Source organism: Sceloporus occidentalis, unplaced genomic scaffold, assembly GCF_023333645.1.
Source record: "Sceloporus occidentalis isolate IW3139 unplaced genomic scaffold, rSceOcc1.0.p SCAF_1, whole genome shotgun sequence".
NCBI classification, from domain to species: domain Eukaryota; kingdom Metazoa; phylum Chordata; class Lepidosauria; order Squamata; family Phrynosomatidae; genus Sceloporus; species Sceloporus occidentalis.
The window spans coordinates 6,419,394-6,563,572 of record NW_028316981.1 but is presented as its reverse complement, the minus strand read 5'-3'; the positions used below and the strand labels follow the sequence as shown (position 1 = coordinate 6,563,572).

The 144,179-nt window shown below is 42.6% G+C and overlaps 3 protein-coding genes and 2 pseudogenes across 5 annotated transcripts; all 5 read right to left on the bottom strand.

The window, feature by feature from the left end:
- Positions 1-3,250: 3,250 nt before the first annotated feature.
- LOC149320521 (zinc finger protein 202-like) lies at positions 3,251-16,807 on the bottom strand (annotated as a pseudogene). The gene is made up of 5 exons (XR_016278582.1): positions 16,646-16,807; positions 11,430-12,010; positions 8,661-8,743; positions 7,528-7,648; positions 3,251-6,716 (listed from the first exon to the last, which is right to left on the bottom strand). The product of XR_016278582.1 is annotated as a zinc finger protein 202-like (transcript).
- A 1,467-nt stretch (positions 16,808-18,274) lies between these two features.
- LOC149320520 (zinc finger protein 202-like) lies at positions 18,275-29,437 on the bottom strand. Its single transcript, XM_089501182.1, has 5 exons — positions 29,316-29,437; positions 26,205-26,799; positions 24,357-24,433; positions 23,556-23,676; positions 18,275-21,355 (listed from the first exon to the last, which is right to left on the bottom strand). Exons 2-5 carry the CDS (start codon positions 26,752-26,754, stop codon positions 20,307-20,309), a joined length of 1,797 nt encoding a protein of 598 aa, XP_089357308.1. The 5' UTR covers positions 26,755-26,799; positions 29,316-29,437; the 3' UTR covers positions 18,275-20,306.
- A 22,886-nt stretch (positions 29,438-52,323) lies between these two features.
- Positions 52,324-73,446, bottom strand: LOC149320519 (uncharacterized). Its single transcript, XM_089501558.1, has 8 exons — positions 73,348-73,446; positions 68,934-69,041; positions 65,344-65,418; positions 63,971-64,057; positions 62,758-62,850; positions 61,833-61,916; positions 60,941-61,030; positions 52,324-58,857 (listed from the first exon to the last, which is right to left on the bottom strand). Exons 2-8 carry the CDS (start codon positions 68,965-68,967, stop codon positions 57,929-57,931), a joined length of 1,392 nt encoding a protein of 463 aa, XP_089357684.1. The 5' UTR covers positions 68,968-69,041; positions 73,348-73,446; the 3' UTR covers positions 52,324-57,928.
- A 13,605-nt stretch (positions 73,447-87,051) lies between these two features.
- On the bottom strand, positions 87,052-118,235 carry LOC149320518 (uncharacterized; annotated as a pseudogene). The gene is made up of 9 exons (XR_016278807.1): positions 118,020-118,235; positions 109,393-109,869; positions 109,073-109,199; positions 104,933-105,007; positions 104,104-104,186; positions 103,696-103,849; positions 102,231-102,988; positions 93,264-93,265; positions 87,052-88,862 (listed from the first exon to the last, which is right to left on the bottom strand). The product of XR_016278807.1 is annotated as an uncharacterized LOC149320518 (transcript).
- A 7,749-nt stretch (positions 118,236-125,984) lies between these two features.
- Positions 125,985-138,410, bottom strand: LOC149320517 (uncharacterized). The gene is made up of 4 exons (XM_089501776.1): positions 138,339-138,410; positions 136,536-136,603; positions 130,162-130,280; positions 125,985-127,887 (listed from the first exon to the last, which is right to left on the bottom strand). The coding sequence occupies exons 3-4, from the start codon at positions 130,193-130,195 to the stop codon at positions 126,695-126,697; spliced, it is 1,227 nt and encodes a 408-aa protein (XP_089357902.1). The 5' UTR covers positions 130,196-130,280; positions 136,536-136,603; positions 138,339-138,410; the 3' UTR covers positions 125,985-126,694.
- Positions 138,411-144,179: the final 5,769 nt, after the last annotated feature.

Genomic DNA, 144,179 nt, shown 5'->3' with positions numbered 1-144,179 from the left:
AAGAGTTAAAATTGCCAAATAGTCCAAAAAAACCCACAAAAAACTATGGATGCCAGCCATGAAAGCCTTTGACTTCAGATCTTCCTCCTTTTTGTTGCTTCTTCCTTCCCTTCAGTTTTGGCCAGGGGTAGGCAACCTGCGGCCCGCGGGCCGGATGCGGCCCGGCAAGGCCTTGGGACCGGCCCCAGCCCAGTCCTGCCGCCGATTGCCGCCGGGGCCTTTGGGGGACAATTGTCTATAGAAGCCTCAGAAACATGCATTTATATTAACATTTTTTTTTAAATCAGCAAATTTTTTTGCGTGTCCTCCATTTTTTTTTAAAAAGTGTCTTCCATTTGAAAATTTTGTCCTACATTTGTCCTGGTTTATTTATATATTTAATTTAAAAAAAAATAAATTTAATGATTTATTTTTTGGCTTCGGCCCCCCAGTTGTCTGAGGGACAGCAACCCGGCCCCCGGCTCAAAAAGGTTGCCTACCCCTGGTTTTGGCCTTGGTTGTTGTCTTCATTTCTTGGTAAGGTTTGGCTTGGCACATCAGATCCTCCCTGAAAAGGAGAAGGTGAATCCACACCGCTAAACATTTACAGAATTCAAATATTGCTGACTGATTTAAGGGTGATTTAGTCCAGGCCTGGGTTTCACTACAGATTAATGAAATGGAACAGCCATCAATAAAGCATCTACTTTAAGATCTTTCTGCATGGCAGGGGGTTGGACTTGATGACCCTTGGGATCTCTTACAAGTACGACTCTATGGTTCTATGACTCTAAACCAGTGTTTTCCACACTTTAGTCCTCCAGATGTTTTGGACCTCAGCTCCCAAAAGCCCCAGACAGCTTGGTCAATGGTTTGGAATTCTGGGAGCTGAAGTTCAAAACACCTGGAGGACCAAAGTTTGGGAAACACTGCTCTAAACAATGCAATTTGCAGCAAGCACCTGATCTCCCAAATAAGCTGGAGTTCACACACAGCCCTTTTCTCTTGCCTTGAGCAGATCCCACCAACCCAGAGAATCTGGATCCTCATCACCTACCTTTTTTGTCCATAATCACAAAAAGTCAACATGGGTTTCAGAGAAACAAGTCATACCAAACTAATCTGATCTCTCTCTCTCTCTCTCTCTCTCTCTCTCTCTCTCTCTTTTTTTATAAAATTACGAACTTGGTAGATGAAGGGAATGCTGTGGATATAGTATATCTTGATTTCAGCAAGGCCTTTGACAAAGTTCCCCATGATATTCTTGCAAACAAGCTTGTAAAAGGTGGGCTAGACAAGGCAACTGTTAAGTGGATTTGTAATTGGTTGACTGGCTGAACCCAAAAGGTGCTCAACAATGGCTCCTTTTCATCCTGGAGAGAAGTGACCAGTGGGGTCCCACAGGGCTCTGTCCTGGGCCCAGTGCTATTCAACATCTTTATCAATGACTTGGAGGACAAAATTGGGGGCATACTTATCAAATTTGCAGATGACACCAAATTAGGGGGAGTAGCTAATACCCCAGACGACAGGATCAAAATTCAAGATGACCTGAATAGACTAGAAAGCTGGGCCAAAGCTAACAAAATGAAATTCAACACAGAGAAATGTAAGGTACTGCACTTAGGGCGGAAAAATGAAATGCACATATATAGGATGGGGGACACCTGGCTGAATGAAACTACGTGTGAAGGGGATCTGGGAGTCCAAGTAGACCACAAGTTGAACATGAGTCAACAGTGCGATGCAGCAGCTAAAAAGGCCAATGCGATTTTAGGCTGCATCAATAGAGTAATAGTGCCACTATATGCTGCTTTGGTCAGGCCCCACCTGGAATATTGTTTCCAGTTCTGGGCACTACAGTTCAAAAAGGATGTTGAGAAACTGGAGTGTGTCCAAAGGAGGATGACCAAAATGGTGAAGGGTCTGGAAACCATGTCCTATGAGGAACACCTTAGAGAGGTGGGGATGTTTAGCCTGGAGAAGAGAAGGTTAAGAGGTGATATGATAGCCCTGTTTAAATATTTGAAGGGATGTCATATTTTGAGGAAGGAGCAAGCTTGTTTTCTGCTGCTCCAGAGACTAGGACCCAGAGCAATGGATGCAAACTGCTGGAAAAGAGATTCCACCTCAACATTAGGAAGAACTTCCTGACAGGAAGGGCTGTTCAATAGTGGAACACACTCAGAGAGTGATGGAGTCTCCCTCCTTGGAAGTCTTTAAACAGAGGCTGGATGGCCATCTGTCAGGAATGCTTTGATTAAGAGTTCCTGCATGGCAGGGGGTTGGACTGCATGGTCCTTGCAGTCTCTTCCAACTCTAGGATTCTATGATTCTATGCTCCCTTCAAGTGTGAAGGAATCCCCTTCTTTGCAAGTTTTGCATGACAAAGGGTTTGGACTGGATGGCCATTGTGGTTTCTCCCTACTTTGTGAATCTACGATTCTATGATATCAGGTCATCTCTGACTTATGGTGACCCTAAAGCAAACCTATCACTGGCTCTTCTTGGCAGGTTTCATAAGAGGGGATTTACCATTGCCATCCTCTGAGGCTGAGAGAGTGTGACTTGTCCAGGGTGATCCTGTGGGTTTGGAATATGCTGCGTTGGAGTGTGGTCTTTGGAGGTCTTTAAACAGATGCTTTTATTGTGAGTTCTGCATGGCAAGAGGTTGGACTGGATGGCCCTTCTGGTTTCTTCATTCATATTTTAACAGAATAGCTTTCCTCCCCCTGCCTCAGTCAGGGGCACCTTGCTTTTCTCCCGCCAGGACAGAAAATGTTTGGGAAACGGAGGTGGGATCATGGCCTCCCAAGTCTCATGCCCATCCTTGAACAACTCTTATGACACCTCTGCGGGACACCATTTGAGGATCACTGGCCTAAAACTTGGGTGTCCCTGCTTAGCTTCCAAGAGCACAGAGGGTCTGGTGCCTTTATGGTATTTAGGCTCCTACATGCAAGCTATGAGACTACTGTAGTTATTATAAAATAAGCTCTGAGGATAGGGGGGGAAAGGAAAGAATTTCAAATCAATTATACAAACATGGGATTTCCTAGAAGCAAAAAAATTAAAAAAAAGGAAAAAAGGGGGAACAGCACCAAATCTTGGCAGTAAATCACTTTTAAAAGAGCTAGAAAAAGGCATTAAGTTACTGAGGTTACAAAGAGATGGGAAAATGGAAGAGGGCTGACTGAGGTATTGCTAGGAGGCTTCCAAAGGGAATGAGATGAGAGAAGGAAAACAGGATGCAACACAGACTGTCAAAAAACTATCCTTTAATGCAATGAAAACTAACATATACAAATTACATGTAAAAAATAACACTTGGGCAGCACCAAGAAGTGTTTGGCTAGTGAGTCCTATGTCACAATATCGGCAAGAGATTAGAAAACCAACAGGCTATGAGTTTTGAATAATGTCGTATCCAGATAGCTAGGGAAGTGAATAAGCAAAGCAGGAATACAGAATTAAAATGTATAGGGTACCATCAGCAAAATTGGGTGGCGGGATGGGAGAAATTTGCAGGTAGAGGTAAGGTCAGCTTGCCAAACTAGAGAAAAACAGTCCCTCAGAAAAGGCAGATAGAAATACTACATGATCATCATCTCCAGAGGTGGGCTTAAAAATCCTGCCATTCAGTTAATACGGACTGTCTCTCTGAGACCTTGGAAATTCAAGTGCTTGTCCCAATAAGACCAGACATGGGATCAGTAGGATTTATATATATGTTGACTTTCTGTTCAACAATTGATTCAACAGCCCTTTTCCAGTTGGGACTAGCAACTGGATTTAGGCCATATGGGCTTCCAAGCACTGCTTATTGCTTACAACTGCTTAAAGTACAGTGCACCTGCATTATATATGGGCACTCCATAAGAGGCTTCCAGCATGTGCTGGAAGCCTGCACCAGAAGAAACCTTGGCATGCCCGGAAAAAGTAATGGGGCGCGCCGTGGGCACAAGTCCCATTACTTCTAATGGGGCTCCAGCAAACGTGTATTTTTCCTTACGCGGGGGGTCTGGAACGGATTCCCCACGTAAGGAAAGAGCGCACCGTATCAGGATGTGAGAGTAATATATTTGGATCTCTTTCTCTCCCCCCATATATTTCCTTTATTAATTTCTAAATTAACTCTACGGCATTGAAGTGAATCCTCTGTCCTTTGGATGGCCTGTGTTTACGGCTTGAAGTCCAGCAATCTGAAAAGTATTCAAACTCCTTCCACTTGGTCAACTAAAGAACAGTCATTTATTTATTATTTTATTGCCTTCAAGACGTTTCCAACTTATGGCAACCCTAAGGTGATGCTATTATCAGGATTTCTTGGCAAGATTTCTTAAGAGGAGTTTCCCTTCACCTTCCTCTGAGGCTGAGAGCATGTGACTTGCCCATGGACATCCAGTGGTTTTTCAAGGCCAAGCAGGGATCTGAACCCTGGTCTCTAGAGTCATAGTCCAACACTCAAACCATTAAACCATGCTAGCTCTATTTACCATTTTACACAGGTATATTTCCCCTTGTAGGGTATCTTTCATGAGAGTGAAGGCTTTCTGTCACCCTAAAAGTCTTTCCAACTTTGGTCACAAAAGTGACCAAAGAAGGCAGTTTTGGAATGTGACGGAAAAGGCAAAAGTGCTGTCAAAAAATGGCTGTCACAGGACACCATACACAAAATCGCTGCCATCGTAAGTGCAGCCACTCACAAAATGGCCATGTTGCAAGATGGCAAATTGGTGACAAAGAATTTGCCCAAGGCTTTGAATATGAGAGAGGAATAAGGACAGAAGGCTTTGATCCATAGCGTGCCCACTCTTTCAGCATCATCCCTCTCTTCCTCTAAGATACATATGTGCATACACTCTCCAACTGCAACCATCACATTCCTCTGTCATTCTAGCCCATGAGCCTCATCTCTTAGTAGTTCTTCCTTGCCACCCAAATTTGTCTTTGCTTCCTTACAAATTCTACCATGCAATGATATGTGTAGGTTGAATATTTAAATACGGGGTGGTGGTGACAGGTAAAGTCATTGTATACAGTCAGCCCTCTGTATCCACAGATTCTACATCCACTGATTAAACCATCCAGAACTTGAAAATATTTTTTAAAAATAATAATCCAAAACAAACCTTGATTTTGCAATTTTATATATGGAGCACCATTTTACTATGCCATTGTATCTAATGGACTTGAGCATCTACGGATTTTGGTATCTACAAGGGGTCTTGGAACCCCAGTGGATAGGAAAGGCCCACGGTATTTCACTTTCCAAATGTGGAGGGCATCTCTCTTCAAACTTGAGACCCTGAAGGATCTGTGGGTCATCTATTAATGTCTACATTAGTAGTGGACTGGCTGCCAGTCACTGGCAAGGTTCCAGGAACAAATTAAACAGTTATAGACTATGGGGACATATATGTTGCCCATTCTTGACATATTGGGGCAGAGGGGAATGTCAGCCTCTCACATCAGTTACCTTAGGATGCGTTGGTCTACATTGTTGGTATAGAAAGAAGTTTGCAAATGTCACTGAATTTTCTAGAAGAACAACACAACAGATAAGGAGTAAGCCAGCAAGAAGAATAATAAAATAAAGGGGGGGGGGGGGGAGAGCACAGCTACATCACATGAGCAGATAAATTATTCTTCACTTAGCACAACTTGTTATGTTTGTCATAAAAACAAGAACTATGTGTTATTTCTCCTCTGCGTGAATTATTATGATGTCTGTTCAGCTTTGATCTCTGATTGAAGCTGATCTAATATTGAAGGCATTTCTGTGGCTGTTCTTAATGTGTGAATCATTTGGTGCCGTCTGAGGACTGATTTGTGAGTATAGCTCTTTCCACACTCCAGACAGATATATGGTCTCTCTCCGGTGTGATTCATTTGATGGGTAATAAGGTTTCTCTTCTCAATAAAGCCTTTCCCACACTCCAGGCATTCATAGGGCTTCTCTTCTGTGTGAACAAGTTGGTGTCTGTTAAGCTGTGATAGCCAGTAGAAGCATTTTCCACACTTGGGACATTTATAGGGTTTCTCTCCAATATGAAGCTTTTTATGTTCTGTGAGGTATCTCTTCTGATTGAAGCATTTCCCACATTCCAGGCATGGGTATGGTTTCTCACCTGTGTGGATAAATTGGTGTCTTTTCAAATGCGGTCCCCAACGAAAGCTTTTTCCACACTCCAGACACTGATACGGTTTCTCCAGTGTATGAATCACGTAATGTTTTTTGAAAGCCGATTTGTAACGGAAAGTAATCCCACATTCCAGGCACTGATACGGTTTTTCTCCTGTCTGATCTATTTGATGTGCAACAAAGTTTGTCTTCCCAGTCAAGGTTCTTCCAAGGTTCTCCTGGCAAATATATGTGTTCTCCTCTGTAGGCATCCTTTGATGGTTAGCAAGGGGTACATTCCATCTTAAGCTCTCTCCCCACTCAGGACATTGATGGGAATATTCCTCTGCTTCATTTGTAGCATGAACATTCATCCTGGAAGTCCAATGGAAGTCATTCTCATAAATAAGACACTTACTGCTCTCTTTGTCTTTTTCTCTTTCCTCATTGATTGGCATTTCCCTGATGTCAGCACTGTGAGAAGGAAGCAACTGATTACCCTTCTCTTTTGCATCTTTTCTTTCATTCCACTCTTCCTCCTCTGCATCTCTATCTCTTTCCAATGGCACTTGGCATGGTACTTCTCCATTCTCACTCTCCCATCCACCATTATCTGCAAAGAAGAGAGACAACTGGTACGAGGGCAAGAAAGAAGGGAAGGAATACATAAACAAACAAGCACAAGTGACACAATTGTAATGAAAAGAAGACCCAGGAAAAAGGAAGAGATCTTGCCATGGAGTTGGAAGGAGTCCACATTTGTTCAACATCTTTATAAATTCACAAAACTGCAACACCTTTATGGGTCCACCCAAAATGCACAAAATATATGATGCAAGCTTTCAAAGCAATACCAACCTCTTCATCAGGCAAAGGTGTTAAAAATCAAACAGGAGAAAAAAATAAGGGGAAAAAAGTGACGATGTTGGAATCACAGGCCTACATTTTGTGAAAATATTGTTACAGTTGTTCTCAGTTAAGCTGGTATAAAGAAATATCTATGTAGGCAGAGACCATTCCTTTAAAGTCATAAAGGTTCAGAACCCATGTGACCAAAAAAGAGGAATGGCCATTGGCTACATGGATATTCCTCCGTACCAGCTTAACTGAGAAACAAATGTAACAAAATGTAGGCCTGTGACTTCAAACTACAAAACCAGGATTCTGTAGGATGGATTCATGTAGTTAAAGTGGTATCAAACTGCCTTATTTCTACAGGGTAGATGCACCCCAAGTTACAAGCTCCACTTTCAAAGGCAGTATCCTTGTAAAAAGGTGGTCAAAAAACTCATCTTTCCACCCTGCCCAGAAATCAGCAAGGCTGGACAATGACAATCCAGTGCCCTAAAGTATATACCAAGACTGCAAAAAGATATGGGAATGACAAAACTGATTTCATCAACCAAGAGCCAGAGAATCCTTACCGAGAGAGGCCACCATCCCGTAATTCTTCTCCATGACCTCTGTGTGCAAAGCCCTTTGGCTGGGATCCAGTAGGGCCCACTCCTCCTCACTAAAATGTACAGACACCTCCTCAAAGGCCACCTGAAAGAAGATAAGAATTCTTGATATATAGATGTTCCTGCCACAGGTACACAGACATGCAATGTACCCTTAAGCTGACCCAGCAAAGGTTCAAACAGAAGACCCGGATTTTTGGAAATATACCCAACCTGTTTATGCAGCATTTAAAAGAACCATTAAACAGAAGCAAGTGCAGGTCTTAATAAAATATCTGGCCCTTCAAGAGTGGCACTCTGCAGATGGGTCTACACTGGCCAGAATACTCCAGACTGCCCCTGGAATAGTCTGGTCCTCAAGCCGCCCTGATTCCCCCCCCCCTCAACCATTCCTTGCATGTTCCAGAATGACAGATTAGGAGGAACCTCCTGACAGTAAGAGCTGTTTGACAGTGGAGCACACTCCCTCAGAATGTAATGGGGTCTCCTTCCTTGGAGGTCTTTAAACAGAGGCTGGATGGCCATCTGTCGGGAATGCTTTGACTGTGAGTTCCTGCATGGCAGGGGGTTGCACTGGATGGCCCTTTTGGTTTCTTCCAACGCTCTGATTCTATGATTCTATGACTACATAGCATCCTGCTGTGCCAGCTGCCACAACAGGTCACTCCCTCTGAGAGCAGAAACAAGGCATGCAGCAATGACCACATGGCTGCCTCGTTCTGACCTCAGAGAAACGACTCACACTGTTTGTGGCAGGATAGCACAGTGGGACACACATGTAAACAAATGCGCCGGATCCTATAGAAAGATCTATAGCAAATGGTGAGTCTTTTACATTCACATCAAAGTAAAAATAGCCTGGACTCGCTGCAGGACTGCCCTTTTCACAATTAGACAGCGGGACAGGGTAACATTGGCGGGGGGGAGAGGAAACTACTTCAAATGGCCCACGTAAACATACCACCAGTCATTTTAGTAGGAAACTTGGGCAAAAGTAAAAGACAAAAGAAAGATGCTGTTTGGCTGTGTGAAGTGTGCAACCAATAGCAAAGAACCCCTGGCCTGTTCCCAGCTCATCACAATTTCAATCATTTTACCTGATCTGTTTCCACAGTAACCGACTCCACTTCATCAAGAAGAAGAGATGAATTACTGCATTGTTCTGGCATCCTTGGGTCATCTGTAAGATTGAGGGGGGGGGGGCAGAGAACAATTAATTTCATTATTATTTTTGCAAGTTCATTTTTTAACCAAAGTACAAGCATATCTAAGAGGGTCAGTTTTCGACCAAGACTCTGGAAACCAGGGATTGATTTCCAGCTCACCTATAAACCCAATGAATGACCCTGGACAAGTCACATGCTCTCAGCCTAAGGGGAAAGCAATGGCAAACCTCATCTGAACAAATCTTGCCAAGAAAACTCAATGATAGGTTTGCCTTAGGGTAGTCATAAGTTGAAAACGACTTGAAAGCACACAACAACAAGTATATCTTGGTTATCAAAGCCTCAGACAAAGAAACTCCTTTTAACAAAGTCTTTTTATGCCTGCTCAGTGCTCATCCCTCCTTGTCCTCCTTGTTCACTGTCTACCTGGATGTTTTTTAGCAGCATCAGCATTTGGACAATGGTGAAAGAAGGATGAGAAAAACAGGCCCTTGCAGCAAAATTTCTGCAGTAAACAGTCCCTTAAAGCCTCAGCTGGCAAAGTGGGATTCTACTCTAGCCACTTCTACTGTAGCTTTGTGTGCATACCTACAAAAGGCAAGTAAACAGTGGCTGCCCTCTCAATCCTGTACTGAGCATGTGTGATCAAAAAACCAGAGAGAAAAGGGGGAAAGCCGCTAAGCCTCCCTCACCAGCTATCCCCAACAAGTTCAAAAAGCACAGATCTATAGGTTTGTCCACCAAAATGGAAACCATACAAAAAGCAAAGTCTGGTGAAAGGAAAAGGATGCGTTTTGGACCAATGCTTCAAACAAGTTTTAGAAAATGCTGAAAATGTTTTTGTTATACAAGACTTCTCTGACCTGGTTGTTTCATTTCACATGTGCATATTGTTAGTGTTGAACAAAAAGTTTGTTGGAACATGTGTAGCTGTTCCCCTTTTATATGGTGGTAGAAAAGTATCCCTTATTCTTTCCATGCTATTTCTACCTCTGCTACTAAATTTTCTTTAAAAAAAAAAAATCTTTAAATTAAAAAAAAGGGCACCATAGCTGCTGCCACAGCTGTCACTGCGGCAGAGATGCACATGACACTGCCCACCATACGGTGGGCTGCACAGCATGATGCTGGCATAATGCCAGCATGGGGGTGGGTAGCATGCGGTCACCACGCCCCCACTCTGCCCTCACGCCAATGTTTCTTGCCAGTCTGTTAAGGGCCTTAAATAGGATTAAAACATATTAAACAGATGACCAAGTTAACACAAGAGACTGGACCAAAATAGTTTATCAAAACATTTAGACCACAAAAGCTTCACTAAAATTATGTTTTAACTTGGCACCTCACAGAAACCAATGCTAATTCAGACTTCAAGGGACTTCTATAAATTGGGTGCCATAGAAAAGAAAACACACTGCGTGATGAATCTCTCCCATTAGTGGTGATGGTGATGGTGGTGGTGGTGTGTGTGTATATATATAGGTGCTTCTTAACTAATCAAACTAGGGCGGGATACAGACGGGCAGGGGAAGACGTCTTGGAGGTGTATTCTGCTGAATACGGAGCCTCCAGACCGCCCGCCCCCGGGGCGTGGCTCAGGAGATGGGGCTTCCACATGGGGGGCAGTGAAGACGCCTCACCTGGGGCCATTTCAGACCCGGAGTTTCCAAACCGCCGCCTCGGAGGACGCTGCAAAGAGAGAGGCAGCTTGCTCACGGGCGGCCAAAAACGGGGCTTTTTTTTTCTTTTGCCGGCTGGCGGATGCGCCTTTAAAACTTTTCCCCCCGCTCTGCCCAAGAACAATGGTGGTCTCCTGCCAGCTGGTGATCAGCTGGTGTTGGCATCCTTGTCCGCTTGCACTTTGCCAGTGTCACCAGCATCATAGATGCCTCCTCTCCTTTGGTCCCCGCGCTCCTGCTGAATCTGCAATGCACAGCCACAGCTGTCTCCGCTGCCACCGCTGTCCCCCTGCCATCCCCCATCACCTCCCTTGTATATATGTAAATATTTACAGTTTTAGTGTTTTTTATTGTTAGGTGAAAATGGCACAGGAATGTGTGTAGGGGTTCACTTTAAAGTCCAAACTTTCCAAGCAGCGCATGCGTACATGTTGCTCTAGGGTTAGGGTTAGGGTTAGGGTTAGGGTTACGAGTCTTAAAATGCGCTGCAGCTGTGCTGCAGCTTCCACACCTGCATGGCAGCTGACGCTGCAATTAAAGCCTGACTGCAAACTGCGCATGTTCCAGGACCCCGACTCATTATGCGACGCAGCAGACACGGAGCTTTTAAATGGGCAACTTAAATTAGCGGCGTAGCAATTCTGGCGTACCGGTGCAGCAGCTTACAGACGGAGCTGCGCAGCTGCGCATCAAACGGAAAAGAAGCGGAGAAAAGCAGCACCTTTTTAATGCCGCTTCTTCCCGCTTGGGGCGTGCGGGGGGCGTGTTCATGGCGGCATTCAGGTAAGGCCCGTCTGAAGGCTCTACCTTCATGACGTCATGAATACACCCCTTTTTGCCCATCTGTATCCCGCCTAGGTTTTGTTTGGCACAAACTTTGATGGAGTCTGGGATGTACAAATTTTAAACCTACTGAATAAAACAACAACCACTATGACAAGCATTCAGGGGACCATACACGCAGACCACGTTATTTTAGGGATATTCAAGGCCAAGCTAAAAATGCATAATGAATCCTTACCCAGTGAAGCAGTCCCATCACTGTCCTCCACCTTGATCCATTTGAACAGCAACCTATGACTGGTGTCTGATGGGACCTCTTGGGCCTTAAGAATAACACTGTCCTGCTGCTCTTCCTCTTTTTTCTCTGCCTCCTGGCTCAGGAGGAAACCTTCAGCCAGGGCCACTGCTTGGGAACTGGTCTCTGCCCCACATTCCCGGACCCAGCTGGCCATCTCTGGGGGAAGGACGGCCAGGAACTGGTCCAGGATCACCAGGTCTAGGATCTGAATTCTTGTATGTTGCTCTGGCTTCAGCCACTGATGACAGAGAGCATGGAGTCTGTGGCAAACCTCTCGGGGACCCTCAGCCTCGTGATAACAGAACGTCCGAAAGCGTTGGCACTGAGCATCTGAGCTGAACATCTTTTCATCCAGGACATTCTGCATTTTCTTTTCCCAGGATTCCTCACTTCTTCCAGCCCAGATTGTATTGGCCCCTCTTTCTCCTTCAGGACTGGATGTGTTTAGGTCTTCAATCTGGACTCCAACAGGGCTGAAGAACCTCTTCCTTTCTCCATCGGATTATGTCATGAAGCAAAGGCTACAAAACACAGTGAGAGATAAAGCCCTGGTTATTGGGTAAAATCTTTAAATGAACAGTTTTTTTAACATTCCTAAGAAAGATTGTGCTAATTTACAGTTCACTTCCAAGTTCTTTTCTCTGGAAATAAGACAAAGGCCACTTATCATAAAGGTCCTCAGGAAACCAGTCTCCTTCACTGTTCCACTCTGCTTTCTGCCTCCATGCGTATGTATGTGTGTTGTGTGCCTTCAAGTCATTTCCGACTTATGGCGACCCTAATGTAAGCCTATATAATCTTTCTTGGCAAGATTTGTTCAGATGAGGTTTGCCATTGCCTTCCCCTGCGGCTGAGAACATGTGACTTGTCTAAGGTCATCCAGTGGGTTTCTTGATTAAGTGGGGAATCAAAGCCTGGTCTCCGGGTCATAGTCCAACACTCAAACCACTACACCATGCTGGCTCTCTGCCTCCATGCACCCTACTCCATAAATGTAAACTACACTTGTCCCTCCTTATTCTCTAGGGTTAGGGGCACAAGATCTCTATTAATATGGAAAAAACGTAAACAAAACCAGCATGTTTTACCAGAGAGGACACCTCTCTAAGAATCTCTAGGTCCTCCAAGGCAACTCTGTGGTCAACGTCTGACAGGCACTGACCATAGAAGTGCTGGAAGAGCTATAAATGCCTAGTTGAATATTCTCTCTAGGAATCTCTAGGTCTTTCAGTGCAACTTTTAGTTAAAGTTGACCATAGAGTTGCACTGAGTACCTAGATATTCCTAGAGATAACATATTAAACAAATCCGTGAATAATCAAATCCACATATCAAAACCACAAATATGGAGGGATGAGTGTAGTTTGAAATGGCTTTGAATTAATTAGGAATCAACTGAGACGCTGCTGAATCTGGTTGTTTTATAGAAAACGTGGAGCACAACTAAGAATTCTGGGGTCCCTCCCAGTTTTCTCTTCCCTTCCCATTCTTCTTTGTTTATTCAGTAGTGAAACCCAAAAGCAGAGGGAAATTGCTTTCTTTTCATTTAAGGGTGTGAGAGTTCTCAAGAAAAATACTGTACTTATGTATGTCTGGATATTTTTTTAAAGGGGGAACTCCATTGTAGCCCTACTCTCTTAACAATATTTGGATGCATTTGGGGAGTCACTGTAGTCTTGTTGTTCTGTATCAACTTCCAACTTATGCGATCCCAACATGGGATTTTCTTGCCAAGATTTGTTCAGAGGTGGGGTTTGCCTTTGCCTATTACTGAACGTGTGACTTGCCCAAGCTCACAGAGTTGGTTTCCATGGCAGAGCGGAAGACACAAACCCTGGTCTCCAGGTTCATAGTACAGCACTCAAACCACTACACCATGCTGGCTCTCTTAGTAAGACTGTGGCCTTACGGTGATAAAGATGCCCAATCCATTTGTGGGGGTTCGGTTCCAGAGCCCTCTCAGATGAGAAAAAATATGTAGGTTCAAGCCCTATTAGAGTCACTGGGCAGCGATGTGCATGCCTGTAGTAGCAGGCATACACCGGCATTGACAATAATGGGGTGAAGCAATTTGCAGATGCTTGAGTCCACTGAAAGCTTCCCCTCTGATACAGTGGGTCTGCTGTAATACAGAAATTTGATTTTGCATTTTTTGCAGCAGCAGTTAGCTTTGAAATCGCTCAGTGATAGCACCACTTGAAAGGTCTCTCTTTTCAAGGATGGTGACAAATGTCTGGAGAGCTACATTATCTGAAAACCTGACTCACAACCTGAAAATGTACAAAGACACTGGAACCATGGACAGATGCATATTAGTATGACATCTTTTTAACCTGGCTGTCTGCAGAGATTCATTGTTCTACAAATTTCCTCCACACCTATTGAGTTTTTGGACAACATAAATGAAACATGAAATGAAGAAATTACAACCAGTGGTACCCAAACTTTTGCCCTCCAAATGTTGCAGACTTCCACTTCCAGAAGCTCCAGTCCACTTGACCAACATTCAGGAATTCTGCGAGCTGTAATCCAAAACATCGAGAGAAGCCAAGTTTCACGAACCACTGAACTGTACACCACTACAGGAATTGACTTGCCTCAAGATGAGAGGAAATGTAATTTCAAGCCAAAAACAAACTGTTCAATAAGGCCACCACTACGATATTTCATTGTGCTGTTGTTTATTTCCATTTGAATATTTGTTGCTCTAGTTAATTACAAATTGTAACTGTTTTGTGTATTCAGCCAGTGTGGTTCAATTCCCAGCTTGGTCTTGAAAACCTATCGGGTGACCCTGGGCAAGTCACACTCTCTCAGCCTCAGAGGAAGGCAGTAACAAAGCCCCTTTGAACAAATCTTGCCAAGAAAACCCAATGATAGGCTCATCTTTGGGTCGTCGTAAGTTGCAACCATAATATTTTGGTTACAACATTTAGGTTACCACCAGGCTACTTTGAGCGATTCCCACTTTCACAGCTTTAGAAGAAGGCAACAGCACCTCACCCCCAACAAATCTTGCCAGAGAAACCCCAAGTCAGGTTCATCTTAAGGTTGCCATAAGCTGGAAATATCCTAAAGGCATACAATGAAAACATCAATTTTATTGGGAACATGGCTGAGCATATGTGGAAGCCATTGGCAGTTTTGCAGATGAACCACTTCATAGATCTTGTATTTCCCAATATAAACCTACCTGAATTTTAAGATCTTGAGGGGAAGGCTTTCTCTTGGTCCCACATCACTGTACATACAGTGGGTGAAAATACAAGAGAGAGCCTTCCTGGTGCCTGCCGCCAGATTATGAAATTCCCTTCCATGGGAGGTTAGGTTGGCCCTATCCTCTTTCTTTCAGACCTTCATATTTCCCCAGGCTTTTGCCAGGCCCTTGCAGAAGGCATTCCAGTTGGTGGTGTGCTATGCTTTTATTGCTACTTATTACATTTTAACTCTTCTTTTCCCAGTTTTAAATCAATGTATTTAATGTGGTAGTTTTACTTAATTTGCTTTTAACCCATTGTTTTAAGAGCATTTGGTTTTAACTCAAAGATGTTAGTCTGTAGAATCAGCATGTAGAGAGCTCTTGTAGCACCTTTGAGACTAACTGAAACGAAGAAGTTGGCAGCAGAAGCTTTTCACAGCCTTAAGTCTACTTCTCCAGACTTGAGTCTGTGAAAGTTCATGCTGCCAACTTCTTTCTTTCAGTTAGTCTCAAAGGTGCTACAAGATCTCTCTAAACACTGGTTTTAAACTCATTTTGTGAGTTGCTTTGGATCCCACATTGGGAGAAAATGAAATGCTACCTATTTATAGTTGTTGTTGCTGCTGTGTGACTTTAAGTCATTTCCAGCTTATGACCAACCTAGCAAGGGGTTTTCATGGCAAGATTGTTCAAGTAGGTTTGCCATTGCTTTCCCCTGAAGCTGAGAGAGTGTGATTTGACCAAGGTCACCCAATGGGTTTTATAGCCAAGCTGGGAATCGAACCCTGTCTACAGAGTTGTGATCCAATATTCAAACACATTGGAGAAAGACCCCCAAAATTTCTTCCCCTGATCAATCTTGCTTTGGGTCCTTCTTGGCCTCTTTTTGAATTTTGATCTTGAGTCCAGGAAACCACAGTTTTCCTCCAGTTATTCATATGTGTACACACAGTTCTACATGACACAACCTTCCACCACAATATGGAGACTCTTTCCACATACTAACTGGCAATTTCCCTAACAAAAGCAGCTTTGAGCACAGCTGGCTGGTCTCTGCCCTTGACCTCAGTGCAATCCCTAGTGGCCCTTCATCTTTTCCTGTCCAGAGTCCAGTATTGTTTTTGTATTTTAAATAGCACCAGTCAAGAATTTATAATCAGCAACAAAAGCAAGGATTGATCAGATACATGAACCTTGTCCTTCCCTGACAAATGGCCACCCAGCCTCAGTTTTAAAACCTCCAAAGAAGAGGACTCTTTCACCCTCCAAGGGAACTTTCTTTCCAGGAGGGATTCCCCAAAATGTCCTCCATTTTGAGCAAGACCACGAAGCATGGAATTACATTTATATGAGTGGAGCTTCTTTTATATTTCCTATGTCCATGTCCTTAATTTTTCCTTTAATGTCCTCCATTTTATGTCGCCTTGTCCTCTTCTGTGGTTATGGGGACACCTGGTCACCCAGGTTCTAGCTCATCATTATCATCATCATCCCCATGACCACCTTGAATGGTCCCCAGAAAGGGAGAGGCAACCAGGGGAGTTATTCTGTGGCTCCCCTAAACTGGGACATACTAAAACAAGTACTTGCCCACAGAGAACCATACTTGCCCATAGAAGATCATTAGAAAATACTTGCCTACAGCAAGTATTCTCCAATGATTGGGCAAATATTCCCCAATATTGCCCTATAGGCAAGTATTCCCCAATGTATCCCTATGGGCAAGTATTCCCCTATGGTTCCCTATAGGCAAGTATTCTCCAGTATATCCCTATGTGCATATATTCTCCTATGTTTCTCTATAGGCAAATGTTCCCCAATGTATCCCTATAGGCAAGTATTCTCCAGTGTTTCCCTATAGCCTGGTATTCACCAATGTTTCCCTATGGGCAAGTATTCCCCTATGGTTCCCCCTGAGCCCCAATGCCCAGGAGGGGGGAAAGGAGGGCCAACTCACCAGACTCTGCCCACTCCCAGGAACCAGGAGGGTGCCAACTTCTGCTCCTCCTTGGGGCTCCTCTGCCTTTAAGTCTCCCCTGGGCTCCTCCACTCCTTCGCCCCTCCCTCCAGGGATCATAGAGAGGAGACACTCACATGGCCATAGAGAGGGAGGGAGGGAGAGGAGGACCCCCAGGAGCCTTTGGACCGGAAGTCCCGCCCCCTTTCAGCCCCACTTCCTCCTTCTCTAGGAATCCTCCCCTCCTGTTCTCGTCTCTCCCTCTGGAGGACTCCAGAGCTCTCCTGGCTTGAAGTCACTCAGCCTCAGAGGATGAGATATATAGGGATATAGGACACCTCCTCTGAAGAATCTTGCCAATAAAACCTTCCTGAGAGGGTCCCCATAAGTCAGAAATGACATGAAGACATACCAAGGGCAAAGTCACACTCTCTCAGCCTCAGGATGGCAATAGGAAAGCCCCTCTGAAGAATCCTGCCAAGAAAACCCTGTGGCCCTAGGGTCGCCACAAGGAATTGAAGGCACACAACAACAACCCTCTTTCAGCCTGGCATAGTGGTTTGAGTGCTGGATATAACTCTACTTACTCGTTTCCCAAATCGGCCATGAAACCCACTGGGTGGCCTTGGGCAAGTCACACCCTCTCAGCCTCAGGGGCTGGCAACGGTGAAACTCTTCTGAACACATCCATAGCTTCACCTTGGGGCCGCCATAAGTCAGAAATCACTTGAAGGCACACAACAACAACTACAAACTGCAGCTAAAGGTGGAGTCTCCCCTTTTCAAAATACTTGGCAACCATATCGTGGGATTTTCTTGGCAAGACTTGTCCTGGAAAAGGAGGACATTTGGTCACCCTCCCACAGGATGGCAGAAGTTGACAACAGAGTCACACTAGAGGACCTAGAGATTTCTAGAGAGAACGCATCAATCAAATCTGTGAATAATCAAAGCTGCAAATGTTGAAGGCCAACTGTAGTGATTTGAGCGCTGGACTACAACTCTGGGGATCAGGGTTCGATTCCCCACTTGGCCATGGAAACCCACTGGGTGATCGTGGGCAAGTCACACTCTCAGCCCCAGAAAACCACATGACAGGTTTGCCTTAAGGTCACCATAAGGTGAAAATACCTTGAAGGCACACAACAACAAACCCTGCATCTGTGTAGTCTTTTCCCCCCACATTTTGAGACTAGGTGATTGAAAACATTTGGGAATGTTTAATTCAACAGGGGCAAAGACATGTCGATCCCATTGCAGGTATTTGATTCAATCAAAAAGCCACAGCCCCGAGTTTGTAAGACCTGAGCAGGGCAGTTGATGGCTGGTGCCTATGGAGATCTCCCATTCATAGGGTTGCTGTAAGTTGACTTGATGGCACATAAGAGATGTATGATTGAATGTTATAAGCATTAATGATTATTTAAAAAGCTCTGTGTGTTGTCAAAAGAGAAGATGTTCACGTCAAAATTCCAAATATGGGGCTTCCAAAAAACACAAAATAGGGGCCCACCATATTTTGTCAGGAAATCGTTTTTAAAAGGGATAGAAAAAGGCACAGTGGTTAAGACTCATGGAATTAGAAACAGGAAAATGGAAGAAGGCTGTCCGAGATATTCCTGTCTCAAAGGAGCAGAGATTACAAAGAGACAAGACACCATGGACTGTCAAAAACTATCTTTAGTGCAATTAAAATGGTGGCTATACAATCTACACTTTAAAATAACAGTCAGGAAGCCCTAGGAACATTTCAGCTAGTTAGTCAAATGTCACAAAATAGGCAAGAGATTAGAAACAGAAACCAAGGGGATACTCATCTTAAAAATATTAGTCTTGGGTAGAATGGGCAGTGACAAAACATCAATAATGCAGAAATTCAGAAATAAAAAAGGATTTTTTGGGATTTGAGGGTTGACCAAACCCTCAAATCAGTTGATCAAACTAGAGAAAAACAAGTATTCCTTCAGAGAATGAGCCCCCTTTCGTACAAAAAGGCAGATATAAATACTGTATGACCATCATCCCTGGAGGTGGGGTTAGAAATCCCATTGTTCAGAAAATAAGGACAGTCTCCCTGAGATCTCTGAAACACAGGGTCTGAAATTCAAGGGCTCATGCCTATGAGAATACACACACTGAATCAGAAGGATTTATGTACATGTTGACTAACTGTGTTTTCTAGCTGTTTACTGTATCTGGATGTGAGGTTGACATTTTTGGATCTCTCTTTTCATCCTTCTCTTGTTCTTTTCTCAGTCAAAGTACTAAAGTGAATCTAGCATGTACCACACACTTATACCTTACCAGTCATTGTTCTCTGCCATTCCAGCCCATGAGCTCCATCTCTCAGGCATGCTCTCTTGCCTCTCTCTTAGAATCACAGAATCTTAAGAGTTGGAAGGAGTCATAAAAGCCATCAAGTTACCCCTGCCATACAGGAATAGTGGTCCCTTGGTATTTGCTGGGGTTTGGTTCCAGGCCCCACATGGATACCCAAATCTACGGATGTTCATCCTGTTATATACAACAGAGTAATAAAATGTTGTCCCTTATCTAAAATGCCAAAATCAAGGTTTGCTTTTTGGATTAATCCCCCCCCCCCCCCGAGTCATGGATGGTTGAATCTGTGGATGAAGAGGGACGACTGTACACAGCTAAAGAGCTCCTGGAAGAGGCCCATCCAACCTGTTTAAAAGGTAGAGTCAACCATCCTCCAAGGCAGTCTATTCCACTCTCAGAACAGGTTTTCTAGCAGCTGTACATTACTTCCTAATGTTTAGGTGGATGTACTTCCTAATGTTAAATGGAATATTTCTCATTTGCGATTTCAGTCCAGTGCTCTCTCCTGTTTTCTTCAGTTCTGCAATCCTTACTGGGCACTAACTATTTAATCCATTGCTAAAGGGCTTGCCACTCTGAAAACATTTCAAGTGCATTGCACAGTGAGCAGGTTGTCTGTCATCTGGCTGTTTTCTTCCCTCTACATTGCAGGCAATAGTTCACTCTCTCACTGTTGTTTTTTTTATTTTAAAAACATCCAACCTCAGAACAAACAAAGGTGAGGATATGGGAATATAGGAGAATTATGGGACACAAGCAACATAAAAGAATGAGAAATTTAGTCAGTTCATAATGGAAGAACAAGGCTAATCAAGGCTTTGGCTTGGAGATCAGTGTATGAAGGCCAAGTTTCAGAAGATAGAAGGATGCAACCAGAAAAAGAGAAAGGGATCTAGTACTTTGTCTACAAAATAAAAGATATCTATCCTTGAAAACAAAGGAGACATGTCTCCTCATACACAAAGCCTTGAGGGACTCTTGTCTGAGTATACCACAGGTGTAAAAGGGCATTTTCAAATGTTGATGACAATTTTAGAACAAATGGAATACAAATAAATTACAAACCAAAAAGAAGACATCACAGAGCATGGCTGTATCACATGAACCAGTGAAGCATTCAGCAATGAACTGAACCAACCACATTCTTCCCCCAAATATGTGTAAAATATATATATTTAAAAATAGGTCTATACTGGAGGCAGTCCATGTGGACATTACACTGGTTTCCTATTCATTAATAGTTTCTCGTATGTTTATTTCATAATAATAACAACCACCACTTGTAATGGAGTTTACTACTGAGCTCTGACTGAAGCTCTTCTCAGACTCCAGGCATTTCTATGATTACTCTTGGTGTATGTGTCATTTGGTGTGTTTTCAGGACTGATTTGTGAGTAAAGCCCTTTCCACACTCCGGGCAAGTATATGGTCTCTCTCCAGTGTGATTCATTTGATGTGTAGTGAGGCCTCTCTTATCAATGAAGCCTTTCCCACACTCCAGGCACTGATATGGTTTCTCTCCAGTATGAATACGCTGGTGTCTATCTAGGTGTGATCTCCAGTGGAAGGATTTTCCACACTCCAGGCATTTATGAGGTTTTTCTAATGTATGAACAACCTGGTGTGTTTTGAATGATTTGTAACTGAAGCTTTTCCCACACTCCAGACACTGATACGGTTTCTCTCCCATGTGATTCATCTGATGTGCTTTGAGGTATCTCCTCTGATTAAAGCATTTTCCACATTCCAAGCATGTATATGGTTTCTCTCCTGTATGAATAAGCTGGTGTCTGTTGAGGTGTGGTCTTGAATGGAAGCTTTTTCCACACTCCAGGCATTTATAAGGTTTCTCTAATGTGTGGACAACCTTATGTGTTTTGAAAGATGATTTGTAACTGAAGCTCATCCCACATTCCAAGCATTTATAGGGCTTCTCTCCTTTATGATTCATTTCATACTCAGTAAGGATTGCCTTCGCAGTCAAGGTTCTTCCTGTTTCCTGGCATGTATATACCTTCTCTCCTGTCTCCATTCTTTCATTGTTAGGAAGGTGCATGTTCCACTTGAAGCTCTCTCCCCGCTGATTTGGGTTTTCTTCTGTGTTGTCTGTGATGTGAACGTTAAGGCCAGAAGTCCAAAAGAAGCCATCCCCAGAGATAAGACACTTACTGTTGTCTTTGCTTTTGTCTGTTCCTTCTTGGATTGGAATTTCCCAGACGTCAGCACCACAAAAAGTAGGCAATTGGTTCCTCTTCTGTTCATCTTTTATTTCTGTTCCTGTGTTCCTCTCTTCCTCCTCTGTATATTTGGCCCTTTCCAATTGTGCTCTGCATGGTGCTTCTCCATCCTCAGTCTCCCACCTATTATGATCTGTCAAGAAAGGAGGGATGCACAAAATGAACAAACAAGCACAATTAATTCTTCTTGTAGATGACATTAAAAAAGGAAAGGACCTAATGAAAAAGAAACAGAAGAGAGAATGAAGCATCAGATAGGAAAGAGAGGAAGGAAATTGCACCAGCTGAGGGTGGGAAAGTTGTGCCCTCCGTATATTGTTGGATGATGCCACCCCCAGCAACCCTTGTCAGGAAAGCCAATAGTAAGTGGTGATAGTAGTTCCAGTCCAAAAACATATAGAAGGCAAGAATTTTCCCTTTTCTACAGTAAATGGCATATTTGTTGTTTTGCACCTTCAAGTCATTTCTGACTTATGTCAACCCCTATGATGAATCTATCATGGGGTTTTCTTGGCAGGTTTCTTCAGAGGAGGTTTGCCATTACCTTCCCCTGGGGCTGAGAAAGAGTGACTTGCCCAAAGTCACACAGTGTTTGGTCGAGTCAGGATTCAAACCATGGTCTCCCAGAGTACCAACAGGAATTTATGGAATGCCAGTATTGGGTTAACTCTTGCATTAAGACCTGGAAACAGGAGCTCCATTTTTTATGTTACTATTTTATTTTTAAACTTATGATCAGCAAAATTTCTATGAACAATTTAGAACAGGGGTAGGCAACCTTTTTGAGCCGGGGACCAGGTTGCTGTCCCTCAGACAACTGAGCCAAAGCCAAAAAATAAATAATTAAATAATTAAATAATATAGGACAACATTTTCAAATGTAGGACATGCGAAAAAAATTGATGATTTTTAAAAAATGTTAATATAAATGCATGTTTCTTAGGCATGATCAAAATGGAGGACATTTGGGCATTATTCCTAGACAGATGACAGAAAGGTTCACATGGCTATGCATATTGAACATGTCAAGGTGGTCTCACAAGAAGTGATTTGCCCTCGGATTCAACTGTTCTTCTCAGAAGTGTGTACTTGGTCAAGGGACTGTGATTTTTCTTCACTGCGCATGAGTTTGTAAAAATCAAAGCAATTTACATTGGCTGTGAGGCTTGCTGCTATCACTATCATCATCATCACTATAATTGTCCAAGAAAGGCAGATTGTTAGCATTCAAAGCACCATAAATACACAGAAAATGCACTTGTATATATTTAATAATAAAAAAATAATGAAAAATAAAATAAAAAACAAGGCAGGGGTGTATATATTTAATAATAAAATTAATGTAATAAAATAAAAAGCAATAATAAAAATTAATTTAATAAAATAAAAAGCAATAATAAAAATAATGAAATAAAATAAAAAAGCAATAATAAAAATAATGAAATAAAATAAAAAGCAATAATAAAAACAATGAAGTAAAATAAAAAGCAATAATGAAAAATAATGAAGTAAAATAAAAAAGCAATAATGAAAATAATGAAATAAAAAAACAAAAATAAGTATTTTATATTTTTAAAAATTAATTTAAAAAACCCCAAGGCAGACCTGAAATGACTCACCATTCCACTTCCTCCTCCTCCTCCTCCTCCTTATCCTCATCCTCCGTGCAAAGGCTCCTTGGGAAGCTCTGCGTGCGGGTGCGGAAGTGGGGCCTGCGCGTGCACGTGTGCACAAGGAAAGAGGATCCCATCCCCTTTGGCCAGCTGGCCAATGGGGACGAGCTCCTCCATCCTAGCCCCGCGCGCAGGCGGGAAAGCCTTGTTGCAGGCAGCAGCGGCAGCAGCGCTGCCCAGGAGGAGGAAGGCAGCGCTGCCCAGGTGGAGGAGGGCAGCGCTGGGGAGGAGGAGGAGGGCAGCACTGCCCAGGAGGAGGAGGAGGTTGGTTGGCGGCCAGCCGCCCGCATTAGCCTAAGCGGTGGCGGCCTTAATGGCGGCGGCGGCAGGACCAGTCCTGCCGCCTTGCTGGGCCAGATCTGGCCCACGGGCCGGGGGTTGCCAACCCTTGATTTAGAAAAATGGTCTCTTTCTGTGATTTTTGAGTATTTAGGGTTTTAAACATTTTTATTATTATATATTGCCAGTGGGGCCTGGGGCCTGGTGGGTTGAGAGACAATATATTAATATTTTAAATAAACAGATATCCATATTCATAGGCATTATTCTAGTAAATCATGGCTTCCTACCAAAGCTGGAAGAAGACAGCTCAGGGCCCTAAACTACATGGCAAGATTGAAAGCAAAAAAAGTTACAATCAAGAGCCAAAGAGATCCTTACCGACAGAGGCTATCACCTCATAATTCTCCTCCATGACTTCCCTGTGGAGGGCCCTTTGGTCTGGATCCAGCAGGGTCCACTCCTCCTCCGTGAAACACACAAAAACATCCTCAAAAGCCACCTGAAAGAAGAAAACATTTTTCTGCTCATAAATAATGCTTCATCCACTCCTAAGCAAAATCCCAATGTACATTTAAGCTACCCAAGGGAAGGTTCAGACATGTCCAGCTTTTTCAGGCAGCATCTAAAACCAGGATGGGGGATTGTAGAAGATGAGGGGGCCACATTAGCTTTCCAGGAGCCCTTTGATGCCCACACAACTCTACTAAACCTGCACCCATAAAAATAAAATAAAAAATAAATCATTTTTGGGGCCCCAAATGCCTTCTAGGGGATATGGGAGCATGTTTTGCAGGCATTTTGAGGCAAAAATGGGAGTGGATGTGCAAAATTGTTTTGATCCCTGGGGCAGCAGAGAGGCTCCAAACATGGTGGAAATGTCCTCCAAACCCCTAAGAGGTCATTTCAAAGCAAAACAAATTCTTTTGACCCTCTAGGAGACTCTGGGAAGTCACACAAATGATCCTAGGGGGCTGCATGTAGCCCACAGACTGTATTTTGCCCACCCTTATCTAACCCTTGTGGAAGCAAGTAGGGACTTTCTTTGGACAATCCAGGCCTTCCAAGACTTCATAGTAGCAAACATAGGCTGAAGCAGAGGACAAGAGGAAGGTGCTTTCAGAAGAAGTGAAGCACACACTGGACAGTAGAGATCCCCTGCCTATCCCCAATCCAGCTTACCTGATCCAGCTGCACAGAAGCTGTTTCCATTGCATCAAGGAGAGATGAACGACACCCTTCCAGCATTCTTGGTCCATCTCCCATGAGATACCAAAAAACAAAACAAAACAAAAATTAAATTAAAAAAAATCAAAGGAGGATTCATTTCTTAATCTCCTCTCCCCCAGATTTCTAAATTACAGTTGTCCCAAAGTGATTTAGAGTTTATACACACACAATAGGCACTATCACTAGGGATTCTCAAGGGAAGGGAGAGAAAATACTGCAGAATACAGAAGCTAAGAAGGTGGGTCACTAGCAGGGGTGTTTGATGATTTTGGTTATGATTTTAATGAGATAGTGTCTGTCCTGGAGATCTTTGGCATGTGTAACCATGTGCAATGTAGTCAATGCAAATACTTGCAAGGAGTCTACAAACATGGACATCACCAGATGGTCAGTACAAAAATCAGATACACTGTATCATTGGAAACAGAGGATGGAGAAGCTCTGTTCTTGCAGCCCAAACTAGACCATGTGTGTGGTACATATCCAGAATTAGAGTACAGCTGAAGAAGAAAGCAAAGACAATAATCATACCAAAATACGATCTGAACAATATATCAACAGAATGTACACACAATGCAAGAAACAGATTTGTGCTATTAAGCATAATTGGCTGGGAACCAGAAGAACTATGATCAGAAACCAGGAATGTAAACAAGGAGGAATGCAAGAAGACACTTTTGGTGATCAAAAATAAAGAGAAGACATAATGAATAACTGAGGAAATGTTTCGGAAAGCAGAGAAGCAAAACAACGACTAGTGTGCTATGCCACTAAGCCACATCTTTTTCTAGACAAAATTTGGATATCACAAGGGACTGCGATGCTGATCCACAAAAGCATTCCTTCAATGATATTGCAGCCTTCATCTATATTTTATACAGTGATTCTCGTTCATGGTATAAAACCCCACACATCTGACCAAAGAGTCACTATCTCATTAAAATCATAACCAAAATCATCAACACCAACCTAGCAAAGCTGGGTTAATTCCTTACGGGTTTTTTTTTTTTTTTGTTATCTTTTGTTTTTTTATTGTAACCAAAAAGTTCTAAGAAACAGTTTAAGGTCATTTAGCTCAACTTATTGCTAATGTTGTTGTTGTTATGTGCCTCGAAGTCATTTTTTCACTCAGGATGACTCTAAGGCAACATTTTTACTGGCACCTTAAAGACAAATAGATTATGAACTCTTCTAGAAATGAAAATCTCTTTCATTTAAAAAAATAATTAAAGACCAGCATTCAGGGAAAGAGAGCCAACATGGACTATGAACTATGACTTTGGGGACCAGGGTTCAATTCCTTGCTCAGCCATGTAAACCTGCTGTGTAACCTTGGTCAAGTCACACTCTCTCAGCCTTAGACAAAGGCAAAGGCGACCCCCTATGAACAAACCTTGCCAAGAAAATCCCATGACAGGTTTGCCTTAGGCTTGCCATAAGTCAGAAACAACTTAGAGGCACACAATACAGCGCGTCCGCGTTATACGTGGCCGCACTATACGCGGCTTTGAGCACATGCACTCAAGCTGCAGGGAGCACGCAGGGCACAAAGGGCAGCATCTCCCATTCAGATGAATGGGGCATGCGCATGTCACCGCACCGCACATGAGCTCCATTCAAATGAATGGGGCTTGAGCATAGACGAAATTTGCCTTATGCGGGGTGTGTGTGTGTCCGGAACAGATCCCCCCACGTAAGGCAAGGGTCCACTGTAACAACAACAACTTTCAGAGGATAATAAAATCAGATCACTTGTTTTAGGAGAACTTCAAGAGAATTTTTGCTATCATGAATCTTTACCCAGCCTGGTGGCCTCTCCGCTGGCCTCCTGCTTGATCTTTTGACTGATGTCTGATGGGACCTCCTGGGTCTTAAGATCATCAATGTCCTGCTTCTTCTCCTCTGACTGATTCAGCAAAAAACCTTCTGCCATGGCCAATGCCTGGGAACTGGTCTCTGGCTCACATTCCCTGACCCAGCTCTCCATCTCTGGGGGAAGGACAGCCAGGAACTGCTCCAAGATCACCAGGTCCAGGATCTGAGCTTTTGTGTGTACTTCTGGCTTCAGCCACCGGCAACACAGATCACGGAGTTGGCTCCAAACCTCTCGTGGCCTCTCAGCCTCCTGGTAGTGGAGCTGCCTGAAGTGTTGTCGGTGAACCTCTGAGCTGAATGTCTCCTTACCCAGGACATTCTGCACTGTTTTCCCCCAGAATTCCTCACTTCCATCACAACACATGACATCTGGGTCATCTCCTTTTTGAATGCCATATGGGTTTAACTCTTCCATCTTCACTCTGGGCTCAAAAGCAGCCTCCAATACAGCCAAAGGTGATTGTGCCTTCTCCATCAGATTATTTCATGAAGCAAAACCCATCCAACATAGTGAGGAGGCCTGGATTGGAAACAAGGGTCAATGTCAGCAACACTTTCAAAGAAGTCAGAGGCATACCTGTGCTAGTCTGGAAGATCAACATGCAAAGGGATCTTGTAGCACCTTTGGGACTAACTGTGCAAAAGAAGTTGTACGAAAGCTCATGCGACAACTTATTTCGCACAGTCTCAAAGGTGCTACAAGATCCCTGTGCATTCTCTCAAAGAAGGGCTTTTAAATCAACATGTAGGTTGTTTTGCGATGTCCAGAACATCCAGAAACAGGAGATTCAAACCAGCCCCTTCCACTGCTGTCTCCCCCTCCTCTAGCAAAGGTACCTCAGTGATTTCAGTTTTAGTGAATAACTGAGACACGTCTCCCTAATATGAAGACATCCTTATAAAGTACCACTGCTGGCATTTACTATTTATTTCCCCCTCCCTCTCACCTTCTTCTTCTTTTTCCTTTTTAAACTTTCTATTTGGTTCTATTATGGCTGTAAATGTTTTGGCTTGGTTCTTTCCCCTACAAATCCTACAAATTAATAACAACAACAACAACAACAACAACAATGTTGTGTTATTATGTGTCTTCAAGTCATTTCTGATTTGTAGCATCCCTAAGGCTAACTTATTCTGGCGTTTTCTTGGCAAGATTTGTTGAGTGGAGGTTTTGCCATTGCCTTACCCTGAGGCTGAGAGGGAGTGACTTGCCCAAGGTCACCCAGTGGGTTTCATGGCTGAGCTGGGAATTGAACCCTGGTCTCCAGATTTGTAATCCAACACTTAAACCACTACACCACACTGGCAATAATAATAATAATAATAATAATAATAATAATAATATGCACCCCTTACTCATCAATGGTATGAGATGTCTGAGGGACATTTATCAAGGAGTGGATTCTTTTGAAATAGAATATCCATGGAGTCTTATTCCTGTAGCATCGGGATGAATTTTCAGAGGCAATGTGTTGCTATGGACAAAATACTGGACTGGTAACTGGCAGTTCAAGATTAAGGTCTCTACCAAGCCATGGAACTCGCATACAGACCCTCAGCCAGTTAGTATCTTTTACTCTGTGGTACCTTAAAAGGTGGCCCTGGAAATAAAATAGGAAAAAGCATGGATATGCTACTGAACACACTAGAGAAAAGGCATTTTTAAGGATTGATTGATTGATAATTTGGATGGATGGATGGATGGGAAAACTGCTTCCACACTGCAGAAATAAAGCTGTCTGACACCACTTCAACGCCCATGGCTCAATGCTACAGAACTCTGGGATTTGTAATTTGGTGAGGGCACCAGAGCTCTGGCAGGGAATGCTAAATATCTCACCAAACTACAAATCCCAGAATTCCATAGCATTGGATCATGGCAGCTAAAGTGGTGTCAAGCAGTATTATTGCTGCAGTGCGGCAGCAGCCAGATATAGATATAGAATTGCCTGCATCAGATCTCAGATCTCATCCAACCACAGACTTTTAAACCTATTCCCCAGACTTCAACACTAGCTCTAAAGTTTCAGCTCTTTTTCAGTCCTTCTTTCTTTACTAACTTGTTCTGTCTCTATCCTATCTGTGTTGAATGTGAGTGTGAGTGCATGTGCCTTCAAACAGCCTGTCGACATATTGCAACCTATACATTTCCTAGGGTTTTCTTAGGTAAGGAATCCTCAAAGGTGGTTTCGCCAGGTCCTTCCTCTGAAATATAGGACCCTTTTCTCCCCCCCCCCCCTTCCCTTAATACCACCCTGTGAAACAGGTCAGGCCAAAGGCCTCATGGCATGAGAGGAGTTTCATAGTTCATTAGGATCTGGAATCTGGATCTCCCATGTCCCACGCTAGCACTCTAACCAGGCTGCTTTCCAAAACCCTTCCCCAGCTTATCCCCGCTATTGCTTTTGCACTTTGCAGCTTTCCCCACACCCTGATCCACAAGGGTACCATTCCTGAGACATAGGAGTTTATCACATGAAGGAGATCGGGAGTTTATTCCATGAATATCCTGGAAAAATCGTGCAATTGCACAAAACGATTTCACAGAATGTTGCACAAAACCTGCCATTAAAGTGGTCACAAAGAAGCATTAACGTGCATCTTTTTTACTTTCGGGATTTCAGCAACAATGCACTTTATTTGCACAATCGCATGTGATAATCATTTGCGCAATTACTCGCCATTTCCGCTTTATTTGTGAGATGCTTTAAATGCGCCTTAATCTCTCTTTAATGCTGAAATTAGCTCCAATTCCCATGCTCCCCAACCCCAGTGGCCCATGCATGGCCAGGGATGCTGGGAGCTGCAGTCCATGATCAACCTTGAACTATAGCTAGTGGGGAGGCTCTCCAGCTTGCCCTTTGCTAGCTCCTTTACCCAAACCCTTCCTCCCTTTCCTTCTCTTGTCCCTGCCTTGGAGGGCAGGGGGGGGGGGCCTAGCCTCCACTTGGGGAGGGGCTTCCCAAAGTGTCCCCTGGGTTTGGATCCATGGGGAGCTCATTCTTGTTGCTGCATGCCTTCTGGAGGGAGACTCACCCAGTTTCAATGAGAAGGGAAGAGAGGCAGAGCAGAGGGAAGCCACAAAGGGGGCTCTTAGCAAAGGAAGCCCCTCCAGGGACCAAGCCCCAAAGAAGAAGAAGGCTCAAGTGTCAAGAAGGGGATGGGGAACCCCCGGAAGGCACACCCCTTTGCCCCACCCCTCCACTTCCGTCCTCTCTAGGAATGCACCCCTCCGCCTCTTTGTCTGTCCTCTGGAGGACTAAAGGCTTCCTTCAGGCCCCCTTCCTTCCCCCTCCCCAGTTTTTGCATTAAACCACACACTCTCAGCCTCAGGGGAAGGCAATGGCAAAAAAACCCTCTGAAGAAACTTGCCAGTGATAGGGTTGCCATAAGTTGGAAATTACTCTAAGGCACAACAACAACAACAATTTAAGATCTTGTCACTCTGCAAGCATTTAAATGATTTGTACTCTGGGCTAGTTCTTGGATGTGTCCCTTGAGTCAATCATTTCTCTCATTTCAGACAACAATATGATTTTTCACTGTTATTATTTTTAATAAAAAATAAATTTCCAACATACACTGCAAACAAGAATATGGACATGTATGAGAATATGAGGATATGGACATGTATGAGAATATGAGGATATGGACATGTATGAGAATATGAGGATATGGACATGTATGAGAATATGAGGATATGGACATGTATGAGAATATGAGGATATGGACATGTATGAGAGAAATTACAAACTTTCAGCAACCAGAAAGAATGGGAAATGATGTCAGTTCACAATGGCAGTTGTTACACTTATAGATTAGCACAGATATCCAGACAGAGTCACAACAATTACTGATGGAGGTAGGATGCAATTATTAAAATTTACAGTCATCTTAATGAACAACATATGTACAATTAAGTTCTTTCATTACTTACTGCCTTCAAGGAAAGAGTGTTAAGTTATTCTGGCTTCCTTTTCCATTATAGCATTTAAACCTCCACCTCTATAAAAAATCTCTGATCTACCAAAGTATGCCTCCTATTAATACTTCCATTATTTATCAATAATTCTATTGCAATCATAACAAAAATTGTAATACTTCAACAATTTGCTGAATCCTAATTCCTATTATCAATACAGATTTCCTAATATTGTCTATTAAGCTTTTGTCATTGGTTTTGCAATATCTTAAATGTAGGATGCATATTGAAATACAAGGAAACGGTCACATTTTTTTTGGTCTCCTGAATGACAGAAGATGAAATACTTTCAGCACTCTTCCAAACCTCTAAGAAGAGGGCCTTGCAGAACCTCAATTGTCTTTTTAACATTTACACCACTGTTCAGGAAAACATTTGCAAATTTCAGTGAACTTTCTAGAACACATACAGGAGATAACTTGAGGCAACCTCCACAAAAAAGTCATATCAAATGAACCAGTGAAGTGTTTACGCTGAGTTTTTCTTTAAAATATTCTGAAATAAACAAAACAGAAAAAGTTGTTGAATCAGTCTGCAAGTCAAACGTGGAGATTGTGCTTTTGGAAGCTAAGAGTATTTTCTATTTGCATATGGCTTCTGCTCTGCGAATTGTTTTGGTGTCTACCAAGGTTTGATGATCTCTGACTGAAGTTCTTGCACTCCAGGAATTTCCATGAGTATTCTCAATGTATCAATTACTTGGTACATTTTGAGAACTGATTTGTTACCAAAGGTCTTCCCACACTCCAGGTATATCTATAGTCTTTCCTCAGTGTGATTCATCAGATGTACAGTGAAGTTTATCTTCTCCATAAAAACTCTTCTCTACACCAGGCATTGCTATTGTTTCTCTTCTCCAATAATAATTTGGTGTCTTTTGAGTTTTCCTCTCTGATGGAAGCTTTTTCTACACTCTAGTCCTTTAGATGGTTTTCCAAATGCATGACTATCCTGGTGTGTGTTTTGTTTTTTTTACGTTGTTTGGGAAACAAAGGACATCCTACATCCTGGGAATTTATAGTTTTTCTCCCATGTGATTCATTTCATGTGCAGTAAGGTATTTGTTCTCAGTAAAGCCTTTCCCGCCCTCCAGTCATTGATATGGTTTCTCTCTGTGTGGATAATCTGATGTCTCTTGAAGTTTGAAGTCTGACGGAAGCTCTTTGTACACTCAAGTTTCTCTTCTCAGTAAAGCTCTTCAATACATTTATAGTGTTTCTCTTTTCCATTTGATCTTTTCCTGTCTCATGAATTTTCCTCTCCAGTGGATGCTACTTCGACACTCCAGGCATTTATAAGGTTTCTCTCCAGTGTGATTCATCTGATGGTACAGTGAGGCTTCTTTTGTTCTCAAAGCCTTTTTCACAATTGAGCACATTCCTATGGTTTTTCTGCATGAAGAATTAGGCGTCTCTGAAGCTTCTTCCACACTCCAAACAATTATAGGGTTTCTGTAATGTATGAATGACTTGGTGCTGTTGAGATTTATTTATTTATTTATTTATTTTGGGTAACTGAAGGCCAGCTCACACTCAATGCATTTATATGTTTTTTCTCTCATATGATTCATCTGAGGTACATTAAGGGTTGTTTTCAAGGTAAAGTCTTTTCCACACTCCAGGCATTTATAGAGTTTCTTATCTGATGAACAATTAGTTTTTTCTTGTCAAAATAATGTTTCCCATGTAACTGGTTTTTCGCTTCCTTTTGTGTCCATGCCTGTGCTCCAGTCTTTCTCCTTTGTACCTCCAGTTTCTTCCAAGTACATTCTGTATTGTGCTTCTCCATCTTCAGTCTCCCATCCCTCACCACCTGGAAAAAAAGAGAAACAACTGATAAGAGGGCAAGAAAGATGGGAAGCATGTAAGAAGCAGTGAGCTTGTCTTCTGCTGTTCTAGATATTGGAGCAGTGATTCCCAAACTCTGGCCTTCCAGGTGTTATGAACTTCAGCTCCCAGAATCCAAGACCAAGATGCTCTGAGGGTGGTAGATTCTCTCTCTGTGATGGACTTTAAAGAGAAGTTGGATGGGTATCTTTCAGGGATGCTTTAGGTAGGTCTTTCTGCATGCTAGGGGTTAGATCAGTGGTTCCCAAACTCTGCTCCTCCAAGTGTTTTGGACTTCAGCCCCCTGAAGCCTCAGCCATCTTTGTCAATGGTCTGGGATTTGGGAACTAAAGTCCAAAACACCTGGAAGGCCAGAGTTTGGGAATCACTGGATTAGATGGTCCCTGCGGTCCCTTCCAACTCTTAAGATTCTGATTCCATTATTATATGATCATACTAAACATTGTACATGTACAGGGAAGTCTTTCCATGCTCAGACACTTTGTAGGCTGCATTGACAGCAACATCTGAATATTCATTCTCAAGTTTGACACTCAGGCGGACTCCACCCAGGCATTCAGTACTTCATCAGAGAAAAGCAAATTGAGTAATCTTGGCTTTGGAAAGTAACATGCTTGAAGGCATTTCAAGTGGATAATTTCTTAGCAAGTTTGGAGAGACTATTAACAGGTTAGACTATTAACAGGCCAAGTCAATACAGTAGGATTAATTGCATTATATGCAATATTACTTCTTAGTCCCTGTTATTTAGTTTACACAACTATTTTGTCTGCGGAAATAAACTGATTTGTTTTGGGAAGCTTTACAATATGCTTTCTAATTTAAATGCATTAATTGGTTGTTTTGGGGTTTTTTTTGGGGGGGGGGTTGTCATTACCTATAGAAACTTTTTTTAAAAATGAAAATTACAGTAGTCCCACCACATTTGCTGGGGTTAAGGGTGAAGTACCCTTGTGAATGTATAAAAGCTGCAAAAAAACACACACAACACTATTCTTTTTACCTGAGGGAACACCTCTCTAGGAATCTCCATGTCATCCAGTGCAACTCTGTGGTCAAATCTGTGGACGCTGATCATAGAATCATGCTGGAGCACCTACAAATGCCTAAATCAGCGTTTTCTCTAGGAACTTGTAGGTTTTCCAGCACAACTCTATAGTCAAGTTATGGCAGAGTTATGCTGGAGGACCTAGAGATTCCTAGAGAAAACATATTGATGAAAACTGCAAATAATCAAATTTGCAAAAGTCAAAGCTGCAAACGTGGAGGGCCAACTGTATTCTAAAGTGACCAAACTTCTGTCTTCCCTCATGGGAAAATCACCCCTCTCTGGCTGGGAAGGAGGCAAAGAGGGAGGCCATTAGCATAAGAGGGTGGAGGGATTCAAAAGATGAGAAGAAAATGGAGCTCGTGGAGATTGGCTTGCTAAATCCCAGCCATGGCTGAGTCGGGTTTACTGGGGTTGTTTCAAACGAGTTTGTACAGTGAAGCCCAGCTCCTGAGATGCAGCAGGCATAAGGGAACTGTGGCTCCCTACCCTCCCAAGAAACTACCAAGGCTGGAAACTGAGGGTGCAGGACCCTGGATACACAGAAAGATGGCAAAAAAGAGGACACCATTAAAATTGATTTATAATTAATTAAAAAGAGACAGGGAGATCCTTACAGAGAGAGGCCACCAGTTGATAATTCTCCTCCATTACTTCCCTGTGGAAGGCCTTTTGGTCTGGATCCAGCCATGCCCACTCCTCCTCCGTGAAACACACAGTCACATCCTCAAAGGTCACCTGAAAGAAAAAGAAAAAGAAAAATCTGCTCAGAAATACAATCAGGTTTTCTCTACCACTAAACAAAATCCAAGTGCTACCTCAGGATGCTGCCACCCTGAAGGATTAATGCACTTCAATACAGCTTTAGCTGCCATGGGTCCATTCTGTGGAATCCTGGGATTTGTAGTTTGTCATGGCATCAAAACTCTCTTGACAGAGAAGGATAACTACTTTACAAAACTACAAATCCCAGAATTCCATAGCGTGGAGCCATGGCAGTTAAAGTGGCATCAAACTCCATTAATACTGAAGTGCAGTTTGACACTGCTTTAATTGTCATGGTTCCATCTTATAGAATCCTGGGATTTGTCGCTTTTCTGTGGCACCAGATAAAGGTAAAGGTAGTCCCTTAATATGAATATCTAGTAGTAACCGACTGGAGGGGGCAGTACTCAGAAACAGAGATGAGTTGAAGAACCAGCGTTGTCTGAAGATGAATCCAGTGGTCATGTGGCCAGCATGACTACACCAAACGCTTTTACCATCCCACCAAAGTGGTACCTATTTATCTACCTGCGTTTGCATGCTTTCGAACTGCTAGGTTGGCAGATAGTGATGGGAGCTCACCCATCATGCAGCACTTGGGCCTCGAACTGCCAACCTTCTGATCTTCCGATTGTCAGAACTGGTGTCTTAACCACTTGAGCCACAGTATTAAATATCTCAAGACTACAAATCCCAGAATTTCATAGCATTGAGCCACATGGGCGTTAAAGCAGTGTCAAACTGCATTATTTCTGAAATGTAGGTGCAGCCCAAGCATGGGTTTGCACACCCTCCAATATTTCACAGATGAAAACTGGGACACCTACAAACAAGCAACATCAGAATATGGTCAAGATAGCAAAAGGTATTCACAAGGAAGAACAAACAAACTAGGGGGAAGTGGAGTAGGAGAGAGAAACTGGGACATTTTAAAAAGCAGCTGAAAATGTGGGACCACAGAGTTGTGCTGGAGAACCTCGATATTCCTAGAGGAAACACCTCTTTATTATAAAGAAGTGTAGGTCCTTCTGCATTATTCTATGGCCAATGTCTGGCAGATGTTGACCACAGAGTTGAACTGGAGGACTAGAGATTCCTAGAGACATATCCTCTTAGGTAAAAAGAAGTGTTTTTTTATTTGCGGTTTTTCCACATTCACAGGGGTCCTTCACCCCTAACCCCAGCAAATATGGAGGGATCATTGTATTTTGATTGATTTATAATTGAATTATGATTGATTTATGCATATATAATGACTGATTTATGATGGCAATATGATTAATTTATTACCCATTTGATGAGCCCTGGTGGCGCAGTGGTCAAATGCCTGTACTGCAGCCAGTCACAAACCATAAGGTTGCGATTTCAATACCAGCAAAAGGGCTCAAGCTCTATTCAGGCTTGCATCCTTCTGAGGTCGCTAAAATGAGTACTCAGATTGTTGGGGGCAATTAGTTTACACTTTGTAAACTGCTTAGGGAGTGCTTAAGCACACCGATAAGCATATAGAAATGTACTTGCTATTGCTATTTATGCATGCATTGTGATTAATTTATGATGGCGTTTATGACTGCTTTAATGACCCCTGTATAAACATTAAAGTTATGGCTATCTTTTGACCCATTACACAGTGTCTGGCCCCTAATCTGATCCAGCACAACTGCCAGACAAGACAGGATGACTGCAAAACAGGTCTTTTCACAACTGATTGTTTTCACAAGTATGGTCTTCTCACCAGTGCTTACTACAGTTCGATTACTAGGCATATCAAAAGCCATTAGAGTCGCATCTCTGTTACCAATGTTAGGCATATTGATTTCATTCTCTTATCTCTGCTTTATAATAAATTTATGGGGAAAAATTACCTTGTTATCCAACTCTATAGGCAGCTTCTGCAAGATCTTTGGTCTCTGATGACGGCACAATCCATAACGATTCATGAACCGTGAACACCAACCAGCCGATGCTTTAAACTGTGCAATGCCTTCGGTCGCTGAATATTTTTCTTCTTTTGCCATCAGAAGTGCCATTATTCGAATGTTTGAGCGAGTCACGATGTAGCCATTTCTTCTGCATTCTATTACCCAGTCACTCAGATCCTTTTCCATTGCTTTGAAAAGTATAGGGCCGCCACGCTGTGCTTTCTTTGACTTTGGCATTTCTTGTAGTTCAGCCTCCTTTTTTATCCAGTCTCTAACAAGTTTTTCATTAATGCCAAATTCTCTCGCAGCTACACAATTATTGGATCCTTTTGCACGCTCAATAACTTTCAGTTTGAACAACGCTGTGTAAGAAGCTCTCGTTTTCTTTTCAGAACTCATTTTGCACAGGGTAAGATGTTATACTTCTATTTTATACGTATAGCAACCATGGGTATGCTTATCGTAGGAAATATTTATTGAAAGACATTTCATTGACTGTCTTAGTTCCATAAGTAAGGCCTTCCTTCCTGGTGGTGATTAACATCTGGTTTCAAGTAATGGAAGTAATGCATACAGACAAAATAGCTACTGGTGCATCATGACTTGTATTGCAGAAAAATTAATATGTCTTTTTTGCCACCTCGGTAGCTGAATGTGATGGTTCAGACGTGACTGTCAGTCTCCCAAGGTGTTATGTTGTCTTAACAGACTGCCGTTAATTTGACTCCTATGGAACAGCAATAAGATTTACATTTCTATACCGTTTCATAGTGAACTAAACACCCTCTAAGTGGTTTACAATCTGTAAGCCAATTGCCCCCAGCAAGTTGGGTACTCATTTTACCAACCTAGGAAAGGAAGGAAGGCTGAGTCAACCTGGAGCCCTGCAGGATTGAACTCACAATCTTGTGGCTGCAGTAGCAGCTGCATTACCAGGGCTCTATTGGAAACCAGCATTGATAAGTTGACCCTGGTTTTCATGGTTAATTTTTGACTAAAATTTCTCAAGTTACACATGAGCATATATGGTAGGAACATCTGTTGGGAGGGTTTTTCTTTTGAGCCAGCATGGTGCAGTAGTTTAAGTATGGGACTAGGGTTCAAATCCCTGCTCTTTCAGCTCAAGAACATGATCTCCAAACGTCTCTCTCTGTTCAATGACTAGCATGCAAAGATAAAGAGAATTATTACAATGATCATTGCAGAGAAATAAAACAACAACAAAAAAGGAAGAATGAGAGACCTCTTCTACAAGATCCGTGAACATAAAGGGAAATTCAAACCAAGGGTGAAGATGAGCTACCATCAGAAGAAGAGCATATTAATTACATGATGACGACTAAATAAAAAGACAATGGAAGCAATATACAGAAGAGCTGTATAAAAGAGATGAGAGTACTAGTGACACATGGAAAGAAGAATTATATGAAGATGAACCCCACATTTTAGAAAGTAAAGAAAAAGCTGCACTCAAAAAAATTGGAAGAATAAATCACCAGGAACAGAAAATATTCTGACTGAATTGCTACAATCCACACAGACAGAATCAACTCTAGTGCTAACTAAAAGCTTCCAACAAATATGGAAAACAAAACGGTGGCCAACAGATTGGAAACAATCTGTATACCGTCAGCCCTCCGTATCCACGGAAAACCTGCTGCCTAACAGACTCCCTAGCCAAGCTGACAAAGCTGGTCTTGGAGCTGGTGCTGGAGTCTGCCAGGCTTCTGGTCCTGGGGGACCTCAACATCCCCTTCGAGGCTGGCTTGTCAGATCTGACAGGTGCAGCTCGGGAGTTCATGGCTTCCATGACAGCCATGGGCTTGTCCCAATTAGTCTCAGGACCAACACATTGTGCAGGTAATACACTTGATGTGGTCTTTAGTATGGATCAGAGATGTCCATGGGCAGAGGTGATTTGCATCTCTGCTCTGTCATGGATGGACCATTTCTTGGTCAAAGTGGAGCTGAAGGCTATCACCCACATCCCTCTCGGAGGTGGAGGGCCTATTAGAATGGTCCGCCCTCAAAGGCTGATGGAACCGGTTAAGTTCCAGGAAGCCCTAGAAGGTTTATGTTGGGAACTATGGCGATTCTGTTGAAGCCTTGGTTGATACCTGGAATGATGACCTTACCAAGGCCATAGACCAGTGATAGCGAAACATTTACAGTTTGTGTGCCAGGGGCAGGGTTTCTGCCCCCTTTTTCCTGGCGACCAACTGTCCAGAGGGCAGGGAACATCTGTCCCCGAGGAGACACCTCAGGACCAGCAAAGGCTCATGAGGGAGCCCAGGACATGGCACGCAGCCATTCCTGAGCCCCTCTGGCTTTCTTCACCCAGAGCTCTCTGTTGGGAGGGAGCCCAGGAGCCGGCATGCCGCTGTTGCTCCTCCCCATGGGCTTTCCTTGCCCCCAGCTGTCTTTCCAGAGACAGTTGGAGGCTAAAAAGGTCTCTGGGGAGAAGGAACTGGCACACGTGGTTGCTCCTTCTCCCTCCACCCTTTTCCCAGCCTCTAGTTGTCTCCAATAGGCAGCTGAAGGCCAGGAGAGGGCTCAGAGGAGGAGCCAGAGGCACGCGCCTCTGGCTCCTGCCAGTCGCTGGCATCATTTTATGGCTTGCCGCTGTAGGCCCAAAAATGCAGGGAGGAGGAGGAACGGGCACACACGTGCCTGTTCCACCTTCTCCCTCTCGCCCACGCCTAGCGAAATGACGTTGCTTGCCACTTTTGGCATGTGTGCCATAGGTTCAGCATCATGGTGTTAGAATATCAATCAACAAGGCTCATATCAACTTCTCAGAGAGCCTTCACAGCAGCTGCTCCGAAATTGTGGAACAATCATCCGGAAGAGATCTGTCTTATTACCTCCTTGGAGGCATTTAAGAGGGCACTTAAGATGGATCTCTTCTGGTGAGTTTACCCTCCTTTCCTTATGTAAGAGACACCTTCAGACCATTCTATGAATCTACTGCATTACCACTTGACGATGAGTTAGTTTTTAAGATTAATTGTATTTTTATTGATGTATTTTTATATGTATTTTATTACTGATTTATGTGATTTAGTGGACTATAATCCTGCCTCGATCCATCTGGGAGAGGCGAGAAAATATAAATAAACTGTTATTATTATATTATTATATTTATCCATGGATTCAAGCATCCATTGCTTGAAAATATTAATATAGATATATATAGATATATAAATTCCCAAAAGCAAACCTTGCTTTTGCAATTTATATAATGGGCACCATTATCCTATCCATTGTATTTAATGGGACTTGAACATCCATGGATTTTGGTAGCCACAGGGAGTCCTGGAACCAAACCCTAGTGGATGCCAAGGGCCCACTGTACATTCCCATCCATAAAAAAGACACAAAAAGACTGCAGCAACTACAGGACCAATGCATTAATTTCCAACACAAGTAAAGTTATGCTCAAAATTCTGCAGCAGAAACTCCAAGCGAGAAATCTTAGAGATGCAAGTAGGATTCAGGAAAGGAAGAGGCACTAGGGACCACATTGAAAACATACAATGGATAATGGAGCACAACAGGGAATTCTAGAAAGAAATCAATAGATTACAGCAAAACCTTTGACTGCATAGGTCATAAAAAGCTACACAATGTTCTTAAAGCAATGGGAGTGCCACTGCATTTGATGAAAAGCCTGTACTCAGGACAAGAGGTCACTGTTAGAACAGAAACATGGAGAAACAAAATGGATCCCAACTGGCAAAGGGGGTCAAGAAAGGTTGCATCTGATTACCCTATTTGTTCAACTTGTGCGCATAAAATTTCATACGCAGGGCAGGATTAGACATGGAGGAGTGAAGATATGAGGAAGGAACATCAACAATCTAAGACAGGAGTGGGGAACCTACGGCCCTCCAGGAATTGGTTGTACTGCTCCCCTTACAATGGTACTACATGCAACATATATTTATCATAAGGGGAAGAGCTACAACCAAGTCCTCTTAAGCCTAGCTAAAACTTCCCTCGGCTTGGCAGGTGGTGAGCCATGATGGGAATGGTTGTTTGTCAGTTCCCCGTCCCTGATCTATTCAGACACTAATGTAATAGAAAGCATTACAGATTTGAAACAATTACTAAGAAAACATAATTAAAACAAAAAATAATAACCATGGAGGATTTACATAAATTTACCAACCTAGATGGTAAATAATTAATTCAATAGAAATAGAAACAGTTAAAAATTTCCAAACCTTGGACCAGAAATTGCAGTCAAGAGATCACAAGAAGACAAAAACTGAGAAGCGCAGCTATGAAAAAACTAGACAAGAGACTAAAATGTAAGATATATAACTGAACACTAAAGTTGGGATCATCCCAGCCAACTTGGATGACTATGTAGGGATGTGACAGCTGCACAGTGACAAAAAGCAAATAAAAAGAAAATCAACTCATTTGAGATGTGGAGGAGATGCTGGAGGAGAATGGCCAAAAAGACAGACAATTGAGTCCTTGAACAGATCAAACATGAAATCTCCCTGGAAGCCAAGATGATAAAGTTGAGGCTGTTGTACTTTGGCCACATCATGAGAAGGCTCATGAGGAATGACCTAGGGAGGTGGCTATGTTTAGCCTGGAGAAGAGAAGGTTAAGAGATGATAAGACAGCCCTATGTAAATATCATATAAGCAAGCTTGTTTTCTGCTGCTTCAGAGAATAGGCCCTGGAGCAATGGATGCAATCTACAGGGACAGAGATTCCACCTCAACATTAGGACAATAAGAGCTGTTTGACAGTGGAACACACTCCCTTGGAGAGTGGTGGATTCTCCTTCTTTGGAGGTCTTTAAATAGAGGCTGGATGGCCATCTTCATGGGAGTGCTTTGATTGTGTATTCCTGCATGACCCTTGGGGCCTTTCCAGTTCTATAATTCTATGACTCTCTTTTTAAAATTATTATTTTATTTATGTATTATCACTAGAAAAGGCAATGCAGCAATGCTGGAGGGGAGCAGAAAGCAAGGAAGACCACACACCAGAAGGATGGACTCCAGGAGCTCACAGGACTGAGCAGTAGACAGGAGGGGCTAAGTTGGAGATGTCGCATCCACAGGATCCCCATGAATACATAGAGAGATGCATGAAATGGGCAGGATCCCCATGAGTAAAGGTCAACTTGGTTGTTGTGTGCCTTCAAGTCATTTCTGACTTATGACCGTGGGGTTTTCTTGGCAAATTTCTTCAGAGGGGGTTCACCACTGCCATCCCGTGGCTGAGAGAGTGAGACTTGTCCAAGTGGGTTTCCATGGCCCTGGATTCGAACCCTGCTCTCCCAGAGTCATAGGCCAAACCCCAACCCACTACACCATGCTGGACCTCACCTACAACTGCAAGGCAGTTAAGAACAAAAGCTTGGCCTGCCTGTGAGTAACTGAAAGTATATAGTCTTCTGTGGCTGTAGATATGCAGAGCCAGCTCTAATCTTTCTCTGAGTGCCAGGCTATTAGAAGCCACTGAGCAGCTCTTTTCATGACAAAAAGGAGCATCTGCACTCCTCAAAGGTCTTCAGAGTTCACATCTGGCAACCTCTCCATGGCTGGAAATTTAACAGGAAACCCATTTGCCTCCTCAGGATTTTATTTTTTACATTTGTATAAATCAGAAAAGGGGACCATCACCCCCATACTCTTTCCTTCTACTTAACAGTTTTATATGTATTAATTTGCTGAATGTCACTGCATGGTGTAGTGAACATCTAGGGGTAGCCATGTTGGCCATATAGCAAATCTAATAACATGTCATTGGATTTGAATGGTGTAGTGGTAGTTTGAGCCTTGGCCTCAAACTGCAACTCTGGAGACTAGGATTCAAATCCCTGCCCAGCCATGGAAACCCACTGGACAAGCCACACTCTCTCAGCCTCAGAGGAAGGCAAGGGCAAACCTCCTCTAACACTCCTGGCCAAGAAAACCCCATGACAGAGTTGCGTGGTGTAGGGGTTTGAGTTTCAGACTCTGGAGACCGGTGTTTGTGAGGTCGTAAAGAGATCTTGTGGCACATTTGAGGCTCACTGAGAGGAAGAAGTTGGCAGCAGGAGCTTTCGTAGGCTTATGTCTGCTTCCTCAGGTGCCTCTGCAAATGCATCTGAGGACTGAAGTCTAGGCAAGCTCCTGCTGCCAACTTTTTTCTCTCAGTGAGTCTCAAAGGTGCCACAAGATCTTTTTACAATCTGAGTTTACAGACTCACAAGGCTGTATCTTTGGATTCTTCCACTTGTGAGGTAGGTCAGGCTGAAGGAGAAGAGATGATGATGTTGATGATGGTTTATATCCCACCTTCCTCCCAGTACTGGGACTCATGTTGGCCTAATGTCAGCCATAGCATTTCATAGCTCTATAAGGACTCCAGATCTCCTTATCCACCCAATATCCCATGCTGCTTTCTCCCCTTCTTTCTCCCCCTGGCCTGTCTCACCCACCTCCCTTTGCAATCTTGCAGGTGAGCAACACCCAAAATCCATCCAATGGATCCTCCTAAGTCAGGAAGGCAGGGCTTACTCTCCATCTCAGCGATGTGGTGCTTCCCAGCTTGTACACAACATTGCTCCTTAGAGTGAGGTGAGGCATTGCTGGTCTTCCTAGGGCTCCAGCTCCCAGGATGATGGTACAGGATGATGGGAGCTGCAATCCCAAAGCATCTGGTTCTTTAACCCTGATTTATGGATGGTGAGGGATCTTGCCCATCTTCTGCCCCTCTTCCCAGAGACTCCCTTGCTTTCCTCCTCCAGCCCTTGGATGGGCTCTGAGAAGGGTTTTAGCTGGACTTGGGGGGCTTGCCTCCCTTTCTCCCTCCAATAACTCTCTCCCACTTTCCCTTGCACCCAAATATGTCAAATTGGAGGGGAGTTAAGACTCACCAGATTCCCCAAACTGAGAAACACCAAGAGGGCCTCCCTTTGCAAAAGAGAGGCTCACCAAAGATGGGTAGCTTTGGCTCCTTTTTTTGCAAGCTGATCCCAATCCAGCTCCTCTGCAACCTCTGGTTTCTCTCCAAACTGGAGCTGTAGCAAGAGTGGGAGGGGCTTTGAGCTCAGAGGACATGCCCCTTTCTCTAGACCACGCCTCCTCAAATTCCCTTCCTTTTTGAGCCCCCTTGCAGTCATGATCAACCCTCTGCAGCAAAGGCTCCCAACATATATGACCATATATATGTCTATGTTTAGGTATATATGGCTTCTAACATGTCCAAAGGCATCTAAGGAAGTAGACTTGAGTCTAGGTTAAAGCTCATCCTGCCAGCTTCTTTCTTTAGTTAGTCTCAAACGTGCAACAAGATCTCTCTCTCTACATATATGGAGTGAGATCCCAGAAGCACAAGCTGGGTTCAGGTAAGGAAGAGGCACTAGGGATCATATTGCAAACAGACTCTGGATAATGGAGCGCACCAGAAGAAAATCCACACATGCTTTGTTGACTACGGCAAAGCCTTTGGCTACATAGATCACAAAAAGCAATGCCTTGCGCTTCTGGGAGTGCCACAACACTGGACTGTCCTGCTGTTTTAGCCATCTGTGGTTGTACTTGGAAACCTATGGTTGGAAGAGACCCCAAGGCTCTGTCATGCAGGAATACACAGTCAAAGCACTCCCAACAGATCAGAAATGTAGAGTTGGAAAAGACCCCAAGGGTCATCCAGTCCAACCCCGTTCTGCAATGCAGGAATACACAAAGCACTCCTGACAAATATTAAATATGAAACCTTTTACACCTGGCATTTAGTTTTAAACTTATGCTCCATCCTGTGGAATCCTGTGATCTGTAGTTTAGTGAGGTCTATCGTCCTGGTCTGTCAGGAAGCTCTGGTGCATCGCCAAACTATAAATCTCAGTATTTTGTAAGATAAAGTCATGACAGTTAAAGTGATATCAAGCTGCTTTAACACGGCTGTGTGGATACACACCCAGTGTTTCTCTCCTCCCCCCACTAAAGTGGTGTTAAACTGCTTTAATTCCACAGCCTGGACCATTTCATAAGCAGCTGAAAAAGCAGGACAATCATTGTGAGGATTAAAAGGTGGAAGAAGAAAGTAATGTGTGTTGTCTTGACCTCTTTGGAAGACAGGGAGGATGGAAATGGAAATTCCAGCATCCCTTGCCACTGGTGATGCCAATAAGGGCTGTTGAGAATTGCAATCCAACAACATTGGGAGAACCATGGGATTCCCACATTGCTAAAACACATACAAAAATGTTCAGCTTCTCTGAAGAAATCTTGCCAAGAAAACCCCACTATAGGTTTAGCATAAGTTGGAAACAACTTGAAGGCACACAACAACAATCTGGAGGCAGCAGATCTCTGTATATCAGGTTCTGGAAATTGGAAACAACAGTGAAATACTGAAAATGGTATCAAGGAAACAATTTTTATGAAACAACACAAACCTCTCTTACTCAAAGCCATGTTCATTCACGGTAAGCAGGATTCGCAGCTAGTGGACATTTGGTAAGATTTCCGTTTTGGTGGTGAAATGTTTGTTGTTGTGCTCCTTCGAGTCATTTCTGATTTTTTCAGGTTTGTATTTTTAATACATTACATTTAATTCATAACAGTTTTAACTTTTAAAATTGCTTCATTTTTAAATTTTTTTATATTTATACATTTTAATGTGGTTGCACTGTTTTTAAATTGTATTGTTTTGAATTTGCTGTTAGCCGCCTTGGGTCCCTATGTTGGGAGAAAGGCGGCATATAAGAAAATAATAATAATAGAATCATAGATATTATATAGAGCAAGTTTGTTTTCTGCAGCACTGGACACTAGAACATAGAATCATTGATCAAAAGATGCAAACTAAAGAAAAAGAGATTCCATCTCAACATTAGGAAGAACTTCCTGACATTAAGGGCTGTTCTACAGTGGAAGACTCTCCCTCAGAGACTGATGGAATCTCCTTCTTTGGAGGTCTTTGAACAGAAGCTGGGTGGCCATCAGTTGGGGGTGCTTAGATTGTGTCTTCCTCCAAGGCAGAATGAGGTGGACGGCCCTTGAGGTCTCTTTCAGCTCTATGATTCTATGAAAATGGTAACAAATTTTTGTCCACTGCTCGAAAAGAGCTGGTTGTTCAAGTCTTTCTGTAGACTATTCATGTGACATTTGACACATCTCATCCCACGGACATGTGAACACAGCTCATAGAACCCTAAATTTGTACAAACCCTTCAACATTTCACAGATGAGAAGTAGGGCACGTGTAGCTGAGCAAACCCAGAGTGTGGCCAAAAGGGTGTCACCAGAAAACAGAAGAGCAGATCTGGTTGCAATGGCAGATCAAACAGACGTCCTTTGAGGTAGCTCCCAAAGGAGCGGTTCACAGGACACGGTGACGGGGCTGGCATAAGTCGGCTGAATCTTTCCTGGGCATAGGAAAGTCGGAAGGTGCTCTACACAGACCTTTGGTGCCCTACATCTGAGTGTGAGACGCAGAACATCTAGACTCCCCTCCTTACAGGCACTGGTCCGAGAGCTACCGCGACCGCATCTATGTTGTGCTTCGTGCACGAAGAAACACCTGCAATTTTTTAAAACTGTCTTTTTGGAAAAGTGATAATTAAAATTGAATTATGGAGAACAGCAGGATTTGATATTGTTTAATACCATCAAACCGCTGCTTGCTGCGGAGGAACATACAGGTTTGCTGTAGAAAAGAGGTACTTTGGGACAATCATATTTTTTCATTTTCTTTTGATGATATTTTGCATGAAGACTTGGAATGACTAACGGGACGTTAATTGCTGTTCAAATGAGAATGCTTGGACTTGAGAAACAGATTATATACTAGGATTTATTATTATTTTGAATCAAAGCTACTGACCGAGATAAAGCTAAGAGGGAAAAGTTGAGCAGCTGTTTTTCGTTAAGAAACTGAAGAGCCAAATCAGGTGCAGCACCCTGCTGTGAGATTAACAGCTGTGATAATTACAAATTCCAATTGAGAAGTGAAAGAGGGAAATTAGGCTTGCTGAGAGGAGTTATCCTGTGGAAATATGGATGTTAGGAAGAAAAACCAAGCTGGGAAACCCTCAGTTGTACAGTAGCCAAGAAGACCCTCTTTTGATCAACCTCAATCATTAGGTGAGCAAAATTCAAATATGCTAGAAGACATTAAAAGGATTACGTTGGAATTGAGTGAGAAGATGATGGGCTTATCCAGAGAAATGGATACTTTTAAAGTGGATATTAGAGCAGAAATAAGATCAGATCTGAGAGAGATCAGGAAGTCAGTGGATAAGACTGTATCCAAATTATCTAAAATTAAGGGGGAAATGGACAACATGGAAGGGAAGTTCAAGAGCTATGATGGGAAACTTGAGGAGATTACTCATACCCAAAAAATGCAGATGAAGGATAACCTAAAATGGGAATGTAAAGCCAGGGAAACGTCAGTCAAAGTCTGCGGTCTGAAGGAGGTAGAAGGAGAGGATCTAATGGAGACGTTTACCCCAAAATTAGCTGATTTCCTGCAATGCGATTTACAGATGTTTATGTTGGGTATTGACCATACCTTTAGACTGAACTCTGTAGTAGCTAAGCAGAAGAAAGTTCTGAGGGATGTTGTAATTTTTTTGAGAAACAACAATTCCCCGGACCAATTGCTAAGAAAGCATAACGAGGCTCCTTTAATAATTGACAACCAGACTTAGCAGATCTTTAAAGATGTGCCCTCCAAAATTTTGAGACGGCAGAAGGAATATCAATTCATGACTCTTTTTCTCAGGAAGGCAAATATCCCATACCGATGGCTCTTCCCCGAAGGATTATTATTTTGGTTCAAGAAAAAACGCTATGAAATTAGATCGGTGGAAGAAGCTAAAAGGACCATGAATTTACTGTTGAAAAATCAAAGCAAAGCTCCCAATTCGGATCCGAAGGGTCTTATAGATATGGGAGATGGGAAAAAAGAAATGGGTAGTTATAATCTCCATTTTCCAAGAAGAAAGGATGATAAAGATGGGACAAATCTGAATCCTATGCTGAATCAAAATAAAGAGTTGGCCACTTTAGCCCCCTGGACACTCCTGGATGAAGATAGTCAGAATTTTGAATCTGACTCAGAACTTGGAGGTGATAACCATCCAAAGGAGAAGGGACCCATAGATGGAAATGACGAAGAGAATAATGGGAAAATAGATCCTGAAAGAGAGGCTGAAGAGGAGTAAAACCTGAACTTGGATCCGACGAGTTTGGGGACAGAGGGGACTATTGTAATTTCCCATGAATAACAGCCTGAGATGATTGTCATGGAATGTAAAAGGTATTAACAGAGTTGTTAAGCGAAAAAGAATATTTCTTTATTTAGAAAGGTTAAAATGTGATATTTTATGTTTGCAAGAGACCCACGTGAAAAAGTGTGAAACCCAATATTTAAAGAATTTTAAGTTGGGACAGTATTTTACTTCTGCAGCTGTGAGTCGGAAAAAAGGGGTTGCTTTATATATTAATAATAGATTGGAGGCAGAGGAAATATTGAATGACACAAATGGTCATTATGTCGGTGTTATAATTAATGTAAGAGATCAGAAGACCTTGATCTTGGGAGTATATGCCCCAACAGACAACAAGGAAGGCTTTTATCAGAAACTGTATAATAAACTTAAAGATATAACATTTGACACAGCTATCTTGTTAGGAGATTGGAATGGGGTTTGGGATCCCCAAGTTGATAGACACTCTGCTCGAGGAATTAAACCTAAACAAGGGAAGCTTCCTCATAGTTTTTGAGTTAGTGAATTTCTGCGGTTTAATAGATATTTGGAGATTAAGAAATCCCAGTGCTAGAGACTTCTCTTTCTTTTCTTGTGCTCATAACTCATGGGCAAGACTTGATATGTTCCTAATCTCTTCCAAATTATGGACTAATGTAACAGAGGCCGATATGTTGACTAATTTTACATCGGATCATAAACCCATAACTATGGAAGTACACAATACAATTGGAGGCTTAATGAAATTCTGTTAAATGATGAAAATATAATAAAAGAAGCCAAAATTGAAATTAGTAATTATTTTAAAGATAATCTAGATGGAGAGGCTAAAATTGAGAACGTTTGGGACGCTTCTAAGGCGGTATTAAGAGGTTTTTTTTGTTAAATAGGGGGCTGAGAGAAAGAAAAGGAATAATAAGTTACTAGATGATCTTCACATGCAGCTTAAAAGTAAGGAAAAAGATCTGTTAAGGAATTGCGGCGATAAGAAGCTTTTAGAGGAGCTGAAAGTTATACAGAAACAAATCTCTCACTGTTACTAACAGAACAGATGAATAAGAAAATGAGATTTATTAAACAGAAATTTTTCTATTCAGCCAACAAACCAGGCAAATTTTTGGCTCATAAATTGAGGATGGAGCAACGAAAGAGACAAATCCTGAAAATAAAACATAATGGGGCAATATACAGTAAGCAAAGAGAAATTGAAAAAAGTCTTGTTTCATATTACTCAAAGCTATTTAGCCAAGATTTTACAGCAGAAAACATATAGAAATTATTTAGATCGAAAGGAAATCAGGAAGATAAGCCCGACATACATTGAGAAGCTAAATATGGAGTCCAATACAAAAGAAATACTAACTGCAATTATGGATTCTAAATCCGGAAAAGCCGCGGGTCCGGAAGGATTCCCGGCACAGTATTACAAAGTGTTCTCCAATGAGCTAGTAGACCCTCTTAAACGGGTATTGAATAATATTCTGAAAGGAAAAGTACCTAACACATGGCTTGAATCTAATACAGCACTCATCCCCAAAAGTGAAGATGATATTCTTGAACCCAAAAACTTTCGCCCTATAGCTCTGTTTAATGCAGATTACAAGATCTTCGCGGCTATTTTAGCAAAAAGACTTAAAGTAATTCTAAAAGACTACATTAGCCCTGATCAGTCTGGTTTTTTTACCTGGAAGAAGAATTAAAAATAATATTCGTCATATGATAAATTTAATTGAATTTCATGAGAAGTGTAATGATAGGCAGTTATCGCTTATCTTTTTGGACTTCGAGAAAGCATTTGACAGGGTGAATTGGGTTTTTCTAAAGGAAACATGTAAGAGAATAGGTGTCGGTCCCAACTTTGAGCACTGGATTGATCAAATTTATCAAAAACAATATATGAAATTAATTATAAACAGAGAAAGGACGAAACCTGCAGAAATGTGTAAAGGCACCAGACAAGGGTGTCCCCTGTCCCCATTGTTATTTATTTCGATCTTGGAGGTCTTTAATGACGATATTTGAAGCAATGTCGATATAAGGGGAGTTAAATATAAAGGCAAGGAAATGAAGCTTAAGGCGTACGCTGACGACTTGGTGTTGTCGTTAGCAAATCCAATAGAGGATATTTCGATAGTTAACAGGGAGTTGAGTCAATCTGGAAATGTGTCTTTTTTGATTGTAAATAAAGATAAAACTGCGTTATTGACTATGAATTTGAATAAGGAGGGAAAAGAACAAATCCAGAAATGCTCTGGTTATCGAATTGTAGATAAGGTGAAGTACCTAGGAATTTGGATATCTACAAAGAACTCTGAAATATTCAAAAATAATTATCGTAAAGTGTGGCAATAGATTAAAACAGATTTACGTCGCTGGGATAACATTGGTCTTTCCTGGATGGGGAAGATAGTAACTGTGAAGATGAACATTCTCCCCAGGATTATGTTTTTGTTTCAAAATATCCCAATATTAGTAAATGAGACTCCATTTGTACAATGGAATAGGGACCTTTCTAGATTTCTATGGGGGGGGGGGGGGAAGAAACCAAGGGTGCATCTTAAAATCATACAAGACGATGTACAACGAGGTGGCATGGGACTCCCGAATTTAAAGACCTATTTCTATGCTTGTTGTTTTGAATGGATGGTTGATTGGTTTAAGTTAGAAAATCATGATGCTTTAAATTTGGAAATGGCTGGAGTTGTATTTGGGACACATGCCTATTTGTTTTACGACAAGCTTAGAGCTAATAATGTGTTTATGCAACATTATATTAGGAAAACCCTTATTAAGGTCTGGAACAAATTTAAACCATTAATACATAAGAAGCTTCCTATGTGTGCTTCTGTTAATGAGGCATTTCATAGAAATGATGAAATTCACCTGGAGAGATGGGTTACATATAAAGATCTTTTAAAAATAAATAAAAATACTAATGCTTTGACTATGAAATCACGGGAAGAATTAGAAGAAGATGGGCTAAATGTAAATTGGTTTTTATATCGCCAGATTAAAGAAAGATTCATGTTTGAAAACAATCAATATTGAGCCAACAACTCAGGATTTTGATAAGATAATCTTTGCAAATAACGTTGGGAAAATCTCTAAATTTTATAATTTTTTGTTAAAATTGGAAATGTATGAAGAAACTGTTAAAGTGTCAATGCTTAAATGGGCACAGGACCTGGGAGAACCCCTCGCCCTAGACAAATGGGAAAGAACTTGGTGCCATCGATTACAGTATACGGCTTGTATTGCTATAAAAGAAAATTATTATAAAATGCAGTATCGCTGGCATTTAACTCCCCTGAAGATTTCTAAAATATATAAAAACGTAAGCCCAAAATGTTGGAAATGTGGGAAGGAACAGGGATCATTCATACATATGTGGTGGTATTGTGACTTCGCCAGAAAATATTGGATACAAGTACATGGAAAGATGCAATTGATATTAAACTGTAAATTTAAATTTGAACCCAAACTGCTCTTATTGAATATGATTTTAGATGTTAATTTGGAGAATGCTCATGGGAAATTATTATTTTATATGATTTCTGCAGCCAGAATGGTTTATGCAACTCACTGGAAGGGTGCTGCTCAACCCACATGGGAAGATTGGATGATAAAGCTTCTTGGTTTCATAGAAATGGACAGACTTCCCAGTTATGTCAAAAATCTCAATTGGGAAAAGACCAAGAAAATATGGAACCCATTAGTGTCTTATTTGTGTTGAAAATATAGCCTCTAATTTTGAATGGTAATATGGTTGATTCAGTAATTGTGATATATAATATTGTGAGGCTAAAAAATAAGTTCGAAGTATATACATAAGATAGTAAGTGAGTCTAATCAAGATTTTGGTTCTTTATTTACCTCCTTTTGAAGGGATTGTAGAGAACCTAATTAAGCAAGGAGTGAAGGTAAAGAAAATCTGATTTCAATGTATTAATGGTTAAAGCCTGACAATTTTGTGTCTCACTGTTTCTCTTTCTCTTGGAAGTCAATTTTTGTTATATGTTAGTTCGTAATAGGTTAAATTGTCAGTAACTAATGATGTGTTTGTTACATTTTTTTTTGATATTGTATTTTTGTTGTTATGTGTTTTTTATTCTTATCTATAAAATACTTGAATAAAGATTAATTTAAAAAAAAGAAAGAAAACAGAAGAGCAAATGTTAGTAATAAGGAAATACACACAAAACCACAATTTTAAGCAGGGAAACTCTGGGATTTATATACTGAATTAAGGAAAGTCTGAAAACGACGACAAATGATCCTAATCATAAGGACAAGAGTTTGCCTCCTCCTCTCCTCTTCCTCCTGCTGAGATGAGTACACACTACATTTGCAGGCCTGATTCCTACTACCTTTTAAACCAGATCGCAAATCGGTTTGAACCGGTTCAAATGACCTTGGTTCCCACTTGAACCAAATCTCTGAAGCGATTCGGAGAGGAGGGTCATGCGTTAGATCCATTTAACCTGCGTCTTTTTGGATAAATTGATTCCACGCAAGTGTGAACTAAATGCAGACTGGAATCAATTTAAATTTGCCCTTCAACTGGCTGGAGTGGGTCCATTCTGAATCAATTCATCTATGAATGTGAACCACAATGGGTTATTTTACAGGGAAAAAATTCAATTGGGGCAAATGTGAACCACACTCTGCTGTCGAATCAATCCATCGATTCGAATCACAAACCAATTTATTTGTAAGTGGGAATGAGGCTCTGAACTCAATCTGCAGCAACTGTAGTAAGCTGAGGATGAAGAGGGAGGAGGAGTAAGAAACTGGGACATTTGAAAAACATCTGAAAAAGGGGGATGACACAGGATTAACTGGAGCTGTCCCTGCTAAACCAGGATAATTGAGGGCATGCTTGTACAATCATTTACATGTAACATTCGGCCAGCATACCCTATACACAAAGTACTATCTACACACACTTATCCAATTAATTCACATATAATGAGGTATACATTTTTTACAAAGGTTTCTGTTTGGCAGCACAATAAACTTTTGCCATCAAAGGGCATGCCTTCATTTGGAAGAGCAGGCAACAACATATATTAACTCTTGTATTGCTTTCATAATATTAAATCTTAAAACATGTTAAGGCATTTTTGGATTGTGAGTAAATTGATTTGATTTTCTTTTTTTCAAAAACCAAGCAATGCCTGCATCTACCCATCCAAAAATACCACCATGAAATGCTGGAAAACGGAATTAAAATGTGAAAGGCAGGCATACTAATTAGCAGGAATTTATTTGAAATGGAAGGGGAGAAAGGAAAGAATGCAAACGAAACTACTATACAATTTAAAGTAATTTTCAAAACAAAGTAATAGGAAAGAGGAATTCACTAACCAGTTACCCACCAAGGCCTATCTACCCAGCCTTGGGGTCAGATTGTTATTTCTTGGCAAATCCCTAGAATAGTTTTTAAGGTGGAAGAGCTAAAGGCTGGCAGGCACATCATTTTGAATTTTTACAAAACTGTGAAAACACAGAATAGGCGGTATTAAAAATAATAAATCAACTGAAGGAGTTAACAAAGAGACTACCACCAAGGCAATGACAAAATAAGAAACAATATATTACAAAATCAATTGAAAGTATAAAAATTAACATATCAGTACAGGGTAAAAAATAAGCAAGATCCTATTAAGTGAATGCAATGATAGTTATACAAACTCCTCTAATTCGTTTTCTCCTCCAGCACACTACATACTTGTGAGAACAAAAGCTGTGGAGAGGCATTAGTATGAACAGGATTAATATAACAAACCAAATACTCTGAAGAAAATTTTTAGCTATCCAGCCTGAGGTGTAAAGAATTTCCTGATCTACGACCTGGAGTTATGAATGAGCAGCAAAGGGAATAAGTCATCTGCTGATGCCCCTTAGGGTTGGGGGGATAAAAAAGACATTTATGATGTGAAAGAATGGGAACTCAGTTTAAATTACAAAGCAACACAGGCTGGGGCAAAAAGTATTATATCCTATCTTCATAATGGAATCTGAGCTTGGAGTAATAACCTACAATTTGGAATACTATGTACAGTGGTCCCTCCACATTCGCTGGGGTTAGATGTGGGTGCGTGACCCTCACTGGAGTGGAAAAACTGCAAATAATAATAAAAAAACCACTCTTCTTTTTACCTAAGGGAACATCTCACTAGGAATCTCCAGGTCCTTCAGTGTAACTCTTTGGACAATATGTGGTTTATACCCTTGTTGTAACCCGCTTTGATCTCTTTTGGAAAAGTGGGCTATAAATAAACAGTATTATTATTATTATATTTATCAAATCTGCAAATGTGGAGAGGCAACTGTACTATGCAGTTTAGATCAGTAATATCCAATTGCTACTGATATGGAAAAGGGAATGCAAGGGGTAACCAAAATTATCAACCAGGGCTAGCAATAGGGGTGGGTGAGCTGGGCGGCCACCTAGGTGTCCAGCCAAGCTGTATTGCTTTGGATAGAATTGCCTTATAAACCACTACATATATACAATAGGCTCTTGGTATCTGCTGCGTTTAGTTCTAGGACACCACTGGGGCCATCAAAATCCATGGATGCTCATGTCCCATTATATTCAATGGTATAATCCAATGGTATCCTTTACATAAAATGGTAAAATCAAGATTTGCTTTTTTGAAATATATGTATGTTTTTAAATATTGTCACTCCATTGATACAGAGGGCTGGCTGTACATCCCTGTGACAGGTGGAATTAGCTGTCCAGAGCTAGGAAACTAGCTGGCAAACAAGGCAGTTGCTTGATGGGGTGGTTATTTTTATTTATTATTACCGATGGTGTAATTACTACAGCTCTGTATTTTGGAGGAATGGTAATTTCCAAAGTTTAAAGAAATAGTCCAGGAAATGGTAGCCCATGGAAGTGACAGGATTCCTTTAAGACTACTTACATCTAATTAACAATTTGTAAGCCGCTCCGATAGCCTTTTGGCTGAAGAGTGGGGTATACATAAATTTTTGCTGTTGTTGTTGTTACACCAGAGTAAGAATGGTCTTGGAGTACTGGACTAGGATTCTGGGAGACCAAGGTTCAAATTTCCACTTAAAAACGTTTTGTGACCTTAGGCAAGGCGTACTCTCTCAGCCCAAAAAACAGGCAAGGGGAAACTGCCCCTGAAGAAAGCTTGCCAAGAAAACTCTAGGTTGCCATTAACTCAGGAGTCAATTTGAAGGTGCAAAGCAGTAAAGTTTATACAGGTTGAGTCTCCCTTATCTGAAACATTTGGATTCAGAAGTTTTGGATTTTGGAATATTGGCATATATACACACACCAAGATATCTTGGCGATGGGACCCAAGTCTAAACATAATTGTTTATATTTCTTATACCCATTATACACATAGCCTGAAAGTAATTTTATGCACAGTATTTTAAATCATGTTGTGCAGAAAATAAAGTTGATGTACACTGAACCATCAGAAAGCAAAGGTGTCTCAGCCACAGATGTGGAGTTTTGGAATACTTTAGAATTGCAGATATGGGAGACTCAACCTGAATTTTCAGACCTGGTAGTATAGGTCATTTAGCTTTCGAGACCTGGTTCAGTAGTTTGAAGCCCAGTATTTTAAGACCCAAGAGCCAGTGTGGTGTAGTGGTTTGAGTATTGGACTATGACTCTGGAGATCAGGATTCAATGCTCAGCTTAAGCATAAAAAACCCACTGAGTGACTTTGGGCAAGTCCACTCTTTCAGCCTCAGATAAGGCAATGGCAAACCCCTCTGAACAAATCTTGTCAAGGAAACCCTATGGTACATTCACTTTAGGGTCACCATAAGTCAAAAATGACTTGGGAGGCCCACATAAACAAATGTTAAGGCCTGGTATCTTGTAGTGTACAAGGAACTGGCGTGATCAAATCTCCTCAGCCACAGAAACCCACTTGGGGGGAGGGGTCTTGAGTGAGTCCCCATGCTCTCAGCCTAAGAGGAAACAACTTCTGAATAAATCTTGTCAAGAAAACTGTGGGGTTCACTGTACAGAGAAAGAGTTGACCTGGAGGCATATAACGTTGCTAAAGAGATTTCAGAAAGGGCAGTCTGCAGCTGGAGCCATTGTGGCTCAGTGGTTAAATGCCTGTATTGCAGCCACTCACTCAAAACCATAAGGTTGCAAGTTCAATACTAGCAAAAGGGCTGAAGCATCGCTAAAATGAGTTACCAGATTGTTGGGAGCAATTAGCTTACACTTTCTCAACCACTTAGGGAGTGCTTAAGTGCACTGATAAGTGGTATAGAAATGTACTTGCAGTTGTATATACTAAACAAAGTTAAGCACTAAACACAGGAAATGAGATTCCATCTCAACATTAGGAGAAATTTCCTGACAGTAAGGGCTGTTCGCCAGTGGAACACACTCCCTTAGAGCCTCCTTCCTTGGAGGTCTTTAAACAGAGTCTGGATGGCCATCTGTCAGGGATGCTTCGATTTGGATTTCCTGCATGGCAGAAGGGGGTTGGACTGGATGGCCCTTGCGGTCTCTTCAAACTCTACGATTCTAAAGCACATAAACCTATAGCACCACAACAGTTATCCTGTGAGAGCCATCCCCAAAATAGGATCTAGTACTAGAGCTGGAGCAAAATAAGAAATCACTCATACTGACCCCAGTTAGGACACTGCTGGGGACAAACAGGGCCAGGTATGCTGCTGTTTGGCATTTCCATGCTATATTGGATTAAGATGACAATGAATCTCAGCACTTAATTGGGGTATAACAGGATAATTTCTCTGACATGAAATAAATATTTTACAGAGCTCTCTGTTCAACAGAACAGGTGTTGGAGGATAGTAAAACGGTATCCCTTATATAAAATAGCAAAATCAAGGTTTGCTTGATGGAGTTTCTGAAAAATATTTTCAAGCCATGGATGCTTCAAGCCATAGATACAGAGGGCCGACTGTATATGCATGTTGTGGGCGCATATTATTTGCTCCTTGACTCAAAATTCAGCAGGCTATAAAATGTTTTAATTGGGAGACTGCTGCCCAACTGTAAGTGTCGACTGCCAAAACGAAAAACCTTTCTATAATAGGAGCACCAGAGGTAAGTCTGGCCAGGCATGCTTATGTAGCCCAGGCCAAGGAATCCTGGTTACAGAGCTAGCTATAAAGCACTTCATAAAGCTTTATGAAGTGACTCTCTTGTCCGAGCAGATAGCCTGTTCCTGTCAGAGGAAGAATCCCAAGCCTGACACCAAAAAGAGACCAAGAGGTAACTGAGTGCAGCTTGAGATGCAACTGGAGTAATCTTGCATAGTAGTTACCACATAAAAAGGCATTAAGAATGGTGTGAGGCTGCACAACAGGGGAGTGAGAAGTGGAAAAGACTAGCACCAGGTAACAACCAGAAGACAAGCAAGACTGAGCTCCAGGGAGCAGAAACGCACATGGAGAGAAGCAGTTTGGAAATCGAAGGAAGTACTTAGGGGAAGAGGAGCTGCAAGCCAGAATTCTGGATTAGTCCACATATGTTGACATTCCTGCCCCAAATGGATCAGCAGGACCACCGTACTACCTACCCCAGAGTCCACAAATCTGCCAAGTAGCCCTGCAAGCTATAAAGGGCCACTCAAAGACACTCCTTGTCCAGTGCACCATATTCTAAGTTCATCCCCAGAAGCAACTCACCTAATGAGGAGAGGTTGCAACGTCTGTAGCTGTTTATCTCGGGAAAATGGCAAATAAAGGAAGATATGAGATGTGTAAAATTAGGCATCCCTTACAATACAAGACTATTACAACCTTTTCTTCAATCCCTCTGGATCCTCCTTACTAGTGCTAAGTAGTTTATCCCACTAAAAGACTGGTTCTGTGATGCTCATGTTGTGATCAACTATATACTGAACAAAAGCGAGGCTTCAATATGCACTGGTAGACTGCACTTGGGCAGCAGTTCCCCTGTTCCCCGTTATCGCTAGCTAGTGCTTTTATTCAGATTTTCTGGTTCCTTTCCTCTTTCAAATCTCCCTCAGACCAGCTCCACCAACAACACAAAATGTGCCACAGAATCTCCTCTGGGACAGCATCAATGAGAAAATGAGTTGCATTCTGGGCAAACTCTAGGGGACTCAGCTAACCCAGACTCATCCCACAGAGAGCCATTTGCAAATCTGAATGAATTTTCTAGAACAGAAATATACAAACTAACTCCCCCCAAAATACATGAAATAACGTGGTCATTGGTTATTTGCTGTACTTCAGGTGTAGGTGGATGTCTGCAAACTTCAATGACGTTTTTAGAACAAGGGAAGGGGCCACTAACAGATATAACTTGAGAGCCTGCATGGTGTAGTGGTTTGAATGTTAGACTATGACTCTGGAGACCTGGGTTCGAATACCTGCTGGGCCATAAAACCTACTGGGTGACCTTGGGCAAGTCACATGTTCTCAGTCTCAAAAGAAGCCAATGGCAAACCTCCTCTGAACAAATCTTGCCAACATTATGGTAGGGTCATCTTAAGGTTGCCATTCAGTCAGAAATGACCCGAAGGCACACAACAACAAACGAAAGATACTGTATAACTTGCAGCCCAGAAGAAAAACAACACAGGACACAGCCGTATCATTGGAATGAATGAAGCACAGGAGGTTCCACAACATCAGCACAGACCTAAAGATATGCTAAAGGGTCCAGTGGATGCTAAGCACCCATTTGGAGGTATCAATTGTACTCTTTTACAGCAGGCAGTACATATGGAACCTGGGATGGCCAATTACTGGTGCGTGAGTCTCTCCTGCGTGTATAACTGGATGATTACTGGGGTTCGATATCCAGCTGAAGTTCTTTACACATTCCAGGTCTTGGCAGTTAACCAATATGTTTCCTTTGATGCAAAATTAGGAGTCTCTTCTCAGCATAGCCCTTTCCACACACAAAACATACATATGATTTTTCCCCTGAATGAATCATTTGGTGTCTACTGAGGTTTGACCTCTGAGTGAATTTCTTCCCACACTCCAGGCACTGATAGGGCTTCGCTCCTGTATGAATCAATATGTGTGCGTTAAGGGTTGATTTTTGACTGAAGGTCTTTCCACACTCCAAACAGATATAGGGTTTATTTCCTGTGTGATTGAGTTGATGGGTAATGAGGCTTTTTTCCTCAACAAAGCTTTTCCCACACTCTTGACATTTATATGGATTCTCCCATGCATGAATAGTTTGGTGTCTCTTAAGATTTGACTGATGACTGAAGGATTTCCCACAGTCTAAACATCTATATGGTCTCTCTCCTGTGTGTTTCACTTGATGTAAAATGAGTCCTGAACTGTAACTAAAACCTTTCCCACATTCCTGGCATTTATACGGCTTCTCTCCTGTATGAATTGTTAGGTGTGAATTGAAGATTGACTTCCGAGTGAAGCTCTTTCCACATTCCCCACATTTAAAAGGTTTCTCTCCTGTGTGATTCATTTGATGTCCAACGAGGTCTCTCTTCTCAGAAAAACCTTTTCCACATTCAGGGCATTTATGTGGTTTCTCGCCTGTGTGAACAATTTCATGTCTCTTTAAATGTGACTGCTGACTGAAGCTCTTGCCACACTCTTCACACTTATATGGTTTATCACCAGTGTGATTCATCAAATGTGCTGTGAGGTTTCTCTTCTCAGTAAAGGCTTTTCCACACACGTGGCATTTATAAGGTTTCTCGCCTGTGTGAACAATTTGGTGTCTCTTGAGGTGCGATCGCTGATTGAACCGTTTCTCACACACCTGACATTTAAATGGTTTCTCTCCTGTATGAACAAAGAAATAATAAACATTAACATAAAAAGAATAAGTGGAGACAGCACACAATACAAATGGAAACAAAAGTAAAAGCACAACATCATAAACACTACGGGTGGGAACCATGTGGCCATCCAAATGTGGGACTGCAAGTCCCAACAGCGCAGCCAACATATCTAGTGGCAATAAATGAGGGGTGATTTAGTCCAACAACATCTGGAGAGCCACATGATTACCATCTTGATATAAATATTAGGTAATATTTTAAAATAAGCATTTTCAGTTACTAATTGTTTTTCAAATTTCTCCTGCACAGGGGAATGAAATGTTCAACAAGGCTCTCTTGAGTCATGATTTACAAGATACTACTTTTTAAGACTTGTAAGGTTTTGCCATGATTATAGGAGAGCTAGAGATGTTGCATATGACACCAAACCATTCCAAACGCATTTAAGGGGGAAGAAACATACCTTTGCTGTCAAAAGAGAAATGAAAAGGAGTTTGTTCAAAAACTCCATTCCAAATTCCAACATTAGCCCTAGCCCCTTGGAAAAAGCAGGGTATAAATAATGGGAATGGAACAGAAAGTTCTCTACATTCTCCATAAGTCTAATACAGCTTCCAAAATACAGTTGTGGATTTAAGTATAAAGCAGAATTGGAAGATACAAGATTTGTAAAACTTTTCAGATAATCTTCTTAGTGAAATGGGGAAATCCTGAAAATAGGGGTAGACTATTTAACCTGGGCTGCAGGGCAAAGGTTCCCTGAAGGGGACAGAGACTTTGGCCTGTTACAGACAGCCAAAATAAAGCTGCTTCGAGTCACAGTGGAGGTATGGTGTTTCAATGATGCATGCGTCCTAAGAGTCCAGAAGTCGCACCAAAGGCACGCTACAGCCCTAAGGACTGGAGCATGGCTTTGGTGTGGCTTCTGGACTCTTAGGACGCATGCATCATTGAAACACCATACCTCCACTGTGATTCGAAGCAGCTTTATTTTGGCTGTCTGTAACAGGCCATAGTTACAGAAAAATATAATGGTTGTATGTCCCAGTATCACAGGCAGAAAGCTTCTGTTGCTGAGAAGCATTTCCTGATGCCAGGCTTCCCCTAGGCAAGTGATAGACCACTGTGTGAACAGAATGTTAAAACTAGAGAGGACTTTGGTCTGACCTAACATGGTGCAACACTTCTTAGGTGTTCATGACTAAATTACCTCTACCCAGTTCTCCACATTTACAGTGAGGACTCTACAAGAGCTCACAGAGCCATAGCACTCTAGTTGCAAAAAGTGCAAGAAGCAGTGGATAATATCCGTTACTTAAATACCCCAAGAAAATGCAAGTCTAATGGGCTCTGAGTAGTCTGATGGAGATTTATTATACAGACTCTACTCAAAGGATGTTTTAGGATTTTTCCCTTGAAAACTCTCCAAATATTGGAGAGCAGCATTTACAGATGCTGTGGGCAACTGTAGAAAGCTAGGGGGCCACATTAACTGCTTGGGAGACTCTGGAGGGCTGCACCTTTCCACTGCACCTGCAAAAAAATATTCAAAATTATTTTGTTCCCAAATGCTATCCAGGGGCATTGAGATATTTCATCATGTTTTGGGGCCTTCCTGGGCCATTTTAGACACAGGAGAGACTGATTTTTAACAATAGGAAGCGAGTACAAGTAAAAAAGTTTCAGAAAAAGGCCTTTCCTGAGATATAAGGACTGGGAGTGCAAAATGTGGTGGAAATGCACTTTATGCTTCTAGAGGGCAAAACAATTCTTTTAAAGTTTTGAAGGTCTTTTTGCAAAAATTATTTTTAACTTCTGGGAAGTAGAGCACATCTGGAGCATTCTGTAGGAAATTTTCTTTCTCCTTGTGGAGATCCTGGGGCCACAAAAACAGCCCAGGGGTCACATGTAGCCCTATGGGCTGCATGTTGCCCACCTCTGATTTACAGATAAGTCAAAGAAAATGGGAATCTGTATCAACAGGGGCTCCCACTAGATGTGATGTATGGCAAAAAAAAAAAAAAATCTACTCACAGCAGCCACTCCAGCCCAAGCAGGAGTGATCTGCAAAGATCCTAACCAACCTGTTTCCAGGAAATTCGAAATTGACTCTTCTGTGGTTGAGGAAGTTGGCTCCAGCTCTTGAGTCCCTGATTCAATGCAATTGCTGCTATCTGCAAACAAGATGTGATTGTGATTGTTTTGCTTTTTATCTGAATCCTGGTGTTCATTCCGGGAGCGGAACACATAGGGAGCAAAATAACAAACTGCACAAAATAAATCAGTGGCTGACTCTGCAATTTCAAACTGTCTGCATTTTCCAAACTCTCTTTTGCACCAGTCATGACTTCAGCATCCACTTAAGAAAGCCATCCTGTTAGCTTTGCTTCATTGTCTTTAGTCACAGTTTATGCTTTTGAAAAGGATAGGGAAGAAGAAGCTATTCAGGAGAAATTACCATTAACCGCTGTAATTCTCCTGTAAGTGCAAGCCTGAAGAGGCTGTAAGGAAGATCCTAGGACCCACACCTCATAATAGAGTGTTTAATGTTGTGGTTATTGACTCTCTTCTCTATTAAAGCTGTTGGAACAGTGTTTTACACAACAAGTATAAAAACTGAAAGGGATTTTGGTTTATACAACTGGTAGGTTAAGACCAAAAAGGGCAATTACAAAGCTCTTTCAAAGCTATACTAAAGAAAAAAAATCATTTCTGGATAGCCTAGGGTATATTTAGGAAGTTCTGGTGGCTCAGTAGTTAAATGCCATGAAGAATTATTATATTTATTTATATTGAGCCTTTTCACCAATGAGGAAGCTTCAGATTGGAACCTTTCAGGGAAGAGTTGTTTCAGTTACCTACTGACTGCTATGTTAAGCTGTTAAACCTATCTTTTTACAACCCAATGATTTTTAAATGGCAGGCTGCTCTGTGGTATGAGGCGAGCTGCAGGAGGACAGTTAGATCTCAACTCACCAAGTTCATCATCACCTAAACTGTCACAGGATGACTGAGCTGCCAGTGAATTGAGGGAGCTGTCTGACATGGTGATCACCTCACCTAAAGGACAAAAAGACGCAAAGGGAAACTTGTGTGATAGAAATCAATGGCTTTACGAGTGTATGCTACGAGACGTGTGCAGACACATTAACTCCACGCCTTCAAATCACTTAATGACATTTTGAACAATGGTAAAAAACCCAACCACCATCACAAAACAGATATTGGAGATGTGGTTTAGACAGTTTCAAGAATCAATGTAAGTTGATTCTATGTAGAGAGATCTTGTAGCACCTTTGAGACTAACTGAAAGAAAGTTGCCAGCATGAGCTTTTATAGACTTCAGTCTACTTTTCAGATGCATTTGTAAGAGTGGAAAGCCAGGGTCAGACGTATATATACCATTAGTTCTCACACAGATTCTCACACACTAATGACATATATAGGTCTGTCCCTGACTTTCCACTCCACCAAATGCATCTGAGGAAATAGGCTTAAGTCTACAAAAGCACATGCTGCCATCCTACTTGTCTGTATATTTGAATTCTACTGAATTCTATGTTGTTATTGTGTGCCTTCAAGTTGTTTCCAACATATAGTGAACCTATCATGGGGTTTTCTTGTCAAGATTTGTTCAGAGGGTTTGTTATTGCCTTCCTCTGAGACTGAGAGAATGAGACCTGCCCAAAGCCACAAAGTGGGTTTCCATGGCCACTTTGAACCCCAGTCTCCAGAGTCATAGTCCAACACTCAAACCACTACACCATGCTGGATCCTTTCAGATTCTAAGACAAGCGTTTAAACTTTACTTTTTACAGCCTAATTCCTTTCTACATGGATCAAAGTGGAGTCCTTTAGATTATGAAACAAGTTGAAGAATCCTGTTCAGATCTTGACTTACCTGGTCCTTCATCACCAAAACTGTCACAGGAAGACTGAGCTGCTGGCGAAGTGGGAAAGCTATCAGACACAGCACCGAACACATCTGAAGGACCTAAAGGGGCAAAGGTAAACCTAACATAACCAACAAACAATATCATTATAGCAATGCTGCATCAATAACTGGCTGATGTGCATGGGACTGGACCAAAATTGTGGAAACAAATTGTTCCAGAGTTTTTTGTGGGTTTTTCTTTCTGACGTTTCACCAGCATCTGTGGCTGGCATCTTCAGAGAACTATGGATGCCGGCCATGAAAGCCTTCGACTTTAAACTGTTCCAGTTTTTCCAGATCTTAATGTACAGCAGGAACATTAAGATCCAGGTGTTATAGAAGACTATATATCATCCAAGCTGGAGGATCTAGAAAACAGTAGTTAGGTGCTGTACACATCGGTCATTAAGGCTGGCATGGGGGGGTGGAGTCGGGGCATAGCATCCTTACAATGCACGCCCCAAATCAGCCCCCCAGGGTGCTGCGATGCCATGTGTCACTCCACATGGTGCATGGCGTCATTGTGCTGCGTCCATACGGTGCAGTGCCAAAGGAGCGCCATATAGCATGGCACCATGGCTATCACAACCTTTCCAGGGCACAGAAAGAAGCTGCTTTTGCAGTTCCCTTTCGTGCTCTGGAAAAGACGAATTGCGGCCAAGGCGTGCAGTTGCCACGGCCTTGATCTGGCTGAAGAAGGGCGGCCTCAGGGCTGTTTGTGCAGCCCCTTAATTTATGCTTTGGGGTCCTGGAGGGAGAGGAGGTGGCACCTTAATCCCGTTGTTTTCCTCAATTGCTGAAACATGCTATGATTCAAAATAATCAGCTCATCTTGATTTCAACCATAATGAATTTGGTTCCCATTTGCAAGTCTTGAATCAGGTTAGGAACACTGTAATACATTTTGCTGGATATAGAAGAAAAGTTCAATGGGGGGGGGGGGGGGTCAATAAAATCCCTAGCACTGTATTGTATAACTGCAAATCCTGTAGGATGTTTATTATGAAATTCTGAAGAAGTGTAGGGGCATAACATTCCTTTCACTGAAAGATTGTGAGATAAGAATACATTACCAATGAGTTTTCTTGATTAAATTGCTGGTTTTTCATGCCCCCCCCCAAAAAAAAAGTTTATTGCATCTAATATGTTGCAAACAAAAGAAGTGAAGTGTTTAATATACCATTTTTAAAAACTCGAGAACCAGCTCTTTCATTTGGAACTTCCCAAACTGGGTTTCTGAACTTAGAGCCATGGCGGATGACAGTTCCTGTCAAAAAGAAAAAGTAAATAAAAATTAGGCTGTCATGTTTAGGTGCAGCTAATAAACTGGCAGTTGTTCTCTCAATGCAGCTCCTAGTAGCTGTTCTACATTATGGATCTGCTAAGAGATTTTTGATTAATGTAATCAAGTCAAGACAAAGACTTCATCTTTGTTCTGAGGCACGGACCGTAGACAGTTTGCAATTTTCCTATAAGATCTTGTTCTTTCTCACCTTCTAATACATGGGAGGTAAGCAAGAAGCCCCTATACAAGTAAGTCCCATTGAGTGAGGACTTCTCTATTCAGAGGTAGTATCGTGAGTTTTCCAGGAAAACTAAAACTGGAAAATCTTCCAGTGATCTCAACTATATTATCTCATGTATCACTTTTGGTTATTATATTCGAACACATTGAGAATTCTATATGGCAATTATTTTACTGGAATATTTATAAGAATGTAAAGAGAACAGCATATACTCCCTTTACATTTAACAAGGAATTAGTATATCTGAAAGAACATTTCTAAAGGTCACATACTTAAAAAGAGCTGTACCTGATAGATCTTATATCAACAGTTTAACTTTCTTTTGCTGAGGTATAACTGTAGTACCTTTAGTGTCGTTCAGTCAGTCTTTGCACTACATATCAGTCCCATTTCAAGGGGAGAAAAACCGATTTAAATTCAATTGCTTGAATGTTTTCCTTATATCAGTAAGCACAGTTAACGTATCACATTTGTATTGACTACTTGCACATGTGACAGACTGAGATTTTGTAAAACTGAAGCAAGCTTAGTAGTGTAGTCATTTGTCAGTGTACTCCTTTGCAAAGCTTGTCTCTAGAATATTAACTAAAATGTCTTATCTTTTAATTAGAGTAAATAACATGATTGAGTAAAGTAGAACAGCCCAGACAACTATGGATTTTCCATGAAGAAATATAGCATTGGAAAATCTGCCACTGCTCAGAGCAAGTATGTCCATGAAACTAGCTCCTCAGGAACATCAACGACAGATGAATCATGGGATGATGGAACCATAGTTTGCCAACTGACAACATAGCTCAGCTCAGCCAATTTTAAAATTATCTTTTTTTGACTGCACATCACTTCCCAAGTTTCACCTGACTAAGGAAATGAAATGGTCAGTAATGGATTACTTCAGTAGTGGATTTAGTACCAAAGGGATTTGCCTTTCAGATTAACTGTGATACCCAACACACACAAACACACACCCCACTTATAGCAACTATTCTGGCACAAGCAGTTGCTATATTCAGCGCCTTTGACCTACTTGTATTCAGAGAGTTAGAACATGGCTTCTCTGCTGTTGAAGCTAGTGCCACCTCTCGGATTGGATAGCCAGCACCTGGAAAGAAGAACAGATTAATAAAATGTATTTAAAAAAAAGAAAGAAGAACAGATCAATTCACCATACTTTGTCTATTATTATTATTAACCTTTATTTATAAAGCGCTGTAAATTTACACAGCGCTGTACATACAATCTTTTTAAATGGACGGTTCCCTGCCCTCAGGCTTACAATCTAAAAAAAGACACAACACAAAGGGAGTGGTGGTGGGGAAGGGGCCTTTCTAGTAGGATAATACATATACCTGAGTCTTTGGCAGTTATGGAAAAGGAAAGCTAGAAGAACAGGAATATGGTATGTGGCAAGTTAAGAAAATCAACAGCCATCTTTGTGCTTTTAGATAGTCTTTCTGTGCTAGTGAATATTTCAGCAACCACTTCACAAGTCTTCTCCAATGGATCTACTGTAGTGGGTTTGCATCCGTTCACTTGAGTCAAGGCAGGCTGGATTTACTATTAGGGGGAAATCAGTCTTATTAATTTCAGTTCCCCTATGGGTTGGAAGGCCTAAGTTGGGTATCACACAGAATGGCTATCACACAGAATGAACACCTTACATTCACCCTCTTATATTGGTATTTTTAGTTTTGGCTACTAATTTTTCAGTTTGTTAAATATGTTTGGTTATCAAGTTACAGGATTTGGAGATCAGCATATACTGAGATATATACAAAAGTTGGAAGTTACCATAATTTATTCAGTTGGCAGGTTGAACTAATGTTATATTTTCTTTCAAAATTATACTAAAAAAATTACACACACACACACAGAGAGAGAGAGAGAGAGAGAGAGGTGAACATTAATACCTGGACAGAGATGTCAGATAGATACAGAATTCTAATTATTATTAGTGCTCTAGCTTGCAAGAAAAATATGGGATAAAAGTGATGCCTTCTCCTCTAATACTAGGGTATTGACTCACTCATGTATCATTCAAATTAAATTAATCCGTTTATGAGTAGGTGAGAAAGACATGACAGGGAGAGTGTGTGACATTTCATAGGGGATCGCCTATGATGGTGGAGACCCAGAAAGTCAAACTGGAGGACCTGGAGGTTTCCCAGCTTCAGAAAATGAAAGGACTGACTCTGAAAGGGATTCATCACAGAGAAAAGGAATATTTACATCACTGACCCCCTCAATTATTGTGTATCAGATATCAATATTATTGAGGGATTAAATGTCAGCTGGCTGGCTGGCTACAGGTGTATTTGGAATATTTGTCAGGGTGAAGTTTCTCTGGGAGATCAACTTGGGAGCTGAATTCATTAAGCCAAAGTAGAATAAATTGAGTTAATTGTCCCTTTCAGATAAGTCCTTGTACATGTCCTACAGAATGATTTGAAACAATTTTTAAAACAAGTTTCTCCTGCCTGTTGGAGAAATTGTGGAGACCTTGTACACCATGTACTGTACACCTTGCTGTACATGTGGCCTCTGTAACTTAAAGTAATTTGTTTTGGAATCCAACAGTAAACTTAATTGGGAAATTCTGATGGCAAAGTACTAAATTTATAAAGCTTTGCTCCTCCTATCAATCTTTCTAGGGATAGTGCTTTTGGTAGCAGTTCATTTCAAAATCACTACTGAATATTGCAAACAGATAGAGGAAATAAAAACCCAGAACAGTGCCAATGGTGTGAATTGTAGTAGCAGGCAAATTAACTACACTTCCAGTATAACCAGGGAAACAAAACATAAATCAGAGGGTGTCCACATAATGTGGTGGTTCAAGGTTTGCACAAGGCATCTCAAATACAGTGGACCCTTGTTATACGCTGGGGTTTGGTTCCAAGATCCCCCGTGTATAACAAAATCCGTGTATGCTCAAGTCCCATTACATATAATGACATAGCAAAATGGTGTCCCTTATAAAAAATGGAAAATCAAGGTAAATTTATACTTTTTTGGAACATTTTCAAACCGTGTATGCTTGAATCCGTGTATAAAAAATCAGTGTATAAGAAGGGCCGACTGTATCACTTTCTGAAATATTAAAAAACACGAGATGAACCAAAATCCAACCGCGTAAACTGTAGACTCATTTGCAATCATATTACCAACAGTTTGCAAGGTTTCATCAAAAAGCACTGGCACACAATTCACCATACACCAAGTTGTCAAGAAAAGCCCCAGGTTTCATTTAGGACATCCAAAAACATTACAGGTATTTTGGTGAGTAGCAATTTCAGGAAACAGAAACAAAGGGCTCGTAAAGACAGGCCAAAATAAAGCTGCTTCGGGTCACTTTGGAGGTTTGCTGTTTAAATGACACACACATCTTAAGAGACCAGAAGCCAGCTTTGGCACGGCTTCTGGCCTCTTAGGACATATACATCATTCAAACAGTAAACCTACAAAGTGAACCAAATCAGCTTTATTTTGGCTTGTCTTTATGGGCTCAAACTTCCAGAACACTCTGATGGGTGCTACTAGATACACTGGACATCACCCCCCGTGGCCACTGTGCCTGTTGCATGTACCTGTATACAGTGGCCCCTCCACATTTGCTGGGGTTAGGGGTGAAGGACCCCTGTAAATGTGGAAATACCGCAAATAAAAAATGCTATTCTTTTCACCGAAGAGAACACCTCTTTAGGAATATCTCTAGGCCCTCCAGTGCAACTCTATGGTCAACATCTGCTGGAAATTGATCAAAAAATCATGTTGGAGGACCTACAAATGTCAAGGGAAGTGTTTTCTCTAAGAACCTCTAGAATCTAGAGTCTAGATTCTCCAGCATTACTTGATAGTCAACTTATGCAAGTGTCTGAAAACATACATAATACCTTTCAAACATAAGAAGCAATAAAACAGGTGCTCCCTTAGTAAGTCATTCCCTAAAATTCTATCATCCTGAAATAGGCTTCAGATTTTACACTATAGAAGAAGTGACTAATATTCATGAGAAGACTGTATTAAAGATATCGGTAGGGTGGATTTTAAATTAAAATATTTGGCTCCTAAAGGACTAAATGAGGATATTGATCTCTCGTAAATTTCCTCAGAGTTCTTTTCAATCCAATTGTATTGATACATCCCTGAAGGCTAACTCTCCCTCCTTTCCCCCCACCTTGAGCCTAGTTCACATTTCTTTTTTGTTCAGCAAATGGAACATTATCATCAGCTTCAGAAATTTCTTCAGTCAAATTCTGAATTCATCTGTACAGGCCCTAGAAAAAGATTAAAAACCTACTATGTAAGTTTTGTGATATAATTAAGTGTTGTCCTTTTAAATTTATATTTCTTATTTTCATGTTTTTATGTAGCCCCTGAACAAGGCCATAAAAATATATAAAGATCGAAATGTTTGGGCTTCTTCTGCAATAAAGCAGCCATCTATCAAGCACTTTCAGATGTGCCTTCTGTTTTTCCTATGGAAGGAAGCCCAAGACTTCAGCAAGACTGAAGACGTAGGCTCAGGGCAATGAACTAGAGCAATTCTGGAAAAAGATAGGGTAAATATTTTCCGCCACTTGCAAACTGACTTTACTGACCAAGGTGAATCCTTACCAAGAGAGATCATTGCCCCATCACTCTCCTCCATGATTTCCCTGTGCTGTTGGTTCCAGATCACTACTCCTCCTTGATAAAATGCACAAACACTTCCTCCAAGTTCACCTGAAAGAAGAAAAGATTATCTGTTTGTAGATAATTAAGGTCATCCTATTTCTAAGTAGACTGCAAAAGAATATCTGAGTGAAAGCACTGGGGATTTTAACGGAAGATTAAAAAACAGCATTCAAGTACAGCACTCCCAGCCTTCTAGGTGGCAAATGTGAAAAGATGCATGAAGAAAATAACAGATTCTTCTTGATCAAGGAAGGTTTGCAGAAGATAACCCCCAACAAATCCCTTATTCTTTTTTAAGTTTTAAAGATAATACTGGCCATTGGCATGCATGTCAGCACTCTGTGCATACAATAAGCTTTGGGACAAATAGAAACAAATGCTACTTTAAAGAGAATGCTCTTTAGGATGTAAGGATGTGGGATTTGCAAGTGACCCACAGTTTATACTGTGGCCCACATCCTCAAGTCCTTTTTCTTTTTGCATCCCAATTTGGCTACTATTGGCCCGGATTGTCTTACCTTCATATGCTACTCTCTCCTTGCAGTAGGATTTAACATGACTGGCAGCTTATTTCAGGTAGTAAAGACTTCACTGCTTATTCTTTTGGAACTAGCCTGCCTATTATTGGCATGCGTCGGCACACCTGACAACGCTCTGCAAATAAAAACTGTTTTAGGATGGATGGGTGTCAGTGCATCTTCATGGAGAATAATCTCTTGGATCTATGGGTACATCGGGTGCCTCACACTGATTTTGGACTACAGAGCCCACTGCCTTATTATTTGGTTGCTAATATGGGTATTAGTGGCAGCAACATAGTAGTGACTTTCCCACACATACAAGATCTGGGACAAATGAGGACAGTGTCATCTCTGTAGTGTGCATGATTTCAGGTGGCACGCAGCTTATACTGGGGCAAAGAGAGATAGTTTCTTACCTGTCATTATCACTGCATTGACAGGGCATATTTTTTTTAATTAAAGTGTTTTTCCACTCATGGCGATATAGATCAGGGAGCATTTCACAATTTAATGTGACATGCAGTGACATATGAAGTTCTAGTCCTAACAAATCTTAAGTCTTGAAATGTGTGGACAAAGACGGCATAAAAGTGAAATAAATAAATAAAATACTTCTCCCTATCCTTCATATCCAGATTCTTCCCCATATGTGCTGAGTGTATGTGTGGACAATCCAATGGTTCCTAGTTCATTAACAGGGATTTTGCCCCCAAAGACATAGGCATTTTTTCCTCAAGAGTCTCTAAGCATTTTTAAACTCTCCCCCACGGCCATCTGTACTTCACCTGAGATATTAAGCCTCAGTGACACCAAGGCTGGGCTATGACGGGAAGGGAGCAAAATGATAACATTGTCCCCCAAATAGGAATTCTCTCCCCATTAATTTTTTTTCCAGTCCCCAAATTTGAAGCATCACAGTAATTCAAAACTTCAACTGAACATTTAGAAATGCAGTCAAGACACTCAAAAGAAAAGAGACAGGCAAAGCGACCAAGTGGATGTGAATATCATCAAATATCCAGAAACCACACAACTATTACACCTTTGTGAAGTCGACGGATTTCATGGCTGGCATCCAAACTTTTTCTTGGGTTTTTTGGGCTATGTGGCCAAGTTATAATATAGCCCAAAAACCCCACAAAAAACTAAAGTTACATCTTTATTGGGCCAACCAAAATGCACAAACTACGCAAGAAAAGCTTTGGAAGCATCATGAGTTATTCAAAATACGTGGATTATGGATGTTGTTATAACGTCGCTGTATGTCAAAAACAGCTACCCTTAGATATATCATCAAATGAGTTCTAGGTGTGAACCATTTTCAATGTCTCACTCGCAGCAATGCTAGAAATCTGGAGTTGGACTGAGGCTGCTGCCATGCTGCAGAATTAAAGCAGTTTGGCATCGCTTTAACCACCATGGCTCCATCCTATAGAACCTTGGGATTTGTAGTTTGTTGTGGCACCAGAGCTCTGACAGAAAAGGCTAACTAGCCCTCAAAACTATAAATCCCAGAATTTCATAGGATAGAGCCTTGGCTGTGGAAATGTTGAGAGCTAGTGTGGCATAGTGGTTTGAGTGTTGGACTATGACTCTGAAGACCAGTGTACGAATCCTGACTCAGCCATGGAAAGCCACTGGGAAGCATTGGGTAAGTCACCTTCTCTCAGCCTTAGGGGAAGACAATGGCAAACCTCCTCTGAACAAATCTTGCAAAGAACCCCATGATGGGTTCACCTTAGGGTTGCCGTAAGTCCGAAAGGCCTTGAAGACACACAACAAGTATTGTATATTCTCATGTAGAAGTCTACAGATTTTAGTCAAAAAATTGATTCCAAAACCCTGTATCTACTTATCCACGGGTCAATGTAATTTACCTCTTATAAAAAAAGGGAACCATCCCATGATGAAAGGCAAGAGCATAATCTGTCCTGGAAGCACTAACCCCCTTTCTATTCTCTTTATCTTATCTTTAGGATGTGCACAAACAGTTACTGTTTATACTCATCTACAAGTCTAGAAATCCACAAGCGGATCGGAATCTATTCAAATTTGCCGTTCAGGGCAAGCGGAGTGTAAACCACGATCCAATGTCGAATATATCCATTGATTCAGATCACACATGGATTTATCTGTAAGTGGAAATGAGGCCAGACACTCCCAAATTCAAGGGAGGAGGCAACTCTTATGGAGGGGGTTCTCCCCACTCAGGGTGACCAGAAGGCATCCTAACTGCAAAGACAGACCAGGCACCGCAAAATGTAAGACACTGAAGAAAAAGGTGGGACTGAAATTCCCTCTTCTACACAGCCACTAAAGACACAAGCCTAGAGTGGCCAGATGTCCTCAATCCAAAGGAGGACAAGACACAAGACAGTCAAGAAAAATGGAGCACATGACCAAATCAAAGCTGGGGAAAAAATCATGTAAATATACATTTGTGCTTCTTAGTCCTGGTCAAAATGGAGGACATTGTGGAACTCCTCCTGGACAGAAGGTGGGAATGGAGGGCAAGTCCTGGAAAAGGAGGACGTCTGGTCACCCCTGGCTGGATGTCTTCACTGCAAAGGAGCGCAAGGGACCACAAAATGTACAACACCCAAGGACAAAATGTAGGGTATAATCAAAACAAAGCTGAAAATACCAATATAAATGTAAATTCATGCTTCTTGGTCATGCTCAAAATGGAAAATATGAAACTTCTCCTACACAGGAGGTTGAAATGGAGGATAGGTCCTGCAAAAGGAGGACCTCTGGTCACCCTGACCAAATGTCATAAACCACAAAGGAGGGCAAGGCACCTGCTCAAAATGTATGACATTCTAGAAAAAAACATGGGACACGACCAAATAAAACCTCAAAACACTCATGTAAATATAAATCCATGCTTCTCCATCATGTTCAAAACAGAGGACATTGTGGAATTCCTCCTGGACAGAAGGCCTAAAATGTAGGACAGGCCCTGAAAAAGGAGGATATCAGCAAATAAGGGGTCAAAATGTAGGACATTACAGAAAAAGGAGGACACGACCAAATCAATGCCTGGAAACACACATATAAATATAAATTCATGATTCTTGCCTGTGCTCAAAATGGAGGACATTTCGGTAAGTCCTCCTGGACAGAAGGTGGAAATGTGGGACAAAGTCCTGGAAAAGGAGGGCAAGACTCTGCAAAAAATGGAGGGCGTCCAAGGGAAAAAAGGGCCGACAATCAAGAAGCTGAAAGCATATAAACATAAATCCACACGTCTTAAGTATGCTCAAAATAGAGGACATTTTGGGAAAGTGAAGGACATTTTCGGAACCCCTCCTGGACAGAAGCAGGGAATGGAAGCCAGGGTCCTGGAAAAGGAGGGCAAGGCACCTCAGAAATGGAGGACATTCAAGAGAAAAATGGAGGACACACCCCAATCCTTCCTGGAGAGAAGCTGGGATTGGAGGACAGGATCCTGGATGAAAAGGAGGACGGGGCCCCTTAGGAACAATGCTGAGCCAAGCCTTTTTCAAAAGCAGCAGCAGCAGCAGCAGCAGCTCTCACAAAATGGCTGCCGCAGAGTCCCTCTAGGAAATGGCTGCCTGGCTGAGCAGAAGGGAGGGAGAAACCCACAGAGACGCCGCTCCTGTTTCGTGGGATGAAAGCTAAAGGGCCTTCCCAAAGTCCTGAGTTCGAGTCATGCGCTCTTCCGACGCCCCCAAAATACACTGTTTCCCCCTCCCAGCCCTTCTTCCCTTCGCCTTGTCCCAGGCACGCACACACACACACACACTCCCCGGGGTTGTTTATTGCTTTATTGGAGCGTCCCAAAGGCACAAGGAAAGGCTGGGACTCACCACAAAAGCCCTTCTGGGGAGAGAAGGACCCAATGGCCCCCAAAAAGGAAAGCAGGGCTGGAAGGAGAGACAGAGGCAGCTCACCTCCTTCTTCTCCTCCTCTCCAGGAGGCTTTGAGGAGGAAACCGGAAGTTGGGGATGGAGGACATAGGCCACCTTGGCCGCTCTAGGCACCAACTTCCGGCTTCTCCACAATGAGTGTCTATGCGCAGGGAGAGAAGGGTTGGCTGGGGCTCTCTTTCTCTCCCTCTATGAAAGGTGCTCTTCTTCCGCTTCCGCCTTCCAGCGTCCTTCCTCTCTAGGAATCCATCTCTACTATCTTTCATTTTAAACCTTCCAGTGGGAGTTTCCCAACCTTTGGGCCTCAAATTCTTTGGGAGTTCAGTTCCCAGAATCCCCAGCCAGCAGCCTTGGCCAAGGTTCAGGAATTCTGGGAGCTGAAGTCCAAAACTTTGGTCCTCCAGGTGTTTTGGACTTCAGCTCCCAGAATCCCAGCCAGTTTGGCCAACAGTCAGGAATGATGGGAAATGAAGTCCAAATCATCTGGAATACCAGTAAACCAGTGATCCCCAAACATTGGTTCTGAAGATGCCAGCCACAGATGCTGGCAAAACGTCAGGAATAAACCCTTCTAGAACATGGCCCCATAGCCCCAGAAACCTATAAAAATCTGTATATTTAGTTTTTCCCACTTGCAAGGCCTCATTCTAGCCTCAGAGCGAACCACCAGGAGCGACACTGAGGGACAAACCTTTGTAACTGTTGTTCCCTGATCACACCAGATTTGTTGGGGGGTGTGTGTGGTTTTTTCCCTTCATGTAGACAAGTCATTAAGTCTCCAACATCTTCTAGTTTCTTTCTTTCAATAAAGAAACAGTTTTGATTCAGTGTAACAAAACAGAATACTGCTATGCCCAGAGGTATTCTGGAGAAAGTAGTAAGACTGGGCACCTGGGGCTTGTTTTTTAGTCACCCAGGGGTGAAAATAATGTGAGAGAGGGAGTGCTTAATTGGTACTCAGAAATATGCCACGGTCATTATGCCACAGCCCCTGAATTAAAGAGTTCCCAACCAAGGTAAAGATAGCCCCTTGACATGAATGTCTAGTCATAACTGACCGTAGAGGGCAGTGCTCATCTCCATTTCTAGGTCAAAGAGCTGGCGTTGTCCAAGGACTGCTCTGGTAGTCATGTGGCCAGCATGACTACACCAAATGCTATTACCTCCCCACTGATATGGTACCTACTGTATATACTCATGTATAAGTCTAGAAATTTTAGCCAAAAAAGTCACCCCAAAACCTAGGTTGACTTATCCATGGGTCAATGTAAATACTATACTTTAACTCTTATTAAAAAGGGAACCATCCCTTGGTGAAACGCAAGAGTGCAATCTGTCCTGGAAGCACTGACCTCCCTCTACTCTCTCTTCTGTCCAGCCTTTAGTGTGAGGCAAAACGGTTATGCCTGCCATAATATTGTAGGTTCTTTGGCATTGTTTCCCTTTGCTTCATCGTTTAGATCCTTTGTTGCATGTCCTTAGGTTTTACCTTCGACGTATCCATGGCTCATATCAAAATCCATAATTTTGGCCTCAAAACCTGCCCTCGACTTATACATGAGGTCAACTTATAGTGGATTAAAGAAAGGCAGACAGACAGATATAAAGAGGAAGGGAAAGAAAAGAAAGGGGAAAATTGAAAATAAAAAGTATTGTAATGACTAAACAACCCAGAGTGTGATAAGTGTGTGGATAGATAGATAGATAGATAGATTTATAGGTTATAGATTTACAGGAAATAAGATACAATTAGAAGATCAGCTTGTACTATAATTAGAGAGTTGTTAATGGGTTTAAAAATTGATTGAATTTATTGATTGACTTGTTTAGAATTGACTGGGGAAATTGACTGAATCCTGGAGACTGAATTCTATAACTGATTATTTTTCATTGATTATTGTTCATTTACCATGGTTTGGAGGTCCTATTGATAAGATAGAACTGATTAGTACTACAGAAGTGTAGTGGGTGGGGAGAAATGACCTTAAATAAAAGAAGAAGAAGAATGCAGTCACAAATGCAAGGGAAAAGACACCATCTCTTGAACCTATGGAAAACATAGAATCCAAACAATTAATTTTGGATGGACTAAAGAAGATGAGAGCAGAGACAAGAATGGAAAAAAGATTTGAAAAAAGAAACGAAATAGAAAGACTAAGAAGAATTTAAAGCAGATATAAGGAAAGAAATAGAAAGCTTTAGACAAGAATTACGACAGACAGAAAAAATGGAAACTATCAAGACAAAAGAAAAGGAAATACAAGAAAAATCAGAAAACCTAGGAAAAAAACACAACAGTTAGAACTGGTAAAGCAACGAGAAGAAATTCAGATAAAAATTGTTGGAAACCAAATCCAGGGGGAAATGCATAAGGATCAGAGGTCTAGCAGAACAACCAAAAGAAGATTTAAGCATAAGATTAATTCTGCATAGCCCAGTGATGGCAAACCATTTTTGGTCTGCGTGCCAGAGGAAGTGGGACTTAAGACGAAGAGGTTGCTGAGTAAAGAACAATAGGCCTTTTATTTTGGTAAGACTGAGAACCAGTCTAAGGAGAAATAGGGACTGTTAATAATAATAATAATAATAATAATAATAATAATAATAATAATAATAATGTTTTATTTATAAACCGCTATTCCATGTTGATCATAGCGGTATACAGGATAAAAATTGCAATACATAAATAAAACTTCAATAAAAACATTTCAGAATAGAGATTAAAACCATACATGTTCCTCCCTGTCGCATCACTCTAAGCTGGAAATGACTCGAGGGCACAAGAACAATGGGGTCCAAGAGATTTCTATCTCAGTACAGGATGCAACATAATGCTGGTTCTCCATTCAAGCTAATTAACCCTTCCCTCCACACCAGGACGTGGCTTTCTCCTTCTCTTTCAAGGAAGGCCTGGGCAAATGATGGTAACCACTTCTTCCAAGCCCTCTCATCACTGGAACATTATGCCTTTCTATCTTTTGAGGATTCAGTGGAAGGGAAGAGACTTAGATACCTAGTAGGGGCCAGAAAGCAAGATGTGGCTGTTTTCTCCTTCTATCTTCTCACTTGTCCTTAAACAATCCAGTCTTATTTATATTATTGTATGATTTTATATGTTGTTCGCTGCTTTGATTGTTTTTACAAAAAGCAGGATACAAATAAAAGTTTTATTTATTATTTATCTATTTCATTTTAAGGGCAGCTGAATGGGGCCACAGCAGCAGTTGGAGAAGGCAGATCAGACTTTTTTTTTGGGGGGATACTGCTAGTGGGACTCCCAACATCCCACGCAGTGGTCCAAGATTAGGAGTCCACCTGGACCTCAGTGACCTTGACTTAAGATCTGATAATGAAGGGCTTCCTGGGAAGAAAGGCCAGAAATAAGCAAAGCTAGGGAAAAACCACTCAGCCTGCTAGAATGTATCAAAAGTGAAGAAGAGCTCTCAGGGTTACTCTTCAGCACTTGTATGTTCACAAGAAAGAGGGAGCTTTGCCTAGAGAAGACAGGACCTCCAGATTCTCCTCCATCACTGCCCAATGAAGGGCCTTTTGGCCTGGGTCCAGTAGGGCTCACTCCTCCTCTGTGAAATACACAGCCAAAACCTCCTCCTGGTAGACAAACTGTCTGAAGTGCTGGCGCTGGACTTCAGAACTGAGCATCTTCTCCCCGAAGCTCCTCTGCATGGCTCTTCCCAAAAGAAGAATGGAAAACAAGACATCCTGTGAATGAGATGTTCTAAAGACTCTCTTCAGAGGAGATTTGACAATTAATCCACATCACTCAGATTCTCACTGCAGCATCCTTCCACTTGCTCTGTCCCTATTGCCTTGACTCATATTTTAGCACACCTCTGTCAACAGCAATGGGGTGGTTTTTTGATCTTTAAACATTGCTTATAACCCTTTTTGCTGCCTGAAGCAAAGGACAAGATGGCACCCCATCAATAATGATGACCTTTGGAATACAAGGGGCTCCCTTTTCTCTCTTCCCCCAACAATAAAGAAGGGAGAGGGATGGAACGCCCCTTTGAGCTCCTCTTCAGAAGGGCTTCCTGGAGGAACAGGGCTCAACTCTCTACCTGGACATCACTCTCCTTTCTGGCTTAGGCTGCATCAATAGAAGTATATGAGCCCTGGTGGTGCAGTGGTTAAATGCTTATACTGCAGCCACTCAAATCCACAAGGTTGCAATTCAAGGCAGCTTACAGCCATTTAAAAATTACAGTACAAATAAATAAATAAAAAGTTCTTTTTAATAATTTCACTTCTCAGAAGCAGAGGAATCCAAGATAGGGATGCATAGGGTCGCTTTAAGTCAGAAACAACTTGAAGGGACACACTAACATAAATCGTTAAAACTGGACTTGCTACTTCATTTCCATAAACAAAGGATTTTGAATTTGAATTGACATTCTCACATACCAATGGCATATATACGTCTGCCTCTAGAATCATAGAGTCGTAGAGTTGGAAGGGACCACAAGGGCCATCCAGTCCAACCCCCTGCCATGCAGGAATTCACAATCAAAGCATCCCCGACAGATGGCCGTCCAGCCTCTGTTTGAAGACCTCTAAGGAAGGAGACTCCACTACACTCTGAGGGAATATGTTCCACTGTCGGAGGGCCTTGCTGTCAGGAAGTTCCTCCTGATGTTGAGGTGGAATCTCTTTTCCTGGAGCTTGCATCCATTGCTCCGGGTCCTAGTCTCTGGAGCAGCAGAAAACAAGCTTGCTCTCTCCTCAATATGACATCCCTTCAAATATTTAAACAGGGCTATCATATCACCTCTTAACTTTCTTTACTCCAGGGTAAACATCCCCAGCTCCCTAAGTTGTTCCTCATAAGGCATGGTTTCCAGACCTTTCACCATTTTAGTTGCCCTCCTTTGGACACGCTCCAGTTTCTCAACATCCTTTTTGAATTGTGGTGCCCAGAACTGGACACAATATTCCAGGTGGGATCTGACCAAAGCAGAATACAATGGCACTATTACTTCCCTTGATCTAGACACTATACATCTATTGATGCAGCCTAAAATCGCATTGGCCTTGTTTTCCACTTTCTCACAGTTTAAAAGGTTTAACAACACACTCAACCAAAATGGCCACAGAGAACCAGCTTATGCAAGGAAGGAGTCAACTGTGTGACGAGGCAGCTAGAAAAGCCAATGCAATTCCAGCCACCATCAATGGGAGTACAGTGTCAGATCAAGAGAAGTAATGTACTACTCTATTCTGCTTTAGTCAGGCCTTCTCTGGAATACTTCAATAGTTCTGGGCAACCCAGTTTATGGAGCATATTAATAAGCTTGAGCATGTCCAGAGCAAGTTGACCAGAATGAAGAAATGTCTGGAAGCCATATGGAGCAGCTTAGCGTTTAGCCAGAAGAAAGTAAGGTTAAGAAGTGACATGATAACCATGGGGGTTAAATATTTGACCATCTTAACCAAATGAAGGTCCAGGAATAACACTGTCAACATATACAGTGGGCTTTCTCCTTACACAGGGGATCTGTTTCATTAGGAAGACTTTATAAATAAAGGTTAATAATAATAATAAGAAGAAGAAGAAGAAGAGGAATTCCTGAGGGCTATTTGACAATGGAATAGGCTGCACTGGAGTGCATTGTAATCTCCTTCTTTAGAGGTTCTGAAACAGAGGATGGGTAGTGTTTTTGTCGGGGAGGTTTTCATTGTGTCTTCCTCCATGGAAGGAGTATCAATCCATTAAACCAGGGGTAGGCAACCTGCAGCCCGTGGGCCGGATGCGGCCCGGCGAGGCCTTGAGACTGGCTCCAACCCGGCCCTGCCACTGATTGCCGCCGGGGCCTTTGGTCTCTCACGCGGGGGCCTTTGGCCTATCAGGAGGGGGCAGGCAAGGGGGGCAATTGTCAATAGAAGCCTCAGAAACATGCATTTATATTAACATTTTTTAAAAAATCAGCAAATTTTTTCATGTGTCCTCCATTTTTTTAAAAAGTGTCATCCATTTGAAAATTTTGTCCTACATTTGTCCCAGTTTATTTATTTATATAATTTTTTAAATTATTTAATTCTTTATTTTTTGGCCTCGGCCCCCCAGTTGTCTGAGGGACAGCAACTCGGCCCCTGGCTCAAAAAGGTTGCCTACCCTTGCATTAAACCATCATACAGAGTTGAAAGGAGCCTCATGTGCCATCAAATGTCAACTGATTTCTGTAAATCAAAGTGAACGATGGACTGGATGGTATTTGGGGTCCCTTCCAACCCTATGATTCTAAGTTGTGGTCCACTGCAACCTTCTAAACCACAAAGCTTCCTGGGGCTTGAAAAGCCAGCTGACACTCAGCTTCATTTTCTCATCCAGACCCAAAAGTCTAGCACATCCACCAGAGGCAGGACTAAGGCTCTCCATCTCTAGAGGGCTGGCAGGGCAGTAGAACTGTATTGTTCTTTTAAACTGTAAACAGCCTTCAGTCCCAATTTTGGGAGAAAGTGGGCATATAACTAAAAATAGATTCATCCCATAGGTGAAAGTGATATGGTTGGGCTTCATTAAAAGAGGTTTGGTACCAATAGTAGAAATAAAATTGAAATAATGGGGATAGGTTCTTTTGCCATAAAAAGGAGCATTGGGTCTTACCTGTGAGATGTTCGTTTTCAGCGATGTAGGTGGGAATATCCTATAACGTGGGTTATTCCATCTCTTGCTCCGAAATAGGCAGGAAAAACAGACTTGAAGGATTCGCCACCAGAGGGAGCAACCCCCACCATCCCTCAGTCAATATTACAGCCGAGGATGGAAAACAAACTCAGAGAGCATTTAATGCAAATAAAAGTATAATGAATAGAAACTATCATAAAGTCAAACTAAAAATAACTAACAACCACCCTTGCAGAGCCAAGGGAAACAGCCTCCTCAGTTCTGGGTGGGGAGGATATTCCCATCTTCTTCTTCTTGACTTTACTTCACGAATAAAGATTCAGGAAGGACTCATCCGTGCTTTGTACAAGCGCATTGATGACATTGGATGCATCCTTTGAGCCTGTGCAATGGATTTTTCTGGTGGAGCGCAGCATGCACAGAATTGGCCTCACCCTTTAAACCAGAGGTTCGACTGCTGAGGCCTTGACAAGCATGGGCGGTGGCAGCGAGGTCCCCAGGTCGTAGGTTTGATTAGTTTCCTTCTCTTAGATGGTTGACCTTACAGGGTTAGACAAGCACCATCTGCCCAGGTTTGGGATTAGAGTTTTCCTTCTCCTAGGATGGTTGCCATAGGGCTAGAGAGCCCATCCTGCCCTTTGGCGCTCTTGGTCAGACCCTTCGGTTGTGACCTGTCTGGCATGGGAGGCCCTACCCTACCACCGCCAGAATAGCTCACAACTTCATTAGGGTACGCAAGCCTCTCCCCCACACAGTCAGAGCATAGCTGGAGGGGAATAGGAGGACAGAAGATGACAGTTAAGGAAGGAGGAGCTTCTTCCTTCAGGCTAGCCGTGATGGAGCTGGGTCTGCCTGATCACTCCCTCTCAGGCCAAGATGACAATTAAGGAGGAAGGAGCCTCTTCCTTCAGGCTATCCTTGGTGAAGCTGGGTCTGCCTGATCACTCCCTCTCAGACCAAGATGACAGTTAAGGAGGGAGGAGTCTCTTTCTTCAGGCTAGCCCTGATAGAGCAAGGTGTGCCTGATCACTCCCTCTCGGGCCAAGATGACAGTTAAGGAGGGAGGAGTCTCTTCCTTTAAGCTAGCCCTGGTGGAGCTGGGTCTGCCTGATCACTCCCTCTTGGGCCAAGATGACAGTTAAGGAGGGAGGAGTCTCTTCCTTCAGGCTAGCCCTGATGGAGCTGGGTCTGCCTGATCACTCCCTCTCGGGCCAAGATGACAGTTAAGGAGGGAGGAGTCTCTTCCTTCAGGCTAGCCCTGGTGGAGCTGGGTCTGCCTGATCCCTCCCTCTCAGGCCGGAGGATGACAGTTAAGGAGGGAGGAATCTCTTCTTTCAGGCTAGCCCTGGTGGAGCTGGGTCTGCCTGATCACTCCCTCTCGGGCCAAGATGACAGTTAAGGAGGGAGGAGTCTCTTCCTTCAGGCTAGCCCTGGTGGAGCTGGGTCTGCCTGATCACTCCCTCTCGGGCCAAGATGACAGTTAAGGAGGGAGGAGTCTCTTCCTTCAGGCTAGCCCTGGTGGAGCTGGGTCTGCCTGATCCCTCCCTCTCAGGCCGGAGGATGACAGTTAAGGAGGGAGGAATCTCTTCTTTCAGGCTAGCCCTGGTGGAGCTGGGTCTGCCTGATCACTCCCTCTCGGGCCAAGATGACAGTTAAGGAGGGAGGAGTCTCTTCCTTCAGGCTAGCCCTGGTGGAGCTGGGTCTGCCTGATCACTCCCTCTCGGGCCAAGATGACAGTTAAGGAGGGAGGAGTCTCTTCCTTCAGGCTAGCCCTGGTGGAGCTGGGTCTGCCTGATCCCTCCCTCTCAGGCCGGAGGATGACAGTTAAGGAGGGAGGAATCTCTTCTTTCAGGCTAGCCCTGGTGGAGCTGGGTCTGCCTGATCACTCCCTCTCGGGCCAAGATGACAGTTAAGGAGGGAGGAGTCTCTTCCTTCAGGCTAGCCCTGGTGGAGCTGGGTCTGCTCACCACCTACATCGCTGAAAATGAACGTCTCACAGGTAAGACCCAATGTTCCTTTTTCCAGTGATGGAGGTGGAAACATCCTATTATGTGGGACTTATTAAAGCTCTCCAACTAATGGGTGGGTAAACTGAGGCATATCACTTATGTGAGAACCACCAGATGTGTCTTCCACAGGAAGCCTCTTTTGATTCAAGGCAACTCAAAAGAAGTGGCATGTAAATGTGAAAGATGAAGGCCATGTCATGTCCTACATTTATCTTAGATGGATGTGATTGTTGGTAGTGCAGAGGAAGTAGCTGCACTGTAAATGGAATGATCAACAACTGATCACAACAGAGATATCACAATCTTTTTGTAGCATGTTAAAATGCATCCAAGCCAAGCCACAATTTTATCAACAACTTGTTTTGATTGTGCCAAAATATGTTGAATCATTTCTTGAATCAAGTTATTAGAAATGTTGATTTTGTCATCAGTGACCTGGATTGGGTCAGTCATTTGGTGTACATGAACCCTTAATGTTAACTTGTCAATTTGAATCAGAACTGAGCTGTTAGTAGTTGTGGTTGAAAACAAACACTATTGGTTTTAATTGAAGCCGTATTTTTTGGTCGTATTTTTTATTTATTCATTTTGCTTATGAAAGTAAAAAAGTGATTAGCATCGCCCTAAGCTGGCCTCCACCATTAGTTGGAACTCCATCAGGGGCCAAATCAGACAATCCTTCTCGATTGACAGCAACAACCACCGTTCAAAGGGATTTGAACTTATTAGGTATATGTCAGAACAAGTGATTTATCTGTGACATCTATTTTGAAATAGCTAGAGGAACCACTCTAGGCTCCTCGTATTCATGCCAAACTGTTAACTGAAGCAGATCAGGCACTATAGGTGCACCAGTAACACTAGCTCAGATAACTGGGAACAACCCACCTGCTTGAGGGTGTTCTTCATGGATCTTACCCTTTGTTTGGTCAGGTAGACTCTGGTCAGCAACATGTCTACAACCACTCCAAAGTGTTGTGGGTTCTGAAATGGAACTAATTAAGAGGTGATATGATAGCCCTGTTTAAATATTTGAAGGGATGTCATATTGAAGAGGGAGCAAGCTTGCTTTCTGCTGCTCCAGAGACTAGAACAGGAACAATGGATGCAAACTTCAGGAAAAAGAGATTCCACCTCAACATTAGGAGGAACTTCCTGACAGTAAGGGCTGTTCGACAGTGGAGTCTCCCTCCTTGGAGGTCTTTAAGCAAAGGCTGGATGGCCATCTGTCGGGGATGCTTTGATTGTGATTTCCTGCATGGCAGGGGGTTGGACTGGATGGCCCTTGTGGTCTCTTCCAACTCTATTCTATGATTCTAGTTAGCAGAAAACCATGTCTGGATAGGAAGGAAAGCACAACTCGACGTCTGTTACATCTTGAGGAAGAGAAACAGATCTGATCAGGACATTGTGAAGTTATGGGTATACATGAAGATCTCACTGTTTCAATGTGTCCCTATCAGTGTAGTGAGTGTCACTGAAGAAAACAACAGACTGAACGGTAGAGCCTTGTATTCAAAAAGTTTACCCTGGTAAGCAATGTGTAAATAATTGTGATGAGGTAGGTGGATTGGGATGGGGAAGCAACTACGACTAAGAACAGGGACACATGAAATCATGAAGTGCCTCCAGGATTTTCTGGAGAATCTCCAGTCTGAACCTGTTTTTTATAAACCAATTGACCCATTTTAGCTCTAGCACCACACTATAAATTTTGTTTTTGTTTGTTTTAAATGTAGAATTAAAGAAGATTGGAACAAGCCTCTTTTGTTTTATAAAGACAGTATAGTTTTTTTTTTAATTGATCCAATATTGATCAGACATTTTGTGGCTTTTAGTATCAGCCAATGATTCTTTGCTTTCCTGTATCTTGAGGAAGCAATGAAATAGTGATGCAAATGGTGCGTGTGTGTGTGTATATATATATGCAAATTTTTAGAGTTCAGAGGACCCATAGGACTGCTTAATTTGTTTTGATAGATGAAAGAATGACTGTAGTCTTCCTCCCAGCCTTTAGCACCAATCAGCCAGGACTGAGGCTATTTGTCATTGTTTGACAAGATAGGTATTGTCACTGACATTGTTGTTGTAGGTTCAGGTGAAGCAGTGCCTGGGACTAATGGTAAGGTTGGTAACTAAGGTCAGTTTTGCCTTTACCTGTCAAGGTAAATGATAACGCTTGTCAACAGACACAGAATTTAGGTGTAATGTGTCAGGTTTAACCCACTCTTACCCGATACCTTCATGAAGACAGCTCTGAAGAGTGTCTCTAAGACTGAAGGCCCTGATCTAAGAAAAGTCACCTTTGCCTCATGGCAAATCAAGACCGTTTGTTGTAGACTAATTGGAGTGGAGGGGTGGCCTCGAAAATGTTATTTAAAAAACTTAACTGCATTGTGTTGTAACACTGCATAATGCTCAGTCAGAAGATGGAGTCCCTGTAGCAGAGCAATCTTCATCTCTAAAGGCTCCCCATTATCATATTTAGACAATATAGGAAAGTCAGGGCCCTGTTTTCATTCTTTATTTGAGGAATGTATTATAAAAAGATGGTAAGATCTTTTTGTTGTCCTTAGTCTCAGCCAAGAGACTTTATTGTAAACAATTTGTCACCAGGAAGAGGTGGAAATGTCAAATTTTGTTTGTAATGGACATCTATGCGTCAGTTCTTTGGTCAAATCTGTCTTTGTAATGGAACTAAACCAGTTGTGGTCTTGGATTGTATTGAATCACATTTAGGCTAGTGTGATGTCCTGCCAGGACTATTTGCATCTCCCCCTGCATTTTCTTTCGTGTTGGCTCAGGCCACAGAATATTTTAGTGTAGGAAAATTAATTGTATTAGTTGTGGGAGGAGTTGTAGGATACCCTGCATTTTTCCAGGTTTGGTTTGCCCTTTCCCAGCATGCTCTGCTCTAGCTAGAGGCTTTTACTTTGGAGCAGTCTTTGCTGTGAGCAGGCAGAGAGCTGTCTTTTGGTGGCATACAGGACCAGACAGCCAGAAAGGGCATTTCTTACACCTTAGCCATTTTAGTTACCAGGTAACTTAGCCAAATTAGTTACCTACATCAAGGCAAAGAATTCAGGAGCTGAAAGACCCTGCACCAGCTCCATTGAGTGAGGAGATCAGACCCAGAAAGATGACATCCTGAAGACTGCTGAAACTGTAAAGTATCTTTTATCTAGAGCTGGGGAGGAGAAAACTCTTTATTTCTGTCTTTTAAACTTCCCACTTTTTTGAACTTTACATTCAGCTTCAGAGTCTTTTTGGGTAGAAGAGTTTGATCTCACCAGGGTACTGGCGTTGCACACCCAAACCTGCCACCACCTTTAGTTGGGTGTGTCTTCACAGCTAGTATCTCCTAAACAGCCACTATCTTAAACCATTTGTTAATGTTCTGGCAGAACTTTATTTTTGACCTCAAGTGTTTTTGTTTGTTTTTAACAAGCGCTGTAGGCCACACATAGCTCTAGAAAAAATGAAAATAGGAGAGACAACTTTCATTGAGCATAAAGTATGGAAACCACAAGTGGGATCTGTTGATTCCCATAACAAACTTAGTCTAAGAGATTTCGGGAGCATTCAGGAGCTACTGAAAGGCCCTCATTTTTGTTGTTTTTTTAATTTATAATTATATATATATTCAGATCACATTCCTCTTCTGAGGAATGAACTCCGTTAAGAAGCAGCAGGTCTTTGTTCTTTTGACTGGTGTCGTTAATCGAAATGGCTGCTGTAACTTAATTTGTAGCTTTGTCTCTTTTTTAAAAAGGGAAGCACAATAAATAATTGTTTAGACAAATTTCCCCAAAGGAGTGACTGAAACATCAAACTAGGGGATGATGCACCTGGCAAATCCTTTTGTTAACCCTCTCTGATCCCTTCAGTCTGAGTGGATCATGGAGGAAAGAGAGGAGGAGGAGGAGGCGGCAGTTGGTTTAGGAGGGAAACTCCCCACTTGCACTTCTGTGCAACTGAGGTCTATTTCAAACTGGCAATGCAAGCCAGAAACAAACTCTCCACTTGCACTTCTGTGCAACTAAGGTCTATTTCAAACTGGCAATGCAAGTCAGAAACAAATTCTCCAGTCACACTTTTGATGTAACTGAAATCTCTTTGAAAACTGGCAATGTATGGCAGGAACAAACTTCTGGGGTAAATCTTAACCCTCAAACATAGGATTAGAAGTAGGATCATCACTCACCTCTTGAAGTCTGGCTCCTCTCTCTCTCTCACTGCCCAAACCTCTTACCAGGTTTGATGTCTGCAGTGGGGCGCAATCTGGCCAAGGACAGGTGGTTCTCTCCTCCAGCTGCGCCAAGGTCCTCTCTGGTTGTCCATCTCACCACCCAAACCCCTTCTGGGGCTGGTGACTGCGGTGTGGCACCATTTGGTTAAGGACAGGGAATATTCCCTCCTCCGCCGTGCCAATTCCTTTCCGGATGTCCATCTCACTCCACAGACCCCTTCCTGGGGCTGGAGATTGCAGCAGAGCGCATCTGGTCCAGGACAGAGGGCTCCCCCCACCTCTGGCCGTACCTGGGCTTCAGCCAGACATGGCTGGCCTTCTTCTTTAATGCTGGAGTTGGGCCTAGTTGGCTTACAACACAGCAGCTTCTGAACTGTCTCTCCATGCCCGGCTTTGTTTCAGCCGTTAGAAAGTCAAAGAGATAGAGCAAGACTAAAGAAAAACATTGCTGTTTTTGCAGGTAGTTGCCAAGGCAGGAGAGAACAGACCATGAATAGAAGAAGAATAGAAGAAATATTAGAAGAAATATTCAAGTCTTTAAGGCAAAGAAGCAGGAGAAAAGGGAAAAAACAGCCTACTCGGAGAGAGGCAAGAAAAAGACTGACTGAGGGATGGGGGGGTTGCGACTGGTGGCGACTCCTTCAAGTCTGTTTTTTCCTGCCTATTTTGGAGCGGGAGATGGAGACAACCCATGTTATAGGATGTTTCCACCTCCATCGCTGGAAAAGAGAGGAGCAGTTCAGGTTTTATCAAACTTTATTCAAACTAACAGTACACACACATGAAATAAAAACAAAACATTTTCAACCTTCTGGAGAGCATGACATTTTAAAATACAGTGGGCCCTCGCCTTACGCGGGGATCCATTCCGGATCCCTCCGCATAAGGCGAATTCCGCCTATGCTCAAGCCCCATTGGAAACAATGGGGCTCGTGCATGGTGGCACGGCGGCGTGCGGGCGCAACGGGCACGCATGCCCATTCAATTGAATGGGATGCGCCGCCCCTTTTGCCCCGCGTATGCTCAAGCCGCGTAAAGCACGCCTGCGTATGACGCGGGCGCGCTGTAATTTTCATTGCTTCTGCCCTGTGAGTTCCTTGATTTGAGTGTACCTTTGCCACACTCGTTATTTAAATGGTTTCTCTCCTGTGAAAGTTATGTGAGGATGAGTGAGCCATTTCTTCCCAATAAAACCCTTCCAGCACTCCAAGCATTTGAATGGTTTCTTTCCTGTGTGAGCTGCTGGATGATGATAGAGGACTCATTACTCAATGAAACTCTTTCCCACGCAAAAACATTTAAATGGGTTTTCTCTTGTATGGGTTTTTTTATTGATGAGGGAGGAATGCCTTCTACATATACCTTTTCCACATTTCAGGTTTCTCTCCTATTTGAGTTTTTGGATGACAGAAGTTTGTCTTCTGAGTAAAGCTTTTCCCACAAACCAGGGATTTAAATGGTTTCTTTCCTTTGTGAGTTTTTCGAAACGTGACCTGCATCTTCTGAATATGTTTTTCACACTCCAGGCATTTAAATGGTTTTTCTCCTGTGTGAGTTTTTGTAATGTTTAGTGAGATGTCCCTTCTGAATATAACTGTTTCCACACTCCAGGCATTTAAATGGTTTCTCTCCTGTGTGAATTGCTTGATGACGAGTGAGGGCTGACTTCCGAGTGAAGCCTTTCCCACACTCCAGGCATTTAAATGGTTTCTCTCCTGTGTGAATTGCTTGGTGACGAGTGAGATGTGTCTTCCTAGTGAAGCCTTTCCCACACTCTAGGCATTTAAATGGTCTCTCTCCTGTGTGAGTTGCTTGGTGACGAGTGAGGTGTGTCTTCCGAGTGAAGCCTTTCCCACACTCCAGACATATAAATGGTTTCTGTCCTGTGTGAGTTTTTTGATGAAAGGTGAGCTGTGTCTTCTCAAAGAAACCTTTTCCACACTCCAGACATTTAAATGGTTTCTCTCCTGTGTGAGTTTTTTGATGAAAGGTGAGCTGTGTCTTCCCAATGAAACCTTTTCCACACTCCAGACATTTAAATGGTTTCTCTCCTGTGTGAATTGCTTGGTGACGAGTGAGGTGTGTCTTCCGAGTGAAGTCTTTCCCACACTCCAGGCATTTAAATGGTTTCTGTCCTGTGTGAGTTTTTTGATGATAGGTGAGGTGTGTCTTCCAAATGAAACCTTTTCCACACTCCAGACATTTAAATGGTTTCTCTCCTGTGTGAGTAGCTTGGTGATAAGTGAGGGCTATCTTTTGAGTGAAGCCTTTCCCACACTCAAGGCATTTAAATGGTTTCTCTCCTGTGTGAGTTTTTTGATGATAGGTGAGGTGTGTCTTTTGAGTGAAACCTTTTCCACACTCAAGGCATTTAAATGGTTTCTCTCCTGTGTGGGTTTTTTGATGATAGGTGAGGTGTGTCTTTTGAGTGAAACCTTTTCCACACTCAAGGCATTTAAATGGTTTCTCTCCTGTGTGTGTTGCTTGGTGACGAGTGAGGTCTGTCTTTTGAGTGAAACCTTTTCCGCACTCCAAACATCTGAATGGTCTCATTCTTCTGTAAATAGTTTTAAGTGAGATAAAACTGGAGCTGCCACACTCACCACCTTTGAATGATTTCTCTTTAGTCTGAATTCTCCTGTGAATAATAAGACTTCCTTTAGAGCTGCAACTTCTGTCACGTGCAAGACAAAGATATTTACTCGTTTTCTTTTGTTTCTGTATTCTTCCTTCGATTGAGGTTCCAGAAACATCACCTTTTTGAGAAGGGTGTGTGGTCCTCCCCTCATTTCTGGCGTTATTTTTTCCTTCCTTCATTTCTACCTGTTTGCTCTGGTCTCTTTGCATCAACACTTGGCATGGTTTCCCATTATCCTGTTTCAGTTGCCTATCACTGCCTGGAAGGAAGAAAAAGTACTGCTCAGAACACAAAGAATCTCAAAAAACCTCATACCCAGATGGGACTCCTAAGAGATAAGTTCTCTTTCCTTGAGAACTTTCCTAAGGATTTTGGCATCATAGAATCATAGTTTTTAAAAAAGGAATCACTGAGTTGGAAGAGACCACAAGGTCCATCCAGTCCAATCCCCTGATGTGAAGGAATACACAATCGAAATAGAATATGAACTAACACCCTGCCCATCTCCTTAAACACAATTATCTTGATTTTCCTGTTCTAAAGTTCCTTTCCCACAGGAAGCCACTGGGCAAGCAATATCCGGATTGTATCTGCTCTTCAATAAAATGTGCCAGGGAATCATAGAATCGTAGAGTTGGAAGAGACCACTAGGGCCATCCAGTCCAACCCCCTGCCATGCAGGAAATCCAAATCAAAGCATCCCTGACAGATGGCCATCCAGCCTGTTTAAAGGCTTCCAAGGAAGAAGGGGAACTTCTCAATAACGGAACAGATGGTGCTTGGTGACACTAATGCAGAATCAGTATTGTGCAGCAAGTGGTTTCACATCCCTAAAGACTGGGGATCAATTCCCACCTGTTATATCCATTAGTAATACTGAAATACAGACCAAATTTGATTTGAAGAAAGAAATTTAGAAGAACGTCTATCTGTGAACTTAATTTAGGATGTAAAGATTACCCACTAAATTTCATGAAGGTTTCCATTTCAGGAATTTTTAATTATATGACATATTTTAACAAGAAATTATCAAACTGTGTGAAAATTAGTTTGGGGAACAGCAAGATAAAGTCCACTTAGTCTTCTGAAATGTAATGAACATCTCTACAACATACAGTTGGCCTTTTCTTTTCATGGGCTTGTCATCTGCAGATTGAAGCATCCACAGATGGCCTCACCCCATTCTCCCCAAGGGCAGTGCGCACATGAGGTCTATTGGCAATTGGGAAGGAGAGGACTTGAGGTCCTGTGTTTTTTTGCCATTCATGTGGGGACAGAAGCTGTCAAGAACAGAATCCCCACAGATACCAATGGCTGACTATTCTAGTGTCATAATAAATTTGTTGAAAACTAACAAACCATTTGGAATTTCTCATCCTAAAATATCCGGACAACAAAGTAGGTACAGAGTACCACTGCTATCTGCTGGGATTGCTCAAGTCCCATTAAAATACAATAGCTGAGTATCTCTTAAAATAACATGCAAAATCAAAGTTTGCTTTTTGGAATTTATATGTTTTTTTCAATGTTTTCACACTGTGGATGTTTGAATCCATGAAAAAAAATACCTTCATTATCTAGTTCAGTTTTGTTTGGTCAGTCCCAAAATTTGTTCTTATACCGAGAGCATGAGGAAATCTCTAGCTATCTAAAGGGGCCAAGGGAGAACCAGTATGTAGTAGTTTGAGTGTTGGACCAGGATTCTTGGAGACCAGGGTAGAAATGAACTGGGTGGCCTTGGGCAGGTCACACCTTCTCAGCCTCTCTTGATGGGAAACCTCATGGCAGGTTCACCTAAAGGTCACCATACGCTAGTTAGCCCCTCTCTCCACACCAGGGCTTGGATTTCTCCGTCTTTTTTGGCAAGAAGATCTCGCCAAGTGATGGCAGCCACTTCCTCCAAGTCCTCCCCTCCTCTCCAGTCCCTGGAAGGCTCTCCCTTTGTATCAATTTTTAAAGGATTCAGGGAGATGAACGAAACGAAGTGGGATCAAGGAAGCAAGATGTGGCTGATTTCTCCTTCCGCCTTCCCATTTGTCCTTAAAAATCCAATCTTTCATTTCATTTTTCATGGCAATTGGGAAGACAAAGCAGGGTTGTGTGTGTGTGTAGCTCCGGAGTGCAACTGGACTTCACATCATCCACTGTCACCTTGACCAAGGTCTCCTAGTGAAGGGCTTTCTGGGAAGAGAGACCAGAAATAGCAGCAAAGCTAAAAGAAAACCACTCAGCCTGCTTTAAGATATCGAAGACAAACTCCCAGGGTTACTTTTCAGCACTTGCACAATCACAAGAAAGTTGCACAATCAGGAGAAAGTGGGAGCCTTACTCAGAGAGGAGAGGGCCTCCACAATCTCCTCCATCACTTCTCGATGAAGGGCTCTTTGGCCTGGATCCAGCAGGGCCCTCTCGTCCTCCGTGAAATCCACAACCATGTCCTCAAAAGTCACCTGTAGAAAGAGAAAATTATTCTTTCAGATTCTCAAGAAAATTGAAATTCCTACAGGATGCGATCCACAGACCCCTTACAGTGGCAACTTGTGACAGAAGCAGAGGGACAGAACAAGATTCTTTGGGGACCAGGGAGTGGTCAGACGGGCACCCAGCCGAGGTCTTTCTTGGCTCACTTGAGATCTTGTCCCATACCTGAGTGACTAGCTCAGAAGCTGTTCTGAATCCATCAGGATGAAGAGATGTCTTTGTACACATCGATTCAGTCCTTCTCCCACTTCCTGGGAGAAAGAAAAAAGGAAAGATAGTATTTCTAACCCTTCCCTCTCCTTTCAGTCCCTCCTACATGTGCAAATGCAACATACGCCATTTCTCACATCAGGCTTTATTGCATTGTCTTCTGCAGACATACTACTATAACTGGATACTCAAAGCCTGTGCTTCTCAAATCCTCCTAGTGCCAATGTTGCGAAAAACCAGCTACAAAGAGGAGGAGGAGGTGGTAAAGGAAGGCTGATGAGGCATAAAAAGTCCTTGTAAAATATACTTCACGGTCAGAGGCTTTGTTAACTTGAGGTATGTCTGTATTTTGAAGGGCTAGTTAGGATTGATAAAATGGTCCAAGTGCTGCAATTGATAAGAGTCTGGATATTTCAGACATATTTAGAAGAGGGAGTCAAACAAGAAACTACCCTCCTAGCCCTTACTAATTGAAGACGACATTCCTTCTCTGTCTTGCGTGATCCACTTGGGCCCCTGCCTTGGACTGGATTCAAAAGGACACTTCTCCTTCTCAGCCATCACTTTCATAAACATGTCCTGCAGCAGAAGCAGAAATGGGGAGAGAGGAGGAGGAGATAATAATTAGGAAAGGAAAGGAAGAGGACAAGGCCTTGTGAGGCATCATTCCCATTGCAGATGATTTCCAGAAAGAAAAAAACAAACCTGGGAAGTGGTAGCTAGATTTACATCATTATGATGATTTTTTTATTCATTTGTATCCCTTGCTTCTATTCCTCAGGATTCGGTTTCATGGTGATTTACAGAAAGCAGAACAACAACAAAATACATAAAAATAAATGCATATACAGATAATAGTTAAAAATCAAAGCATCTACAGAAGTGAAGCCATTAAAACGTAAGAGACCAAAAGGAAAGATTAAAACAATAGAAATTCACATCGCTAAACCCAGTTCCAGGTAGTTTTGAGAAGGCTATTTTCATCTTGGGACGGAAACAGCCTAACTTCCACATGAAGGGAGTTCAGGCCTCAAGGACAGCCACTGAGAAGGCTCTAGCCCAGTGGTTCCCAATCTTTCTAATGCCACGGCCCTTTAATACAGTTCCTCATGTTGTGGTGACCCCCAACCATAACATTATTTTTGTTGCTACTTCATAACTTTAATTGTGTACTTTTATGAATCGTATTTTCAGTGTTACAAATTGAACATAAGTAAAGCATAGTGATTAATCACAAAAACAGCCTCAGAGGCTGTCAATGGCCAGCCCCCTCTTATGAATCCTGTCCAGAAAGCCCCAGGATAGGTTCGCCTTGAACCTTGGGCAAGGAGCCACGCTCTCTCAGCCTCAAAGGATGGCAATGGCCAACCCCCTCTGAGCAAACCTGTCCAGAAAGCCCCATAATAGAAAGGCAGAGGGATATTGGTTCCAAGTGAAACTGAAACTCTTTGGCTGTGCTGTCTCTCTTCCTTGTTGCAGAGCTCTATGTTCCTGGGAGGGAAGGAAAGGGGACGCTGTGGGCAGTTTCTAAGCAACTGAGGGTCCTGGAGGTGGCTGATGCTTCAATGAGCTTAGCTTGGAGGCCCTTTGTTTGGAAATGGTGCCCTGAGGGGGGTCCCTGGCAACCCCTGTGAAACTGTCATTCCACCCCCAGAATGGGAACCACTACTCTAGCCCATGTTCCCACAAGATACAACTCATGTGGAAGAATACACTCCTTCAAAAAGCCTGGAAGGAAACCATATGGAGCTTGACAGGACATAGATAGCTGAATAAATTGTGCCTGGAACTGAATCAGTAACCACCAAACCTGGGGGCCATTCAGACTACCTTCTACCCCGGATCAGGAATCGAATCTTGCACGTGAAGGTCATATTGGCCCTGAATCTCTCACAAGCGAATCAGAGGCTTTCACATCAGTTCAGGGGCAAATGCTCCTTAGCACGGGTCTTTTCAAATCGGAGAAAAAAACGTTATCTTTTTTAAAAAAACAGATTCGGCAAATGTGAACATGCCCCCGATCATGATCGGGTTAAGTTCATGGGAGGGGTTTAGGTCAGAGGGAGGACAGAGAGCAGAGCATTCCCCCCCGTTCATCAGAGGAGGAGGAGGAAGAAGGAGCCAAAGGGTGCCAAGAGAAGAAGATCAGGAGGAGGAGGATGAAGGAACCAGGGGAAAGCAGGGGGCCATGGAGGGCAATCGGGAGCAGGACCAGGGGGAGAAGGAAGGAGCCAAAGGGTGCCAGGAGAATCAGGGACGGAGGAGGACCAGGAGGAGGATGAGGATGAAGAGCTGGGGGAGAAAAGGGGGCAATGGAGGCTAATCGGGGTAACGGAGCAGGAGGAGGTTCAGGGCAGGTCAGAGGGAGGGCACTGAACACAGCAAGCCTCTGCTCTCACACCAGGGAGCTTTCTCTTTTTTAATTTTAATTTTATTTTCTATTTTATTTTTATTTTATTTATTTTTTTGCATACTATGTGCATGGTTTTAGCTTCAGGTAGAGATAGATAGATAGATAGATAGATAGATAGATAGATAGATAGTTGCTCACTGCCTGTTTCCCCTTTATTTCCGATTCCAGCAGCAAGACACTTTGCAAACGGCATTTGCAAAATACTTTTTTTCTACATGAATGCTACAATGCGAATGTTACAAACGTTTCTCTTTCCAATTTGGCAAATTGATAGAGAATGCTTTGGCTACTTTCTGTAAGGAATTCAGTGGTAGCTGAGGGAAAGCAAGGGATGTATGGCATTTCTGGCTTTCCAAGGTGAGGAATTTATAATAATAATAACAACAACAACAACAATAATTCTGTGGTGACAAGGAGGGAGAATGCAGGATGCAGAGATGGCATTAGATTGAATTTGGGGGCAAACGGGGCCAAGGGAAGATCCATAACCTGTAGTGACCCAAATCCCCACAACACACATACACACACACAGGTTTTTAAATTTGATTGCATTTTGGGGTTAAAAACGGGGCCAAGGGAAGATCCATAACCTTCAATGACCCAAATCCCTACAACACAGGCAGTATCCCTATTTTTTGATCTGCCTTTCGACTGATCAGCAGACCTTCTTTCTTGTCTGCATTAACAAAACTGAGCTTACTTAAATTTTTTCAAAATCCTTAATAAATAATAATAATGGGCAGTATAAATAAGCTCACCTGCTCCTCTTCCCGTTTCTTCTCCTCTGCCTGGCTCAGGAGGAAACCCTCTGCCAAGGCCACTGCTTGGAAGGTGGTCTCCGCTCCACACTCTCGAACCCAGCTCTCCATCTCTGGGGGAAGGATGGCCAGGAGCTGCTCCAGGATCACCAGGTCCAGCATCTCAGCCTTGGTGTGTCTCTCTGGCTTCAGCCACTGACAGCAGAGATTGTGGAGCTGGCTGCAAACCTCTCGGGGCCCCAAAGCCTCCTCCTGGTAGACAAACTGTCTGAAGTGCTGGCGCTGGACCTCAGAACTGAGCATCTTTTCCTTGAAGTTCCTCTGCATGGCTCTTGTGAAAAGGCTCACGGCTCTTCTCTTCTGTACTTGGCCTGGCCAGCATGAAATCCTTCTCTGAACTTATGGCAGACTGAACCTTGTTTCTGGCATGCCAAAAAAGCACTTCCCTGTTTCACCAGATTCCGTCTCAGGTGAAATTACTGGGGACCCTGAGGCCTACAAAGGAAGCAAGGCATCATGTAAATGGGCTGCTCTGAAGACCCTCTCGAAGGAAGGGGATGTTTTAGGGCAAAATCCAAGGTGGAAAGTGCTCCTGTCTCTGTAGAGAAAGTCCCCTTCCCCTCCAAAGACCCTGAGGAGAGGCAGGGCATGTGTCTGGGTCTGGAGTCTTCCCTTTCCTACTTCAGCCACAAACCAGGACCCTCTCCCTGGTTTCCAATCCCTTTCCCTCCCTCTTGCTCCCTCCCTAACATTTCCCCTCTTCCTCCTCTTCTTTGGGCCTCCTTTTCCTTTCCCTTATTTTAGCCCTTTTTTCTCTGTGATGGTGCTCTCTTCAAACTTCCCTCTCTGCCTCCAAGGCCTCCTTTTGGTGCCTGAAGTGAAAGAGGAAGAGACCAAGGGGCGGTTGTTCCCAAGGTCCTTCCTTCGCGGAAGAGGAGCAGCCTCTGCTGCCTGAGGCAGGCGCTTCATCCAGACTGAGGGTGGGGCCCTTTCTCCTCCTCCTCTTCCCTCTCTTTGGGTCTGACTCTCTCTGGAGGGAGGGAAGGGGGCCCAAAGGGAGGGAATCCCCGGAGAAAGACCCACAGAAGCAAAAGCAGGGCCCTGCCTTCTTTCCTTCCCTGGCCTCCCTCTCAGGGCTGTTGTCGGGCTCCTGTTAAGGGGAAGGGAAGGAGGGCCATGGAGCCCCAAAGGAGCCCAGTCCCAAGGGGTTCTTTAGAGGGGCTAGAGAGGCCTCCCTCCTCCTTTCATTCCATCTCCCTGGCCTCCCTCGCAGGGCTGTTGTGAGGCTTCTTTCAGGGGGAAGGGAAGGGGGTCTCTGGAGGGGCGACAGAGGAGGAGGAGGAAGCCTCCCACCTGCAGCCCTTAAAGGGACTCTCCGGAGGAGGAAGAAGAGGAGCCCCTTTCCTTTCCTCTCCTCCACTTCCGCTTCAGGAGAGAGAAACCACCAGCCCTGCGCCTTGGCCCCGCCCCTTCCGGCCGTGCGAGGATGATAGACAGGCTCCTCCTAGAGAGGCGCTGAGGGGAAACCGGAAAAAGGGTTTGTCAAGCCAGGACTCGCTTTCCCCTTGGAGGACCGCGGAGCTTCCTTTCCTTCCTTCTCTTTCTCAGCCCCGAGGCCCACAGACCCACCCCCTTCCTCAGAGGCTGCTGCGGGGAACAGGAAGTCGCCCTCCCTCCCGGGGAGTCCCGCTGGCCCTCCCTCTCTGCTCTGGCCCCGCCCCTTCCGGCCCTGGGCGGAGACGAGAGAGAGGAGATTCCTAGAGGGGCGCTGCTAAGAGGGGAACCCGGATGAAGGAGGGACGCTCTAGGCAGATCTCGGTTTCCTCCTGGAGGACCGCCTTTGGAAGGGATGGTCTTCCATTTTGAAGGGCTCTAGTCCACAGTTTCCTCTTTTTATAAAGGGTTTTATTCCTGCAATAGCCATCTCTTTGGAGAATGTCACAGCAGTCATGGAATTCCTTTCCAATGCAGCTCTTGCCTATGTTTTCTTTAATAACTGTACAGTTCTTTTAATGTTGAGCCTCTCTGAGTCCCAGCTCTGCAGAAAGAGCCGGTGCAAGTAGTAATATAATAATAATAATAATAATACCATATTTGTACAAATAATTGCAATCATCATCGTTATTATCATCATCAGCCTATATTTGTACACATAAATATAATAATAACAATCTTATACGAATGAATATAATTAAATGTACACAAATAATCGTAGAAATATTTAAATAAACATTAAAATACAATAATATAACTTTATACAAATACATATAATAATATAAATAAATATTCAAATAATAATAATAACAATGTAGTCAGCCGTCTGGGAAGGAAGTCTGTGAGGACTTGGAGGCGGAGTTAGGGTTGCCATCATTCTCTACTATAAACTGGGACAAAATGTAGGACAAAATTTAGACCAAAATATAGGACATTTAAGAAAAAAGGAGGACCTTAAATGTCCTACATTTTGGGCTAAATTTTGTCCTACATTTTGTCCCGGTTTATAGTAGAGAAAGATGGCAACCCTACGTTGGCCCCCTCCTTGCTCTTCATTACGGTTCTTGTCTGACTGATGGCGACCCTGTTGTCACTGGGTTTTCTTGGCCAGTTTCCTTAGAGAGGGAGGAGGTTCTGCCATGGCCTTCCTCTGAGGCTGAGAGAGTGTGCCTTCTTGCCCAAGGTCTCCCAGTGGGTTTCATGGCTGAGCTTGACAAGGGGCTTGGACAGGGGACAGGACTGAGGCCCCGAGCCTCCTTCTGCCGCGTCCTCAACACCAGCAGCCAGCTCCAAGCCAAACTGGGAGGATGCCTGTGCCTTTTTCCACCAAGGCAACAACAGCTGAGGCTATTCTCCCTGTTTCATCAGGTCTGAGATCTGGCAACAGGGTGAGAAGGGGTGGCTGAAGTGACAGTTAACTGAAAGCGCTTGCTGGGAGAGCTGCAAGTCCAAAAAGACTGTCTTTCTTCAGCCCCATAACACCCCGTTCTAGATAAACAGAGCTAGGAACGGGCAGGAAGCAATAGTTGGACTATAACAACGGGAGTGAAGTAGTTTACACATTGTCCCATACTTTTCCTTTATGAATATTAACAACACGACTCGACAGATGGGATATGAAGGGAATGAGATGGCTGATGATAAAGCGGGAGCGGTAATTGAGGTTGTACAGGGCAAAGGAAGGTATGGCGACACCAAGGTGAAATTTTGTTACAAAAGAAGGCAAGATCGATGTTTGAAAGCAATCCCGCCTTCAGTTCACTTTGGGCCTGAATAAACAGGCCAAAATAAAGCTGCTTTGGGTCACTTTGGAGGTATGCTGTTTAAATGACACATGCATCTTAAGAGTCCAGAAGCTGCGCCAAAGCAGGGCTTTGGCATGGATTCCAACCTCTTAGGGTACATGCTTCATTTAAACAACATACCTCCAAAGTGACCCAAAACAGCTTTATTTTGGCTTGTTTGTTCGGGCCCTTTGTTACCCAAAATAGGCTGGGGAGCTTATCAGCCATGCCACAGAACCTTACTTTGCCCCTTTGCAATGTCAGGTAGGTTAAAAATAAATCTCATATCATCTATGACCTCCTTCTAGACGAAAAAGCTGACCTGGTTTGCTTTACAGAGAACTGGCTGGGAGAAGATAGTGCCATTACTTGAACCAAAGTCTTCCAGCTCAGTACTCTGTCTTTGAGCAGGTAAGGGAAAGTGGGTGACGGGGCTGAGTGACTCTGTTATATAGAAACAATCTTACCTTGACCAGGATACCTTTCCGGAAGATGGACTGCTTCAAATATATGTACTTAGGCCTGAAGACCAGGAACAGTATAGGGATTCTGTTGGTATACCGATCACTCCGTTGCTTAACAGACTCGCTATCTGAGCTGATGCAGCTGGTCTTGGAGTTGCTGTTGGAGTTGCCAGGACTTTAGTTCTGGGTGACTTCAACATCCCACTCGAGACCAGCTTAACAGGTGCGGATCAGGAGTTCATGGAATTCATGACAACCACAGGTGTGTCCAACTTGTCAACGGGACAACACATTGTGCGGGTCATACCCTTGTGGTCTTCAGTATGGTGCAAGAATATCCGTGGGCAGAGGTAGTTAATAACTCCGCATTGTCATGTACGGATCATTTCCTCGTCAGGGCAGTACTAAGAGCCACGGTCTGCCCTCTCGGGGGTGGAGGACCTATTAGAATGGTCCGCCCTCAAAGGCTAATGGAACCAGCTGGGTTCCAGAAAGCCCTAGAGTGTTTAATGGCTGATATTGCCGGTGATTCTGTTGAAGCATTGGTCAATATGTGGAACAGCGATCTTATTAAGACTATCGACACAATCACTCCCAAGTGTCCTTTCCAACCCGCTTCTAACCAGAAGCTCTGGTATATCAGAGAGCTAAATGACATGAAGTGGGCAGGACAACGACTAGAGCAGAAAACTGGACTCTTATCTGACAGATCCCGTCATAAGAATTTCCTTTATTCTTATAGACAGGCAATGGATGCAGCGAGGAGATCCTCCTCTTCTGCACGTATTGCGTCTGCAAAGGCCCGGCCGGAAGAAGTGTTTAGGGTGGTGAGGGAACTGACGGTAATGCCACCTACCCAGAACCCTCTACCTAACCCGACAACAGCCTGCTGTTATGCATTTAACAACTGCTTTGCAGATAAAATCTCTCAAATAAGAGTTGACTTGGTTGCCAGTAAACCCATTACAAGATTAAACTGGATCAGTTTGAGTTTGTGAGTACTGATGACATAGACAAGATCCTTGGAAAGGTGAGGAAGACGATGTGCCCCCTTGATTCCTATCACAGCTGGCTGTTTAGGGAGGTGATGCTTTGATGGCACTTCTTAGACACGTCATCAATGCATGCCTTGGGGAAGGTTATGTACCATCGTCTCTGAAGAAAGCGGTCATTAGCTCATTCCTGAAAAAAAAAAACTTCCCTTGACTCCCTGGATATGAAAAATTATAGGCCGATTTCCCATTTGCCATTTCTGAACAAGGTGATCGAGAGGACTGTTGCTCTTCAGCTTCAAGCGGTCTTGGATGAAGCCAATTATCTAAATCAATTTCAAACTGGCTTCAGGACAGGATATGGGGTGGAGACTGCCATGGTCGGTTTAACTGATGACCTTCGTCTAGGCATTGACGGAGGGAGCGTGACCCTGTTGGTGCTTCTAGACTTCTCAGCGGCATGCAATACTAAAGATCATGACATTCTCTTGGAACGCCTGAGAGAGTTAGGAATCGGAGGCAGTGCATTCCTTCCTCTCAAGCAGACTCCAGAGAGAAATCCCGGGTATAGTTGCTCCTCAAAAACGCAGCTAAATTGTGGCATCCCTCAGGTTGCCATCCTGTCCCCGATGCTATTTCATGTATACATGAAGCCGCTGGGAGAGATCATTCAGAGACATGGGGCGGGGGGTTATCAATACGCTAATGACACCCAAATATATTTCACCATGTCTCAGGCGTCAGCAATGACGACAAATGGCATTTCTCCCCTCAATTAATGTCTTGAGGCAGTAATGGACTGGATGAGGGAAAACAAACTGAAGCTGAATCCAGACAAAACAGAGGTACTTACAGTAGGGGTTCCAACCCAGGTATTGGGTTGCAACCTCCAGTCCTAGAGGGGCTCACACTCTCCTTGATCCGTCGCTTCAGATGACAAATCAGGTGAATGCGATGGTCAAGAGTGCCTATTATCAGCTTCAGCTGATACACCAGCTGCGCCCTTTCCTGGAACCGGGAGAACTCACCCTTCCAAGTCCCAGTTCCTGATGACCCATCATTCTGGATCTTGGCCACTTTTTTCTCAAATTGCCACACATTTCTTAACCATTGCAAACACCTCAGACTTATACTTCAGGAGATAGAAGTGTGGGGTGCAATCTGTGTTTCCCAAGGTGGTAACCTTTTTAAAGGGAAAGGAAAATATGCAGGTATGAAAGTTAAACTTGTTAGAGTTCAGCTTTCATCAGCAGAGCAGAGCAGCAAAAATGTGGGTTGGACTATTATTTTAATACGCTTTCCTGAAGAACAAAGACTATGGTATTTATCTACTTGCGTTTGCATGCTTTTGAATGCTAGGTTGGCAGAGGATGGGACTACTGACAGGAGCTCACCAGATCATGCAGCACCCAGGCCTTGAATTGCCAACCTTCTGATCTTGCGATCATCAGAACTGGTGTCTTAACCACTAAGCCACTGCATCCCTTCCCACTTTATCCCCATGGAATAAAAAATAAGCCATTTTCCAGAACTGAAACACCTTCTGCACTAGAATATTTGTGTTTTATACAACTTTGTGTAGGTCTTTCAGTGGTTACTGAACCTATTAGAACCCATTTCTACAATCACAGCAAATTTGGCTATCGCCTCATAACCAATGATGCAAACAGAGAACTTAATTTACACCACCCCGGGTAGGTTCTTTAATGAATCCTCTGAACGCTTTCCATATTTCAAGCGATGATATGGTTCCACTCCCTCCCTTTATTCTTGTTTTAAAATTCCACAGTTTGCACATACAAATCAAAGAAATGTTGAGATAAGAGAAAATGGCAGAACAAGGATAAGAAACAAATGTATGCATTACTATGTACAGCCCATGTATCAGAGTAAGCAGATGGCAGTATGATAAACTTTCAAAGAGAACACTAAGGTCCTCAGATGATTGAATGAAAGACAGAAGATATTTTCTTTTCACACTCTCTCTACGATCATGAGGCCTCACACAACTATTGATGATCTCTTAATGACTACACCACAGACATATGGCATGCACTTCTACAAATTTCAACCACATTTCTAGAAGAAAACATCAATTTTTTGTTGAATCTCTTCTAATTTTGGGTTAGAGGCACCACATATAGAGCCTATGCTGTGGGTGGTTTCTCCTTTGTGTGAACAGTTCAGTGTCTATTAAGGTCTAATTTCAACTTAAAGCTCTTTCCAGACTCCAGACATGTACAATCGGCCCTCCTTATCCATGGATTCTTTATTCACAGATTCAAGCATCCACAGTTTGAAAATATTCAAAAAATATATAGATTCTTGATTTTGCCATTTTATATAAGAGGCACCATTTTACTTGCCTTTGTATTTAATGAGACTTGAGAATCCACAGATTTTGTATCCATGGAGGGTCCTGGAACCAAACCCCAGTGGATATCAAGGGCCCACTGTATATTTTTTCCTCCATTGTGATTCAGTGAAGCTTTTTCCACACTCCAGAAATATATATATATATATATGCCTATTCTCCAGTATGGACTCTTTGAAGTCTACTGAAGGTTGATTTCAGACACAAGCTCTTTTCCACACTCTAGGAATGTATGTGGTTTCTCTCCAGCATGATTGATCTGAAGCCCAAGGCGGTTTCTCATCTCAAAGTGTTTCCCATAAATTGTGGAAAACGGTATGGATTCTCTGATGAGTACTGAGATGTGATTTGTGAGAGAAGCCCTTGCCACACTCGGAGCATTTATATGGTTTCTCACGGTTGTGTGTTCTCTGATGGGAAGTGAGCTTTATCTTATCACTGAAGCTCTTTCCACATTCTAGGCACTGACAGGGTCCCTCTCCTGTATAACTTGCTTGATGTATCATGAGGTTTCTGCGATGTCGAAATGCTTCCCCGCACTCCAAGCATTTGAACGGTTTCTCCCCTGTGTGGATACGCTGGTGACTAGTGAGGCTTGGTCTGTAACAGAAGCTCTTTCCACACTCTAGGCACTTATAGGGTCTCTCCCCTGTGTGGAGTCTTTGATGTCTCTTGAGGGACGACCTGTGACAGAAGCTCTTTCCACACTCCATGCATTTTGAAGGTTTCTCGCCAGTATGAATACTTTGATGAGCAATCAGGAGATATCGCCAATGGAAACACTTTCCACACTGTGTACATTCAAATATTTTTTCCTCAGTATGCTTTCTCATATGAGCATAAAGGCTTGATTTCCAAAGGAAACATTTCCCACACACAGCACACTTCCAGTTCTCCTCGCCTTCCTCTGTATTTTCTTCATCTGGAATTTCCCAGATTTCTGTATCTTGGTTTCTTCCCTCCAGTTCTTCTTCTATTTCTATGCTTTGTTCTTCATCTTCTTTCCAACTAGCATTTTCCAACCACGTTAGGCTTGGTGTGTCTTCATTTTGACTCTTCTGCTCATTAGCACCTTGGATGAAGAGAGACAACCAGTTAGAAGGAAAGAAAAAAAGTACAATGAAGTCATTGTGCCAGCACATTTAATCAATGACATAATGAATGAGAAGAGAGTTGGACAATCATGAAGACCGCCATATATCGTGGTCTTCAACTCCCACCAGCCCTAGTCACCATAAACAATATTGAGGGATGATGAGTCAGTTCAAAGTCTGGAGCTGTAGAGAATCTAGGGGCCCTTTTTCTGTCCCTGCATTGTCCAGTTTGGGGGGGTACACAGACAGCCAACAGGAGACATGAAAATGTGTGTGAAACTAAAAAGAGATTGGCTCGCTTCTAGTTTAAAAGGAGATGTTTTTGGATGTTAAATAATACAGGAGGGTCCTGTAATCAATTCGAAAGTTAATTGTCACTCATGGAGGTTACCAAGAGAAGTAGGTCATCTCCTGGCTCTGTATTATCCAAAGCAATGCATCTCTAAATATTTGCAGATGACACAGCAGTCTTGAAGCAACCCACAGTACCACAACCAAGGGTGTTATGAACAGATTCTGGCTACTGTGGTTTTAACAGTTGGCTGCAAAGAAAGCCATCACTACAAAGGAAGCCCAGAAAGCAGCAAGGCCGGAATAGAAACTCCACAGGTTGCTATACATGAGCAAAAATTCAAAAAAAGGAAATGCAAATATTTCCTGTTGCTTACAAACTGACTTTACCCACCCAAAGGATTCGTACCAAGTGGAGCCGTCTCCCCAAGAGAGGCCACCATCCCGTAATTCTCTTCCATGACTTCCTTGTGCAAGGCCCTTTGCTCTGGATCCAGGAGGGCCCATTCCTCCTCAGTGAAACCCACAGCCAGCTCCTCCAAGGTAACCTGAAAGATATAACTTTCTGCTCAGAGATCAATAATATTCATTTCCATTTCTAAGTGGAATCCCCAAGAACCTTCATGTGGAGGAGTTTTAATAGAGGTTTTGCCCCTTTGGGAGAAACATTTAAACCCTTCAAATGGCAGAAAACATAGACAGAAGCAGCGGGGAAGAGACAGATGCTTTTCAGGCCAAGCAAGAAATAGGATGGATAGAAAATCAGTCCCCTGCCATATCTCTGCAGCAATCTCTCCTGTACCTGATTCACTTGTGCAGAAACCGACTTCACTGGATTAAGAAGAGATGACTGATGACCTCTCACTGTTTTTTTAGGTCCGTCTCCTGTGAGAGGAAGGGAAAACTATCAGAAAGATTCACACACTAAATTAAATGAGCCAGAACTTACTGCTGGCAACCATTATTACTTCTGGGTCACTTACAGAATCATAGAGATGGAAGAGACCGCAAGGGCCATCCAGTCCAACCCCCTGCCATGCAGGAAATCCAAATCAAAGCATCCCCAACAGATGGCCATCCAGCCTCTGTTTGAAGACCTCCAAGGACGGAGACTCCACTACACTCCGAGGGAGTGTGTTCCACTGTCGAACAGCCCTTACTGTCAGGAAGTTCTGACAGCAAGGGCCATCCAGTCCAACCCCCTGCCATGCAGGAAATCCAAATCAAAGCATCCCTGACAGATGGCCATCCAGCCTCTGCTTAAAGACCTCCAACCATAAAATTATTTCATAAGACCATCGGAAATATGTGTTTTCTGATGGTCTTAGGCGATCCCTGTGAAAGGGGTCATTCTACCCACATCACTGCTTTAGGGTATTTAGGCCCTAATTGCTTTGTTTACCTTGCCTAAAGTCATTTATTAGAAGATATCTTGACTACAGTCTCCAATAATGAATTAGGTAAGGTAAAGAAATTCTTTAATAGTTTTGACATCTTCATTTTCCACATTTTAAAAATAAATACATAATGAGCCCAATTTGCCTAAGAAACACCAGCAAGATCACAAGATCCCTTACAGGCATGTATAATCAGCACATTTATGAATTCATGCATATGGTCTGAAAAAATACCTGGTAACGACTGGTGTCCAGCATCATTCAAAACGGTCACAGATTCCCCATCCCCAATGAACTGGAGCTCACTTCCTGCAGTTTGAAACAAATGGTGTAATTCTTTCTTCCATTGTCTCAAGCTGAGTCTTTTTAAATTATCACCACCACCACCACAGGTTGAGTACCTGTTACCCAAAGTGCTTGGGACCAGAAGTGTTTTGGATTTTGGAATTTTTTGGATTTTGGAACATTTGCATATAAATAATGAGATATAATGGAGCTGGGACTCAAGTCTGAACATGAAATTAGTTTATGTTTTGTATCCTATATAAATAACCTGAAGGTGATTTTATATACAATATTTTTCAGAATGTTGTGCATAAGTTTGTGTACACTGATTCACTAGTAAGCAAAGGAGAAACAATATCTTTTGGATTTTGCAGCAGTGTGGATTTCAGCATTCTGGATAAGGGAGACTACTCAACCTGTATTATTTATTTACTTGTTTATGTATTATTTTAATTACTCATTTATAGCCAATCTTTTTCTCAGTAATGGGACTCAGGCAGCGAGATTAAAAACTACACAAAAACATCAAGAAGAATATTAATATAAAAATTATTTACAAGACAATTAAAGTGGGCCCTTGATATCTGCTGGGGTTTGGTTCCAGGACACTGCATGGAGATCAAAATCCATGGATGCTGCAACCCCGTTATATACACTGTTGTGCAAAAGGAAGGATTGCTTTTTGGAATGTATATCTTTTTGGAATATTTTCAAACCATGGATGGTTGAATCCAAGGATAAAGAACCTGTGGATATAGAGGGGCTGGCTGTATATGTTATATGAGGTTAAAAGTTGTATAAAAGTTTTATAAAATTAAAAAAAAACTTTAAAGGACTATATGTAAACCATTAAAGAGACACCATACCATTAAAATCCCATCCGAGTCAGTTTCTTAAAGCCTGACAGAATAAGAACTGGAATTCCCTACTCAAGGAAGTTAGCTCCACCTCTTTTAAGCTTGTGGCAGACAACAAAAACAGCGCTGTTCTGCATGGTCTTTAATGTCAGAAATGGCTCTGTTTTAAAACTGTATTTTAGGATTGTTTTGAGACTGCTTTTAAACATTTTAAAAGAGTATTCTAATGCATTAAAAAACTATTGTTTTTGTTGATTCATTGGCTCAGGCACCCTTGTGGGCTGGCAGGCAATATAAAACTAACTTAAATAAATGAAATAAATAAAATAAGAACATTTTGAACATACAGTACATGTACATTTAAATTTAAATTTCCATTTCCTGCCATCTTGGAAGCCTGCCTAGGGGTACCCAGCCTCTTTCCTCTCTCAAACTTTCCACTCCCCCTAAAACGCCTCTTCAGAATTTCCTGTGGTTCTTCCTCAAGGCCTCAAACGGATGTGGTCCTGTCACCCTGCACTGCAGGAGCTGTATGTACTTCAGCAAACTGAAAACCCTGCAGGGCTATTGTTAACAGTACTTTGGCATAACTAACAGCACAGCCTGAACAGTGACTTTTTAAAAGTGAGTACAGTGGGATCTTGTTATCCACTGGGGTTTGGCTCCAGGATCCCCCATGGATAACAAAATCCATGGATGTTCAAGTTCCATTAAATATAATGACAAAACAAAATGGTGTCCTTTACATAAAATGGAAAATCAAGGTTTCTTATTTGGAATGTATACTCTTTTTGAATATTTTCAAGCCGTAGATGTTTGAATCCATGGATAAAAAATCCCTGGATAAGGAGGGACAACTGTAGTTGTCATTACAGGTCCAAGGTTCAAAAGGTGATCTGTTACTGTTATATATTTTTCAAGAAAAGTCTCTTCACTTTTCTGTTTCACAGATGTTCACTATGAGTGTTATTACATGTGTCTCCTGGATGACACTTTTGTGGCTCCTGAAGGCCCATAGACCCCCCACAGCACTCAAATGACTTGCCCAAGTCACACTCTCCCAGCTCTAGAGGAAGGTATCGGGAAAGTACCTCTAAATAAAGCTTGCCAAGAAAACCCACTGTATATACCCATGAATAAATCTAGAAATTTTAGCCAAAAAAGTAACTCAAAAACCCTAAGTTGACTTATCCATGGGTCAATATAAGTCTTGTCCTTTGATTCATATAAAAGAGGAACCACTCTCTGGTGAAAGGTAAGAGTGTAATCTGTCCTGGAACCACTGACCCCCTTCTGCTGTCTCATTCATCCAGTCTTTAGGGTGAGTAGAAACAGCTATGCCTACTGGAATTTTGTATGTTCTTTGGCACTGTTTTCCTTTGCCTAATCCTTTACATCCTTTGTTACATGCCCCTACGTTTTAGCCTTGACTTATCCACAGGTCATATCAAAATCCATATTTTTTGCCCCAAACCTGTCCTCAACTTATACATGAGGTCTACTTACAGTCTAGTATATACAGTAGTCAGAAATGACTTGAAGGTACATGCCACCAACCTGTGTGCTCACAGAGAGCAAGCAGGATTGTGCCATAGACTATATTTCAGAGGAAGGAACTAGTAAAACCATCTCTGCTTGTCTCTGTGTGTGTCTTCTCTGCTCTTCTACTTGCAGAACCAAGGGAGGCTGCTTTGTGCAGTACCTTCTGTAAAGCCTCTGGAAGACTACTCCTGGGTAGGAATGCTTGGGAGCCATTGCTATTCATGCATAGCTGCATATGCTCATGAGCAGGAAGGCATGCCAGCTCCAACTACTGGCTAGGAGGTTGGAAGCAGAAAAGCTTGGAAGTTACACCTACCTATAAGTAAGGACTACAGCTTGCAAACCACAGCTTCTCATTAGCAGGGAGGCACAGTAACTGTGGCTGCACATGAGATGAGATGTGTAGCAGCCCCTGCTACAGGTTGTTGTTACTCTCTATGGGGCGGGGAGAAAACCTGGGGCTCCAGTCTCACTTTCCCTTCCAGCGGTTGCCTTGCAGTGGGTGCTGCCAGGAAAGAAAGGCTTAGCTGGACCAGATCCAGCACTGGGGCTGTAGGTGCTTATCTTGCTTCTTCTAAGGCTGAAGCAGTCTTTCTGCCCTGGGCTGAAAGAAGTACCTTGGGTCCCCTGACATGCCCGGACAGTTCGAGTCTCTTGTGGTGTTGGCAACAGGGCTGTTACTGTATTATTTTCAGCTTTATCTCCAGTCTCCTAACAGGCTTGGCACTGGTAGTGTAAAGAGACATCAAAACAAAGGGATTTTCCCTCATCTGCTAGCTCTGCATGGACTCCTCCATTGACTCTTATTGGAGGAAGGCAAGACCTTGGATATGACTGTACTAGCCTCTCCAGCCTATGAGACATGGTCTATAGTGGGTAAAATGGCCTCTCCATGTAACAAGAAATTCCCACTTGGAGATCTCACTGAAGAACAGGAGAAAGATGGAGAGTCTGTCTTGTTGATGTTGTTGCCAATTTGTTGAAGCAAAGAGGAGAAAGAGTTAAGCATGACCTATAGGCCGTGAGGTAGGAATGGAGGTTGACCTTACCAGGGGTTGGGTTCACTACAGGGGCCCCCTCAAAGCTCTGTACCAATCCTGCTTATCGGGGTGAGAGGGAGAAGCAACCCATCTCAGGACGTGTAGCCTTTCACTGCTGGGAAACCTTGGCATCCTGTGTAGTCCTTCTCAAAATGGCAACAGGAAGTGACACAACAAGCTGGTTCCATCTTCTATGTGACATTCCTTTAGATATTTAAAGATGGCTAGCCTGTAAAATTTCTGTTTTCTCTTCTCCTAGCTAAATATACCTAGTTCTCCAATCCATTCTTCAAAGGGATCATTTTCCTGATCTTTTACCATCTTGGAGTGCATCTAAGCTGTAGAAATAATGCAGTTTGACACCACTTGAACCTCCATGGCTCCATCCTACAGAATCCTGGGATGTGTAATTTTGTGAAGCACCAGCACTCTTTGGAAGAAAATGCTGAAGACCTTATAGAACTATCAATCCCAGGATTCCATAGGTTGCTGCTAAAGTATGCAAAGTGGGATAATAGTGTATTATTTATACAGTGTATATGTACCCTAGGTCACCAAGATGGTAAATGCAACAGCTACTTATATATTTGAGATATATGGTGGGGTGGTGGTAAAGGGTCAGAAGCACCCCCTGTGGGTAAATCTCTTACCCATTGAAGAGGACCTACTATCTTCCTCCTGTGTAATCCTCTCTGTTTGTGGCCTCTCTCCAGGTTCCGGCGGACTTTTCTGACTGTCTAGAGTGTCCATGTCTTCTTCAGGAAGCAGGTGCCTCACCTGAAACAGCAGTCAGGGAAATACAGGGAGGAAATTAAAAAAGGGATAATACGGGCAAAAGATTGGGGGTTGGATGCCCCTGTCCCTCCTTGGATGACTTACACTGAATTGTGGGGGTAATTAATGGGGACTTGTAGGCTATCTACCCTCACATTCTCATCTTTTTCAAACGATGAGGATGAAACATGCTCACCGGCTGCTCTTCCTGCTCTTTGAGTGCCATCTGACTCAAGAGGAAACCTTCGGCCAAAGCCATCGCTTGGGAACTAGTTTCTGGCTCACATTCCTTGACCCAGCTGGCCATCTCTGGAGGAAGGACAGCCAGGAACTGCTCCAAGATGACCAGGTCCAGGATCTGAGCCTTGGTGTGTTGCTCGGGCTTCAGCCACTGGCGGCAGAGAGTGTGGAGGTGGCCGCAAACCTCCCGGGGTCCCTTGGCTTCCCAATAATGGAAGTCCCTGAAGCGCGAGCGCTGGCCTTCCAAGCCAGGCACTTCTTTACTGAGGACATTCTGAGTCATTCTTTCCCCAAATTCCCCAGTGCTCCCAGCTTCGGCTGTATCACCACCGTCTCTTTCTTCTTCAGGTCCAAATGAGTCTCGTTCCTCCATCTTTGCTCTGGGCTCCAAGGCAGCCACCGACAGGGCGAAAGGAACTCCTCTCTCCTATACCTGTTTAGTCAAAAAAAAGTAAAGATTGCTCAATAAAGTGATGATGATGACGACGATGATGAACCATTAAAATACACTCATAAGAGCTCATATACATATTAAAATGGCATGACTGAGTAGGCCTGCTGGAAGAGAATGTCTTTAATGCAGTTTTAGAGGCAGTTAGTGTTCTCAGCTTTTGTATCTCTTCTGGCAAGTCATTCCATAGTCTTGGAACAGCAGCTGTGTTGTCAATTTCTGGGGAATTCCCTAGAATCCAGAGAATTTAATTAATTTCTTTCTGGGGATTTTGACTGAATAATAATAAATATTGGGGAATCCCAGAGATTTGAATTTTGGTAAAACATTCCAGGGAATATCTTTGAGGCCTGTTGGCAACACGGGACAGCAGACAAAAATTAATGATGTCAAGCTTCTGGAAATCCAACAATCAGATGTGTGAATCAACTCTTATCAATGCTCTCGAGGCAGAACAGAATTTTATTTATTTGTTTAAATTTTAAAACAATTTTTATTAAAGTTTCCAACACACACTCAGGACAAGAAAACAAACACCTCACTTCATCTTCTTCTTTAAAACAAAACTTCCCACGTCTCTCAGAATGTATCTTTCTTTTACATTTCAAATTTACCTTTTGGTATGAACAATATTCCATGACTTTTACTATATATACGATAAGCTATATATATTCATAAAATATAAACTAGACATCAGTATTATGCTTCACTACCTTTGTTAAACCACATTGCTTTCTACAAAAAAATTATAGAATACTTGCTTCCATATCCATAAATAAATATTTCTCTTCAGTAATCTTCTACTAAAATGTATAAAAGTTCTCCATGTTTTTAAAAATCTCTGTTGTTAGTTTTTCTACCTCTGCAATTTCCATTAGTTTCCCCACCTATTCTATACAACAGGGGTAGGCAACCTTTTTGAGCTGGGGGCCGGGTTGCTGTCCCTCAGACAACTGGGGGGGGGCAAAGCCAAAAAATAAATAATTAAATATATTTTTTAAAAAAAAAAATGAAATAAATAAATAAACTGGGACAAATTAGGACAAAATGTTCAAATGGAGGACACTTTTTAAAAAAATGGGGGACACGTGAAAAAATTTGCTGATTTTAAAAAAAATGTTAATATAAATGCATATTTCTGAGGCTTCTATAGACAATTGCCCCCCTTGCCTGCCGCTTGCCCTCCCTTGCCCGCCTCCTCCTGATAGGCCAAAGGCCCCACGCCCTCACGCGAGAGGCCAAAGGCTCCGGCGGCAATCAGTGGCAGGACCAGGCGGGGGCCGGTCCCAAGGCCTTGCTGGGCCGCATCCGGCCCGCAGGCCGCAGGTTGCCTACCCCTGCTATACAATCTGGTATTATATTTGATTTCCAATATCTCCCCCAGACTATCGTAGGAGCCGCTACTATATATCTAACTAAACTGCAGTTTTTCTTTACCCCTTTATCCTCTTCATTATCATATTAAACAAGAACAATTCTGGTTTCAGATTCAATTTAAATCCTATAATCTTTTAAGCCTATTTATTTATTTATTTTAAACCAAGACTTCTTTACTGTCTTATGGTTCCACCTCATAAGGAAAAATGAAGCACTTTGTTTTCTTCATTTCCAGCATAAGTTACAAGCCCTTTTATATGCTTCAGCCCATTTTTTCTGGAGTGATACACCATTTGTACATCATTTTATACAGATTTTCTCTGAAGTAATACAAACAATCCACCCCCCTTTTATCCAGATACCTTCCCAGTAACTCATTTGAATATTATAGCCCAGGTTTTTTTACCCAGCTAAACATGTACTCTTTAGCCTGCTGTTTGATGTCAAATCTGAGTAGTAACCTGTATATTTTCCTAATCCGATGACTCTCATCTATACAGGTCGAGCACAAGCAGTTATGCCAGCTGGAATTTTATATGTGTATTTGTTTGGTTTTTTTGGCATTGTTCCCTTTGCTTCATCCTTTGCATCCTTTGTTACATGACCCTAAGTTTTACTCTTATTACTCTTGACTGAGTCATATCAAAATCCATAATTTTGGCCCCCAAATCTCCCCTCGCTTTATACATGAGGTTGACTTATATGGTAGGATATGGCGTTCTAGTTCTTCTTGCAGTAGTTTTCAACTTCTGGTCCTCCAGATGTCTTTGACTTCATTTCCCAGATTTCCTCTTCATTGGCCATGCTGGCAAAGGCTTCTGGGTGCTCAAGTCCAAAACAGCTGGAGGATCAAAGGTTGAGGACCTCTAAGTTAAGACAAGCATTGCCAACCAGAGGTTGCAGAGGAGCAGACTAACAAATGCTAAACTTGTTTCTATTTCACAAAACCTCTTGCTTCTCAGTCACAGGTAGGTAAGACAAAGTGAAATAAGTTTCCTGTGCCCACAGACTCAGGCAGCCAGCATGGCATGTTGGACTACAACTCTGGAGAACGAGATTCAATTCCCCAGTTGGCCATGAAACCCACAGGTTGACCTTGGGCAAGTCGCATGCTCTCAGCCTCAGTGGAAGACCATGGCAAAGCTCCTCTAAACAAATCTTGCCAAGAAAATCCCATGACACTCGCTTTAGGATCACCCTAAGTTGGAAATAAGTCACACGACCACAAACAAGCCCACAGACTCATGTATACCCTTTAGTGAAATAAAATTGTTCAACCAGTTGTACTGAATCAGTTTTTTGTTAACTTGAAATGCAACTGATTAGCAGTGCAGAGAGTGAGTGAATTAAGATGAAGCTACCATAAAATCCATATTTTTATTGCTTTTATTGCACTTTGTCTAGTTTTCACATGGCCAATAAGGCGAGTGGTCTATTCCTGCATTGGAATCCCTCAATATCATGTTAACTAATGTCTCAAACAGAATGTAGCCCTGCAACTCTAACGGTTGCTATTTTTTTCCTATATGATTTTTAACATTTTTGCCTGATGAAGAAGGCAGCAACTTTTTGAAAGCTTGCATAACGTATTTTATGCTTTGGAGTTGGCCCAATAAAGGCATCACTGCTTGTGGTTTTTGGATTTTGTTGTATTTTCCTTCATGGTCAACATGGCCACCTCTGAATATTTTTCTCCCTGAAGCTACTACTGTTATACCTCTGCAAAAGAAATAAACTGTTGGTATCAGATATATCAGGTATGGCTATTTTTAAGTATGTGACCTTTAAAAAAAAAGCAACATTCTTTCAAGTGTGGTTATTTTTTTGCTAAATCTAAAGGAATTACTGTGTATGTTTTTTATTATTAGAAATATTCTAGCAAAATGATTTCCACATAAAACTTTGATTTTTTAAAAATATAATATTTAAACAAACCTGCTAAACCAGGTAGCACTGCTCTAAGTACTTGAAACTGTTTGGGGGGAAATTCTTGAAAGATTTCCAGTTGTACTCCCTTATCCAGAAATCCAAAACCCGAAATATTCCAAAACCCAAAATTGTCAGCATGGATGGCTGAGATAGTGACAGCTTTGTTTTCTGATGGTTCAGTACACACAAGCCGCCTTTCATGCATACAATTAATTATAATATTGTGTATAAAATTTACCTTCAGGCTATGTGTATAAGGTGTACACAAAACATAATTTAACTTCATGTTCAGAGCTGGGTCTCACTTCCATCTCCAAGATAATCTCATGACATCTATGCAAATATTCCAAAACTCTGAAATGCAAAACACTTCTGGTCCCAAGAATTTCGGATAAGGGAGTCTCAACCTGTATTATTTAGGCAGCCAAAGAAAGGGACGAGTGAGTAAAGGTACGCAAACACAGCAAAGAGAAGAGTTCTGGGCATGAACAATTTTCAGTGTCTCACTCTGCAATGCTAGAAACTTGGAAACTGAAGGAAATTTCATTAGGGGACAGAATTCCCATTTGGAAGGGCAATGTTCCAATTTGCCCTCTTTATACCAACAACCTTGTGTGCATCCAATTTTTCCACAACCAGAAACAGAGCCCTCTCACACACTTTTGAGCTGGCGGGTAGGGAGTTAATTGAATATTGCCCCATGGTTGAGCTCAGTCCTGTGGGTTCTGTTGCACAATTGTGGGATCCGGCGTAACACTACACTACACTAAAAGTGGTATTCAAATCACTGAATGCCAAAATCAGGATTGTCTGTGCCGTTGTCCTTCAGTTTCTATGAATGTCTGAGAAAGCTGGACAGTGAAGAAAGGCGACAGGGGGAGAATCAAGTTTTTTGAAATGGGGACTTCTAGTGGTTTTAGTGTTGGACCATGACTCTGGCAACCAGGGTTCAAATCCCCACTTGGCCATGAAACCCATTAGGTGACCTTGGGCAAATCACACTCTCTCAGCCTCAGCAAATCTTATCAGGAAAACTCTGCCATAGGGTAGCCATAAATCAGAAATGACCTGAAGGCATACAACAATAACAACAACAATGAGCAAATCAAGCCCAAACTTTCACTCAAAGGGAAGCTAACTAAAGTCAGATCGCACTCTCAGCCCAAGGAAGGCAAAAGCAAACCCTCACTGAACAAATCTTACCAAGAAAACCCTGCCACAAGTTGGAAATGTTGCCCAACCCTGACCTAGAAAGATCTCTCGGCTAGAACAATTTAGGACAATGTTTTAAAAAAATTCTCAGTGTTTTTACATGTTCAACATCTGAATACACCACTTCTGAACTATTTCTTGGTCACTTTGTCAGGAAAAAAAACCTCTCCTTAGTCTAAAATTACTTCAGGAGGGTAGCAAAAATGCAAAATGCCTCCCTATATACTCCCAGAAGGCACTTGAGGGCCCTTTAGGACAGATGATGATGATGATGATGATTCTGGAGCCAGCACAACATAGTGGTTTGAGGGTTGGGCTGGGACTCTGGAGGCCACAAAACTCACTGGCTAATCCTGGGCAACGTCACTCTCTCAACCTCTGAGGATGGCAATGGCAAACCCCCTCTGGACAAATTCTGCCAAGAAAACCCAATTATAAACTTGCTTTAAGGTCAACATAAATCAGAAACGAAGGCACACCAGAACTCCCACCCTTAGACCCACAAAATGGCCAGGAGTATAGTGGTTTGAGTGTTGGACTCCAATGCTGGAGACCAGGATTTGATTCCCTGCTTGTACATAAAAACCCACTGGGTGATTTTGGGCAAGTCACACTCTCTCACCCTCCAAATGACTTGGAGGCACAAAACAACAACAACAACAACAACAACCATGTGGACCTGTGGACCACAGGCAGACCTTTTCCCACTCCTGACGCAGCCCGATACAAGATTTCTGCAGAACTGAAAAGTGTTCACATTCTTGTCCAATTTTAATTGGCCCTAATTCACACATTGAGAGCCAGCACAGTGTAGTGGTTTGGGCATTGGGCTAGGACACTGGGAGAGCAGGGTTCAAATCCCAGCTTGGCCATGGAAACCGACTGGGTGACCTTGGGCAAGCAACACTCTCTCAGCCTCAGAGGACGGCAATGGCAAACCCCCTCCGAAGAAATCTTGCCAAGACAATCCCATAATAGGTTCGCCGTAGGGTCAACATAATGACTTGAAGTCACACAACAAGATCTCCGCACATTCCCCACTCCCTTGTTCCATTCTCTTTCTTAAATGACAAAGAACAAAATTCAGTATAAGGAAGGCCATTTCTCAGGAATACTTTAGCTGTGGATTCCTGCACTGCCAGGGGCTGGACTATATGACCCTTGAGACCCCATTTTAGGCTTCTATAGAATCATAACATCAAAAAATCACAGAATCATAGAGTTGAAAGAGACCACAAGGGCCATCCAGTCCAAACCCCTGCCATGCAGGAACTCTCAATCAAATCATACCCGACAGATGGCCATCCAGCCTCTGCTTAAAGACCTCCAAAGAGGGAGACTCCACTACACTCCCTTACTGTCAGGTGGTTCCTCCTAATGTTGAGGTGGAATCTCTTTTCCTGTAGCTCGCATCCATTGCTCCAGGTCCTAGTCTCTGGAGCAGCAGAAAACAAGCCTCAATATGACATCCCTTCAAGTATTTAAACAGGGCTATCATATCACCTCTTAACTTTCTCTTCTCCAGGCTAAACATCCCCAGCTCCCTAAGTCGTTCCTCATAGGGCTTCATGGTTTCCAGACCCTTCACCATTTTAGTTACCTTCCTTTGGACACGCTACAGTTTCTCAACCTCCTTTTTGAATTGTGGCTATGACTGTTACTGCTTTGAGGGGCAGCTATGGGAACCCATTTGCAATCTATTGCCTTTATAACAGTTAATTTTTTGGCAGACTGACATGGCCTTGGCACCACTTTGGGACTTCCAGCAGTCTTTTAGCACCCATAAAAGCCTTTCTCTCTCATACTTCAGAGTTATTGATAAAAGTGGATTTTAAAAAAGGAGAGAGCTGCACAAAACATCCCTCTAGCAATGGTCAACCTTTGGCTCTCCTGGGGCCTATTCACACTACACAATTATAGCACCGTTATTCCACCTCAATTGCCATGGCAGCGCCCTATGGAATCCTGGGATTTATAGTTAGATAGATATTGTTTATCACAGTCATAGACCAGCAAAAGTTGCAGCAGAGACATCTAAATATGAGTAACAAATATTTACAAAACATGCAAAAAGATAATAGCATTAAAAACGAATTGTCAGAGAAGCAATGTTTCCGAGTGATAAGACTCACAGGGATTACAGCTGTATGTATTGCATTTATCCTCTATCCAGAAACACCTGAATATAAATTACAAATAGGTACAAAGATACATGGAATCCTGGGATTTGCAGTTTAGGGAGGCACTATAGCTCTCTGACTGAAGAGTCTAAATGCCCCTCTCTAAATCCAGAATGCCACGGGATGTTGCCATGGTGTTAAAGTGGAACGATAGTACTATAACTCTGTAGTGCGAATGGGTGGTGTTCTAAGGCTCCACCTCCCAAAAGCTCCAGACAGAGATGATGGACTATATAGTCCAAGGACAACTGGTCCTCCAACTCTGCCATATAGGGTTGCGTTAGCTGGCCTTTCTCTCCTCTGCTCTAAGGCTTGCTTGCCTTTTCTCTTCAGTCCCTGCTCAAGCTCCAAAGGGGCAGGATTTGGGGGCTCTAACTCCCAGAAAGCTCCAACCAGCACAGCCAGGGATGATGGGCTATGTAGTCCAAGGACAACTGGTCCTCCGATCCTTCTTGTGGGTAGCGGAGGAGAGGCTTTAGCTTGCCTTTCCTCTCCTCTCTCAAGGCTTGGACTGCATCTGCACTTCAGAAATATTACAGTTTGCCACTGCTTTAATCTGCCATGGCTCCAGGCTACGGAATCCCAGGATCTGTAGTTTGCTGTAGCACCCAAGCTCTCTGACAGTGAAGGTTAAACGTCTCACAAAACTACAAATCCCAGGATTCAGTAGCATAGATCCATGGCAGTTAAAGCGGTGTCAAACTGCATTATTTCTGCAGTGCAGAGGCAGCCTTGCTTGCCTTTTCTCTTCACTCCCTGGCCAAGGTCTGAGGAGGGAAGACTTTGGGGCTCCATCTCCCACCGATGATGCTCCAGCCAGAGATGATGGACTATGTAGTCCAAGGACAACTGGTCCTCCAACTCTGTCCTGAGGGTAATGGGGGTGGATGGGGGCTTTAACTTGCCTTTCCTCCTCAATCCTTAGCTAAGCTCTGGGGGGGGAGGGAGGATTTGGGGGCTCTCCAACCTCAGGAAACCCCAGGGATGATGTGCTATGCAGTCCAAGGACAAATGACCCTGTGGGTAATGGAGGGGTGCAGGCTTTAGCTTGCCTTTCCTCCCCAATCCTTAACTAGGCTCTGGGGAGGGGGGAGGCTTTGGGGGCGTTGAAACTCAAGAAACCCCACCCAGAGATGATGGGCTATGTAGTCCAAGGACAACTGGTCCTGTGCGTAGCGGAGATGTGCAGGTTTTAGCTTGCCTTTCCTCCCCAATCTTTAGCTAGGCCCTGAAGGGGAGGGGTTGGGAGGGTCTCCAACACCAGGAAACCCCACCCAGATATGATGGGCTATGTAGTCCAAGGACAACAGATCCTGTGGGTGGTGAGGAGAGGGGAGGCTTCAGCTTGCCCTTCCTCTCCTGTGTCCCTAGCCAGGAGGGGGCAGAGCTGGAGAAGGCTTCCCACCCCTTAATTTTCTGTGATGGGAGACTCACCAGCAGTTCTTTGGGGGGGACCCAGAGGGGGCAGAGGCTGCCTCCCTTCTCTCCCTCTGACGCCTCCGCCTCCCCTTGTCAGTCTCTCTGGGAGGGAGGGCAAGGCAAGGCTGCAACAATAAGCAGGATATGAGAACACCCTCCTCTTTGTCCAATGACAGCCGCGCCCAAAGAGAGCAGCCGACCCTGGGCTCTTTTGGAAAAGGACGGAGGAGGAGGAGGAGGAGGAGGAGGGCAACGAGTCCGGCTCCTAGACAGGCCCCCACCGCCACCCTCCACACCCAGACACCCGGATGTCGCCCGAGACAGCCACTTCCGGTTCTTGTCTCTTTTCCCCCTTCCCCAGTGGCCAGGCAGGCTAAAGGATTCTGGGAAATGTAGTCCCACCAAGGAAATTAAACTCAGTAGTTTGACACTGCTTTGACAGCCATAGCACCATGCTATGGGATTATGACAGGGAGGACTACATATCTCACGAAACTATGAATCCCATAAGTCCATAGCATTGAGCCAAGGCAATCAGAGCAGTGTCAAACTGCATTATTTCTGCAGTGCAGATCAGAACTAAGTGTACATATATATATATATATATATACACACACACACACACACATATGAAATATATATATATATACACACACACACACACACATACACACACTATATTATATGTGTGTGTGTGTGTGTGTGTTACTTACATATACTGTACACACTCATCCCTCCACATTGGCCGAGATTGCACAGAACCCCCTTGAATATGGAAAAACCACAAATAACAAAAACACCATGTTTTGTACCTGAGAGGACTCCTCTCTAGGAATCTCTAGGTCCTCCAACACAACTCTATGGTTGACATCTGCCAGACATGGACCATAGAGATGCACTGGAGGAGCTACAAAGGCCTAGTAGAGCATTCTCTCTAGGAATCTCTAGGTCCTTCAGTGCAACTTTTGGTTAAAGTTGACCATAGAGTCCTAGATATTCCTAGAGAGAGCATATTAATAAAATCAGTGAATAGTCAAATATCTGGAAATATCAAAGCCGTAAATGTGGAGGGAAAATTGTACTTCGTTTACTTGTGTGTGTGTGTGTGTGTGTGTGTGTGTGTGTGTGGAGAGACCTTGTAGCACCATTGAGACGAACTGAAAGAAAGAAATTGGCAGCATTTATTTCAGTTAGTTAGTCTCAAAGGTGCTACAAGATCTCTCTACATACTGATTCTACAGACTAACATGGCTATACCTTTTAATCACTCACACACACACACACACACATATTCTATATATTCTCTCTCTCTCTCTCTCTCTCTCTCTATATATATATATATATATATACATATATTCTAGATATAATCGCTCTCTCTCTATATATATATATATACACACACACACACACACACACATATATATATATATATATATACACACACACACATACATACATATTTGTTGTTGTGTACCTTCAAGTCGTTTCTGATTTATGGCGCACCTATTCTGGGGTTTTCTTGCCAAGATTTGTTGAGAGGAATTTTACCATTGCCCTTCCCTGAGGTTGAGAGAGTGTGACTTGCCCAAGGTCACCCAATGGGTTGCATGGTCAAGCAGGAAATCGAACCCCGATTCTCTAGAGTTGTAGTCCAACACGCAACACGCTATGCCACCCTGGGTCCTCATATATATGTGTGTGTGTGTATTTCCATTTTTATTTCTGATTTGTACACAAGGACCATCAAGTCCAACCCCATTCTGCCATGCAGGAATTCACAATCATAGCATACCCAACAGATGGCCATCCAATCCAGCCTCTGTTTAAAGACCTCCAAGGAAGGAGACTCCATCATCCTCCAAGGGAGTGTCTTCCACTGTCGAGCAGCCCTTACTGTCAGCCCTTACTAATGTTGAGGTGGAATCTCTTCTCCTGTACTTCTGCATCCTATTCTCTGGAACAGCAGAAAACAAGCTTGCTCCCTCCTCAATGTGTCACCCCTTCAAATATTTAAACAGGGCTATCATATCACCCCTTAACCTTCTCTTCTCCAAACTTAACATCCCCATTCCCCAACTCCCTGAGTCGTTCCTCATAGGGCATGGTTTCCAGACCCTTCACCATTTTAGTCGCCCTCTTTTGGACACAGACACACTCCAGCTTCCCAATATCCTTTTTGAATTGTGGTGCCCTTTATTTTGTAATGCCTTGAATTCCATCATGGGAGAAAGGCAGGATATAAATCCTTGGAAGAAATAAAAGAATAAATAAGTAAAATAATGTCCTCCCTATTTCTTGAATGTCCCACATTTTGCGGTGCCTTGTCCTCCTTGGCAGTGACGACATCTAGGTCAGCCTGGGCACACAACCAAATCCATGCTTGATCCTCCATCCCCAACATTTTCTCATTGGAGATTATCACACTGGGGAAAACAAGTGGTTTGAGCAATACAATTACACAATTGCACCATGTATTATCACACGACATTGCGCAAAATCCTTAGCCGCAGCAGCAGCAGCAGAGAGCAGTACAGTGGTACCCCGGGATACGAATTGATCGCGTTACGAAATTTCCGGGGTATGAAAAAGTTAGATTGGAAAAAACTGTTCTGGGTAACGAAAGATTTTTCGGGTTACGAAATTCATTTCGGCGCGTTTCGGCGCGAAATTCAAATGCGAAGCGCGGCTAGCGGCTTTCCAGCGCTAACGGAAAGCCTTTTCGGGTTGCGAAATGTATCGGGTTACGAACGGCGCCGCGGAACGAATTAATTTCGTAACCCGAGGTAGCACTGTATTTCATTCATGGGGAACTCCCATGAATTAATTCACGATAGCAGGGATCAAGTGCAACTGAGAAAGTGAGAAAGTCAATCGGACTGCATTACCGCTATTGAAGAAGCAACTCTGGATATCCAGAATGCATTGCAGTGGTCACAATCCGTTCTCATTGCCAGGATCGGTTTTGCAGTGGGTTTCAGTCTTTTTTTGAGCTGGGCACAGTTTAGTTAACCCTTGATTAAAACAATGTGTGTAAGTAATACATTTTATTTTGCTGTCTTTATTCTTTGCAGTCCGGGAACATGATTAGTAGACCTGCACAGTTGCGCAAAACAATCAATTGCAATATACTAACAATTCATGGAGGGGGGTTTGGTTTTTTGGCCTATGTGGCCATGTTCTAGAAGAGTTTATTCCTGACATTTTGCCAGCGAGCCATCTTCTGAAGATGCCAGCCACAGATGCTGGCGAAACATCAGGAACAAACTCTTCTAGAACATGGCCACATATTCCGAAAAACCCACAAAAAACTATGGATGCCAGGCACGAAAGCCTTAGATTTCACATACTAACAATTCATTTGTGGATGTATGTGAATGCCATTGTAATATTATTTCAAGTGCGCAACTGTGCAAATGGATGCCGTGTGAAAGGATTCGGTGGAATTGTATGAGTGCAGCTCCCCAAATTGCTTCTTTTCCCCTCGTGTGATAATGTCCATTGTGGTATGAGGACATGGTTGTATAGATGGGTGTCGATGGGACCTCAGAAGCTGGTATTTTGTGTTGGTTTTGCATCTTTGGCCTGTGAGTGCTGCCAAGATGTTCCTTGCTGAAAGAGTTGTTTGGCGGAGAAGCAAAGGAGCTTTAATTTAGCCAGAACTATAGAACTAGAGGAGTCTGAATGCAGCCACCTGACCGCAATTCTGGAAGCCCTACAGAGAAAGCAATTTGGGGACTGAGGGTCCTTTCACACTACCCCAATTATAGCACTATGATTTCACTTTAACTGCCATGGCAACAGCCAATGGGATCCCGACGTGTGCGGTTTCAGGAGGCGTATTTACAATGCTCAGCTGGGGAGTTCTAGCGCCTCACCAAATTGCAAAGCCCATAGGGCTGTTGCCATGGCAATTGCAGCAGACTCCTGGTGCTAAAATTGGGGCAATTTAAAAAATTTTATTTCTGTGCCTTATTTTTGAGCTCAACGCTTTCAAACTATTCCTAGTGTGGCTAAGAAACAGCATGGAAATCTTCTTCTCATATGTATGAATCCAAGACTGAACAAATGCAATGAAGGGATAACAAGAATTAAATCAAAGAAAAGGAATTAAATTATATTTGAGGAATTAAATTCAAAGGATTTTCTTTCTTTCTTTCTTTCTAAAAAAATGCGTCGCCAAATCGAGCATTCCTAGATGCCATAGATAGAATATGTAAGAAAGGCTGCATCCGCATTGCAGAAATAATCCAGTTTTATCTTCCCTGGGTCAATGCTATGGAATTATGGGAATTATAGTTGATTTATAGAGGTTTTGCTCTAGAGCAGTGGTCCCTAAACTGAGCCCTTTAAATGATTTGGACTACAGTTCCCAGAGGCCTCAGCCATGTTGTCCAATAGCCTGGGATTCTGGGAACTGAAGTCCCAAATCCCTTAAAGAGCATAGTTTGGGGACCACTGATCTAGAGCCACAACCAACTACAATTCCCAGAATTCCACACTACTGAGCCAGAGCAGTTAAAGTGGTGTCAAACCAGGTTATTTCTCCAATGCAGATGAAGCAGTAGTCTGCTAGATCTTGATATAATTATTACTATTATTATTATTATTATTATTTATTTCCCACCTCTTCTCAGGTTTCAATATTTGGCATATAACGCTTGAAGGAGGTATAAGATCTTAAGTGGGGGAAGTTTCTGGAGTGAAGTGAAGGGCCAGATTGTGACAGACTGAGGCCTGGAGAGAGAGAGAGAGAGAGAGAGAGAGAGAGAGAGAGAGAGAGAGTATCCAGGTGTGACATTTGGCCATTTCAGCTGTAGCGCCCACATCAGAGTGGATCTGAGCAAAAACCTGGGAAGCCAAACACTAAACATTTAGAAGACAAAAGGCTGAGATATACTACCTTACTGCATTCTGAAACTACAAATCCCAGGATGGCACAGGATGCAGCAATGGTGTGTAGTGTGAAATGGCCCCATATTTTCTCGCTTTAAAATCCCATTGACTATACTGAGCCTGGTGTATAGCTCCTATTCAACCTAAATATCCTAAAAGCAAGAGAGCCTGTCTAGTATTGGAAAGTAAGCAGGTCAGTACTTCGATGGGTGATCTCCACTGGATACCAGATGCCGTAAGCTCTATTTCAGAGGAAGGAACTGACAAAACCACTTCTGAATATTAATTGCCTAAGAAAACCCTATGCAATTAATCCGGTTGCTGTAAACTGCCAGGAGACTTGAAGGCACATATACACAATCCCATTAAAACGTACTATGCACTGGAAGAACCGTGCAAAGTGATAGTGCTATGGGGGAATTTATAGTTGGGAAAAGGTCAGCAGCTTGCCCAGCCCAGAAAGTCTTCTCTCCACACAATCAGTGGATTCTCCAAAGTTTCCGCCCGATTGGGAGCAAATGTAGACTCTCTATAATCCAGAGAATTGCCCTGGAATGCATATTGGGGCCATTTCACCTGTTTTGGCACTGTCAGTCATTGAAATAGGTCAGTGCAGGAATTGGAAATAATGTTTCCTTTCCTCTATGCAGACATTGCCTTGGAGGGTAGTGAACTCTCCATCTTCAACATGGCCTCCTAAAGGGTGTTTGGGCATTTGGGGACTAAATGTATTATTTTTTATTATTTGCAAAGGGTGCAGTCCTCCAAGGTCTATTGAGGGGCTAATGCAGCCTTCCAGCCTCTCAGCTGCCTTTGCAACTAACAATTTAGAGTTGAAACCTCTCAGTTGCCTTTGCAACTGAGTGGTTTTTCACTCCAAACTGTTTTCAGAGTTAGCAGCCCTAGCATCTTATACACAGTAGTTACTAGCTGGTATATCTCTCTAAGATGACAGGCAAAGTGTGGCCCATGGGACTGTTTTTGTGGCTCTCGGGGGTCCAATTCCCCCCCATGCCCTATGGGGGATTTTATGCCATGTTCCCTCCAGCTATTTTAAATCTAGGAAAGGCCTTTAAAAACAAAAAACAAAACAGTTACAGTCTGTCCTTCATATCCACTGATTCTTTATCCACGGATTTAACCATCCACAGTTTGAAAATATTTAAAAAGATATATACATTCCAGAAAGCAAAACATAGTTTTGCCATTTTATATAAAGGACACTATTTCACTATGTCATTCTATTTAATGGGACTTGGGCATCCACAGGACAATCTGGAACCAAACCCAGTGGATACCAAGGGCCCACTGTAGAAATTTTTCGGGGAAAAGGCCTCTGTCTTTTGCCTAACATGGACTAGGGTGGCTAAAAACATGGCAGAAATGCCCTTCACAGCCCCTAGAAGGTATGGCAGGACATTTGGTGGTAAAAATAATTTGTCGTGTTTTTTTCCAGTAGAGGGTGGGGCGCAGACCCCAAGGTCTCTTAGGGGTCTGATGTGGCTCCTTGGCCTCACACAGTTGCCCAACCATGCTGTAATATCCATTCCATAGGACACATTTAGACACATCATGTATTCATGCCATTTATTCTTTGTTGGTTTGAGTGACACCCTCTCTCTTCCTGCACCAGTTGTCTAAGTTTGTGTGCTATTCCTTCTCTCTCCTCCATATTCAGAGAGCAGATTCTATAGAGCCTTCAAAACAAATGAATCAACTTTATATGTTTTTACATAGAAGACTACTCCTAGTTTCTTTCACTGCTAGATTGTGTGGGGTAGTGGTGGTGGTATGGGACTGCCTGTTGCTCACCTTCTCCTTGTGAATAGTAAGTAGGGGCAAAATCATTATAGCAGGGATTTAGCCACAAGCTTAAATACATGCACCTGAGGTATATGTTGCCATACTGCGTTACCAGGATTATTTGTTCTTCCAATGTTTTTTTTTTTCACACTACACAATTAAAGAGCTTTGCTACCTTTACCTGCTATGATTCTACCCTGTGGGTTTTTTAGTTTGAAGAGGTACTTGGAATTCCTTGTCAGAAATTACTAATGCCTTAACAAACTACAAATCCCAGGATTCTGTAGGATGTAGCTGTGACAGTGAAAGTGGTATAAAGTGCTCTGTGTACTGTAGTAAGAAAGAGTGCCGTGTCTTCTATTTAAATTTCTCCTCTATAAATTTCAGTGCCCAGACCAGTGATGGCTTTTCCTTAAATGGTCCTTCCCTTGCAAGGAAGGAACAGAATATAGGTGAAGAGAGGAAGAAAATTACCTAGAACAGTGAAAGAGGCACATAAAACAATTAGTAACTGTATTGTCATTAAGAAAGGGATGGATTTCTGCCATATATATTTTATTTCTATTTCAAATGTTAACAATTGTGAACATCTATTCTCTATCTTAAAAAAAAAAAACAGCTGGAGTTTCTCAATTACAACAAACTATTCCAAGCTACATATCAAGGATGGGAATCATGCAGCCCTCCAGACATTGTTAGACTAGATTACAACACCTATCATCCCCAGCAAGCAGAGTGAATGGTGTGGAAAACAGAGCTGTAGCCCAGTAACATCTGAAGGGACGCTTGGTTCCAACCCCTGCCATACTGGTGGCGCAGAGGTTAAATGCCTGTACTGCAGCCATTCACTCAAAACCACAAGGTTGCGAGTTCAAGACCAGCAAAAGGGCCCAAGCTCGACTCAGGCTTGCATCCTTCCGAGGTCGCTAAAATGAGTACCCAGACTGTTGGGGGCAAATTAGCTTACTTGCTTAATTAGCTTACTTGCTGTTCACCGCTATGATCTTTGGAATAGCGGTATATAAATAAAACAATTATACTTGGTGCTGTACGTTCAGAAACCCCCACATTTATGTAATAGTGATGGTATGGTATACGTATATGGTATACAGATTTATTATTTTAAAATATTTCTATACTGCTTTTAGAGGCAAACTCCCCAGGGGCTCACAGAGTAAGTACTTGAAACAAATATAAAAATATACTTAACTAAATTAATAGGAATAGTTTAAAATTGCCACAACAGTAAACAAACAAACAAAAAGTCACAGAATAAATGGTGGGTTTACAGTCAATTAAAAGCAGAATCAGCAAGAAACAGGTTTTAAGGCCCTATTAAGAACAGCTACAAGGGAATCACATGTACCTCCCAAAATAGAGCATTCTATAAGGATAGAGCCAGCACAAAAAAGGCTAATTCTGATGCCCACTCATCTTATATCTAACATATCTTAACAATAAGCTTATGAAGGGGGCTTTTTAATTCCATTTTAGGACTTAGGTATCTATGAGTACTGGTGCTCCCTCCAACAATCTTATAAATAAGTTTCCTGGATTTGAGAATACCTAATTTAGCTGCAACAGGGGAATCCTAAACATGAAAGAATTAAGGACTGGGACTCAACTCTGAGGTTTCCACATCCAACACAATTAAACTTTTTATTCTGGACTATAATTGGCTGATTTTTACCTATATTGTTGTTGTGTGCCTTCAAGTCATTTCTGAATTACGGTGACCCTAAGGCAAACCTATCATGGGGTTTTCTTGAAAGGTTTCTTCCAAAGGGGTCTGCTATTGCCATCCCCTGAGGCTCAGAAAATGTGACTCATGGGTGAGCGGGGAATCGAACCCTGGTCTCTACAGAGTCCTAGTCCAACACTCAGACCACTAAACCACACTGGCTATTCCCCACACTACAAAGGGAAATATACTTTCTTGACTATGTGAATTCTTTAAGGTTTGATTTGCTACGGTCCAAGAACTGTTACTGCTTTTAAACTGTATGGGTTCTTTGATGTGAAATAAGGCGGGTACTTCCACTGAAGCTTTTACCACATTCCAGACACCGATATGGTTTTTCTCCTGTATGAATTCTTTGATGTGAACTGAGGTTTGTTCTCCATCTAAAAGTCTTTTCACAGTGCATGCATTTGAAAGGCTTTTCTTCTCTGTGTGTTCTTTGATGTGAACTAAGGCTTGATTTCTGCCTGAACTTCTTTCCACATTCCGGACATGTATAGGGCATCTCTCCAGTGTGAATTCTTTCATGTCGGTCAAGGCTTGATTTCTGCCTGAAGTTCTTTCCACATTCTAAGCACTTAAATGGTTTCTCACCCGTGTGAATTCTTTGATGAGTACTGAGGATTGATATCTGACTGAAACTCTTTCCACAGTCCAGGCATTTGTAAAGTTTCTCTCCCGTGTGGATTCTTTGGTGATAGATTAGGTCTGTGCTCTTGCTGAAGCTCTTTTCGCACTCTGAACATTTATATGGTTTGTCCCCTGTGTGGATAGTTTGGTGTGAATTAAGGCCATCCCTCCGATTAAACCTCTTTCCACATTCTAGGCATTGGAACGGTTTTTCTCCTGTGTGAATTATTTGATGCGAAATAAGAGTCTCTCTCCTATTAAAACTCTTTTCGCATTGTAAGCATTTAAAGGGCTTCTCACCTGTGTGAATTATTTGATGAGAAGTTAGGTATTTGCTAGTGATAAAGCTCTTTCCACATTCCAAACATTTAAATGGTTTCTCTCCTGTGTGAATTTTTTGGTGCAATGCAAGGGAATCAGCCCAACGAAAATTCCTTCCACACTCCAAACATTGAAATGGCTTCTCCCCCGTGTGAATTCTTTGATGAGAAGCAAGGCTTTTGCTAAGACTGAAGCTCCTTCCACACTCAAGGCATTTATATGGTTTCTCTCCTGTGTGAGTTCTCATATGAAGATCAAGGCTTGATTTCCAACGAAAGTTTTTCCCACACAGAAGGCAGAGGGTACTTTCCTTTCCTTTGTCTATTTTTCCCTGGGTTGGAATTTCATGGAAGTCATTTTGGGAACTGGTTTTGTTCCTTCTCTTCTGTTTCACCTCTGGTTTTGTGTTCTGCTTTGTGTCCTCTTCACTGCAGTCTTTTTTCAATAAAATTTGTCCTGGCTTTTCTTCATTCTCAATTTCCTGTATATTAGCTCCTGGAAAGAAGACAGACAACTTGTAAGAGAGCAGGAGATAATGTGATTTTTAAAAATGTACACTTTTGTTGTGAAGGACAGAATAGTAGAGAATGAACAGCATCCAGAGGTAGATCCTGTGCTCACTGACACCCAGAAAATCATGTTGGGTCCACGGAGACCGGTATTAATTCCTACCAATTATGTTCAACGGAAACCAAAGGAATTCTGAGAGTTGTAGTCTGAAATAGTATTTTCTTGAGGTATGAATCAGACCTCTAGTCCATCCTACTTGTCTATAGAATCATAGACCACAAGGGCCATACAGTCCAACCCCTGCCATGGAGGAACTCACAATCAAAGCGTGCACACACACGCACACACACACACTGATAGATGGTTGTCCAGCCTCTGGTTAAATATCTCCAAAGAAGGAGAATCCACCACACTCCGAGGGAGAATGTTCCACTGTCGAATAGCTTTTGTTTTCAGGAGGTTCCTCCTAATGTTGAGGTGGAATATCTTTTTTCTGTAGCTTGCAGCCATTGTTGCATATTCTAGTCTCTGGAGCAGCAGAAAACAAGCTCGCTCCCTCCTCAATGTGACATTCTTTCAAATAGTTAAACAGGGCTATCATATCTCCTCTTAACCTTCTCTTCTCCAGGATCAACATACCCTGCCCTATAAGGAAGCCTCCTCATAAGGCATGGTTTCCAGACCCTTCACCATTTTGGTCAACCTCCTCTGGACATGCTCCAATTCATCAACATCCTTTTTGAATTGTGGTGGTCATAAATGGACAAAATATTCCAGGTGAGGCCTGACCAAAGCAGAATAGAGAGGTACTATTACTTCCCTTGACCTAGATAGTACAGTCAGCCCTTCTTATACACAGATTTTTTTATACACGGATTCAAGCATACACGGTTTGAAAATGTTCCAAAAAAGTATAAATTTCAAATATCAAACCTTGATTTTCCATTTTTTATAAGGGACACCATTTTTCTATGTCATTATATTTAATGGGACTTGAGCATACATAGATTTTATTATACACGGGGGATCTTGGAACCAAACCCCAGTGTATAACAAGGGTCCACTGTTTATGTCTATTGATGCAATCTAGAGTCAAATTGGCTTTTTTGGCTGCCGCATCACACTACTGACTCATGTTCAATCTGTGGTCTATTAGAACTCCTTTCACATATACTTTCCCTTTCACATATACTGTTGCCACTTAAAAGATTTCTTTGAAAAGGCATCCAGGGATGACTTTTCTTTCACCAGCCTTCACTTTTTTTGATTTCCATTTTGGTGGCCACATTTATAGATCTAAGCTTTTTTTCTGTTCACGCATACTCAATAAAAGTTTCTAAAGGCAGCTGCTCTTTACTTGCCTTTTGTAAGCAAACATGTACAGTTACAGTAGGATTGACTAGAGTAGAATTCCATTCTTTCTCAGTTTAAGTTTTATTGCATTGTTTATTGTAGACAAGCTGTAGCAACCTGACACCCCACCTTCTTCAGCCCTCCTTCTCTATCCTACTAATGTCAGTATTGTTGAAAAAAATTCCAGGTTCACGGAGGACATTCAAAAGGTGGTTACCATGCTCTTTCAGCACAGTACTAAGAAGTGTTAGCTATGGTGCCACTGCCATTGTCTCACAAGAGATCATCCACTATTGTTTTTATCTCTCTCACACACACGCACTACTTCTGCTGCCCAGTAACTGTTTGGCTCCTCTGAAAAAGCATGTCTGACCTGGGAGACCCTGTCAGTAGCACTGATGCTGTCAATATGGCCTCTTGCCTCCCAAGAGTACACAATCTCATCATCGTGGAAAAGTAGTTGCCATGGTGGCAGGGTGACTTGGAGGTCTCTCATTCTATAGGGTCACCATAAGTAGAAGTCAACTTGATAGCAGTTAACAGCAATATGGAAGACAAGAAGGAAAGTTGAGGGATAGACAGGTCTAAAAAGACTTTGTCAGAAGGAACTTCTTTGTTGGAGGCTTTAAATAAGGTATGCTTGTACAATTGGCCCTCCTTATCCACAGATTCAAGCATCCACGGATTGAAAATATTTTTAAAAATGCCAAATTCCAAATAGCAAACCTTGATTTTCCATTTTATATAAGGGACACCACTTTGCTATGCCATTATATTCAATGGGACTTGAGCATCCGCGGATTTTTGTTATCCACGAGGGGTCCTGGAACAAAACCCCAGCAGATAACAAGGACCTGCTGTACTTCTAAAGTGGCTCTAACAATTCAGTGCAAGAGATGCTCTTACCCAAAGAGGATGCTATTGCAGAGTTCTCATCCATGATGCCTCATAGGCCTTTTATTCTTGTTCTGGCAGATCCTTCTCTCCTTCTTCTTGAAATTCACCTTCTCAAGAGTCACCAGATTCTGAAAGAGAAAGTAAGAGAAGCTGTGATAGATCAGGCAGAAGGACTACTGTACTTATCCCAGCCTTCTGCTCACAAAGCAGCCAAGAAGATGCCACTTAATTTGAATTCTGCCCGTTTTCTCCCAGTTTCAGATGGGAGGCACCTTATAAAACTATTCAATAGGCACCCATAAAAACACAATGGCCTAAATCCTATTCAAAGATATAGCAGTTAAAATGGTTTTGATGTTATGCAGCGCGTGAGGCAACATGTCATTTTGCACCTCTCTCATCTGAGAGAAAATTACAGTGTCTCTTTGCTCATAAAAGGGAGAGGTATTTTTCCAGCTCACAAGCTTCTGACTACAGTCACAAAGGTGGAAAATCTGGCATGAAACGTTGATATGTTGCCTCACACGCTACATAACATCAAAAGGCTTCTTAACAAGGGTTATGGGCCCAGGGTGTGCCTCAGGATCTGCCTGTGCAATTTGAGTGAGTAGCTGTTCTGTGAGCAGTTATCCAGAAGAGCAGCTAAAACTGTCTGAGGGCTGGAAGGCAAAGAGTTAAGGAACTGAGCTGCCAGCCATTTTCTTATATTCAGCAGATAGCGAGCGCTGTGGAAGGCTATCAAGGCCGAGCATTTGTTTGTTTAGTTGCCAGCATGGATTTCGTGAAGTTCCCAAAGTTAAACGACACCAATTATAGCCAATGGGCTGTCTCTGCCAAGGCAGTCCTAATAAGAGAAGGACTCTGGAATGTAATTGAAGAAGGTTTAACTGTCAAAAGTGCTGAAGAAGATAGAAGAGCCCGGTCAGTTAGACCATGTAAGGGATAAGATATCTGCCAAGGAGGTTTGGAATGCACTGAGAGAAGTGCATCAATCTGACTCTGCACTGTTGAAAATGCTCTAGAACAAGAGACTGTATGCTTGTAAGATGCAAAAGGGACAGTCTCCAAAAGAGCATCTGTCCACCATGCGACATCTGTTCCTAGAGATAGAAAACAGAGGAATAAAGTTGACTAAAGAACAAAAAGCATACATCTTGCTAGGCAGCTTATCCAGTGAATTTCATCATATAATGCACAGCTTACAGGGGGTTCCAGAGAGTGAGCTCTCAATGGACTTGGTGTCAATACGTGTCTTGGAGGAATGCCAAAGACAGCATTTTGAGAAAGACATTCAAAGACAGCAACATGCTGAATCAAGGTCAGCAACACACCATCAGAGGCATTTCAACAAGCTGACAGTGCAGCTGTTTGCAAAGTCAGGAGATGCTACAATTGCGGACAGCCAGGTCATCTCAAGAAGAACTGCAAGAATCCACCTGCTGCCAGAAAGAAGGATCAACACAAGTCTCCTGGGAACAGGAAGGGAGTTGTATCGACAGTGAAGAACAGTGACTGTCAAGCCCATCTCGCCGCTAAAGCCAGATATATTTGGCTTGTTAACAGTGGAGCAACCCATCATTTAGTTAACAGGAATTATTTGCTGAAGAACTGCAAGCCCTCATGTATAGACTCTGGGGTTTGGTTGACGGGGGTTCAAGACAAATAAGGGACATGGGGACTGTGTGTTTTCCTGGGTTTGCTAATAACTTTGAAAATGTGTTGTGTGCTCCCCAATTGCAAAACTGTCTGGTCAGTGTGTCCTCACTGACTACAGACAGACATGCCCAACATTTTGAGGGGGATGAATGTGTCATTCATTACTAAAGGGGGGCAGGTTTGTGCAAAAGCATGAAAGTACAACAAATTATATTTCTTAGATGACCATGCAGAGCGTGCTACAGTAAGCAATGTGCCTTTGCACTCAGATTGTGCACACTATTTTCATAGGGTACTGGGGCACACTCATTTCACTATGGGGAAACTGGGAAGTGTTTGTCCTGGGCTGAAATTGAATGACTGCAGGAATCATCTGGATTGTTCTGTGTGCAGCAAGATAAAGCTAAAGGCTTTTCCTGTTGCCAAGAAAAGCAAATGCATCACCTAGAGACCTTTCCAAATGGTGCATGCTGATATGGCCGGTCCCTTCACTAAATCTGTGGGCAATAGTAGATATCTGATGGTCATTGTCAATAGGCACACCAGATACTCCTATGCTTACACACCCAGGGAAAAGAATCAGGCTGCTGCCACATTCAAAAACTGGGTGGAAATGGTGGAAATTGAGTACAAGGTTAGTACTCTGGTGACAGCTAGGGGTGGTGAGTTTTTGTCCCAAAGCTTGAAAAATTGGATAAAATAGAAGGGCATCCATCATAACACCACTGATGCTGCCACTCCGCAAGAAGACAGTTTGGTGGAAAGATTGTGGCGTTAAAACAGATAAAGGATTGTGTGCTGCTTGATGCAGGGGCCCCAGAAGGACTTTGCGGGGAAGCAATCCTGGCTGCCTGCCACATCACTAACCGAGTTTGGAATTCTGCTGTGAAACAAACACCCTACTTTTATTTGGGAGGACACCCAATCTAAGCTACCTAAGGGTGTTTGGGCAGTATGCTAATGTATTGATTCCCCAAAATTTCAGAAAGAAAGGAGACCCCAAGTGCTGGAGATTGCTGTTTGTGGGGTATCAGGGGAATATTTACAGGTTTTACCCGGGAAATGTTGTCCAGGAGTGCAAATTTTGAAAAACACTCTGGGTGGGGGAAGATCCACACGAAACAGGAGGTGTTTGTGAGAATGAGAAAGGAGTACTGGAACTGGAGGGGTAGAAACACCAGAGGTTAAGCCAGATGGCCAGCCTAGCACCTGCAGGGAACTCACAAGTACAGAGACCTCACCCATCACTACTAGAAAATTAGTGAAAGTGCCATCTGCAGATGCAGAGGTGCAGACAAGTAGTGATCGTGAGGATGATAGGGGGTGTAAAGAGATTACAATCCCCAGGAGCACTCAAGAGAGTCAGAAGGCCACTTGATCATTTTGTGGTGCAGAATGTCAAAGTGTGTACTGTTGTGGCTGATGAGCCGGAGAGCTATCAGGAGCTTCTTACCTATCTCAGGGAAGAGCAAGAGAGATGGTTTGAGGCCATGGAGTGTGAGTTCTCATCCTTGGTGAATAGGGAGGTATTTGAAGTGGTAGAAAGGCCAGGAGACCAAAAGGTTGTAGGTTGCAAGTGGGTGTTTAAGAGGAAGGAGATGCCAGATGGAACCCAAAAGTATAAGGCCAGGTTGGTGGCTAGAGGATTCTCTAAACAGCATTTTGAGAGTTTTGACAAGACATTCTTTCCAAATGTGGAGCCAGAAAGTCTCAGATTAGTGTTAGCATTGTCTGCAAGAAAGTGCCAGATAGTTAGGCATTTTGATTTTGAGACGGCTTACCTAAACGCACAGCTGGATGAGGAAGTGTACATGGAGCAAGCACCAGGGTTTGATGATGCCAAGGAAGGCAAGGTCTACAAGCTCAGAAAAGCTCTTTATGGGCTTAAGAAGAGTGCATGCTCTTGGAACTTCTATATCCATGAGGAGCTGGTGAGGCTGGGATACAAGCCAGCATTGCAGATGCTTGTGTGTACAAGAATGGAGGGGGTCACACTTGTGATTTATGCAGATGACCTACTGTATGTGTGGCTGCTCAGACTGAGCAGGAAGTTAAGGCTGTGCAGAAGGAGATGGCGAAAAAGTTTGTGTTAAAGGACCTGGGAAACCTCAAGGCCTATCTTGGGACTGAGGCGGAGAGGACTGAGGATGGCAAGATCTTGTTGAGTCAGACCAAAAAGATAGAGAGGCTGGTGGAGAAGTGTGATTTAGTGAATGCCAAAGTGGTAAAGAGCCCCATGACTCCTGGTTATGCCAGTAGTGCGTCTGACAAAGTATATGAACATCCAGATCTGTAGAGATCTGTAATAGAAAGTTTTCTTTTTGTTGCCAGTAACACCAGGCCTGACATTTACTTTGCTGTAGGTGTCTTGAGCAGGAGAGTCAGCAGTGGAGGACTGGATAGCAATAAAAAGGCTGCTGAGATACCTGAAAGGCGGCAAGGAAAGGAAGCTAGTGCTGCAGAGATCTGAAGCACAACTGGAGTGTTTTTGGACAGCTCTTTTGCCTCAGAGCTGCATGATAAAAATTTGGTGATTGGTTTGTTGGTCAAGTTTGCAGATAGTCCAGTGGTTTGGAGGAGCAGAAAGCAAAGCTGCATGGCACTGTGTACCACAGAGGCTGAATTCACTGCACTTTCTGAGATGGCAGGAGAAGTGCAGTGGGTGAGGCAGTTGCTGGAGGACTTGGGTGAGAAGTGTACAGGCCCAACAGTTGTACATGGGGACACACAGTCTTGTATTGCCATGTCTGAGGTGGAAAATATGAAGACTAGGATGCAATATATAGGTGTGAGGTACCAGAATGTGAGGGAGTTGGTGCAAAACGGTGTCTTGAGTCTTGTCTATATTTGTTCAGAGGACAATGTTGCAGACATCCTCACAAAGGCCCTACAGGTAGACAGACATGAGTTTTCAGTGCAGTTGGGCATGACACTGCAAGCAGAAGCTTAAAGCCTGAGATACTGTGTGGAACGGGAAGGTTCATGGAAACACACATTGTTCATTTTTGGAGGGGATTGTTGGGATATAGAGTCCCAAGGAAAATGTACAATGTGAGTTTTAACAGTAACCAGGCATTAAAGGGTTACTGTGAGCCATAATGATTAGGCATTTAAACAGGAAGTGACACCAAAAAGATATTCCACAAGTGCTGTAAAGTACTGCAGAATGCTGCCAGTCTGAGAAGCCACTCAGGAGGGAGGATGAATCCTTTGTGGGACCAGAGGGAGAGGCAAGGCCTAGTAGGCTTCACAGAGCCTTGGCTAGAGTAGTGACTCTGAGCATTTGACCTCAGAGTGGGTTGCTACTAGTGTGGATGGTGTCAATGTATATATTGTTGTACATAGTGGGGCTTCTTCTAAGAATAAAAGCCTCATCTGAGAGAAATCCATACGCAAAGGGATCATGCAGCACCTTTGAGACTAACTCAAGGAAAGCAGTTGGTAGCATGAGCCAAGTCTTTGAGAGCGCATACTACCAACTTCTTTCTTTCAGTTAGGAGATTATCAGATGGGGGTAAAAAAGCCGGGAGTAAAAAGCATTCTCCCAGTATAATTGCATGATTGCACTGAAGATTTTCAGACACATCGCGCTCATCCAGGACTTATCCCATGAAGATCCAGGAATGCTCCTGCAACTAACCATTCCTGGGACATCCTCATGAATGGTTTGTTGCTGGAGCATTCCTGGATCTTCACAGGATAAGTCCTGGATGAGCGCGATGTGTCTGAAAATCTTCAGCACAATGGCACAATTATAATAATAATAATAATAATAATAATAATAAATTTTATTTGTATGCCGCCCTTCCTTCGATCAGGGCGGCTCACAGCAGTAAAAGCAAACAATTTCAAAAACAGCTCATATAAAAATTACAATAAAAATACAATAAAAACATCCAATACACAATTATACAGCTCAAATCCTACAATAGAGGAAAAAAAAAAATTTAAAAGCCCCATGACCCAACCTCTTGGCCACGAAAAGAGGAGGGAGGCCCGCAGGATATCTATTCGGGGAATGCCTGTTGAAATAGGAAGGTTTTTAAGTCCTTCCTAAATTGGGCCAGGGTGGTAGACGAGCGGAGCTCAATGGGCAGCGCATTCCAAAGGGCTGGGGCAGCTGTGGAGAACGTCCTCCGCGAAGTGGAGGCTAACCTAGCCCCAGGCACCTTCAATAGCTGCTGCCCAGTCGATCTGAGGGTGCGAGGCGGAATATACGGGGAGAGGCGGTCCTTTAGGTATCCTGGGCCCAAGCCATTTAGGGCTTTATAGGTAATTACCAACGCCTTATATTGAGCTCGGAAACAGATGGGCAGCCAATGGAGGTCCTTTAAGACCGGTGTTATATGGCTGGTCCTGGGAGCACCAGTGACCAGCCGGGCTGCCATGTTCTGCACCATCTGCAGTTTCCGGGTTTGGTATAAGGGTTGCCCCATGTAGAGTGCGTTGCAGAAGTCCAATCTCGAAGTTACCAGAGCGTGTACAACAGTTTCTAGATCCCTCTGGGCCAGGTATGGGCGCAGCTGGCGAATCAGCCGAAGCTGATAACAGGTGCTCCTGACCGTCGCGTTCACCTGAGCAGTCATGCCAGGAGTATGCCTTTTACTCCCAGCTTCCCCCCTATCTGATAATCTCTTTAGTCTCAAAAGTGGTACAAGATCCCTTTGCATACTAAATCCTAATGTTAGGCCTGACTAGAGTAGGCCCAGTGAATCATTTTGATTTACCTGTGTGCTGATTCATCATCTAACAATTGATTCAATGGGTTTCTTCTAACTGAAGCTCCAACAGGATTCTGGTGAATAAATTATGCATATTAAAAATGCAAATTAAATCCTTATACTAGTAAAATCCCAGTTAAAACAGTTTTAAACCCCTATACTCATAGATAAGAAACAGAAAAAGATTTAAGTGCCACCTTAATTTGAAAACCTGGTTGTAGTAAAACAAGGGTCGGCAGTGTTGTAAAATATTACTTCGAAAACTAACATACTACTTGTAAAAAAAGTAATATGGTTATATTTGTAGTTGTTTGGCTTCAAGTCACTTCTGAATTATTGTGGGTTTTACTAAGGTGGGTCTTTCTTGGCAAGTTTCTTCAGAGGAGGATTTGCCTTTGCCATCCTCTGAGGTTGAGAGAGTGTGATTAGGGTCACCCATTGAGTTTCCATTGCCAAGCCTGGATTTGAACCCTGGTCTCCCAGGTGCATAGTCCAGTGCTCAAACCACTACACCACGCTTGCTCTCTCTGGTTACTTACCCCAAAATGTAATAAGTAATGTTAATAAGTAATATATTGCTATATTACAATTTTTTAAAATTAATGTATTAAAGCTGCCAGTCTGTCATTGTCAGCAATGCTTCCTAAAACTCCCTCTTCTACACAACCATTAAAAGTGTGGGAACTCTCTCTAGTTTTCAGTCAGGCAACTCTAATTTTCAGTGGGCACACAACCTGCCCCCAGCTTGCCGGCTGTCATCTTTGCAAATATACATATAATATGTAGCACTACACAAATCAAGGGAGAGACTGGAGTAAAGGAGAAAGGCTTTGTTTAAATCAGGGACACTCTTTACTCTTGGGGCTGCTTGGAAGTCCTCCTTTCCTCACATAACCCTCAAAAGACGGGGCTTTGCTTCTAAGCAGCTGAAAGAGTAAAGGGAATAAAATAAAAACCAGGGATGCTATTTTCCTTGCCAGAGACCATTTCTTTAGGAATCTCTAAGTCTTCCAGTGTGAGTCTATGGTCTTCTTCTGGCAGCAGTGGCCATTTTTAATAAGGGCATAATGCACAAACTTCTTTGCAAAGCCTGTGGTGGCCATTTTTAATAAGGGCATAATGCTTAAGCTTCTCTGCAAAGAAACTGTGGTGGCCATTTTTAATTGTGTCTTGCCACTATTAAAAATGGCCATCACAGTCTTTGTATTATGCCATCATCATCATCATTATATGACTTATTGCAGGGTAGGCAACCTTTTTGACCCGGGGGCCGGGTTGCTGTCCCTCAGACAACTGGGGGGGCCAAAGCTAAAAAATAAATAATTAAATAATTTTAAAAATTATATAAATAAATAAACCGGGACAAATGTAGGACAAAATTTTCAAATGGAGGACACTTTTTATAAAAAGAATGGAGGACACGCAAAAAAAATTGCTGATTTTTAAAAAAATGTTAATATAAATGCATGTTTCTGAGGCTTCTATAGACAATTGCCCCCCTTGCCCCCGCTTGCTCCCCCTTGCCCACCGCTTGCCCGCCTCCTCCTGATAGGCCAAAGGCCCCGGTGGCAATCAGCGGCAGGACCAGGCTGGGGCCGGTCCCAAGGCCACGCCGGGCCGGATCTGGCCCGCGGGCCATAGGTTGCCTACCCCTGACTTATTGCCTTCCAAAATAAAATAACACATTACTTTTTTGTTGCAAGTAATATTACCACTATTTTTATTTTGTTGCCAGTAATATTACCATTATGATTAATAACTACTATATTATATATATATATATATATATATATATATATATATTCTTACCCATCTTTCCCCATGGATCGAGGCGGAGAACAACAACAAAAATTAACAGACAGCCATCGGTTAAAAAGACCTGGGTTAAAAGACACATCAGTTAAAAGACAAACAAGATGCATACCTATTCAAAAAATCTAAATTTAAAATTCATCCTTTAAAATCCACAGTTTAAAAATTACAATTTAAAAATAGTGGTAATATTACTACTGGCAGCAAAAAATGGCTGTTGCCGCTCCTCTTCTGCGGGAAGTAGTCATAAAATAAAATAAACTGCAAATAATCCAATCTGTGAATGCTGAAATATAATATAATATACTATTAAGTAACAAGTGGCTGGGGGGGGGAACTATGTTAATATTATTACCGGCAACAAAAAAGTAACTTGTTATATTACTATGGAAAGCAAAAAGATAATATTTGGCCTGAACAGACAGGCCAAAATAAAGCTGCTTCGAGTCACTTTGGAGGTATGCTGTTTAAATGATGCATGTGTCCTAAGAAGCCAGAAACCATGCCAAAGCTATGTTCCAGTCCTAAGGACTGGAGCACTGCTTTGGCGCAGCTTCTGGCCTCTTAAGATGTGTGTGTCATTCAAACAGCACACCTCCAAAGTGACCCGAAGCAGCTTTATTTTGGCCTGTCTGTTCAGGACCAATACAGTGGATCCTTGTTATACACTGGGGTTTGGTTCCAAGATCCCCCGTGTATAACAAAATCCGTGTATGCTCAAGTCCCATTAAGTATAATGACATAGCAAAATGGTGTCCCTAATAAAAAATGGAACATCAAGGTAAATTTATACTTTTTTGGAACATTTTCAAACCGTGTATGCTTAAATCCGTGTATAAAAAATCCGTGTATAAGAAGGGCCGACTGTATTACCTAACCCCTCCAGCTGTGTTGCCCCAGATAATGGGCGAACCCATGATCACAACTGCTTGCTACACACACCTGCTGACATTCCCTCTTCTACACACCCATTAAAGGTACAACAGCCTTCGCCAAGATTCACACTGGCAACCAGAAGCTGATGGGAGTCAGTTCCTGCAAAAGCACCTGTGTGAAGGGATTGAGAGAGGATGCCTCCACACTGTGAGACAGTGTGGTGTAATGGTCTGAGCACTGGACTGTGACTCGGGAGACCAGGGTTTGAATCTCGGCTCAACCATGTAAACCCACTGGTTGACCTTGGTCAAGTCACACTCTCTCAGACTCATAGGATGGCAATGGCAACCCCCCCACCCCCACCCCCCAAAGAAATGTGCCAAGAAAACCCTATGACAGATTTACTTTAGGGTCACCATAAGCCAGACAATGACTTGAAGGCACATCAGAACAACAAAAAGCATCCATACTGCAGAAATCATTTCATTTGATACTTTTTAAACTGCCGTGGCTCAATGCTATGGAAGTCTGGTGCCACAATAAACTAAAATTTGATTGTGAGTTCCTGCATGGCAGGGGGTTGGACTGAATGGCCCTTGTGGTCTCTTCCAACTGTATGATTCTATAATTCCCAGATTTCCATACCACTGAGCCATGGCAGTGTCCAACTGGATTATTTCTACAGTGTAGATGATGCAGCCAGAGACTAATAACCTCTGGAAGGCTAAAAGCTCCCAGCCTTGACTCAAAGTCTATCTTCTCTCTCCTTGAGGTCATCTCCAGTAGTTTGATTCTGGCCTGCCTCCATTTCTGTGCATCTCTGCTCTGTAGCTCTTATGGGTCCCATCCTTCACGCACATAGGGATTATATATGAAATATGGCACCACATATTGGTGATAGGTGGGTGAAGACTCACCAGCTGTCATTGGGTGGGCAAGACAAGGGACACTTTCTTCTTCTGCAAAAAGAAGGGATGCTGAGCAGCCTGCTTCAGCTTTCTCTCTTTTTTTCAGGCTGCTTGATGTTGGAAGCAGCAGCCAGCCCAGCCCCCAATTTTTTTTTTTGGGGGGGGTGCAATCCCTCTTTGTTCCTTCTCCAAACAAAGCAGGTCTTGGGAGGGAGGAGGAATGGATTTCTTCTGGAGGACATCCCTCTCCATCCTCACATTTCTGTCCTCTCTAGGAAGCCATGTCTCTCTGTTCACTTTAACCCTTAGAAGCCTGAGCACTTAAACACAAAAATAGTTCAGAGTCCAAGGCTGTGCTCCTCCTATAAATCACAGCCTGTTACAGACAGCCAAAATAAAGCTGCTTCGAGTCACAGTGGAGGTATGGTGTTTCAATGATGCATGCATCCTAAGAGTCCAGACGCCACACCAAAGCCATGCTCCAGTCCTTAGGGCTGGAGCGTGGCTTTGGTGTGACTTCTGGACTCTTGAGACACATGCATCATTGAAACACCATACCTCCACTGTGACTCAAAGCAGCTTTATTTTGGCTGTCTGTAACAGGCCACACTTTCTTTAAGGCCCTCTTGAGCCCAAATGGGATCTTGTTCTTGTGTGCCTTCAGGTCATTTACTATTTATTTATTTATAATTAAATAAATTACACACAAAAAAACAGGTAACATAAAGAATACAAACAAACAAATAAACAAAAAAACTAAATACACACACACGCACACATATATATATAAATCATTAAAATAATTTATAATCATACATCTCTTGCATTTCTATCACACCTAACAAAACTGGTTCCACATTGATCAACATTAGGACAGTCATTCATAGTCCATTTCTTACTCCCTTTTCTTCAGCCCTTGGTGTGTCTCCGTAAACTTTGTGGCTGGGCTATCTCTGTATTGAATAGATATATTCCCTGAAGATGCCAGCCATAGCTGCTGGCGAAACATCAGAAATATACTCTTCTAGAATATGGCCTCATAGCCTGACAAACCCACCAAAAAAAAAAAAAAAAAAAAAAAAAAAAAACCAATAGATATATTACAGTTCTTTGTGGGTTTTTCAGAATATGCGGCCATGTTCTAGAAGAATTTAATCCTGATGTTGCGCCAGTATCTGTGCCTGGCACCTTCAGAGAATACTGGCGTGGAAAAGAATTTGGTATCTCTGTATTGAATAGATATATTCCCTGAAGATGCCAGCCACAGATTCTGGCAAAATGTCGGGAATAAACTCTTCTAGAACATGGCCACATACCCCGAAAAACCCACTATGGTTGCTGGCCATAAAAGCCTTCGACTTCACAATAGATATATTGTTTATCCTACAATTTTATTTACATTTTCCCACTGTAATTTCCATTTGGCTCAAAGTACTGCACCAATGTAAATATATACAAACATTACAATTGTGATTAGTACCTCTACATAATATATATATAATTATTTAATTCATTTCTATTATAGCTATATCTCCCCATTACTGGGACTGGTATTCTAAAAAATTTAGGTCGTTTATGATTTATGATGACTCAAAGGCAAGATTTGGCGAGATTTGTTCAGAATGGATTTGCCTTTGGCTTCCCCTGAGGCTGAGAAAATGTGACTTGACTCATTCAGTGGATTTTCATGGCTGTCTGAGGGATTCCAACCTTGGTCTCCAGAGTCATAGTCCAACACTAAAATTTTAATGTGAAGTCGAAGGCTTTCATGGCCGGCATCCATAGTTTTTTTTGTGGGTTTTATCGGACTATCAGGCCATGTTCTAGAAGAGTTTCTTCCTGACGTTTCGCGTGCATCTGTGGCTGGCATCTTCAGAGAATGCTCTGAAGAGACCAGCCACAGATGCTGGTGAAATGTCGGGAATAAACTCTTCTAGAACATAGCTACATAGCCCAATAAAACCCACAAAAAACTACTAAAATTTTAAATGCTGACAAAACCCAGAGTGGACTCATTTCATCATTAACATGGAAGCCCCAGCTTCCACCAACAGCAGAATCCAACAGGACCAAACCATCAAGATTCAATGTTATGCATGCTTCATTGAGTTCTGCTGCTACTGCATCCCAGGCCTGTGGAGGGTTACTGAATGGCTACACCTGTTTTTGAATATAAGGATCAGCACCTTGAATACATCCTTTATAGTCCAAATTAAAACCCAGAGTGGATTCACCAAGTTCCTAAAGGAGAAGCCACTGTGTGACCTTTTGCTTCTTTTGTTTAGAAAAATGGCCTTTTGCACTAGAATTTCCAGAATTCCCAATTTCTAAGTGAATCAAAATGTAACTTTTAAAGTATTGTGCTTACAATTATGCCAACTGAGGCTCTGCCGCTTTTGCCTTTATTTCTTTTCTGCCAAACAGAGGAAATCCTAGAATATTTATATCCTGAGTGTGAAGTCGATGGCTTTCATGGATGGCATGTATATTTTTTTGTGGGTTTTTTCGGGCTATATGGCCGTGTTGTGGAAGAATTTATGGCTGATGTTTAGCCTTAGCCACAGATGCAGGTGAAACATCAGGAATAAACTCTTCCAGAACATGACCATGTGGCCCAAAAAACACACAAAAAACTTCATAGAATCATAGAGCTTTCTTGGCAAGATTTGGCGCGATTACATATTAAAAGGATTATATATTAAGTATTTGAAGGAGGTGTCCTACTGAGGATGGAGCAAGCTTGTTTTCTGCTGCTCCAGAGAACAGGAGCTGGAACAATGGAAGAGCTACCTGACAATAAGAGCTTTTTTGTAGTAGAATAGGCTGCCTAGGAGTGTGGCGGAGTCTCCTTCTTTGGGGGTTTTTAAACAGAGACTGGATGGCCATCTGTTAGGGGAGCTGTAATAATAATAATATTAATTGTTGTTCCCCACCTTGATGGGGAGAGGCAGGTAAGAAATTATTATTATTAATAATAATTATTTCTTAGCCACCTCTCCCTGTGGATTAAGGCGGGGTACAAAAACAATTAACATTCAAACGCCCTACACATCAGTCTAAAAGGCAAATAAAATATACACATATTAAAACAATCCACATTTAAAATTCCCAGTTTAAAAATAATCTGGATAAGCTTGTGGGAAGAGACGGGTCTTTTAATGCTCTTTTAAACTCAGACAGCGTATTCAGCTATCAAACACTTTGACGGTGCCTTCCTGCGTGGCAGAATGGGGTTGGATTGGATGGCCCTTGGGGGTCTCTTTCAACTCTAGGATGCTATGATTTCTAGAATCCAACCCTGTTCTCCAGTAGTCCAGCAACCAAAGCACTACATCACACTGCTCTCCTATTTACATATATTCAAAGGTATCTTGGTTGCCACCTAAATACCCAAAAAGGCACCTGTTCCAATCTTATCTTGGAAGCTAAGCAGGGTCAGCTCTGGTTAGTCATTGGATGGGAGACCACCAAGCCATCCCGGGTGCTGTAGGCTCTATTTTAGAGGAAGGAATTGGCAATTCTGAGTATCTCTTGCCTAAGAAAACCCTGAGAGCCAGGCAGAGTGATGTAGTGGTTTGAGCACTGGGCTATGACTCTGGAGCCCAGGGTTTGAATCCTAGCTTGGCCATGGAAACCCACTGGGTGACCTTGGGCAAGTCACACTGTCTCAGCCTTAGAGGATGGCAATGGCAAACCCAATGTAGGACATTCAAGAAAAATGGAGGGCATGGCCACATAAAAGCTAAAAACACTCATATAAATATAAACCCATGCTTCTTAATCCTGCTCAAAATGGAGGGCCTTTTGGAATTCCTCCTGGACAGAAGGCTGAAATGGAGGACATGCCCTGGAAAAGGAGGACCCCTGGTCACCCTACACACACACACACACCATGTAGATTGCAGCAGGTTACTCTCTAGGAGTTCAGGCAAGCAAGACATCTTTATGGCACCTTTTGGTCCTCCAGTTGTTTGGGACTTCAGCTCCCAGAATTCCTGAGTGTTGGCTGCACTGGCTGGGGCTTCTGGGAGTTGAAGTCCGAAATACCTGGAGG

Bases quoted from the DNA above. Each gene is read 5' to 3' on its own strand.
- LOC149320520 (XM_089501182.1), bottom strand. From the start codon at position 26,754: ATGGAGAAGGCACAATCACCTTTGGCTGTATTGGAGGCTGCTTTTGAG. The intron at 24,434-26,204 runs GTAAAGATTCAT...ATCTCATGGGAG, and splicing joins CGGAGAGGCCACCAGGCTGG to ATGGACCAAGAATGCTGGAA. The intron at 21,356-23,555 runs GTAAGGATCTCT...CTTTCTTGACAG, and splicing joins TGAGGTGATAGCCTCTGTCG to ATCATAATAGGTGGGAGACT.
- LOC149320519 (XM_089501558.1), bottom strand. From the start codon at position 68,967: ATGGAGGAGAGTGATGGGGCAATGATCTCTCTTG. The intron at 64,058-65,343 runs GTAGGTCAAAGG...TCTTTTTGACAG, and splicing joins TTCTAACTCTCTGAATACAA to GAACTGTCATCCGCCATGGC. The intron at 61,917-62,757 runs GTAAGTCAAGAT...TTTGTCCTTTAG, and splicing joins TTTTGGTGATGAAGGACCAG to GTGAGGTGATCACCATGTCA.
- LOC149320517 (XM_089501776.1), bottom strand. From the start codon at position 130,195: ATGGATGAGAACTCTGCAATAGCATCCTCTTTGG. The intron at 127,888-130,161 runs GTAAGAGCATCT...TCTTCTTTCCAG, and splicing joins TGCAATAGCATCCTCTTTGG to GAGCTAATATACAGGAAATT.